At 38.9% G+C, this 144179-nt stretch overlaps 11 protein-coding genes across 12 annotated transcripts in view; 6 read left to right on the top strand and 5 right to left on the bottom strand.

Annotated features, from left to right (window-relative positions):
* The window catches only part of LOC121377648 (U5 small nuclear ribonucleoprotein 40 kDa protein-like), an 11515-nt gene extending 4622 nt beyond the window's left edge, over positions 1–6893 (top strand). Inside the window, exons 5-9 of the mRNA XM_041505720.1 lie at positions 463–585; positions 1564–1684; positions 3046–3128; positions 4970–5135; positions 5844–6893. Coding sequence (XP_041361654.1) covers positions 463–585; positions 1564–1684; positions 3046–3128; positions 4970–5135; positions 5844–5893 — 543 coding nt within the window. The 3' untranslated portion in view covers positions 5894–6893. The remainder of the gene's footprint in view (positions 1–462; positions 586–1563; positions 1685–3045; positions 3129–4969; positions 5136–5843) is intronic.
* Positions 6894–7090: 197 nt separating this feature from the next.
* On the bottom strand, positions 7091–12539 carry LOC121377607 (tetratricopeptide repeat protein 32-like). Its single transcript, XM_041505671.1, has 3 exons — positions 12368–12539; positions 11560–11717; positions 7091–9547 (listed from the first exon to the last, which is right to left on the bottom strand). Exons 1-3 carry the CDS (start codon positions 12511–12513, stop codon positions 9423–9425), a joined length of 429 nt encoding a protein of 142 aa, XP_041361605.1. The 5' UTR covers positions 12514–12539; the 3' UTR covers positions 7091–9422.
* Positions 12540–40260: 27721 nt separating this feature from the next.
* On the top strand, positions 40261–41697 carry LOC121377928 (KRAB-A domain-containing protein 2-like). The gene is made up of 2 exons (XM_041506023.1): positions 40261–40346; positions 41112–41697. The coding sequence occupies exons 1-2, from the start codon at positions 40261–40263 to the stop codon at positions 41695–41697; spliced, it is 672 nt and encodes a 223-aa protein (XP_041361957.1).
* A 13538-nt stretch (positions 41698–55235) lies between these two features.
* LOC121377745 lies at positions 55236–87231 on the bottom strand. Its single transcript, XM_041505830.1, has 5 exons — positions 87141–87231; positions 77111–77227; positions 71261–75828; positions 67808–67965; positions 55236–63406 (listed from the first exon to the last, which is right to left on the bottom strand). Exons 1-5 carry the CDS (start codon positions 87147–87149, stop codon positions 58119–58121), a joined length of 10140 nt encoding a protein of 3379 aa, XP_041361764.1. The 5' UTR covers positions 87150–87231; the 3' UTR covers positions 55236–58118.
* A 230-nt stretch (positions 87232–87461) lies between these two features.
* LOC121376940 (RBPJ-interacting and tubulin-associated protein 1-like) lies at positions 87462–95850 on the top strand. 2 transcript variants are annotated; one of them, XM_041504749.1, is made up of 2 exons: positions 87462–87666; positions 93881–95850. In XM_041504749.1, exon 2 carries the CDS (start codon positions 93897–93899, stop codon positions 94539–94541), a length of 645 nt encoding a protein of 214 aa, XP_041360683.1. In that variant the 5' UTR covers positions 87462–87666; positions 93881–93896; the 3' UTR covers positions 94542–95850. The 2 variants fall into 2 exon arrangements, with proteins under 2 accessions (XP_041360683.1, XP_041360684.1); XM_041504750.1 differs by lacking the exon at positions 87462–87666 and adding an exon at positions 88928–89018.
* Positions 95851–98199: 2349 nt separating this feature from the next.
* LOC121377927 lies at positions 98200–98610 on the top strand. The gene has a single exon (XM_041506022.1). The coding sequence runs from the start codon at positions 98200–98202 to the stop codon at positions 98608–98610; it is 411 nt and encodes a 136-aa protein (XP_041361956.1).
* Positions 98611–99269: 659 nt separating this feature from the next.
* Positions 99270–100487, bottom strand: LOC121377926. The gene is made up of 2 exons (XM_041506020.1): positions 100335–100487; positions 99270–99464 (listed from the first exon to the last, which is right to left on the bottom strand). The coding sequence occupies exons 1-2, from the start codon at positions 100485–100487 to the stop codon at positions 99270–99272; spliced, it is 348 nt and encodes a 115-aa protein (XP_041361954.1).
* A 10304-nt stretch (positions 100488–110791) lies between these two features.
* LOC121377750 lies at positions 110792–112873 on the top strand. The gene is made up of 2 exons (XM_041505838.1): positions 110792–111727; positions 112749–112873. Exons 1-2 carry the CDS (start codon positions 111236–111238, stop codon positions 112863–112865), a joined length of 609 nt encoding a protein of 202 aa, XP_041361772.1. The 5' UTR covers positions 110792–111235; the 3' UTR covers positions 112866–112873.
* A 3574-nt stretch (positions 112874–116447) lies between these two features.
* On the bottom strand, positions 116448–118183 carry LOC121377254. The gene is made up of 2 exons (XM_041505173.1): positions 117720–118183; positions 116448–117683 (listed from the first exon to the last, which is right to left on the bottom strand). Exons 1-2 carry the CDS (start codon positions 118143–118145, stop codon positions 116769–116771), a joined length of 1341 nt encoding a protein of 446 aa, XP_041361107.1. The 5' UTR covers positions 118146–118183; the 3' UTR covers positions 116448–116768.
* Positions 118166–120217, bottom strand: LOC121377925. Its single transcript, XM_041506019.1, has 2 exons — positions 119960–120217; positions 118166–118606 (listed from the first exon to the last, which is right to left on the bottom strand). The coding sequence occupies exons 1-2, from the start codon at positions 120023–120025 to the stop codon at positions 118166–118168; spliced, it is 507 nt and encodes a 168-aa protein (XP_041361953.1). The 5' UTR covers positions 120026–120217.
* Positions 120218–135020: 14803 nt separating this feature from the next.
* LOC121377714 (galactoside alpha-(1,2)-fucosyltransferase 2-like) overlaps positions 135021–144179 on the top strand; it is a 12522-nt gene continuing 3363 nt past the window's right edge. The window contains exon 1 of the mRNA XM_041505801.1: positions 135021–135255. Within this exon, the coding sequence (XP_041361735.1) occupies positions 135231–135255 (25 nt within the window). The 5' untranslated portion in view covers positions 135021–135230. The remainder of the gene's footprint in view (positions 135256–144179) is intronic.

Here is a 144179-nt window from a genome sequence, read left to right as displayed (position 1 = left end):
TAGAATGTATTTAAAATCCACTAGCCATGGGATCAGTGATTTAAAAAAGTTACTAGCCACGATTAAATATTCACTAACTTTACTTTAGTTAATATAATTTTACTAAATAATAGTAATAATCAGATGTCACTTAAAGAGGGAGATAGAGCTTTAAAACACTAACATTGGAGGTTGGGGTGGGGTCAGGATATTCATATTTACAAAATAGACGTAACTGCAACATTTGACAGCTTTGTTTTTCACTGGCATGTCAATAGTGGTTATTTACTAGCCCAACATTGAATATCACTACCCATGGGGGGTGGGGCTTCCATAATCTAGAAGCTCTGTAAAGCATGGCAATAATAGTTATTTACTAGCCCAACATTGAATATCACTACCCATGGGGGTGGGACTACCATAATCTAGAAGCTCTGTAAAGCAGTCCTGAGATGATTTATTTAATTGTATGTTGTGTTTTAGTTGTGGGATGCTCGGAAGAAAGGCACGATACAGACTTTTCAGAGCACCTATCAGGTGACAGCCGTCAGTTTCAACGACACCGCTGAGCAGATCTTTTCTGGTGGCATCGACAACGACCTCAAGGTGAGTTTTTTGGACTGTAAACATCATTCAGGGGTCAGTTTTAAGGTCAATCATGAGCTGAAGTAAGTTGTCTGTCAACAAATTGGGTTGCCCCTTCTTTAAAAAAACCCTCATCACCAGCTGTAGTATGGGATAATATGCAATATTTTAATATTCATGTCCATCAAAGAAACAAATGCTAAAAAGCAATATCTGTACCAGATAAAATTCAATGTTTTAATATTCATGTGCAAATGATTTTTATTTACAGTCCCTAAGGAACTGTGGGGGATGGGGTGGGTTGGGGGGGGACCTGTGTCCATCCCATTTAAATACAAAAATGTAAAAAAGATTTGTCCTGTTCTGTGTATATACAGATGAAAGTATGGCTTGTGTCCCCCTCTAGTAGAGATTGTATCCCCCTCCCCCACTCACGATATTGTTCCCACGGGCCTGATTTAGTATACCATCTATTTTGTTATATGTACTAGTGATTTACTTAGAAAGTTGGCAAGGCATGGTAGACCAAACACTTTTGGGGAATTTTTACCATTTTCGGGGCACTTGTTTTTCATTAAAATGACACAAAAATTAATTGAAATAAATATTAATGTAATTTATGTGCTTGCTTTAATAAATGAATGGCAAAAGATATAAAAGGCATATTTTATTAATTAATAATACCTGTTTGGGTGTTTTATAAAGGCAATTTTAGAATTAATTACTGAAAAAGGCTTGTTTAATCTCAGGGCAGCATGGTGCTGATTTAGGCAAGATGGTGCTAGACTATTGAGGCATGGTGCTGCACCATGCTAAAACAAGCTAGGGAAAACACTATGTACTGATTCAGGTATTGATAATGCAACGGAACCCAACACAGACGTCCATTTATCGGACACCCAATAGCCGATGTGTATTTTTGTGCTGGGGTGTCGTTAAACATTCATTCATTCATTCCATGTATCGAGGCAGCTGCATATACCTCTTTTTGTATTGAAGGTTTGGGATCTGCGTAAGAATGATGTATTGTACCGGATGCGTGGACACTCGGACACAGTCACTGGGATGGAAATAAGTCCGGATGGGTCGTACCTCTTGACAAACGCAATGGACAACACATGTAAGAATTACAGGATACTAAACAAGCTTCCATTTCGTATCATGTTTATGGCCCGTGTGAAATAATTTTCAGTTGTAACAAGCTTTAGCTGGAGTGGGGCAGGATAGAGCATTCAGTCGATGCAAGGTCGGTGTGGGTTCGATCCCCGTCGGTGGGCCCATAGGGCTATTTCTCGTTCCAGCCAGCGCACCACGACTGGTATATCAAAGGCCATAGTATGTACTACCCTGTCTGTGGGATGATGCATATAAAAGATCCCTTGCTGCTAATCAGAAAGAGTAGCCTATGAAGTGGTGACAGCAGGTTTCCTCTCTCAATATCTGTGTGGTCGTAAATAAAATGTGTTGAGTGCGTCGTTAAATAAAACATCTTTCTTTTTTTAGCTTTAGCTGGTGACAATGACAATTATTTTAAGAGGGATATACACATGATATGAAATGTGTAGTGAGTTTAATATCCTGTTTGTTACCCATATTAGATTATAATTTATATCAATGAAATTGTTTGACTGATGTTCCGATAATCTCGTAGTGAACCAATCGTGTGACATTATAGTGGGACATAACACTTTAATGTGAACCAAGATATTTATAACCATATGGGTAATAACTAAAAATTATGTCATTTTCTTCAAATATGTTTAGTTGAGAAATGGTTATTACATTTTATAACAGCAAACATTTTATAGACTTTTCTTTGCAAGTTGATAAAAAAAAAAACCCACACCCCTCTCTCAAATGAATTGAAAAAAAAAGATGTATATACATGGATTACAGGGGATATTGTGTTCAGTATTGCATTACAATATGTTATTTAAGTTGTACATGTTCCTGAACAATTCTAAAATGTTAAATACTGATAACTATTGCTAATCAGTTTTTAAATCGAGTCACTAATTAAAAGGTTTGAAAACATGTTACCTGCTTTATATAAACTGTGGGTATGCCATATGTCTGTAGTTATTTTTAAGGAAAGGTCACAATATGTGTAATAAGCTTATTCTGATTGTTGTAAGTTAAAAATAACAATACCTTTATTAAAAAAAAAAAATTTCAAGCTGCTTTTTTTTGGCTACTCCAAATTAAACATGATTTCTCTGAGAGACACTGATAAAAATTTATTCTGAACTTAACATTAAGGCTGTGATATCCAGTCAGTGGGATGGCACATATAAGATCCCTTGCTGCTAATCGAAAAGAGTAGCCTGTGAAGTGGCGACAGCGGGTTTCCTTCCTCAATATCTCATAGAATCTTGTAAGAAAGGAAAGTGCGAATGATATTTTTCTGTTTACTTCCACACACTATTCATAAAATATGTTAATTACTCTGTTAATCAGTTCTTGATCTCTGCACATTTTCAGTAAGAATATGGGACGTACGGCCATTTGCACCTCAGGAAAGATGTGTGAAAATACTCCAGGGTCATCAGCATACATTTGAAAAGGTCTGTATCATCATCTAATTGGCTTTAGGCTGGACCAAACAGGACTAGCTCTGGGTGATCAGAAAATTTCGCAAAATCATTTAAAGCTTAAAAAATTACAAAAAACCAGTTCTTTTCTAATAAGATAACATTTATTACATGAAATTTATTCGCCAAATTAAAATAAAATTCGCCAGTTTTTAAAATTGGCAAATTTGGCGAGTGCTAGAGTAGCCCTGCCAAAAAATATGCAAGGTGTTCATTATAATTGAAAATCGGCGGTTTCAGTAAAATAGGTGGCCGTATCTTCATGTTTAAAATCCAGTGTCACATCTTTAAGTATCAGAACCTAGTTTTTAAACACTATCGCATATTTGTTTTCACTACTGGATCTACTTTTATACACCAGTCTATGACGGATTGTATTATGGAATGGCCATGTCCATCCTTCCGTCGATAAACGTTTTGTTTCCGGAGCATATTAATTGGAATGAATAGTCCAGGGCTGAACACAGAAAACACCACTTTCTTTCATTTATTATAATAATAATAATAATAAATAATAATAATAATAAAAACCCACCATATTATGAGACATCAAAAGAAAGTGGCAAAACGTATCTCCAGTTAAGCACTTGTATCCCATGTTGGGAGGGGGGAATGTAAGCCAGCAGGGAAATGCTCGTTTGATGTGCCATCAATCCCTGTCGGGGAGCCCATCGAGCTATTTCTTGTTCCAGTAAGTGCTCGACAACTTGTGTAACAAAGGCTGTGTTATATACTATCCTGTCTGAGGGATGATGCATATGAAAGATTCCTTACTACTAATCAAAAATAGTAGGGTTGCCCATGGAGTTTCCTCTCATTATACATGTTCTTAACCATATGAAGAGTTCAGGCGCAAAACGTGATATATCCATAATTAATTTTCAGTAAAAATTGTTTTTTTAATTGGCATATATCGCGTTTTGATATACAAAAACGAGATTTACCCAATACAATTTCATAAGGATCAATCACGTTATGCAGCAAAACAGCGGGCCTACGATTAGCCCTTACTGACATACAATAATGGCTTTAACTAAAAACTAGATAGAAAATGGTTTATATTGTGTTTTGCGCCTGAACTCTTCATATGTTCAGCACCATATAAATGTAAATAAAAATGTGTTGATTGTGCCATAAAATCAAATAGATGTTTTTTCACAATGGTATATGTCATTAGTTCAGGGCTTCTAAAATTTGATAAAAATCCACAAGCCATGGGATCAGTGATTTTAAAAATGTACTAGCCATGATTAAAAATGTACTAGCCCTACTTTAAATAAATACAATTTTACTGCTAGTAATAATCAGATATGTCACATAAAGCTTAAAAATCCTTATATTTGGGTGGAAAGAGAAGGCAAGATATTCATATTTACAAAATATGGAAATGCAGCATTTGACAAGGGTTTTTTTTCCCCCACTAGCTGTCAGGCTAGTTATAGTAATTATTTATTAGCCCAACACTAAATATCTCTAGCCATGGGAGTGGGGCTACCATAATCTAGAAGCCCTGTTAATTACAATGAGAACTCATTTTATCAGCAATCATCGTTTGAAGTTGGGTATTTAATGTGGATTTAACTGGAAGATAGCATCTGTGTGGTTAGACCTAATAACTGCTGTTTAGAAACATTTTAACCATTTTTTTTTTTCGTAAAGATTTTTGTTTTGTTTTCATAGATCCCCTGTTTACAGACATATATCTCAAGAGATTATGGATATTATATTGGAAAAAACAAATCTACATACATTTTGTTTTTCACAATAGTTTTAGAAACGTTGACACACAAACATTCCTTTCCTTTCGTTTTCAGAATCTCCTGCACTGCGCCTGGTCGCCAGATGGCAGTAAGGTTGGTACGGGTTCTGGTGACCGGTCGGTGTACATCTGGGACACAACGTCGAGGAGAATTCTCTACAAACTGCCCGGCCACGCTGGCTCAGTCAACGAGGTAGATTTCCACCCGTTCGAACCCATCGGTGAGTTACCAACAATAGCATATTGAAGTTTATGAAAACAAGAATTATGACAGTATATCCCCTACACAATCTAATTACAATTAGCTCCACTAGTTAATTACTATTACCTGTGGATCTAACACAGCACTTCATTGGAGCTCATGTCCAGTTGACCTTTCATTCGACCAATCAAACCCTTACTTGCAAAATCATGTCATTGATTTGAAAAGAATTTGAAAACATTCAGGATTATGCTGAGGGTATACAAAATGATTCGGGTGAATTACGAAGTATGCCGGAAACTAATTTCAATATAAAATTTTATATATTAATTTGTTTCAAGACGAAAAAAAAAAAAAAAAAAAAGTGATAGTATAGCCATAACATCTGTTTATACTAGTATACAATCCAGAGTTTATTACTGCACTTTTCCCCTTGTTTTTTATTAATGTTGAAATAGACCAAGTTCGCCTGTTGCATAAATAGTCTCCTCCGATATTTTTAGAATTTGTATGCTCCCGAATAACGCTATAAAAGGCGAAGTGTAATTGGTCAATATTTAAATTGTTATTTATAGATGAAATGTCACCTGGACATGGGGAGTCCACGCAATGCTGTTAGATCTACTGGTAGACCAAGAGCTAATTTTAATTTTTCATATCTTCTAATTTCAGTTAATCAATAATGGAAAAGAGCAACTGTTAACCATGCATTGTTTTATGTTTTCAGTATTATCGTGTTCAAGTGATAAGAAGATATTTCTAGGAGAAATTGAATGATAAAAACTCTGTGTCGTCATCATTCATCATTGAATGATAAAAACTGTCATCATCATTCATCATGGAATGATAGAAACTGTTGTCATCATTCATCATGGAATGGTAAAAACTGTGTGTCATCATCATTCATCATGGAATGGTAAAAACTGTGTGTCATCATCATTCAACATTGCAATCATAAACAGTGATCATTCACATGAACGTTTTACTGCCAAGACTTGTTGTGCCTTCCCTCACATAGGTTGGTTTACACTAGTCTACAAGAGCTAGATCTGGACGAGCACAACATTTTGCCAAATTATCCATGAAACTTCAATAACAGTAAAAACTCACAAAATCATAAAATAACAATAATTACTTTTAAATTTTTTCGCCAAATTAAAATAAGATTCGCCAGTTGTTTTTAAAATTCGCAGTTGGCGAATTTGGCAAGTGGCAGAGCTAGCCCTGTATACATTTGTCGTGAATATTTACATATTTCACTGCTATTCCACCGTGAGCGCCGGCGAAAGATACTTGTTTTGTAAGAGTCAAACCACCTAAGTGTGCCCATTCTCTGATTGATTGTTTTTTCCTGTTCCAACTAGTACACCATGACCGGTATAATAAAGGAAATGATACAGTGGCGGACCCAGAAAACCCAGTGACATGAGGTGGAATGCCGAGGGAACTTTGGGGGAGGTTTGGAGGGGGATCGTAAAAAAAAAAAAAAAAATATATAATAAAATTATAACTATTGCAAAATTTAGGGGGGCCCGGGCTCCTGGGGCTCCCCCCCCCTAGATCCGCCTCTATAATATGTGCAGTCTCGTCTGGAAAAGTGCATATAAAAGAGCCCTTGTTGCTGTTAGACAACTGTAGTGCGTCGTCTAAGACTACAAGTCATAATTACTAAATGTTTCAGGAACAGTTATTTTCGAAAAAATAGAAAGAAAGAAGTGTTTTATTTAACGACGCACTCAACACATTTTATTTACGGTTATATGGCGTCAGACATATGGTTAAGGACCACACAGATTTTTTTAGAGGAAACCCTCTGTCGCCACATAGGCTACTCTTTTACGACAGGCAGCAAGGGATCTTTTATTTGCGCTTCCCACAGGCAGGATAGCACAAACCATGGCCTTTGTTGAACCAGTTATGGATCACTGGTCGGTGCAAGTGGTTTACACCTACCCATTGAGCCTTGCGGAGCACTCAATCAGGGTTTGGAGTCGGTATCTGGATTAAAAATCCCATGCCTCGACTGGGATCCGAACCCAGTACCTACCAGCCTGTAGACCGATGGCCTAACCACGACGCCACCAAGGCCGGTGAAAAAAAAAGGGTCAATTATTAGATTCATGAAATCATTTTGCCAAACCACCCAAACCAGCAAGATGTTTGAAAATACCAACACTCTAAAACCAGATTAGCCGAATATATGGCCATGGTTCAGCCATTTCTTTTAACATGACAGTGTTCATTTTTCAGGTAAAAATGCTTTTGTACATAAATGTCTGGAAAAAATAATGATAAGCTAGACTGGGTGCAAAATTGTTGAACATAAAATCTCAAGTTGGATTTTTGCTGTTATTATGGAAATGTGTGTGATTTTAATGTTGGACAAATCTTTGTTATTCTTTGGGAAAATACAGTAAAATTTGTTGTTTGTGGTTTTAAAAATTATGACGCATACCCAAAACATTTTAGAACAGTTTCAATTGGTGTGGTAAAATATAGCATTGTGCTGAAAAAATAAAGAAGAGGCAGAGAAAGAAATAGCAGGGGTGCAAAATGTGAATGGTGGTGGGTGTGGCAGCAAAATATGCCAGGACTCAGACCAGCGAGAACACTGTACATTCCTTTTAAAAATGCAACACTTACCTACTTTTCATATGAAATAAAAAATATTAAAAGCTGAAGCTGTTATTAGCTAATAACAAAATGCAAGATGAAGTTATATTTTGCAGATATGTTTCATTATTAATTTGCCAAAAAACTAATGCCAATATTGTAAAATAAAAAATCTTCAAAGCATCTCTATTTTTTTATATGTAATTTGGTTATTTGTGTTCCATTTTAAAATGTTTTTGAATAACAGGATCTATTTATCAACAAAAATTACCCTGACCCTGGTCAGGCTGCTTGTGCTCTCTTGCACTTGCCAAGTGTGGGTGGTCCCCTCTTCATCCCCCCCTCTCAACCCCTTTACTGTCCTCGATGAGGAACCAGCATACCTCAACACCTGTGCCCATGACAGGCATGAGCTACAACAGCTTGCATGTTAAAACCTATGACCTGACCTAGCTAAAATTACACATCATATAGTTTCCTGTTTAGAATATGAGTACCACTGCAATCGGATGCTTATATTTTATACAAGGAAATATATACTGAGAATAAAAGAATCCTTCATATGTGTCCATGTGGGACAGAGCTATTCCACCTGAGGGTATATAATCTGTTGTCATATTATCATCATATTATGTACCCGAGGGTGGAATAGCCCTGTCCCACTTGGATATATAATGGAGGATTCTTTTTCTCCCATCCATTAGATGAAAAACAAGCATTTTGGGAAAACATGAAAACCTACATTTTTTATTTTTTATCTTGTAATAAAATAATCATAACCATTGAAAAGATCGTACCCCAAAAATGGTTTATACTGAAAATATAAACTGAAAATGATAGTATAATTTCATTATGACAGCAGGTTTCCTTGTTTTTATGAAATATAAAAAGCATTCCTTGTGTTATTTTGCCGTTTATGTGACGTCACCCAATGTTAATATCAGCTCAAAACTGTCGAAGTCACGTGGTCATGCAAGACCGATTTATTCCACATGGGTTGATGTCATGGAATAGGCCTGTCTTGCATGGCTAGGGATGGGAGAAAAATAAATACGGGAATACTTTGTATTGCCGACCAAATTAGTCACTATTAGTGTACCAATGTCTGTATAAAGTACAAATATGGAATTTGGGACTGATTATCAGTAATGTGAGATTGACTGTCGGTTATGTGAGATTGACGTATCAGTAATGTGAGATGGATGGTCAGTAATGTGAGATTGATGGTCAGTAACATGAGACTGAGTCAGTAATGTGAGATTGACTCAGTGATGAGATTGGAAGTCAGTAATATGAGTTTGACTCAGTAATGTGAGATTGGAAGTCAGTAATGTGAGATTGCCTGTCAGTAATGTGAGACTGACCATCAGTAATGTGAGATTGGAAGTCAGTGCCACTAGCTTGAGATGTCTGCGATGATATCAGTGTTATTTCTAACAGACTGTTCACTGTTCATATTCACTGCCACTAACTTGAGATGATCTCAGTGTTATTTCTGACACTGTTCACTGCTCATATTCACTGCCACTAACTTGAGATGATCTCAGTGTTATTTCTGACACTGTTCATATTCACTGCCACTAACTTGAGATGATCTCAGTGTTATTTCTGACAGACTGTTCACTGTTCATATTCACTGCCACTAACATGAGATGTCTGTGATGATCTTGGTGTTATTTCTGCTGTTCACTGTTCATCGTCGCTGACCTTTTTCCTCCCAGTCCACCTTTGACTGGTGCAGACATTTCTGAGCTGATTCAAAGGCTGGATCAATAGAGAGAGCCTCCTTCATGTCTTGTATGGCCGCTGCGTAATGACCTGCAAAACAAACAACACCAGTGTGATGTCACCGACTACGAACTCAACAAATCCCATATTTCGGTTTGAAAGCTTAATATTGTAATATGGAATCCCAAGATAGCTATATCACATAATTTTTATGATTCCAGTGGGATCCTATAAAATAATAAAAATAATGAGTAAAAGGTGGGAATATAACGAAAAAGAAAAGCATAAGTGTTGACAGTATTATTGAAATCAATACAATGTCAACTGGACAAAAGATGACTTCGGCTTATACACGAGGCCGAAAAAAATCATTAGCCCCATCCCCCTCTGATTGGCTAGAACCATGTGATTGACATATGGGCAACATTTGTGGTCTATCCTGAAATTATAAATGTATCGGTTGCTATACCAGAGCCTACACAGTGTATAATTACTAAATTGGGGTGGGGTGGTGGGGGGAGAGAACCTAGCCCAGTGGTAAAGCACTCACCTGGTGTGGTGTCAGTCTGGGATCAATCCCCGTCAATGGGCCCATTGGGCTATTTCTCATTCCAGCCAGTGCACTGGTATATCAAAGGCTATGGTATGTGTATCCTGTCTGTAGGATGGTGCATATAATATTATAAAAGATCCCTTGCTACTAATGGAATTATGTAGCGGGTTTCCTCTCTAAGACTGTTATGTAAAAATTACCAACAATATGACATCCAATAGCCGATGATTAATAACTCAATGTTTTCTAGTGGTGTTGTTAAACAAAACATACATTAACTGATTTTTAGCCTTAAGTAACAGTAATGGCCACATAGATAGTCTGCATGGGGACTAATTTTTAGGTGTTTTAAGACACATTTCCCACGGAAAAAACTTGGATTATGGATGCCAACATTTCTAGTTATGCTATCTGAGCTCTGTCCACAGTGGCGGATCCAGAAAATCCATTGAGGGTGGGGGTGGGGGGGCAATGACATGAGGCAGAATGCCAATGGAACTTTGGTGGAGGTCTGGTGGGGATCATAAAAAATGAAAATTAATATATAATAAAATTATAACTGTCGCAAAATTTAGGGGGGGCCTAGCCCCCCCCCCCCTAGATCCGCCTCTGGTCTACGACTGAGTTAGTGGTTGGTCACCAGTGATTTGTACCATCGTAACCTTGGATCATGTTGACATGCCATTATTATTTCCCTACTGATCCTACTGGGGGGAGACTATAGGTTTCATCTCCGTTCATCCCACATATAGTTTTCCAGATGTTTGGGGTTTTTTTAGAATGCCTTGAGATATTGAGCTGAAATTGTCTGTATAGCTTTATCATGTACTGTTACAGATCAAGTTTGACTTTCATTGTAATTTACCCATTTTTGATGGAGTTATGGCCCTTGAACTTAGGCAATGTGAGAAAAAAAAATTCGGACTGACCAGCATCGTGGTTAAGCCATCGGACATAAGTCTGGTAGGTACAGGGTTCACAACCCGATACTAGCTCCCACCCAGAGTGAGATTTAACGACTAAGTGGATAGGTGTAAGGCCACTCACTACACCCTCTTCTTTATCACAAACCAACTAACACACTGTCCTGGACAGACAACCCAGATAGCTGAGGTGTGTTCCCGTGACAGCGTGCTTGAACCTTAATTGGATATAAGCATGCAAATAAGTTGAAATTAAATTTTCTGACTTCTTTTTTAGGCCTTAAGATATTGAACTGAAATTATGTATGTAGCTTTACAATGTACTGTTACAGATGAAGTTAAACTTTCATGGCAATTTACCCATTTTTGACAGAGTTATGGCCCTTGAACATAGGAGATATGAAAATTTGTTTTCTGGACTTTTGTTTTGCAATACCTGAAGATACTGAGGTGACATTTAGTCTATAGCTTTATCATGTACTTTTACTGATCAAGTTTAACTGCATGATATTTATCTTTTTAAACTGTACTTTTCACCAGCAATGATTTCTAGTAGACACTATATCTTTCGGTGAGGTCATTAAAGAAACATTCCTTTTCCTGTAAAAATAAAGTGATTTCGATACCCAGCCTGTAGTGAATGAGCCCTCTGTTGTAGAAAGTCTGTGGTAGCTGTAGATCAAACTGCAGGCTGTGGGTGTAGTCGTCGATAGCCTCGTGGAAATTCACTTTCTTGTACTGGATCAAACCTCGGTTGTTGTAAGCCAGCGCAAGTTTCTTCTGCCTAAACACACAAAATAGAAAATAGTTCAGGAAATGGGCACTAGTGTTAGACTGGTGAGCAGTGTTTATGGGATGGTGGTCGAGTCCCCCTGGAAAATATATTGAAAGAAACATGCTCCCCTGAAAAATATACTGAAAACAAATAATTAAAATTGTTTCATGGGGGGTGGGGGACAGTAGCGTAGACAGGGGGCCATGCGCCCCCCCCCAAATCCCGGAATTTTTTACCTTTTTGCTTATTAATAACATTAAAAAGGTTCCTGTGTCATATCCCACTACTCGATATCATTGTTTGCTTGGATGCCAGGTGCCCCACCCCAATACAAAATCCTGCCTACACCACTGGGGAGGGGGGGGAGAAGAGGTGTTTTTTTCTGAACTCCACACCCCCTCACTCACGTTCCTAGCGAAACCTGTATCGTGCATCCAACAAAGGCAGTATTAAACATGGCCCTTTAAGACAGTCGGCTGCTTAATACAGTGCAGTTTCAAGAGTTTGTACTAAGTTTGTCACTGTACCCCAAAACACCACTAAGATACCCCAAGACTCCATAAATATTTTTTAAAATGAAATAAAGTGTACTATTTTATAAAATATCGATGTTATCGCTACGTCACGTACGTGATCTACCTCCACCCCGCCAAACTTACAGAGCAATTTTCTCATTATGTTCATTCAGATTGTTCAGGCACACGCATGCATTTTCAATAAATTTTGTGTATAATGTAAAAGCTTCGTCCACGTTGCCTAATTTTTCATTGCTTTCTGCTTCCTGGAATAATTCATCAGTTTTCATGTTTCTCAAACCTAAACTAGTGTTGTTTACCAAACATACAGTTTGTGTGCTTTTTTTAAAATTATATAAAGAGTTTATTACGAAAGATAACTCTAATGTGATTGAAAGGTTTCAGGTTGCATTGCGTCAAATCAGAAACTTCCGAGTCGATGTAAAGAAAGAAAAGGCTGATTCTTTAACGACACCCTAGCATATTTTAAACTACGACTATTTGTAACTGGTGACTACGAAAGTAACCCCTCCAACATAATTAGGTTATTTTTACATTTGACTGAGTGAGAGAAAGCTAACTAGATGTCGCACATGCAGTTTACGTATCGAAAAATAACAAGTGATCTTTTGTAACAAAATAAATAAATAAAAAAATAAAATAATAAAAATAAAAATAAAGCCAATTCGGACACCTCTTGCCATGTCGCCCCCATCCCTCCACCCCCGGATTCGCGTCTGCAGACAAAGATGGTGGCGTCCATTGAGGTGACATCGTGTGCGTGCGGCATGTGTGTCTCTCTCTCTCTCTCTCTCTCTCTCTCTCTCTCTCTCTCTCTCTCTCTCTCTGTCTGTGTGTGTGTGTGTGTGTGTGTGTGTGTAGGGTCCAAGAGAATAACATGTGATGCCATACTTTTGGTATTTTGAGATAATGGTATTTTGAATTTTACGTTTTAATCGTGGTAGAATGGAGATAACATATTCTGATTTCATTTTCGAGATAGGTTATCGTGGATGTAACACCACTAAATGTTACATTTAAAACCTCACGCTTACTATAAACTTACTGGTTGTAGTGAAGAACACTTTCTTCCACGTGCGTGTGTCTACATACCAGCTGACCATTTTTGTTTGTTTTCTCTTGAATCTCCGTGCCATCCATAATGTTCAAGCCCCTCGTCCAGACGACGCCACCCGAGTGCACCATGTGCCAGACCCACTGAGCTTTGTCATCGAAATTGTTCGGGCTGGAGTTTGAAACGTGATCGACAATCTGAACAGAGACGCCTATAGATCCATGTCACACGGTGACTGCTTCAAAAGACATACCATCTATAAGTACCTTCACTCTGTGTCCCTTACCAACATACTTTATCAATGTGTCAATATCTCCCTCTTCTACATCACCGTTCTCGCCGACAGTATACACTTTCTTCCAGCAAGAGTCTGAATACCAGTCCAAAGCGGTTTTGTAGTCAGAGCGGCCTCTGTCTTCGTTTTTACCCATAGTCCACCTGGACACGTCGTGAAAGCCATTGGAGCTTAGCGTGTTGAACGACCAGAAGGCTGTTGGCTGGAACTCCATGTGGTCATCAACCTTCTGTTCACTGACACGCCAGATGCTCTGTCCACTGATCAGATTTCCACTGCCAGAAATCTGGACGTTCTGAAGAGGAAAGACATATCCTCTGTATCGCGAAACAGCTCTGATGTCATACCCAGACGTAACAGCGGTCTGTAGATCCGCTTTGCTGCCACGTATTCTACAGCCATTAGCTATATGGGACAATACGGGCGTAGTTGGCAGGTCCAGAACATACCATGTTATAGCTAGTCTGTCTTTGGTGTCACCTCCAAACAGGTTCGACCCAACAGCATACTTTGCAAAATGCGTATGCCCCGAGGTACACACTATGAGGAAAATCCAATAGGCTTCTTCTGCAAACGTTTTCCAGTCAGCCTTGATTTTCATGTTGTCCAGTTCGCCGAAGTAAGTCCCGCTTCTTGAACTAATGTAGGAAAATTTAACACGTGCACCATGTGCCACTGCTTCGATCAAATCGTCCATGTTACCAAAGGTTGGAGTTCCAGTGTTATCAGTTGTTAGGATTTTACACCATTGTTTGTCGCATGTTCCTGAAATACAGTAAAGTTAAAGTTTGTTTTGTTTAACAACACCACTAGACCATATTGATTTATTTATCATCGGCTATTGGAAAAAAGAAGTGTTTTATTTAACGACGCACTCAACACATTTTATTTACGGTTATATGGCGTCAGACATATGGTTCAGGAACACACAGATTTTGAGAGGAAACCCGCTGTCGCCACTACATGGGCTACTCTTCCGATAGGCAGCAAGGGATCTTTTATTTGCGCTTCCCACAAGCAGGATAGCACAAACCATGGCCTTTGTTGAACCAGTTATGGATCACTGGTCGGTGCAAGTGGTTTACACCTACCCATTGAGCCTTGCGGAGCACTCACCCAGGGTTTGGAGTCGGTATCTGGATTAAAAATCCCATGCCTCGACTGGGATCCGAACCCAGTACCTACCAGCCTGTAGACCGATGGCCTGCCACGACGCCACCGAGGCCGGTCCATCGGCTATTGGATGTCAACCATTTGGTAACTTTAGTCTTAGATATAATTCTATTTTGCTATTTGCTGAAAGGGGTCTTTAGTATGCAGCTTCCGGTCTTTGATATACCAGTCGTGGTGCACAGGCTGGAACGGGAAAATGGGCCAAATATGTTATAGATCATAAGTCCACAAACATTTTCCATTAGTAGAAAGGGATCTTTTATATGCAGCAACCCACAGACAGGATAACACATTTACTGTAGTTTGACATTAGACGATAGTGCCACTAATAGCGCCGTTTTGTGCCAACGATCATGAGAACAAATAGACCGTGAGCCCACTATAACACACCCCCCCCCCCCCCCCATAGGGATTTTTCAAGATGAGTATATCTTTGAAGCCTATCCATAGACATATTCAAATCAGCTTGTCTGCAGGCAATCTGATGGTGGGTGTGCCTGTAGGGCACGTTTGAGTGTAGGCACCCTATTTACTTTTAACAGGGCAAATTTCTGATCACGGTGAATATTCCACATAATTTTCAAAAATATTTGAAAATAATTCTGGACTACTAGTATATCACTGCTTTTACTTTAAAGCTGTGTTACTGGTGAATGTATTCCACCAAAAAACCCAAAAAAAATTTGGCATCTGACTAAGTATAGTGAGTCAATGAATTTGAAATGCCCCGAGTATTACAAACACAGTATATGAAAACAAATGCATGGCAATGTTGAAGTTAACATTCAGACATATTTTTAACAGGTTTAAGACCAAATTATGAATTCTGTTCATGCTAAATTACATGTTCATAACAACAAACCACAAAGCAATGCAATATATGTGGAATGGATATAGTACTGGGGGTATACTCACCAGAAAAAGTTACACAGTTCCCGATATATGTAATGCATATGTGTATATATACATACCGTATTTAAAACATTCTGAAACTTTTATTATTGTATTTAATATCTGAAGGCAACATTATTTAAATATGGTGCAGTACATGCTGTCTAAACCATTTACATGGATATTTTGAATATTTTTATATTAAAGACAAGTCTTACAAACGTAAAAAGTGAATTTACATACCATTCTATGCAAGTTTGCATTACATATACAATTCATCTATCTCATAACAGTTCATCTTACAATAACCTCTTTTTTTGGGTTGCTTTTTGTAATATTTTAAAATTGCAGTTCTATTTATATTATGCTTAACTTATGTTTTGGTGTATATAATTGACATTTACATAGGTAGGATATTGTTGTCAGACAAATATCTAGCACTATAAAAATCTAACTTTCATTCCCAATTCTCAATCATTGTATGTGACCCAAATATGATATATGTGAAGTTTACAATTTTCTATTTCTGCATCCTTCCTTTTATTCTATAAAGTAGATGTTAATAACTACAAAACAATATAATATGAGGTATAAATAATTATATACTTCTCAAAATAAGTTAAGCAATGCCAGAAATGTATTAATTTCTATGTGTACACATACTTAGGATTGCCTGAAGCTTTTGCTATTAAAAAAAAAAATTGAAGATGTCCCTCTGTTCTTAGTACCAGCCAATTATAAGTACCTTTCCTCGGCATGTGTGTTAAAACATTTACAATTCATCTATCTCACAGAAGCTTGCACTATTTTTAAAAACATATTTGTATTTAAATTGTGCTTAATTTATGCTTAGGTGTATATAATTGACATCAGCTATAGTCATCAAGCATATCTAGCACTTGGACTTTCTTTTCTATTTCAGTCTTATCATCTGACTCAAATATAATGTCTACCATGTTCACAATATCTGTAATTTCTTATTTTTGCTCTGGGCCTTTGCTCTTGTTCCTCCCTCAATATGTCAACAGCTCTTGTATCATCAGATCACAAACCATCCACTTCAGCTTCAGTATTTCTTTGGACATTTCTCAGCCATGTCCATGTGGTTGAGGAATACCCTGGACTTTGTGATATGACTAATACCAAATGAGACCATGGCAATTTGCTCTCTTGCAATTTGCTCTATTGGTACAGCATATTTTCAGGGAATATCTCCTGGATGGAAGGTTTGCAACTAATCCACAGTAGCATAATAACAGCATTCGTGGTTTGGCACTAAATTTCGCATGTGAAAGGGGTTCTTTCAAGCCACACTTGATCTAAGGAATCCCTACAATAGTCTCAAGTGACTGAAAGACATTACCTTTTAAATGAACAAAAGAAGAAAACTCTGCCCTCAGCTTCTTGGGAAGAGGGTTCTATTTATGAGACAAAGTACATGTTTCAAACGTAAACCATGTTTGAGGGTGTTGTAAAGTACACAAGAAGCTGCAGAAACAAAGATTATACTTCAATGTTTGTACATTGCTGCCAGTTTACCATCCCAGATACGAACATTTTTATAGACTCAGCTTGGCAACAAGAGGCATCTTATAGATGTGCACAGCTTAATTAAGGATGCAGGGAAGACACCAACTAGCAATTCCAGCTGTGCCTACCATTACTGGCTATGATACCAACAGTGCTTTTATGCAGAATGGAAAACTGGTGGTTTTGAATATTCTCAAGCAACACCAAGACTTCCTTGAAATGTTGTTAGCTCATGGAAGTTCATCAAAAATTGATGTTCATATATTTAAGAAGCAGATCATTTTATATACCCTCTCTATGGGAGTGTAGGTGCGAATAACAAAAACCCCCAAACACCCATCATGACTTGAGAAATATCTGGAAATGTTTGTTGCCAAACCAAGGATGATAATATTGAATTACAGTAGAGTATAAATCAGCCTTCTCCACCCTACATGTATGTATTCACCGAGAATGCTCCGAGAATGCACATAAAGAGAACAAATTGCCAAGTTGTCATTTGGTATCAGTCATACCAGGCAGTCCATGCTATTCCCCAACCAAATGGTCATATGGCTAAGAAATTTCAGAAGGAACACTAGTGATGAAATAGTGATATTATACCATGAGAGCTGATGGACATACTGATGGAGGAACCAGAGCAGAGCCCGGAGAAGGAGAATACCAGAACTTGTGAACATGACAGACATATTTTAATTGCATAAAAATACAAAGGAATATGAAAGGAAGTCAAAACTTTCCTAGACAATATTTGATGTAGAAACTAATTATATACACCTGAGCATAAGTTAAGCACAATGTAAATATAAAGGCAAATCTAAAAATATTACTAACACAGACTAGTATAAGATGAACTTCTGTGAGATAGATGACTTGTACATGTAATGCAAAAGAAATTATGGTAGGTACATTGTACACAAAACTGATGTTTTAAATGTTCAACACTGGTGTTTAGTAAAGGGGGACATCTTCATAATATTGATGCACATACATGTATACTCAACAAAATTACTTAAGGGCTAGTATACTTTCTTATATTATAATATAATTATTTGTTACTGTCATATTATTTTAGCATGTTTTGGTCATATATATGGCTTCTACACATTGTTTCAGTAAAATTTACTGGTGATACACACATAAAACACTGGGTATTTCACATACTTATGAAAAATATTGAAATGAGCATTAGGCAAGTATTTGTTACACATTTGTTCAGAATGTTTTTTGTCATTGTGTTCCCTCTAAATTGTTATTTAAGTCATTAAGTTTAAGAATATGTCACAATGCTGACAATTTTCAAAGGAAGAAGTTGTATTTTCCCCCATATTTAAAGGAAAATTCTAAAATATCTATTGGTCCTTAATTAATTTTGTTGAGTATAGTATAGACAGATATACTGAAACATATTTGAATAATGCTGCTTCAATATATTAAATACAGTGCAATTTTTATTAATCAAAGGTTCAACCAACCCAAAATATGTGTAAATATAGAAAATATTGCATTTCAGGCATTGCTTAACTTTTGCCGATGAGTATATCATTATTCATATCACATATTGCATTGTTATTTAGTTTGTTAATATTAACATCTAGTATAGGATGAATATCATTCATTTTGGGCTTATATCTGTTAAATATTTATATGGATGACAACTTTATCACTTTATTTAATTTTTCCATATAGTGTTTTTGGGACACAAAATGTGCAACCGGCCTCGGTGGCGTCGTGGTTAGGCCATCGGTCTACAGGCTGGTAGGTACTGGGTTCGGATCCCAGTCGAGGCATGGGATTGTTAATCCAGATACCGACTCCAAACCCTGAGTGAGTGCTCCGCAAGGCTCAATGGGTAGGTGTAAACCACTTGCACCAACCAGTGATCCATAACTGGTTTAACAACGGTGATGGTTTGTGCTATCCTGCCTGTGGGAAGCGCAAATAAAAGATCCCTTGCTGCCTGTCAAAAAAATAGTAGCCTATGTGGCGACAGCGGGTTTCCTCTAAAAAACAGTGTCAGAATGACCATATGTTTGACGTCCAATAGCCGATGATAAGATAAAAAAACAATTCACCACTCAAAATGTGTGTTTTCAAGCCCACTAACGATTACATATCATAATATGCAAATGAACCACAAAAGTATCATCAGAGGTCAAAAGGTCATCGATTTTGAGTCAAGCTCAAAATTTGCGGATTTCAGCTTTGCCTCGTCATCTATTAGCACATTTGCCAAAATCAGGGCTAGAAATGGCTGGAAACTGTGTCAGAAGGAATTTCCAACCATTTAAAGGTACCCATGTTCAGCCATCTAGAAAAATATTGAAACGGAAACAAACGAGCCAAGGTCAGTCTTTGAAGACATTGACTTTTATGATATATCAAATTAACCATCAACATTAACTAACACAACACCCTATTAGAACAAATAAACACTCAAATTTTTTATTATGAAGTGCTCTTGGTATTTGATGTCTTTTAAAGAAAATTATTATTGGCATGTATAAAAGTAGGTCATCAGAGGTCAAAAGGTCACTATTAAGTTTTCGATGATTTGATGGTACCAACCAAGCTCATTCTGAAAAATAAGTATGGAAACGGCAATGAGAAAGTCGTAATAAACACCTGTGGTTGTGTCTGAGAACCTTAATTCAGTTTTTGTGTTCACATTGAACAGGTACAGGCTAGTGGAAATCTTGAAATTCCATCAACGTTTCACTGAACTGATCTTTAAAAAAGTATTACTCCCCATTCAAACTATTGTCAATAGATGACACCAGCTGTCTATTTCACTTTCACCAAATGGAGGTAGAATGTAATCCTTTGCATTTAGTTCAATTTCTAAATATCTGTGCAGCTTTGGCCTCATATACTTGGTAAGTTTGCAGCCCTGTAGTACATAGGCAATATATACATTATTCATAAACTGTGGTCTGCACTAATAAAATGTATCTTATCTTATTATATCGTATACATCTAGTGCCTCATCCACTTAGACTATTCTAACAACACTGCAGTTTTTGAGGGTCACAGGTTTGGTACTGCATATAGGAATGCAGGACTGGCGTTATCAAAAGACTATCCCACCCCTCAGGAGTAGATGCAATTTGTTCATTCTGTCCACTGATGAATAGCAGGTTGAGTAATAGTGGGTGTATCCTAAGATGATGAAATGGTTTTCATTGTTGTTCCATTCTGGCAGGTCACTGGTCTTATTATAAAAACTTACGGTGAAGAGCTGGAGTGTGGATAATGTGCATATACTTTGGTGTAAGGCAGACACGGGTGTTAGGTAAAGGCACTGTTCACATCAGGGTAGCAGTTCCATGCACCCCGTGCGGTCCTTTTACCTTTTTTCCAAAGAAAGCAGGATGAGTATTATATCCTGTTAAGCTATGGAAAAGAAGCAGGGACAAGTATATGTATCTTTTCCAAGGACGTCATATATACCACTGATTTGATGATATGTAAAGAATTTACCTGTACCACAGGCAAACCATATTCTCACATTTGTTTTACCCAAGGTAAACAAATGATGGAACTTGCCAATTATATTTATATTAAACTATATATTTGTGTTAACAGTGCGCACACGATGGCTGGTACAGTCGTTCATAATAACGTTCTGTACATGAATTAAAAGTGTGATGTCTGATTCCTCATAGTCACATGGTGGCATTGAACGAACATTTGCTTGAAGAATAACTGTGGCACCAAACGTAATGGTTATTTCTCTTCGTGGCAGTCTTCGGTGGCAATATTGGTAGTGTGAAGTATTATTTAGCTCCACTTTGTTGGCTGGATCAAGTAAAATGTCAGTCCAGTTTCATAGAACCTTGTTTTTATAAGTAACCTGATATTTCATGAGTATGCTAGCAACGTCCTTTTTTCCTTATGACATAAACATAATTATATGGATGATATTAAGATGAATGGTGAAACAACAGTACTTCCATTTCGGTATGGGACTATTGACAGAGCCGTGTCCCGTGTTCTCTGTCACATGATCTCAGTATTACCCGAGCCCGGGATATACGAATCCTATAGCGTTTGTCGAGTAATCATTCCCATGTTGGGTCAAACATTCAGGGGAAAACCATAATTGCATCCAATACCGACCTCCTTGCGTTGGTATAGGACACATACATCATGAACAGTAATAAAAGTATCCACGGGAGAAAAGCAAAGAAAAGATATTCAAGGAAGCAGGCATTCTGGCTAAAGTGAAATCCCTGGCCTTGCTGCTCATCAAACATCTTCAGAGGATGATAACACTACATTGCTTTTTTTCGAAAAAAAATAGATAGCCAGTGTGATGTGCATGGAACTGCTACCCTGATGTGACTTGTGTCGTTACCAATATGACACTCAACTCTTACACCAAAGCAAACACAGATGGTCCATATCTCCAGCTACTTAAACGCATTACAGTTATCTTGTATGATAAATTCAGCGACCTGAAAATTGTCAATGAAGCAAGGGGAAGATGATAAAAACCATTTCATTTACACCAGGATGCCCGACTGTGAGCACACAAAACAGGTCGCCTACCCAGAAGAATTATGGTTCATCAGTGAACAGTTACCAAAATGCACCCACTCGGAGGAGGGGTGGGGATGGACTTTTGATAAAGACAGCCTTTCTATTTGTAGCCTTTAAGACCTGCAGTAAGTTAAGTGGGTGTCATCCCATTACGGCTGTCTCAATTGCAATATGTCTTAAAGATAAGATTATAGAATTACCTACATAATAATGGAAAAGTAGCTACGATCTTTACTTGGGACGTTTGGGTGCTTAATAAATGGTTTGCTTAAAATTACACGACCAAGCTTCTATTCGTTTGGGTTTGTTAGTAATAATTGTAAATTAGGTAAAGTGTTTGTTAAAGTGTAATTATTAAGTATGGTTTCCAAGCTATTTTGAGTTATTATCTTAATAGTTGGCCTAAAAACATGATGCTAGCGTGCTGAACATTGAAAATGTCCAGCATGACCATATATAGGTGACATTTTGACCTCTTTAGGCCTGCTTCATGCTTCAGTTACTCAAAGAAATACACACAACTGCTTTGTAATAAACATTTTGTGAGACTTATTGTCATTATAGTGTGATTTAAGGTTGATGTTGGTGTTAGTACTGATAAATCATAAAAGTATCAATTTCTGCAAAAACTTACCTTCGCTCGTTTGTTTCAGTTTCAATATTTTTCTACATGACTGAACATGGGTGCCTTTAAATTGTTGGAAATTCCGTCTAACACAGTTTCCAGCCATTTCTAGGCCTGATTTTGGCAAATGTCCCAATAGATAATGAGACAAAGTCGAAATCCGTAAATTTTGAGCTTAACCCAAAATCGGTGACCTTTTGACCTCTGATGACCTAATTTTGCAGTTAATTTGCATATTATGATATGCACTCGTTAGAGGGCTTCAAAACACACATTTTGAGTGATGAATTCCTATGACAGGGTGATTCTAAGGAAAGTTATTCCAAATTAAGTTCCCCTACCCCAAAAATTTGCTTCGGATTTTCCCCCGCCTATTATTAAGTTTTCAAGGTGAAAATGACAGAAAGCTACTCGATACGGAAGGCTATCACCTCATTTTATTATCTACATGCATAGACCTACCAAAAAAACCCTATGAGCCTTTGTCCCTCTGGGTGGTACCAAATTCTGGTCTGGCCCATGGACTACTAAGGTTAATTGTAGTGACTTCTGGCACCGTAAACTTTACAGCCGTTCCACAAAGCAACCTTACGGTAGTCGTAAGTGCCCCTTTAATGATTAAAATATTCTTTACGAAGAAGTACGAATTTTCGGAACATCTTAGATGTATTCATTGGTATCGGACATACATGAAGTAACTTTGTCAGTTTATTTGCTAAGCGATAATTGCCGAATGCATTAGACATGACAGTTATCTCCCGTATTTTCGTGTGAAAGTCGTATGGCCAAGAATATTTTTTCATCGAATGCCGAGTTTTATAAAAGGTATTTTTATACAAAAAAGTCAGTATTCTTAAAAAATTACCAAATTATCATTTAACTGGCATTTAACAGCTACGTTTGTGGCTTACAACTGCCTCGTACCTATTGTAAATTTTCACAGTAATTTACGACGATAGTGGAACGGGCTGGCGATCGTAGACAAAAATTAAGGTCGCGATGGTAGGTATTTACGGCGATAGTAGTACTACGATCGCTTCGTGGAACAGGACCCTGGTCAATAATGTGGTTTTTATAAATATTCTAAAGGCTTTTTCTGTGAAATTGTCTTACGCTAATTTTACACCGAAAAAGCAATAAAAAAATGTTAGTTTTATGTTTATGCACTTTAGAAATTTCCAGTATTAATTATTTAAAGTTTGTAATGTTTTTGCTATGGGCTAAACAGACGTATTTATAAAAGTTGAAGTTTCTCAGGATCTAGAGTGTGCATTTACAAACTGTAAATTGCAAACGGAGGCTGGACCAAAAAGCAATTACTTTATTTATTGAGAAATTGTGTGCATAACGTAATTATTAAATGAAATGATATTTATTTTGTAAAGGTAGATGTCTTCCTAGCGTGATGTAATTTCTGATTGGTTGTTATGAGGTCACGTGGTACTTACGAAAAGGTATAAAAGGCTGACGTCAATGGATCATTCAGCGATGCCAGAACATGGATCCATGGTGGGCGTGCCTGAACCATATATGGATAGGGGCACGAGAAAATAGTTCCAGCGAAACTTGTACTTGGTGTCACTAAGGAGGAAGCGGAGGACCATGCCAACATCAGCACGTCGACCACCCCGGAACAAAACGCCTTGCCTACCAGTGTCTACACAATTGCACGAGTCTCCTCTGGGTTGTCATGCCACGACCAGAAGAGGTCAGGTCCTTATAAGGACCCTACGGACAACCTAGGGAGACAACCAGCAACACGAAGGTCTATAATTAACGAGCTACCTTTTCTCTTTGGCATTAACAGCTCCATTCAAATTCCATAGCACCACCACCACCCCTCCCGCCTGCGGTCCCTCCTTGCCCCCCCCCCCCCCCCCCCCCCCCCCACTTTTCCTGTCATGGCGTGCGCTACAACAGCTTGTTCTGAATGTGCACGTAAAACCCTATGACCTGACCTGACCTGATCATTCAGCCCCCCACCTGTCACCAACATTGGACTGCTGGTGCTCCCTTGCACTTGCCAGTGCAGGCGTTCCCTCTCTACAACCCTCCCCCAACCCTTTCCTGTCCTGGACAGAGGGAACCAGCCAAGGCCGGTCCCTGTGGCCAGGATAGGCGTGTGCTACAACAGCTTGCTCTGAATGTGCACGTAAATCTCTTTGTCATTGTCATTGTCATTGGATCATTCAGGCACCAGCTGGGGAGCGCAAACACAGGCAATGCTTATGGTTTACAAAACATGTATACTCTCCAGGATAGACTATGGTGCCCAAGCCTACAGTTGCGCCTCCCCAAAGCTACTGCAAAAACTAGATATCATCCAAAACCAAGCTCTTAGAACAACAGCTAAAGTTCCAGCTAATACTAGTGGTTAAAGCCTAGAAGTTGAATTTAACATTATGCCACTTAAATACCGCCGTAATCTTCAACATCTCAACTACCATCTTAAAATCCATTCGCTTAAATTAGATCACCCAGTTCAGGAACTTACCCCCATAATAGCAAAACCAGGGCTAGAATTTAAAACTAATAAAAAACTTAATGATTCATTTGCCACTAGGGCTAGTAAACTTGAAATAGAGGTAGGAATTGATAACATACCTGTGGCTCTATACCAACTCAACCAGCCAATTGAATGCCACACTCCATACCTAATCAAAAAAGCTACTGATCAAACCCACTTTCCACCATTTAAGAAAGTCCTATTTGAAGCCGCAGCTAATGAAAACTACCCTGAGCATATCTATATCTATACGGATGGCTAAAAAAATCCAGATAACGGTAGGGTTGGCTTCGCAATAGTTGAAGAAAAAATATCCAAACACTCTAAACTAGTTAAATATGCCAGGCTGTCAGATAATCTATCAGTCTATACAGCAGGACTGACAGCCATCTATGAAGCGCTAATCTGGATTAAAAATAAACAATACCCTAAAAAGCGTTATCTTTTCAGATAGTCTTAGCTCCATCCAATCACTTCAAACTAATAAATCTACCAGGCCAGATATCCTCGCAGCTATCCATAATAAACTTCAAGAAATAAACCAGCTTAATCTAACAATAGTATTCGAATGGGTCCCAGCCCATGTAGGTATAATTGGCAATGAAATAGCTGACTAATGTAGCCAAAACTGCACTTTCAATCACTAGTACAATTACAGCACTACCTTTAGGAATATCAGAACTAATGTCAAAAGCAAGAAAACACTACATTAATCAATGGCAGGCAAACTGGAACATATCAACCAATACATGGCACTATAACATCAAGCCACTGGTTAACTCTATCCGACCTAAACACCCAAACACTTATGTGGATAAACTAATCACTAAACTACGCATAGGTAAATCTTCACAGCTCAACAGCTGCTCTTTCACCAAACTAAATCCTGACTGCGAATGTGGCACCCGGGAGGATATGAAACACTACCTCCTGGATTGCACGCTACACAACAGCCAGAGAAAACTAATGATAGAATCAATAACCGAAGCCAACCAAAATAAAACAATTACTCCTAATTTTTTACTTAACCCTGATAAATTCCTCAAACTCAAAACCTTCAAAGCAGTATACCAATTCGTCCTGTCCACCAAACCAAAATTATAAAAGCCACGTGCCACTCACCGTGCCAGCGTTCGATCGGCGCGAACCACCAACTCGACCGATCGTAGGCAGGATGGGAAGCCGTAGCGCACCCACTGGGCTCCTGGCAAGTCATTTAGTCAAAAGCTAAAAAATTGGAAAAAGATAGCACAATTGTGGTTTGCACTCGCACCATGTCTTTATTACTGATGCATGAAACCATGATTGACTAAGGTAAGTCAACTAGGGCAACTGAGGAAATAGCAAGCAGGAAAAACAAGATTGACTTAAAAGACTAACCAAGTAAGCCTACTAAATTATTCTACATTACTAACAGTTACCAACATATAGATACTGTTCATTTCGCCTCAATCATTTCATTTCTTTATAAAATAATTATTCAGGGGGCGGGAATAAAAAAATTCTTAATTACTTAGCTGTCAACTATACAACTGCTACTAGATACTTTAACCCTATTTTTCTTTCTTTTTCTTTCTTTCTTTCATTGATTGGTAATAAAGTTAAGTATGTCAAGCATTAGGCTTTTTAAACCAATACCTACACTATAAGGGTTCCACCCTTCAAATTAGATAGCCAGATTAGTCTAACTCCCCCTCCGTCATTGTGTTCAGTGCTATACAAAGACGTCAGTGCTATACAAAGACGGAGGGGGATGGGTGGTCATGATGACCGTTGAATTCACTAGAGTAGGGACGTAAGACAATAAGTACAACCTTAACACCAAACTAGGATTTACATACAGACTACACGCTCACTGCAACAGTGCACAGGATGCATTGACTAATGATAACAATGCATCCGCCCCCCCCCCCCCCCCCCATTTAATGGCCCAGCACGTGCTCTAATAAGGAACCGGACAAAAGAATACCGTTCCGAGTACACAATTGCAATGCACCCGGGGGAAGCTGAACAAAAGAATATCGGCCTCCCCCACCCAAACCCCCAATACTTGCTGCTGGTAATAACTTGGTACTTGGTGATGCCTCGACCAGAAGCGGTCAGACCCTTTATAAGGGCCCGATGGGCAACCTAGGGAGACACCACAGCATCGTAAAGGTCTAAAATTAACGAGCTACTCTCGATTCACAAATATCAAAACCTATATTAGCTCGGCCATTTACCTTTCGACCGACCGTTCAAAATTGCGCCAAAAATTCCTGAACAAAATTGCGCACCACTTTCTCTTTGGCATTAACGGCTCCATTCAAATTCCATAGCACCACCACCACCCCCACCCGCCTGCTACCGATTCAATCGGGCTGCTGGTGCTCCCTTGCACCTGCCAGTGCAGGCGGTCCCTCCTTCCCCTCCCCCCACCTTTCCTGTCATGGACAGGCGTGCGCTACAACAGCTTGCTCTGAATGTGCACGTAAAACCCTATGACATGACATGACCTATGTTAGCTCTTGATATTTCTTGATGAATAACCATTTAAAATTGCGCCAAACTTCCTTAAATCAAAATTGCGCATTTTTACTTGCTCCTTCAAAATTCCATAGCACCATAACCCCCTGCCTGTTACCGACCACGGTCGGGCTGCTGGTGTTCCCTCCTCCTCCCCCCCCCCCCTTTCCTGTCCTAGACGGAGTAGCCGACCGAGGACGGCTCTTGTGTCCAGGACAGGCGTGCGCTACAACAGCTTGCTCTGAATGTGCTTGAAAAGCCCTATGACCTGACCTGACCTGGATCATTCGGGCGGCTGGTGCTCTCTTGCGCCAGTCAGAGCAGGCGGTCCTTTCTCCTACCTCCCCCACCTTTTCCTTTCATGGACAGGGGAGCCGGCCGAGGCCGGCACCCGTGCCCATGATAGGCGTGTGCTACAGCAGCTTGTTCTGAATGTACACGTTAAAACCTAGTCCTGTCCTGTCCTGACGTCAACGATTGTTCTCTCGCTCGTTCGCGGTCTGACAAGCAAACATCAAAAGCATGTCCCCTGGTTCAACTTTCCAACTTTATTAAATTACATATATTTAAAATAACAATGGAATAATTTTAACTTGTATTTTTAAAGTAAGTTTTATGAACTTACCATCTCTACTTAATTACCTTGTTTTATGGAAGTAATGTTTATAGCAACTGCAAGCTGTTTACATTTATTGGAGATACAGTCATCACTGGTTTAATATAACTAGAGCTGAAAGGAAGAGATCTATCTATCTGTTGAAAACTTACCTGTAACATTAACTTTATTTTCATTTACTCATAACTTTTAAATAGATTTATAATTCTGGAAAGTGGAACACTTCGGCTTTGTCATCTGTGAAATGAATGCAACCACAGTCAACATGGGGTATGGGGGACCTTCTCCAGAAATAAAGTTTTGGGTATGGCGCTATGGAAATGAATGCAACCACAGTCAACATGGGGTATGGGGGACCTTCTCCAGAAATAAAGTTTTGGGTATGGCGCTATGGAAATGAATGCAACCACAGTTAACATGGGGTATGGGGGACCTCCTCCAGAAAGAAAATGGTTTAAGTTTAGGATTAGGGTTAATAAAATCATACAGTAATGATAAGAGTAATTAATTTTGTCAAAAAGTTAACTTAAAAAACCCCCAAAATTTGGGGTATGGCGCCATACCCGTTTTATCCTCTGGCAGAAACCCTTATATATATGATGAACCAGAAAACAATTTGTAAAATGTTTTATAATAGTTACCAATAGCCGATTATTAATACATCAATATGCTCTAGTGGTGTCGGTAAACAAAACAAACTTTATTTATCATTATTCTAAACTATGATGGAACAATATAGTAGGCCTAATTTTGTATTAAATTTTAACATTTGACTGAAATAAATGGACTATTTGCACAAAGGGTGTATTTGTGTATATAAAACTATATAAATACAAATTTTATTCCTAATACTAGTATGTGATATTGACAATACGGAAAAACACACTGGTAATAACCTCTATTTATTATAATTTATGAACATTAGGTTTCTTGATTATTATTAGTTTAAAATATTTAACGAAATGTTAATGTATATATTATTGTATTTCGAAGTAAATACCGCAATTATGACAGAAATGGCATATTTTCTAGAGGAAAACATGGATGTTCACGGGAGATTATGTCTGTTTTTCACAATAAACTAATGAAACTAAATGAAGATAAAGAATTATTATGTACGAAGTATTGTTTTATTGATTTTTGTTTTGTTTATTGTTTCGAAAACACATGACGCCAGAATATTTGTTTAATTTTCACACTTAGCTATTTGACAAAAAGTTTGAAACGAAATTTTACGGAGTTCCCCAATTTTCTTCATCCATGAATGTTATATTTGTAAAATCTTACCAAGAAAGAAAACTACTAGGTTCAGGCATGTGTGTGTGTGTGTGTGTGTGTGTGTGTGTGTGTGTGTGTGTGTGTGTGTGATGAAGATCGAAGGAGCAAAGCAAAGTCCCCCCCCCCCCAAAAAAAAAAACCCTGCTCCACCGTGCCTGAGGCTGCATATGCCAAATTAAACATTCTCTTACCAATCTAAATATTAACTCTACTGGTTAGTAACTATTACCTGTGGATCTAACAGCAGCCCGTTGGAGCTCATATCCAGTAGACTAGTAGAGCTATTTTTAATCAGATTGCTCATATACATAGTAGGATTTAGCTCAGTGGGTTGAGCGCTCACCTGAGGTGCTTACGGCTCGGTGGATCCATTCGATTGATTGGGTTCTCTCTAAGACTACATATAAAAATTACCAAATGTTTCACATCCAAAAGCCAATAGTTAATTAATCAATGTCCTCTAGTGGTGTCGTTAAACAAATCTTGTACACAAAAGTGTGTGAAAACGCAATACAGCTCAGAAACGACACATTGTAAAAAGAAAAAGAAAGAAAAAACCCAAAGTACTGCTCGAGATTGCCAAGACATTTTTCAGATATAACCGTAAAATATAACCCACCAAACAAAACAAAAGTGGCACGGCTATACCGTCTGAGCCCCACAGATTTAGTGCAAATAAAACAATTCTTAAAGGAACAGACCCTAGTTTTTAAACACTACAACATATTTTTCACCATTCGAGGCGTTTATGATCACTGAAATCAAACATTATTTATATTTTAATTATCCATTTCCGTAGAACCGAAGTTTTTCTGGTCATCTTGTTGTTTCTAATATCACAAAAATGCATTTTTCATATTTTTAAAAACGCACGTGCGTCTGAGAAGTAGCGGTTATTGATTCGAGTTCTAGTCTATTTTTTAAGGATATTTTCCTGTTTTAACGTCACAGACTCTTGTTTCAATATTTTGTAACTTTATCCAAGTGTGTTACAGGTTTGTAGATTAACTTAACTTAGTGTCCATTTTTACGAGTTGAAACTAGGGCCTGTCCCTTTAATCTCCATATTCCTATAGCATGCTCACAATAGTAATGATGTACGATTAACATATGAAAGACTGATGGTGTATGATCAAACAAACTGTTTTAAATTAAAATTTTGATAAATGGACATATGATGTAATACAAAAATCCTGTCTATATTTAAATATGGATCAATGGACATGTGACTAACACACCAGAAAGTCTGATGATGTTTTGATCAGACAATCTGTATGTAAATTACGTTTGTCAGTTGAATACATCGTGTGACACGTGTTATTCGCAACTTAACGGGGGCGGGATGTAGCTCAGTGGTACAGCGTTCACCTGATGTGCGATCGATCTAGTATCGATTCCCGTCGGTGGCCCCATTGGGCTATTTCTCGTTCCATTCAAAGCTCCACAACTGGTGTGACAAAGGTCATGGTATGTAACATCCTCTCTGTGGGATGGTGCATATAAAGATCCCTTGCTGTTAATCGAAAAGAGTAGCCCATGAATGACGTCATATTATCTTCAGCACCTATGAGTAACACTACCACACTAAAACACCTTGTTCTTAGAGCTGACCCCCCCCCCCCCCCCAAACAACACAACAACAAAACAACTGTTGCGCCCAAATTAGTGATATCTAAAGCTTTGATAGTGTGATGTATCAATATCAAACATTATACAGGATTTTGTGACCTACAGACAATATCCAACATTATAGTGTGATTTATCAATATGAAATTATAGAGTATATGGTTATCTACCAACCGCATCTAACACCATAGTGTGATCTACCAAATGTACCTAACACAACAGTGTGATCTATCAGTATCAAACTCTCAACAGTATATTGTGATCTAGGATCTATCAATCGTACCTAACACAATAGTGTGATCTATCAATATCAAACACTCAACAGTATATTGTGATCTATCAACTTCAACCGCACCTAACACAATAGTGTGATCTATCAATATCAAACACACAACAGTATATTGTGATCTACCAATCGTACCTAACACTATAGTGTGCTCTATCAATATCAAACACTCAACAGTATATTGTGATCTAGGATCTATCAATCGTACCTAACACAATAGTGTGATCTATCAATATCAAACACTCAACAGTATATTGTGATCTACGATCTATCAATCGTACCTAACACTGTAGTGTGATCTATCAATATCAAACACTCAACAGTATATTGCGATATAAGATCTACCAATCGTACCTAACACTGTAGTGTGATCTATCAATATCAAGCACACAACAGTATATTGTGATCTAAGATCTACCAATCGTACCTAACACTATAGTGTGACCTGTCAATATCAAACACTCAGCAGTATATTGTGATCTACCAACCAAACTTAATACTATTAAAAAAAGGTTTGATTTGTTTAACGACACCGCTAGATCACGTTGATTAATTAATCAATGGCTATTGGATGTCAAGCATTTGGTAATTCTGACAGTCATTAAAGGAAACCTGCTATATATTTCCTAATGCAGCAAGGGATCTTTTATGTGCACTTTACCCACAGACAGGAGTAGTAAGGAGGCCTACCGGGAGTCATGACCTACTTTTCAGTGACCTTGACCTTGATGACGTCACGTGACCTCGTCCTACTGGCCCTGACCTACTTAGACTGGCCTTGACCTTGATGACGTCACGGACTACTGTACCGTGTGCAACGTCCTACTGACCCGGCCCTGACCTACTGACCCGGCCCCTGACCTACTAAGACCGGCCCCTGACCTACTTCGACTGGCACGAAAGAGTATAAAAAGGCTAGATACGGTTTAATTGTCATTCGCTCGCCGAAAACGATCAGATCTACGTTCAATCCAGAGATGGCCTGTTCCACAAGTGATGAAGTGAGATGTCGTCTAGAACTTGGAACTAACGTCTACGTGGTGGCCAAGTTATGGAAAGGGGACACTGCTATTCACATAAGGAAATTTGACAGTGACAAGGGGAAAACTTTCCCCACCAAGCGAGGTATTGTCCTTAGTCTTAAACAGTGGATCGAACTGTGTGGATGTAAAAGCCAAATTGACGAAACGATTTCAACTTTAAACCAGGGGAAAGACGAAACATTGTTCAGACACCTTGGTGTCAACGTCCATGTCAGCGTCGACAAGAACTTTGCTGGGGTGGACCTGCGTCAGTGGTGGTGGTGTGAAGAAACTAAATCCGTGAAACCTTCGAAGAAGGGAATATTCCTTTCTCTACAACAATGGGAGAAACTGAAAGGCTGTTTCACAGTCATGTGTGACTTTGTACCAGAGCTGAACTCGATTGTGCCCTGCGCCATGCAAGACGACCATCAAAACCAGATGGGATTTCTTCAGTGTAACTTCTGCAACCCTAACGAGTGTCACCAGTGGTGAACAAGTTTTGTTTTGGATGAACTCGAAGGTATAAAAGAATGGATTTATGGTTTACACTTCATTTGCTTTGTGACTGTGCTAGAGAACAAACGTGTTTTATGATTCTGACATTCTTGTGTCTTGTTGCACTCTATCTGGAACGAAGAAGGTGGCATCGGGATATTCGAGCAGTCTTAGTAGCAGCAGCAGTAGCGACGAGGACGACGTCTTGGTCTGCAAATGTTCAGAAAGACATACAATCAAAAGAGTGGCTACCAAACAAGAAGAACATTTCATGGATCAAACGGATGCTACACGTGACACTGGGGTTGGAACTGAAGATGGCGAACTCGTGGATGAACCCACAGATCAGACGGATGCTGCCTGTGAAACAGATGCTGCCTGTGAAACAGATGCTGCCTGTGAGGAAGATTGCTATTCGAGACGTTACGTGTTCTGTCATCGTCCCGAAATGAGACATTTCTATGCCCGGATGCTGACGTATGCTCGGTGGCCCATACAATTACGTCAAAAACCAAAAGAACTTGCCAAGGCCGGTTTCTACTACACGGGAGACCACCATCACCTGTTACTGTTGCGGACTTCGCGTCTACCGATGGAAGAAGACAGACGACCCAGTGATGGAACATTACAGACTCTCTCCAAGATGTCCTTATGTGAACAACCTGTTCAGACATTAAATGTTTTAGACACTTGTGTGCTATGTTATCATGTTGTATGTTGTGAATAAAACCGTGAATAACAGATTTTGCTTTCTTATTTATGTCCTGGGTCCATGAGTGTGTCTCTGGACGTGTCCCTATGGTAGTAACACTGGTAAAGGGTAATATTTTGGTAACGATTATTTTTGGGAGCTCGCACGATGAGATTTGTCCTTGGGAGGAGGGACACTGCTCATACGTATCACACACATTCAAACATTCCTGTACCATATCTGTATGCGTCATAAGGTATATAAGTAAAATAGTTTTGGAAAACTCGTCATTTGAGGTAGAACTTTCAGAGGAGCAACATGTCAGACCAGTACAAGTTATATGTACCCGACGTGGATAAGTGGACCCGTTTCTATAAACTGCAGGCAGAAGGTAAACTTCAACCTCATTTTCCAGTGCAACGTGGTGGGAAAAGTCAGATCATGTACAGTGTGGATCGATGTCTAGAACTCTACGATCCCACGTGGAAAAAAGAAAAAGAGGAACAGAACAAGTCCTCGACACCCAAAGTCGTCATGGTCTCCCCAACACAACAAGTGGTAGAGCAAGCCACGGCCGAGCAGAAACGGAAACGTCAAGAGAGTGGCGTGGAACAGAAACGACGAGAGCAGACTGGGCAAAAACGGCACAAGCATTTCTGAGAAGGCTATAAAAGGGGGCATGGCAGTTTCAACATCGTCAGTTCACGTCGAACACTTCAACAATCAACATCATGAATCAGAATTGGTTTATTCCGGAACATGTCATGAACAAAAGATCGTGTCCCGTATGTCCAAAGACTTTTTCAAAACCATCAAATATGCTACGTCATTGGAAGACCTTCCATTCAGCTCAACTCCAGGCTCCTATGGCTCCTATAGCTCCGGCTCCTCTGGCTCCGGATCCGGCTCCTAGGGCTCATATAGCTCCTCTGGCTCCTATAGCTCCTGCTCTGGCTCCTATAGCTCCTCTGGCTCCTAGGGCTCATATAGCTCCTCTGGCTCCTATAGCTCCTGCTCATAGGGCTCCTATAGCTCCTGCTCCTCTGGCTCCTATAGCTCCTATAACTCCTATTCTGGCTCCTATAGCTCCTCTGGCTCCTCTAGCTCATATAGCTCCTGCTCCTCTGGCTCCTATAGCTCCTGCTCATAGGGCTCCTATAGCTCCTGCTCCGCTGCAGCAGCAGCCCCTAAGATTGTCACATCCGTTCACCATGATCGTGTCGGGACCCACGTCGTGTGGAAAGACAGTTTTGTTGTACAAACTGCTAAGGGATGGTAAAATCCAGCCGCCTCCCCGGCGCATCATCTGGCTCTACAAACGATGGCAACCCCTCTATGATACGATCAAAATGGTTGCTCGAGTGAAATTTGTTCAAGGCATACCCGAGAATTTGGAAAAGGATCGTTATTTGGATTCGAGAGTCAGAAATCTCATCGTGTTGGACGACCTGATGTCTACAGCTGGAAAAGACCCTCGCATCACCGACCTGTTCACGGAAGGAAGTCACCACAGAAACCTCTCTGTGATTGCCATCAACCAGAACTTGTATCACAGCAAGGACCCGACACAGAGAAGAAACTGTCATTACCTGGCACTGTTTAACAACCCCATCGACAAGCAGCAAGTCCTAACCTTGGCACAGCAGATGTATCCTGGAAATACTCGTCATTTCATGCAGCGGTTTGAGGAAGCTACCCACAGGCCCTACGGATATCTCTTGGTGGACTTGAAACCGACCACGCCCGAACATTGGCGTCTTCGGCCTAATGGTTTACAGACGGGGCCGTCCGAATGGTATAAAAGCACGAACGTAACGGCGAATGTCTCAGAAGAGTTGCAGCCACCGACGAAGAAAGAGCTCTACATGCAAATCATGCAAAGAAACGCATTCAAGAGAAAATTACCAGGCATACCCGCCTACGAAAGTGACGACGAAGAAGAAGATGAGGTGGAACCCTATCTGAAAAAAGTCAAGAGAATGCAGTCTTGCGATACGTGTGGTCTGGTCTTTAAAGACGGAAGCGACTTGCAGCGACACGTGAAAACGTGCGAAGAGGGAAATGAAAAAGAAGAAGAGCCGTCGCCCAACCTGGAAAACGAAGGCATTCGTCTCATGGTGGAACGTGAATTCGACATCAATCGTGACTATCTCCAAAGCAAGAGGAAACGCTACGAATTAAAAAACATGTCCCAAGATGCCATTGAAAGAAACATGAAGACATTGCAATGGAAGTTATTTAAAGACACGTACTCTCGCTTTCTGACCTATATGCATTACTTTGACAAAGGTCCCAACACCAGAAATTTTTTACAGTTTGTGAATCCAGACAAAGATGTGAGACCACAGATTCGTTCTAAATTAAATCAGTATCGTTCATGGATCGGCGAATATTTGGATGAACAAGACGACGACGATACCGACGATGAGGAGGACGACGATGATGAAGAGAAATGAACACTCATATTATTCACATGTCGCCCTTAAGGCCTCTCGATGTAACCCAGTGTGTGTCCATTTTATATATGTGTCACTGATTTGTAATTTAGAAATAAATGAAAAACCAAAACATTGCGTTTGTTTTTTGAGTTTTTTTACTCTATGACTAGATTTGTGATTGGATATTTCTACCGCTACTTTATAGTAGCAAGAGCTGTGTGTACAAGACAGAACATACCACGATCTTTGATATACCAGACATAATACACTAGTTGGCTATAGCTTAATGGGCCACCGACGGGGATCGATCCTAGATCGACCACTGTATTTACCTATTTGGTAATTAAAAAAGCCCTGTAAAAAGGCTTGTACTCTAGGGAAATACTTGTGTTTAAAATGCAGCTAAAAGATCATAGTTTAGGTCGGAGCGTTCAGTTGCAGTCACGCGTTCTTTCTTCAAAGCAATGGGCTGGGGATGTTTCACTCTCTTTCACACACACACACACACACACACACACACACACACACACACACACACACACACATCCCTTTCTTCTCCTTAACAATTATTCCTTTCTTCTCCTTAATACATATGCCTTTCTTCTTAACAAACATTCCTTTCTTCGAGACAAATATGTCTTTCTTTTCCTATGACTAAAACAAAACAAAATATTTGTATTCAATTAATCTTTATTTTACGAGGAAGGAACTGTTTTATTTACTCAATATATTTTATTTATGGTTATACAAGAAAGAAAGAAATGTTTTATTTAACGACGCACTCAACACATTTTATTTACGGTTATATGGCGTCAGACATATGGTTAAGGACCACACAGATATTGATTGAGAAAACCCGCTGTCGCCACTGCATGGGCTACTCTTTTTTTTTATTAGCAGCAAGGGATCCTACACCATCCCACAGATAGGATAGTACATACCGTTGTCCAGTTGTGGAGCATTGGCTGGATATATACCAGACCGACCCACATCAAGGGAACACTGAGCTACGTCCCGTCCCCACAGGGTTATTAAAGGATGCTTGGAAAAAAATCGTAACATAATAAATAAATAAACAAATAAATAAGTAAGTAAATAAGTAAAATAAAAACAAACTATAAATTATTATTTTGTTTTAAAAATAATAGAAAAATATAACTTCCCCACATGAGATACGAACGACGTACCTTTCACGCTAAAGTCGACTACGCTAACGACTGAGCTACCGAGACATCAACAAAATCTGTCATTTAAACCATTATATGTGCGAGCGGCGAAGCGCGGAATGAAGTGACGAAATAGGTCAGTTAATAATAATCTTGTGAATGCGCTAGCGCGGGAGACATAGTGGGACGACAATTCTATTTTACACCTATTTAAATCATTTCTTATTTCACGTCTTTAAGAATGTAACTTCTAGTTCCGAAGAGTATTTTATTTAGAGACTGCCAACACAAGATACCACCGCTTCCCGGATGTAAACAGTGATAACCATTCATCATTCAGGGCGCTAAAAATAAATACACTACCTCGCGTCGGGCAGAGTCCTTAGAAGTGGTAGGTTAACGACACCACTAGAGCACTCGATTTATGAATCATTGGCTATTGGATGTGAAACATACTTCTGACAGTTTTAGAGAGGAAAACCCCCCTGCACTTTCCCATTAGTAGCAAGGGATCCTACAGACAGGATAGCACGGGCGTTGCTAAGTACGACGGATCGGGGTCGGGCTAAATAGGTCAGGATTAGACTAAGTAGGACAGGGTCAGTCTAAGTAGGTCGGGGCCGGGTCAGTAGGATGTTGCACACGGTACAGTAGTCCGTGACGTCATCAAGGTCAAGGCCAGTCTAAGTAGGTCAGGGCCAGTAGGACGAGGTCACGTGACGTCATCAAGGTCAAGGTCACTGAAAAACAGGTCATGACACCCGGTAGGCCTCCTTACTACTGACAGGAAAGCACATAACACAGCCTTTGATTAGTTATGGTGCACTGATTGAAACAAGAACAAAAACCCCAATTAATTCAATCTTACACTATGGTGTGATCTATCAATATACAAAACTGTACAGTATATTGTGATCTACCAGCCGTATCCAACACTATAGAGTGCTCTATCAATATCAAACACTATGCAGTATATTGTTATCTACCCGATATTACATACTATAGTAGTGTCGGAAATAGAATAAAAATGATTTTCGTCAATTATTTCTTTCATATTAAACTGACAAGTAAATATTTTGTAAATACCTATTTAATGATACTCTACCTAATTTCGCATTTACTTGTTTGGGTCTCTCATTGATGTACATGGTGGTGTTTACTCTTGAAATTAAAAAAATATGCCAGTAAACAGGAGATTTGTGACCTTTATTGGAACAGACTGTAACACATTTTGATTATATGTGTCAATTTCATTTACACTTAAACAAACTTTTAATTTAAAACTGCAAGTTAACTGAGTATTTTGAATTGAATTTATTTTCCTCTAGTAAATACAATTATTTCCTATAATGATTTATGGGCATATAATTAAAGCTGTAGTTTTTAAATGTTAAAGCAAACATTAATAAAAACATGATTTGCAATAGCTGTCATTATGCAACTTTGAGATAGCATCTTTAATACCACTATAATAGATCACAAACTCAAAATGGTTTTTGACAGTTTTGCTCAAAAGTTACTTATAAATGTCTACTAATTCATGACGTGACACTGGCTCGCAAGAGGGCGTATTCACTGGGATGGTACAAAATGGCTGCGCCCGTTATATTTAATAGCCGTCACATATAACCGTTTTATTAATTAACTATATGATTATACTTGTTGATATTAAGCAATACTATGCATTATATATCATTGAATATGCATACCGATCCAAATGCCTTAATTGTCCCTTCCTTTATGCGGTCACTTCTGTGACGCAGCCATTGGTCTTAAAACAAAAAACAAACACAGAATTTTGGTTTAGTAGATTTATTCGTAAAGCTGATGACTCGAGCGAACGAATCTTAACTGATATAATTTGTAAGCTGTTGGTATCCTGTTTTAGTAGTTGACGAACCATCGGACAGCGGCTGTACGCGAGGTATGGTGTAGAGCTTTGTTTGTGCTCACTCTCCAGCGATACGTGTCGACGTTGTTCAGGGTACTGGTGATGGTAAAATACCAGTAAGCATCATCTGTAATTCTGAACTCCTGTGACCCAGAGGAGGACATGCTAAGTTCCCTCAGTCTGGGGAGCCATCTCACCCAAGTCGACCTCTACATTATCGGCTCTGGCCACGAACCATTTACCAGAAGTTGATCCCTGCCGTGCAATTCGGACTAAGGCGCCTCGTTCAATTGCCTGTCTTAGCTTGGCCTTAGCTCCAGCGATCACATCTCCGTTTTGGTCTGTCGAAAGAGCCAGTGTCCATTGGGCCGTGTCGACAAACCAGCTGCAGTTGAGGTTTTGAATTGCTGTATGTTGTACTTTACCGTCTGCACAGTTCCAGTTGTGTGCACCATACGCCATATCCACCAAGGATCTTCTTCGAACATCCCATTTCCGTCTTTCGAAATCTGGTTCAGAAGTTGGGCTGAGACATGATCGTTTTTTGTTTGCACATTTTGCACTTCAATAGAAACCTGTCCGATGAGAACTTTCACTCTATTTCCCCCTTCAACAGCTACTATCAAATCGGCCCGAGACCCTTTCAGTGTTTCGCCGTTCTCGTCATTAGTAAACACATGCCGCCAGCAGGAGTCGGTGTACCAGTCCAAAGCAGTCAAATAGGAAAACCCCGTGTTTCTGTATGTTTGTAGCTACGAAGCATTTAAATGTCTTTCCTTGGCCACCTTTCCGTGGCATTTGAAACAGCTAGATCGCTTCAGGCAAGAACGCCAAGTGGTTTCCTTCAAAACATTGACTGACATGCCAGATGCTCTGACCTCTGCACACATTTTCATTGTTAGAAAGAAAGAAAGAAGTGTTTTATTTAACGACGCACTCAACACATTTTTATTTACGGTTATATGGCGTCAGACATATGGTTAAGGATCACACAGATTTTGTTTTAGAGGAAACCCGCTGTCGCCACATAGGCTACTCTTTTATGACGGGCAGCAAGGGATCTTTTATTTGCGCTTCCCACAGACAGGATAGCACAAACCATGGCCTTTTTTGAACCAGTTATGGATCACTGGTCGGTGCAAGTGGTTTACACCTACCCATTGAGCCTGGCGGGGCACTCACTCAGGGTTTGGAGTCGGTATCTGGATTAAAAATTCCAAGCCTCGACTGGGATCCGAACCCAGTACCTACCAGCCTGTAGACCGATGGCCTGCCACGACGCCACCGAGGCCGGTTCATTGTTAGAAGTCTCCATGTTGTCAAAATGATAAAGATACTTCTTAGATGATGCCCAAGCTGAGATATCATACCCTGAATCAATAGATGTCACCAGTTCCGCCAGGTGCCGTGGGATTTCCACGGGCCCCTCACGGCCACCCTACGATAGCCTCACGGATCCCGGGCGATTTGTATAACGTCGGCCGGGCACCCAGCTGGTCAAAAAATTATTAAATTAAATTATTAAAAGATTTAATTATTGTCTATAAATATGTATTCCTCAAATTACCGGCCTCGGTGGCGTCGTGGTTAAGCCATCAGTCTACAGGCTGATAGGTACTGGGTTCAGATCCCAGTCGAGGCATGGGATTTTTAATCCAGATACCGACTCCAAACCCCGAGTGTGTGCTCCGCAAGGCACAATGGGTAAGTGTAAACCACTTGCACCGACCAGTGAACCATAACTGGTTCAACAAAGGCCATAGTTTGTGCTATCTTGCCCGTGGGAAGCGAAAATAAAAGATCCCTTGCTGCCTGTCGTAAAAGAGTAGCCTATGTGGCGACAGCGGGTTTCCTCTAAAAAAAACAGTGTCATAATGACCATATGTTTGACGTCCAGTAGCCGATGATAAGATAAAAAAATCAATGTGCTCTAGTGGCGTCGTTAAATAAAACACACTTTACAAACACATGTTTTGTTCTTAAGACTAATGGGCGGAACGTAACCCATTGGTAAAAGAGCTCGCCTAATGCGCAGCTTTGCCTAGGATCGATCCCCATCAGTGGGCTGGTTGGGCTATAAAACTGGTATGTACTGTCCCATCTGTAGGATGATGCATATAAAATATCCCTTGCTGCTAATCAAATAGAGTAGTCCATGGGAGTGGTAGCAGTGGGTCTCCTCTCTAATTATTTCTGTGTTCTCTAACCATATGCCTGACTCCATATGACCGTAGATTAAATGGGTTTGTCATTCTTCGAGCCCTAACTTCAAAGCGTGCTGCTGAGGTCGCTCATCACCTGCTTGATATATTCCTTCTCATTGGTGCCCCATCTATTCTCCAGAGCGACGATGGAAGTGAATTCACAGCAGAGGTTATTAGTGAACTGAAAATTGTGTGGCCCAGGCTGGTTATGGTCCATGGTAAACCTCGACACCCTCAAAGTCAGGGGTCTGTGGAAAGGGCAAATGGTGATATCAAGGATATGCTTGTTGCATGGATGGGAGATAATGTCACAAATGATTGGTCAGTAGGCATAAAATTTGTTCAATTCCAAAAGAATTCGAGTTATCATTCAGGAATACAGAGATCGCCATATGCTGCCATGTTTGGATGTGAAGCCAAAGCTGGCTTAACATCGTCGTCTTTGCCAACAGAAGTAGTTGTACGGATGCAAAGTGAGGATGATCTTATATCTGCCATATCCAATGTACCAATCGTCCTAGAACATACTGCTGCTGATATACACGAATCAGTACCAAGCACCAGTCAGGAACCAGCACCGAGCAGCAGTCATGAAGTCATGCCAAACACTAGTTAGGAACCAGATGAGTGGGACAGTAGACTTGACCCTGAAATGCCATTGCTCTCAGCCACAACTGATTTAGTTTTAGATTCAGCACCAGAGTATGGTGGTCCACCTTTGAAGAGTCCTGCTCCAGTTACTGGCTCAGCTGATTTACTCAACGCTCGTATAGACAGTATCTTAAATGAGAGAAATGGTGCGAGTTCCTCCCAGATGACTCAGGCTGAGCGTATGGTCAAGAGAAGTAAACTGGAGCTAACAAGTGGACAGGTGGGAGACAACGTAGCTGTACCTATCCCTCTTGTGGATAGGGGACGCGGTGACCCACGAAATATTCTCGGAATAATCATAGACCGTGATGAGAACGATATGTACACAATTTGTGTGAAAGCAGGGATTCTAAAAGGGAAGTTTACACGCAATCAGTTTGATTTGTGCCCCCAGCGTTTACTTACTGATGCTGATGTAAACCAGACGAAGTCAGTGACCGTGCGCTAAGCTGTTAATCATGAATCCAACTGTGGTGGACAGGGATATGTTAGGTGTAACTGTGCTGGTTCTAAGAGATGCGAGTCCAATCGATGCAAATGTTTCAAAAACAAAATTCAGTGTTCTAGCCGTTGTCATGGTAGCCTTGTGTGCAAAAACAAGTGATCTTTCTATACCAATATGTTACTTTCATAATTTGACACTGACTATTTGGTTAATATTCAACTTCATCTTCATCTATTTTACTACAACTTCTGAAATGATTTGATTTGAGTTTAAATAAAGTGTTACATTAAGACATGTGTGGTGTGGTATTATTTTCAGTCATTTCCTTCTTTGTTCTTAAAATGTGATTTTATCAACTTTTAAGACCAAAAGCCTGTATACAAGTGTCAGTAATAAGACGTGAATCACTTTAGTCATTCTGTGTAATGTCTGGTCATGATTTTCAGTCATTTCGTGTAATGCCTGGGATTTTCAGTCATTTCGCGTATTGCCTGGTGGTCACAGGAACTTCGCGAAGTGACTGATTTTTTTAGGCATTACGCGTAATGACTGATTTCACAGATTGACTGTAACATATATACCGTTCGGTATCGGTATCGTGTCAATACTGATTTACCGTACCGAGCAAATCTCAAAATACCGAACATTTACGTATTGAAAAATAAGCATTCCCGCTATTAAGTAAAGCACTAAAAATGAGCAATGGTTCAAAAGCATTACCTGTTAGAATACCTACCTATCCTAAACCTATCCTAAACCAAAAAATGGGTTGGTTATAAACAAGGAAAAGGCTCTAACTTAGGCATTCGTTTAGAGGTAGGTATATATAAAATATTGCTTGATATGGGTATAGTTATCAGTACTATATCAATACCGAATACCGTACCGATAACGAGATAAATCACCCCCACAATACCGATACCGATACCGAGGTAAATCACCCCCACAATACCGAATACCGTACCGATACCGAGGTAAATCACCCCCACAATACCGATACCGATACCGAGGTAAATCACCCCCACAATACCGAATACAGATACCGATACCGAGGTAAATCACCCCCACAATACCGAATACCGTACCGATACCGAGGTAAATCACCCCCACAATACCGTACCGAAACCGAGGTAAATCAACCCCACAATACCGAATACCGTACCGATACCGAGGTAAATCACCCCCACAATACCGATACCGATACCGAGGTAAATCACCCCACAATACCGAATACCGTACCGATACCGAGGTAAATCACCCCCACAATACCAATACCTGGAATTTCAATACCGCCCAGCTCTACTGCACACGCACACGCACACACACGCACACGCATATACCTATTGTTTGGGGAACACTATCCTTTTATTATATGTTCTATATATATATAATTTTTATCACTGTTTAGCACTGAGCAAAATTAATTTTAATATGTACATATTCCTCATGGACTTACACAACACAAATTAAATATAATTCTGGTTAATATCAAAACGTATCTACATAGTATTAATAGGTTCTCCTTGGAAAGTTTTGAATAGTATATATTTAACAAATCACAATGTCTTTCAGTTATTTTATTTGGTTTGTTCCTGTGGTACAAATCATTTATACTATTCATGTATTTATGAATAAACTGATTTTATTTTATCGGATTTTGTTGTAAGCTTTTTAAAAAATAATAGTAAATAAAACTATTTGAAAAGTACGTTTTTTGTAGGCATGTCAGGCCCATAGGATATCATGGAGGGGGGGAGGGCACAACCTCTAATGGGGTGGGTCACAACCTCTATTGTGGGGGGGGGGAACCATTTATTTATATAGAGTTGGACAACTCTTTTTTTTTGAGGGGTGTCACTGTTATTTTCTTTTTCCCACTTTTTAAAATAATTTCTTAGCGTCTCAAAATTAATTGATAACGTTAGAATTATGAAGTCCTAATTCATTACCATACAAAATAACTGTTAATGGTACATTTAAAGGAACAGACCCTAGTTTTTAAACACTAAGGCATATTTTTCACTATTAGAGCCGTTTTTGATCACTAAAATGAAACATTAATTATATTTTATTGTTTATATTATTCATTTCCGTACAACCGAAGTGTTTCTGGTCATCCTGGTGTTTCTAATACCACAAAATGCATTTTTAAAAATATTTTTGAAAACGCACGTGCATTTGAGAAATAACGGTTATGGAGTCGCGTTTTAGTCTATTTTAAATGGTATTTCAACGCCACAGACTCTTGTTTCACTCTTTTGTATCCATATTTGTTACTGGTTTATAAATTAACCAAACTTAGTGTCCATTGTTGAAACTAGGGTTTAGGTGAAAAATATACCTTAGCGTTTAAAAACTAGGGTCTGTCCCTTTAACAAATAAAGACATGTCAAAACACAATATTCTGTACAACAATTTGAGAATATTTGTTACTATATAGGAAACACGCGCGCTCGCCCCCCCCCCCCCCCCCCCCCCCACACACACACTTTAACTGTTTAAAAGTAACAAATAATTAAGAGTTGGGGGCGAACTGACTAAATGTATGGGGCCAACTGACAAATAGTTGGATGGCGAACAGGCAAACAGTGGGACGTATCAACTTGGTGGAGAACTGGTACATAGGACGAACATGTCAAACTGGGGGCGAACTGACTGGAGGCGAACTGCCTTGGGGGCGAAACTTTTCACAATGGTACGAAGTGACTACGGTACGAAATGACTAGCGTACGAAATGACTTTTTGCAATGGTACGAAATTACCAAGTTACGAAATGACTAGGGTACGAAATTACCAGGTAGTATGGTACGAAATGGATGGTACGATATGACTAGGGTACGAAGTGACTATGATTCCTTTGAATACACCTAAAAAAGGCTGTTTACCATCCAGGTATGAAGAACCTGCGACATGGCACACCTGACCGAGAATTAGGAATTGATGACATTCATAATAAATCTGTTTATTCCGGATTCTTACGAAAGTAAAATTCCGCGTGATCTGAAAATGTAAATCATACTTGCAACTGCCAAACCACGCATCTAAATATGCGCATGAGAGTACGTGAAATCGCCTAAAAATAGGCACTAGAGGAAGCTGGACACACATATGGGTCCAGACCACAGACTCATATCAACGCAGTGGTATCTTTATGGGGGCGACCTGGTACCTTTGTGGGGACGAACTGGCATCCTATTTGGGGTGAACTGGTATGGGGCGAACAGACCTGGGGGCGAACTGGCTTAGGGGTGAAACGTCTGGTATCCAAATAAAATAAATAGTATATAAATATGTACTTGCGTAAGAGTTATATGAAAAGAAAGAGAAAGACGTTTGTGAATAATGAAAACTATTTTCTCTGTATTAATACAAGTTGATTCTTGCTTGATATATTTAAAAAAAAATAATAATAAACAGTCTCGTATTTAATATATAATATATATATATATATATATATATATATATATATATATATATATATATATATATATATATATATATATATATATATATATATAAATTAAATCCAGTCATTCAATATTTTTATAATTATAATTAGGACTTTAGTACTTACCCTGTCCATTAACACACAACAAACAGCCTATCAGAAGTAGATATATGACGTTCCTTATCGCCGTCATCGGTTTACAGTTATAGAGGTTTACGTGCACATTCAGAGCAAGCTCAGCGCACGCTTTGGTTTACGAGCGACTCTGTTCTACATATGCGATATACAGGCCACGCCCATCTCAGAGAGCGTTCTTGTTTACGTCATGTTGTATCATGAATCAGAGCAAGCTTTGAAAGAAGAAAACTGCGTCAACGGTCAAGCTCTGGCTATGTTATAAATAAGCCACGCCTCTCTTCGATGCTTACCGGCACACTGGTGGCGCATTGGTTAAGCCATCGGACTACAAGCTGGTAAGTACAGGGTTCGCAGCCCGGTACCGGCTCCAACCCAGAGCGAGTTCTTAAGGGCTCAATGGGTAGGTGTAAGGCCACTACATTCAGTCATCTTTCTCATCTATCACCTTCTGCCTATTATTCTCATTATCTGAATATAAAACACTTCCCAATTTTTTCTTTTTTTGAATTCCATTCTGTTTTATATTATAGTGTGATCTGTCAGTATAAAAAAAACTATACAGTATATTGTGATCTTCCAGCCGTATCCAATACTATAGTGATATATCAATATCAGACACTATGCAGTATATTGTTATCTACCCAATATTACATACTAGTATGATCAATAATAAAGTATATTCTACTGATGCCAAATGACCAAATGCTATGGCGCCTAATAACCACTGGCCAACTAGACAATTTATTTGGGTGTTCCTTTCACTTCAGTTGCACCCAATTATTGATTGTTCCATGCCTTCTTCTCTTCTTTTCATTCCTTCTTAGTTGTCCCATGTAATTCAACACAATTTCTGTCAATGTATTTAGTAAAAACAATATGGAGAGACCTAGCTACTGTGACTGTTAATTTTAGGAAAAGGAATTAAATGTTTTACTTAATGACACACTAACCCATTTAATCTACGACCATATGGAGTCAGGTATATGGTTAGAGAACACAGAAATAATTAGAGAGGAGACCCACTGCTACCATTCCCATGGACTACTCTATTTGATTAGCAGCAAGGGATATTTTATATGCATCATCCTACAGATAGGACAGTACATACCACAGTTTTATAGCCCAGTCAGCCCACTGATGGGGATCAATCCTAGGCAAACTGCGCATTAGGCGAGCTCTTTTACCAATGGGTTACGTTCCGCCCATTAGTCTTAAGAACAAAACATGTGTTTGTAAAGTGTGTTTTATTTAACGACGCCACTAGAGCACATTGATTTTTTATCTTATCATCGGCTATTGGACGTCAAACATATGGTCATTCTGACACTGTTTTTTTTAGAGGAAACCCGCTGTCGCCACATAGGCTATTCTTTTACGACAGGCAGCAAGGGATCTTTTATTTGCGCTTCCCACAGGCAGGATAGCACAAACCATGGAATTTGTTAAACCAGTTATGGATCACTGGTCGGTGCAAGTGGTTTATACCTACCCATTGAGCGTTGCGGAGCACTCACTCAGGGTTTGGAGTCGGTATCTGGATTAAAAATCCCATGCCTCGACTGGGATCCGAACCCAGTTTCTACCAGCCTGTAGAGGCCGGTCTCTTAAGAACAAAGTTCTCCTGACAACTACTTTGCATAAAAAATCTACATATGTTGACCATCAAAATATTCAGTTAAGTCCCCTTATGCCAAAGTACCGCCTCATTTTGCTGTTATACAAATGGCAGCATACCATTTGCACAGTTGTTATCTGTTAGTACTAAAAATGGCAAGTAACTTAAAGGGACACGTCCTAGTTGTTAACCATTACGCCGTTGTTTTTCGCTATTAAACCCATTTTTTTCACAAATAAAATTGCACTTTACTTACATTTTATTATTTAGAATATACATTTCCATTCACCTGAAGGTGTTTTTTGATAATCCTGGTAATCCCGATGTTTGTAATACCACCAAATGTATTTTTCGTATTTCTTAAAAACCGTTGAGCAGACATGGTCTAATCTATTTTTAGAGGGGATCTTCCCGTTTCAACGTCACAGACTTTGGTATACCACGTGACCGTTATCATTCCAGCAATGAAGTGAATGGTCACACTGTCCAGGACTTACTCTGCATGTGCCAGTCGCAGACGTGGTGCAGCCAGAAATTACTAATTAGCTAAGCCAAATGCGAGTAAAAAAATCACAAGGAATAATTATCACTATATTAAACAATATAACCACCAGTTCAACAGGCGACATCATTGTTCTGATTGATTGTAGTCTGCAATTTAAAGCGTTTATTTTATGTTGAATACTTGAAACGAATGCGTAACGACACATGCAGTGACGTTTCGCCGTGGAACAGGTGTAACAATTGTGCTTCAAAGTTAGATATTTTGTGTCATGAATGGTTCCGGTTTGTTGTCGTCTGCTTTGTGAGGTCCCATCCTCCTACACAAATGTTTTTGTAAATAATTTCTGTCTGGTTCACGTAAGAAGAAAAGTAAAAGTGTTTTGGAAATAACAATATCGTCAACGTCCCTAACTGCGTTATGCTTCCAACTCCGTTCGGTTAGTTTTCTCGTGCACGGTTCGCGCAATCAACATCCATTTGTTGTCGTTTGCTTGTCGTTCATTTGTGAGATTTTTCTTACAATTCGTGAACATTTTCATTAAAGCGGCAGTATACGGAATATTTTTATTATTTAAGCATATAGAACAGAAAATCCAATTACGTTTGGTGCATATATGACGCCGCACTTCACATTGGTTTCACTACGCTGGCTTATCCAGGTCAAAAACAAAGCCAGTATGTCGAAAGTGGGACACTTTTTGACGGGCTCCTACCGATCTCGGTTTTCATTGGCTTAAGTGTAGAATTCCCCAACAAGAGATCACATGAGATTTCGCAATTTTTTAACAAATTTAACTGTCTTGATTGAGGGGTCGTCTCATATTTCCAAAACATATTTATATACATAGAGGTATGGTACGCCTTTCTAGGGGTCGGTGGGTGGGGAATTTGCCTTGAAATTTTGACAGAGGCCAGCTGTTGGCATACGCGTTACATGTAAGGGGGTGTTACTAATTACGTAACGCTCTAGGGGTGGAGGAAGAGGGTACTGTGTTCGATTTACGTAACATTTTTCAAGACTATATGTTATTTTTATTCATTACTTAGACCTAAAAAGGTGTTTTTTGGAAATGCGCGGTCAGTCTAGGATCGATCCCCATCGGCGGGTATATAAAATACCATGGTATGTGATATCCTGTCTGTGGGATGGTACATATAAACGATCCTTTGCTAAATATAACGTGGGTTTCCAAGGCGTGTGTGCAGGGATTTCAGCGGGGTTGGGGTTATAGACTGTGTTGAGTGAAGTTTATATGGGGCCATGCTCCCCCATATTGGTTTAGTAACTTCCTGTTCCAAACGCATTCCTTTCGCTGTCCAGGACAGAACAGTTGGAACATGTCCAGAAGAGGTGAAAGGAACGCACCCCAAGGCTGTGTGCACTCTGGGAAATGTGTCGTGACGTAGGCATTTCTGTGCTTCTAGCGACATCTACCGGTGACATCAGAATACTAACTTTCAAAATTATTTCAAGTAATTGGGTCACGGGGATTCCCATGGTATTTATCGATATAAAACCTGCTTTTTCACTCTACTTTATAAAAACGTGATCTAAGTGTGTTACAGGTTTGTAGATTAACAAAAATTAGAATTAATTTTCGTGGGCTGAAACTAGGGCGTGCGACTTTAAAACCAATGGGCTGTCTAAATACTATAGAGATCAACTTACTTTGATGGAAAACCATATTTAATTTAATGAATATGTTACAGTTATGATTCAATTCCAATTATGTGAATTGTTTTGCAATGGGATGGATTAAGTTTGTTTTGGACCAACCACCATCCCAAGTTGTTCCTACATGTGGTCTGATGGTCCTGTATGCATCTATATGTAAGAACCGGCCTCGGTGACGTCATGGTTAGGCCATCGGTCTACAGGCTGGTAGGTACTGGGTTCAGATCCCAGTCAACTGACAACGTAATTTACATACAGATTGTCTGATCAAAACATCATCAGACTTTCTGTGTCAGTCACATGTCCATTAATCCATATTTTATTTAAAACAGGATTTTTGTCATACATCATTTAAAACTGTTTGTTTGATAATACACCATCAGTCTTTCATATGTTAATCATACATCATTACTATTGTGTGCACGCTATGTTTTTTATTTGCACTAAATCTGCGGGACCGGCCTTGGTGGCGCAGTGGTTAAGCCATCGGTCTCCAGACTGGTAGGTACTGGGTTCGGATCCCAGTCGAGACATGGGATTTTTAATCCAGATACCGACCCCGAATCGGCGAATGAGTGCTCCGTAAGGCTCAATGGGTAGGTGTAAACCACTTGCACAGACCAGTGATCCATAACTGGTTCAACAAAGGCCATGGTTTGTGCTGTCCTGCCTGTGGGAAGCGCAAATAAAAAATCCTTTGCTGCTAATCGGAAAGAGTAGCCCATGAAATGGCGACAGCAGGTTTCCTTTCAAAATCTGTGTGGTCCGTAACCATTTGTCTGACTCCATATAACCGTAAATAAAATGTGTCGAGTGCGTCATTAAATAAAGCATTTCTTTCTGTATGTATGCAAGATATGTGAACAAGGATTTACTGTTATGGGCAGTAGACGGTGAAATGGTCAGTGAACTAGTAATAGAATGCGACACACCACCATCCCAAGTTGTTCCTACATGTGAGGTTTGATTGTCCTGTATGCAAGATATGGTCCGGACAAGGATTTATTGTTATGTGCAGTAGACCGTGAAAAGTAGATCACAGTTGCCTAGTAATAGAACAGGACACACCGTCATCCCAAGTTGTTCCTACATGTGAGATTTGATTGTCCTGTATGCAAGATATGGTTCGGACAAGGATTTACCGTGAAAAGTAGGCCACAGTGACTTAGTAATAGTTCGCAACACATCACCATCCCAAGTTGTTCCTACATGTGAGGTTTGATGGTCTTGTATGCATCTGTATGCAAGATATAGTCCGGACAAGAAAATGTTAACAGACGGATGGACACCATACCATAATAAGACCCATATATGGGCGTATAAGAACATGGTAAATGGTGGCATGGTGTCTTTCATTTAGTAAACAAACACACAGCACGGCTTCTGAACGGTCGATTTATTCCAACAGAAACAATAGCAATCAATCAATATCTATACATTTGTACAATGTTCAATGTTGATGTTGACCAATGAGAAATGTTCTACGGTAATCATAATACTCAACTGTCAATAATAACACACAAAGATACCAATCTCTGAGAATACTTTGATACCAGTGTTGGTGAAAAGTGATTCCGATGTTGTCCAAAATGTAATAAATACATAAGCATTAATTGTTTGAAGACTTTCATAGCATGAAAGACCACACAAAAGTTCATAATTACATACAAAATACAACCATAACATAAAACCAGTTTCAACAAGATGGTACATTCTCCACAAAAGTTAATTTTCACAATGGCATTTCATGTATCTGTGCCTTTACTTAAATCGCTGATTAAAATTTAACCAATACCTTTCTTTTTTTATAGTCTGAATTTTCTTTTAATAGTTAAAATATAACATGTAAAATGTTAAGATGAACAAATGAAAACTGTATACAAAACTGGTTTTTAAGTGCCTACAGCACACAAACATACACACCATCTTAATGTCTATAATCTAAATGAAACACTTCTCTTGTCTATTGTTTGTAAATAAAACATATACCAATATACCAGTATCAAAGTATTGTAAGAATAGGTGGGTTTTTCCCATTTCAGAGTTTTTATTTTGAAATCTTTGACGAAATTTTAAATGTTCAGATAAGGCCTAATTATACTGAGCAACATTAAACATGGTAGTTAAAACAAAAATAAGAAAATGAAAAGAAAACCAAATAAAGAACTAATCCTGAACCTAGTTGTATATAAAAGAAAGAAAGAAATGTTTTATTTAACAACGCACTCAACATATTTTATTTACAGTTAATTGGCGTCAGACATATGGTTAAGGACCACACAGATTTTGAGAGGAAACCCGCTGTCGCCACTACATGGGCTACTCTTCTGATTAGCAGCAAGGGATCTTTTATTTGTGCTTCCCACAGGCAGGATAGCACAAACCATGGCCTTTGTTGAACCAGTTATGGATCACTGGTCGGTGCAAGTGGTTTACACCTACCCATTGAGCCTTGCGGAGCACTCACTCAGGGTTTGGAGTCGGCATCTGGATTAAAAATCCCATGCCTCGACTGGGATCTAAACCCAGTACCTACCAGCCTGTAGACCAATGACCTACCACAATGCCACCGAGGCCGGTAGTTGTATATAAATGCATGCAACAACAACGTGTCAATGTGTTGTGCTAATTGAAGTGTACCACTAGTGATTACACTTATCTATAATTTTTTTATTTTCGTGGTAAAGTGTTTAAAATTGTCAAATATTGCTGTTATCATTTTGGAATTTTCGTGGTTAAGAATATTAAAAATTTTCAAATATTGCTTTTATCATTTTGGAATTTTCGTGGTTAAGAATACTTAAATTTTTCAAATATTGTTTTAAGATCCCTCCGAAAATTATTTTAATGATGCTCAGTATACAAACACTATAAAATTCCATCACTTTCTATATCTGACATTATTTAATGTACCTAAATATTTCTTTTAATTTACTTTATTGCTACTTAAAAAAGAAAAGAAAAAACCTAAACACAAATACATGATATTAAATAATTCGCACTGTATTCAAAAGGACCGCGGAGATAACTTACTCATATAAGTAACAAACTGTGCCTTGCTAATTTTTTTTACTAATTGAAACTGTCCAGTTACATGATACACTTTAAAAAAAAAAAATTGATTTTTTTTTTTTTTTTTTTTTTTTAAGAGGAAACAAATGCAATATTACAAACATTTGTGTGATTATAAATACACATGATGGAGAAAACCACCACTATCTCACTAGTACGTTCAAGTACATTATTTCAAGTTGAAAACAATGGTTTGTCTTTGACAAATGTTGATCACATGAACAATTACATTTCCATACCACCAAGCTGCTCAAAGTTTTAATATATCAAACATTTCTTTCACTTGTATTTTCTGTTACTGGGAAAGAGGCGACTGAAATTATGTAATCTGTTGAAATGACGAAATGTTCGTGTTATAAATGTAATAAATATAACCAAAAAAAAAAAAATGACGATGATGATGATGATGAAATCTCACTTAAAGATCCTGTATAAATATGCATGTACATATTCATGGCAGATTTGTTTAAATTTGCCAGGACTTTTATTCACGATTCATTTGAATGGACAAAAAGAATGATGATCTAGCACTTAAAAAGGTTTATGCATTCTGACGGTTAGAAAGGAATGAAGTGTTGGAAGTTCTGATACATGAAGAATAATAAAGCATTTACACACAAAAGAACATCGACGGTAAGTGAATTCGTATGATACAAATGTACAAAGCAACACTTGAATATGTTCGTTTCATTACATTAATAGCTAACCTATCCCTATATCAAGTACGTTGCAATATGTTTTCTTAACAGAAAACATGAATTAAAAAAAATTGGATAAAAATGAAATTTTGCGTTTGTACAAGTCAGAAACTTGGTAGAATGATAATTAAATTTTACAAAAAACAAATTGATGACAGAATTTTTTTTCCACACACCTCTTACCAACCAACAAACAAATATTAATATCGAAAGATTATTATTTTTATATATAGCTTCCCAACTCTCAAAACTTTAACAACTGTTTTATAAATAATAAATTAAAATCAAAAATTTTGTCCATATCTGAATCATCGACACTTTAGGTTATATATTTTTTATATTTTAAACATATTTATGTCCGGCCTGTGCACAGAGTGAGCTTTGAGGATCGAAACTGCTCCATGCTCCAAGCAAATTTTTTTAATAAAATTAAGACACCCCTCCCCCTTCACAATAACCCATGTGCACGTGCCTGTTAAGTACAATGATATCTTCGTGAAACAAAGGACGAGCGATTTTGAATTTTTATTTAGTTGTCATGGTAATAATTATTGGAAATTTTAGCATTTTCCTTGCTCTATACAGTTTAACACTAATGTTACCTACAGGTACGCAAAAACTTAATGCGAATGTGGCAAAGAGTTTACGATTAAAATGAGACTTTTCAACAGTTACAATAATGCTCTTGAGGAACAGGGATATCAATGGTACTTTCCAGTGGGACGTAGAAGTGGTAACGCGCCTACTTGATGCGCCGTCGTTTTAGGATCAATCCGTCGGTGGGACCATTGAGCCATTTCTCGTTCTAGCCAGTGCACCACAACTGGTATAGCAAAGGCTGTGGCATGTGCTATCCTGTCTGTGTAATGGTGCATGTACAAAAAAATCCCTTGCTACTGATGAAAAAACGTAGTAGGTTTCCTCTCTTAAGACTATATGTCAGAATTAATAAATCAATCTGCTCTAGGATTATCGTTAAACAAAACCTCCCCCCCCCCCCCCCCCCCCCCCCCCCCCCCCCCCCCCCGATGGTACTATCACGGTTTGCACTATTAACATTATACGGGAGCGGTTTGCACTATTAACATTATACAGGAGCAGTTGGGACATTTAGTTACATCACATTTTCAAAATAATTGTCTCATTTTTATTTATGAAGAAAATGTAAAATTTTGTTGGCATTAAATAATTGTTGAATGGCCCCTAAGAATTGAAGATGGCTTCAATTAAAAGATTTTCTTCAACAAAAAAACAATAACCAACGTCTTTGTGGGTTTTTTAAGTACAGGTTGAATGAATGAATGTTTGACGACACCCCAGCACGAAAGTACAGGTTGAATGCACACAAGCAAATGGCAACAGCAATGGATGACAACATATAAATAAAGCCACTTGGAAGAAGAAAAGAATCTCGTACTTTATATGCCTACTACCATGGAAACACAAAGCAAACAGTGCTTACACCATGAACAAACATCCATCTGAACTGGATGTTAACTGTAAAAATATACACATCGACAATAATACTTTATCAAACTGTAAAAATAAGTTGTCATGTGATGTCCATATAATATATATATATATATAAAAAAACTATTTGTAACATGTAAACCCGTCCACCGCTGCTAGACTAGGTCAATTCAACACATCACAATCAAAGAGCAAAATAGCAGGACTCAGCCAATGTACACTGTGCATTTACATTTTCACTTTTTTTTACAGCTAAAAAACCTGCAAAATCGCAATGGAATTTTCTAGAAAAAAAACAGAAGGAAGAGTTTTCAGTTTGTAATTAAAATAGCATCTTGTAGAACAATAGAAACAGTATTAGCATATTAGACCATTCAAAACATCTCATTTACATAATTGTTGGTATACTGATGGAAAGAAATAAGGGAACACATCAAATTGTAGACCAAATTTAATTCACAACTAGCATAGTAATGTTTGTATTTCATACCAAGTTGTAATGTGGGATTGGATGTCTGTGGTGTTGAATGTGCTGCCTATATGTTCCCAGTCAACTTCAGGACAATATCAATGTACTTAAAACACTTTTAATATACCAGACACTGAGACCGGAAAAATGTAGTCAGTCAATAAGGGAAAGGCAAAGCACCTACAGAGTTAAAACTAAGCTGTCCAGACAATATGAGGGTCAAATTGTCGTAACAGTTTACTTGTTCTACATTCAAAAACACATCCCAGGAAAAGTAACAAGGTTTAAGCTGAACGTAGCTCCTGTTTACATGATCTTGTTTTTAAATTACATATAGTTCTTGTGAAGGGTTTTGGTAATAAAAACCTAAGGCATCAAATGATGGTATATTGAACAAATTACCAGCAGGGCTAAAAAAAACTTTTAACACAAACAGATGATGAAATCTTGTGGATTCATTACGACTTCACATCATTTGACTAAATGTCTGAATTTCAAATGACCAATCAGAATGTTACTTTTTAATTATTATCACTTAGCAAATATTTCCCAACAAATTGTTCATTATTTGAGACCCATACTAAGTGGGAGGTGCCAAGTATGCCCCACCCCAACCCCTCCCCACCATCTTAACAGATGCAAGCTTGAAAAATCACCAATAGCAATCTTAAATGGCTTAGAATTATTATTTAGCTGGCATTAAATTAAAATATTAAAAGAAGAATCTCCCAAAATTGTCGTCTCTATCTTCATGAAGTGAAAAAACATTTTAAAAAAAGTTTCAGTCTTTTGGAAATGGATGGTACACTTAATGAGGTCAAAGTTGAAAAACCTTTATCTCAAAGACTAGTGAAGTTGTCTAACATTTTGGTTCTGATGGTCTTTTTCTTTCTTTTTTCAATTGTTATTTTTTTTTAAAACTACTTCAAATGTACTAAATTTCCTTGAAATTTGGAGGGGGTCTTAAAAGTGATTGAATTGATATGGAATACATACTTCCTCCCCCCCCCCCCCCCCCCCCCCCCCCCCAGCATAATTTTTCCACAATACTTCATTTTCGGGAAACTAGGCAGAGCTTCCTATGACAAAAAATTCCACATAATGGCCTTATATAATCAGTTCTCAATTTATGTCTGTGCTTTATCAAACAAATATGGTTCAAGTTCTGCATTTTCCGACAGAAGTTTATATATGCAGCTACTCTTAAAAAGAAAAAGAAAAAAAAGGGCATGGTTACTGTTACCATGGTTACAATTATGTTCAAATACTACCATCCAGATTTTGGTGCTTCACTAATACCGACATTATCTATGAAAATGTGAAATCGCTCCACTATCATATTTTGAACATTATGTTGTTGTAGTTGCAACAATGTTATGATAAAACGATCAGTTAGCACATGATACAACCCGCACATTAATTCCATGTACTTAACAATGCAAAACATTTCTCAAATAGAATATATACCAACATATATATATATATATATTTACCGACAGTCTAATTATTTAACAGTAGAATGTGGGTGAACTGAAGTCTTGAATTACACTTCACAGAGAAGAGTTCTTACTGTCTTAACTACGGAAACCCGATGTCACATGCGTTATTTTCCTGTGCAGTCTGAGGTTTTCATTCAAACTTCAGGTCCGTTTTGAAAATATTCCAGTCGTGTTTTCTGAACAAAATGAAGAAACATATCTTTTCTTCAGTTCCAATCACCAATATCAATTTCCTGTTATTTTAATAAAATTGTCATACTTGCATCCTGTGGTCAAAAACATAACAGTAAAAAAAACCTTGGTACAAGTCCAACCACATATTATTGGCTTGGAACTACTGGGTGCTTGTTCATTAGATTGGGCCCTACAAATCTGGGCTGGTACAAAAGTAGTCCTATGAACTGTCTGTATGTCCGTCTATTCTGGCTTAGAAACAAGTCTTGATTATTAATCATAACTCTGTTTTGTCTGAAACCTGAATCACTTGATTCACACATTCCAACCAGTCTCAAACCTTAAAAAAAAAACTACAAAAAACTTTTAAAAAATTCGAAAAAAACCCATACATGATTTTGTTGCTGCCCTTATTAATCAGCCGATATCACACACCGAATGAGCTGAACATTCCACACACTCACTGTCCCATCTGCTATTTTCACCACTCTGCCATTTTTCAAAGGATCCAGTGAAGGTTCATTGCAAGTGATCCAGTTAAAAAAGTCCCTGACTGTACATGGCTTTATCCACACTGTAATGCATACAGGCAAAACCTTTGGACCAACACAAATGATGACGCTTCTTCTTCTCGTTGGGACTTGCAAGCAACAAGCCAACATCTAATTAGCTTTTTTTGATCATAGCTGCTCTTATAATCCACGATTATCAGTCTTTCCGACGAACAAACAAGGAGGTGGTGATCCTTGCCGTTACGTTTAGATCCACGAATGTCTCCACAGGACAATACTTCAGATCAACAGGTTGTTAAGAAACCACGATTACATCCTGAACAAGATGGCTCAACTATCTGACAGATCATCACAAAGAATGTCAGCCATCCAAATCCTCGACTCCAGCTGGATGGGTGCAGAGAGCATCAGTTCAATTGCATTGGCCACACAGGCATTAAAATCATCCACACCCACAACAAGTCTTTCAACCTTTCTGATGGATCGGCCGACAAAACACCATCATGTTGAAATATCATCTTTTTTAAGGCATGCACCAATGTTTTCAAAACATTTATAATGTCCTGCGAATTCAGTCTTCATCATGTTTAAATCTAGCTGGACATTCAATAGAGATGGGTTAGGATTTTTTTTTCTAACTTGTGATGCATGACCATCATAAAGGCATTCAATCTTCGTCATCCTTAAATCTTGCTGGTCGTCCACACGCCCGTCTTGGTCTCCCGCCTGGAGACAAGATTGGAGAACTGGTGTCCTCTTTACCAGGACGTTCTGGTGTCTGAGATTTAACTCCCTTTGCTCTTCCTCTTCCACCAGGAGTTGGTGGAGTCGCTGGTGTCTGCTTGGCCACACCTCGGCCTCTGCCTTTCGACTTGGATTCAGCTGGGACTGGACTGGCAGTTTTACTGTCGGTGCCTTTACCCGAAATGCTGCCTTTTCGAGCAGCAGGGCTGGCAAGTTTAACACCACTGCTGTTAGCAGCAGATAACTTCTGGACCTTCGTGGGCACTGAACTGTCTGCTGGTGATGCTGGTCGCTTGACTCCAATGTTAACATTTGCTGTCTGAGCTATCTTTGGCGGCCTGCCTCTCGGTCTTTTGACCGGTTCCTCGTCTGCAGGTAATGTTCTCTTTAATGGATTTTTAGCGTCTTTTGTAATTGTCACTTTCTGTGCCGCAACAGGACTCTTTGCATTCTGAATACCTGGTTTTTCCTTTTTCGAAATGTACAAATGGTCTTTTGATGTTGGCGATTTACCACGAGATCTTGACTGAACATCCACAGGACTGTCTTCAACAGGCTTGTCGTCTGCCTTTGATAATCTCCGAGCCCGTTCTTTCGGTGTCATAAGAGTGGGCAATTCATCAGATTCAACAAGTTTGGTTTTACTTTGTTTAACTGAAGCTTCATCTTTGGATGGTCTCCTGTCTTTAGCTTTTAGAATTAGTTTCGGAGAAGCCTCATCAGATTTTAGCAGTCCCTTCTGTTGCACTTTTGGAGGAGATTCGTCAGGAATGACTACAACATCTTTATGCGGCCGGCCCTTAACTGGACTCCCAGAAAGGGCAGGTGTAGTGACATCCGACTTGTTTCCTGATGCAAGGACCAACTTTGTGGGACTAGTAGGTGAAAGAAGCAGACTTTTCTTTACAGTCACAGCACCTTGTAAGACGGACTTCTCCGACACTTTCTTACCAACCTCCATCCCTACAGTAGCCGCTACTGCATCTTTTATAGGACTCTGCATTTTGCCACCTGCTGGCAGAGACACAGTATCTGCAACAACACTTACGGTGCTACCTTTTAACAATGAAGTCTGCAGTTTTGGGACTTGGCTGGAATGGATGAGAACGGGAGAGCCTCCTTTGGGCAGTTCGTTTAACAATGCTCGGGCAATAGCTGCTTTCTCCTGAGCCTTGGCGAGTGCCTGAGCGACTTTGTCTGGTGCAGCGAATGTGTCGAAGAGGGATGCCCTCGCGGCAGAAGTTGTAGGTGTAGCCGTGTCTTGCCGTTTTGTCGACGACAGTGGTGGCAGTTCGTTCTGTTTCATTGCTTCTGCCCCTTCTACCGAATCGCCGGCCTGCGTCGTCAATGTTTCCGATGCCATTGTGGATGAACTCAGAGTGACAAACGTGTGACTCTCGAGTGGCACACTGTCCAGCATTTCTGCTGCTGTGGTGGTTTCACTCTTCTTGACTGGACTACACACTAAAACACTGGTGGAGTTTGCCAACATCAGTTCGGCAGCCTGGGCTAAGACAGACTGATCTTCCATTTGCTTTGAAGCAGCTGCTACCACTTCAGAAGACTGCAAGATGCTTTCCCCGACACCACTCTGAACGGTCTGATCTGGCGAAAGCACACCCGCTGCCATTTCATCCTGGGACATGGACACAATCGTTTCAGCGCTGCCCGTTTCCATGGAAACACTTGTTAAAGAACCGTCTGCAACCGATGGCACCGACTGCAAGGCGTCGAGGTTAGGCATGTCATGAATGATGTTTTCAGCGGATACGGGCACTTCCGCTTGAATGTTTGTCAATTCTGATGTCGCGGAAACTGGAACCTGAATTGTGCTGCCCAACGAGGTGAGGCTGAACGTGGGAAGTGTGGGTGTGGTCACTGTTGACGATGAGAGGGGTGATGATTTCACGATCTGTCTGTGTTTCTGAATTATCTGAACGATGCGGCCATCAGGAAGGATGTGCAATGGCGATGTGGTTGGCGCTGCCGAGGCGACAGCAGTTTCAGTTTTACCGGGCGACACCAGTCCTTGAACAGTAGACGATCCTTTTCCTTGAAGACGGACAACCATTGAGGAATCGCCTCCCGTTGATTTTCCCAACAGAGACGAGGACAGCAAACTTTCAGAGCTCAGGGTAACTGGAGTGTCACCACGTCCGATACTCTGTATCACATATTTCTTCTCGGGAGACGTAGAACTCCTATGTGTCGACATCGGAGTCGAAAGAATGATATTGCCATCAGCGTTCTTCGTAACGTGAATCTGTCTCGTTGTGGTACCAGAAGTAACCGGAAATGAAGACTTGCCGACTATTTGGCTCACGTCATCAACATATGCCGAGCCTTGAGCTTTTCCTGCCATACCAGGTCGATCCACAGATATGATTCTTCTACCATCGGACAAATCAGACATTATGATGGGTTCGGCACTGGTGTAGCTGCTTCCCCTGCCTCGGCCTCTACCCCTCCCCCGTCCTCTGCCCCTGCCTCTACCAGACACCTGTTGTCCGGCTACAATGTTCATCATCGGCTTTGGTGGCAGCGTGATTTTCATGGCTGGTGATCCTGATATGGATTGTTTACCATCGTCCAAACCGGTCTGCATGGCCGAAGTGGACGTGGTGGCTGTTGCAGTAGCCACCTTCGTTCGGTAGCTGTCGAATGTCTGGACTTTTATTTTCGTCTTGTTGGACGAGGATTTCAGGAAGGGTTTGATGGCTTCCAGGTACGACATTCCCGGCTTCACGGAGACGGCCCTCTTGTAGCCGTCCATCTCGGCCGTCTGGATGTAAATCATTTCCGTGCGCTCGGGAGTCTGCTCCAGCAGGTTGCTGGTTCTCTTCGTCAAGTCGGGGTTCCGTGGTATGTTCACATTGATCGTATCAGGCTCAACCGTCTTGTTGACGTTCTGCAGAATGGACTTGTGACTGATGTTCTTGGGTGTTCCTCCCGACAGATTAGAAATCAGAGACATCGAAGCGGTGGACACTGTTGCCATTGTCGAGGATGGTATCTGCTGAAACGACTGTGTTGGGAGAGTGCTTGTTCCAAGGGAAGCAACATCCTCGACCGAAGACCCCACTGCCGTCTGCTCCATGGCCTGTTCGAGGGGTATGCCCAAGCTTGCCATCTGTTCTACAGCTTGTTCGGCTGGAACTTCCGAAGTTGGAGCTTGCTCAATGGGAACCTCTGATGTCAGAGCTTGTTCAATGGGTACATCCGACAATTCTGTAGTCGCAGCAATAGCTGTTTGTTTAACTGCTGGAGAGTTTTCAGACAGGATTGTCGTGCTCAGCTTCTGGGTGATGGCCTTAAGAAAATACTGAGCCTTTTCTGCCGACGGAGGCCCAACAGCTTCAGCCCGAGGAGCCTCTTGCATATTGGAAAACGCTGACGTCTCCGACTGCTGGACCGCATCAAAGCCGATCGGTTCCAAACCAGAATAGATGGGGATCTCGCCCTCTTCTGTTGCTACCGCTGCCATCTCTTCAACAGCACCGGGCGTCATTTCTACACTACCGTCGGCTATTCCAAATCCAGTTGACACAGGCAACGTATCCATGGGTACGTTATTATCGCCGCCGATGATGTCGCCTGGTTGGGCGTTTGGATCGCTGAGTACGGAAAAGCCTTCTGCTCCTCCCGTGACCAGCTGCTGTGCGAGACTGTCCAGAGATTCCTGGGTGATACACTGTGCAGTTTGTGGAGGATTCAACAGAGAGGTCCCCGGCAAGATCTGCCTCATGCCCGACAGACCACCATCCTGAACCCCAGTTGTCTCCTTTACGTTCTGACTCAGCTGTAGCAGACTGGTTGCAGTGGCAGTGGCTTTACTTCCACGGCCCACAGATTTCGAGAAAGTCTGAACATTGCCAGTACTGCTTGGAGGAGTTTTCAGCATGGATAATTTACCATCGGCCATTTTCACAGTGATGTACGTCAACGGATTGGCGGCAAGGGATGATGAGTGGCTCGCGTTAGTAGTATTTGAGTCCATTTTCAACAGAGACGTACCTTGACTATAGGTATAGTTCCCCATACCTCGGCTGGTTACAACTTTCTTTGCCTGTCCCGTATCCGCGGTTTTCTTGACGATGCTTATGACAATCTTAGAGTTGGGATCATTGCTCTGAGGTATTATCTTGTTCTTAATCAGATGCTGCAGGAGTTCGGCACTGATTACACTGTCGCCATTCTTGTTCGTCGTGGCCACATTCGATATGTTCACCTGCCGCCCGACAGTCCGGTTCTGAGAATCTAATTTTCGGACAATAATCTGCGCCCCGGTGCCAGCAGGAGTCACACCGGGCTGGATGTTGCCGTCATTCAGTATCTGCTGGTCTGTTTCAAACGCACTAGACACCAGACCAGAAACAGCTGCTTCCGTCTCCACATCGGCGCGATTCGTTACAACTCCCGCTAGAGATCCTTTCTGACCCATCGATTTGCCCATGTTGACGACGTACATCTTCGACTTGCTGCCCATGACAGGAGGCTTCTGCTGAATCTTTCCCCGACCACGCCCCCTTCCTCTACCGCGACCGGCTGACACTTCCTGCGGTAGCACAATGTTCTGATTGGCTTGAAGAATGTTCCTCATGTTTTCCGTATTGTACGTGTTCGTCCCCACAGCCCCAGAACCAGGTTTCATGATAAACACTTTCACCTTGCGCGACGGTTGCTGACTGGAATCGTTCGACCCAGCGGTGGTTCCAATTGTCTTCATCTGTATTGCTTGACTCGGAGAAGAGATCTGGATGAGGGATCCCGATGTTTCCATGCCGGAACTGGCGGTGATCGGGTTCAAACCTGGCAGGAGCTGCTCCATCGACGGAAGGCTCGTCTTTGCCACGGTCAAATTTGCCGTTACGTTAGTGGCGACGTTTGTGGTCACCAAATGCGAACCGAGGCTCACTTCTACTTTCCTCTTCGGTCCCCGTTTCAGTATGGCCACGTTTGGGGTGGTGATGACGGTTCCAATGGCAGGCAAGGAGCACAGAGGCATTCCCGGCACTGGGATGAGAGGAACGGGCATGAAGTCCGACGTCAGGAGCTCAGACAGCACAGTGTTCTGGCGGGGTCGAGACGATGCTGGCATCAGGTCCTTCTCCCACATAACAATGTGGATCTGGTCGGGTGGAATACAAGGAGTCATGTCTTTGAACTGGCACAAGGTCGACTTGAGGTCGTCGTACTCTAGCCATTGGTGTTCTGAAAGAGAGAAGAAAGAATGAGTAAAAAATGTGATAATTTGGAACAAATACAAATTATTTTGTACTTATAAAATCTGTAAATTTATTTTTTGTTTTTTGTTTGTTTTATAAACCTCTTCTTTTTAAAAAAGGGGTGTGATGTAGCCCAGTGGTAAAGCACTTGCTTGAAGCGCGGTCGGTCTAGGATCAATCCCCATCGGTGGGCCCATTGGTTATTTCTCGTCCCAGCTAGTGCACCTCAACTGAAAGGCCATGGTATGCAGAGATGCCAACCCTAGTTAGAATGTCATAGGAATCCAGGCCTTCAAAAATAGGAATCCCACCCCCCAAAAATAGTAATGTTATCTGTGATGGCTCAGGAGCGTGTTTTTCGACATTTTGGTAAAGTCAAGTTCAAGGCTGTACCCAATCAGCAAACATTGGGGCTGTTTGGAAGACCGATTGCTAGATGGGTTTATTCTATATCGCCACGCTTGCTATTTGGAATCCATAACAGGCCTTATGGGGGAGGAGGAGGGGGTGAGTTCCCATTCATAAGTCAATAAATAATGCTGTTAATTGTTGTAATATCTTGGTAACATGGATTATTTTTTATAACTTAGGTGGTTTTAGTGAAAACAATTATTTTAAAATGTTAATAGGTACGTTAACTTTATTCTAAACTGATGAAAATTATTTGCCATATTTTTCTAAACAAACCATAAAGCATGCCCAATGGCAGAGAGGTCCAATGGCCCAATGGCATCTGTTGTGTAAATTGACAAATTGATTAAACATGATCTCAGTATGAAAAATGGACATTGAAAAGTTAATTATTTTAATTAAGTTTTTTTGTTTTATCAACAGTTAAAATTGGGCAAGTGAATTTTTCACCATGGCCAGTGGATTTTCAAATCCACTGGCCCTATGGCAAGTGAATTTTAAAAATATTCTAGAACCCCTGGGTCCATAAGTTTAGAGAACAAGGAAGGAAACCAATCTACAATTGTTGACGGTGAAGAGGGAAAACGTTTGTGCCTTCCAAAATACGACCCGACACCAAATACGTCAAATTATAATTTTATTTCTAAAAATTGGAATTTCAAACAAGACAATTGCAATAGCATAATCTATGCTTTAAATTTGTCATGATTCTGTCAAATTCGTAATGGTTGGCATCTCTGGGTATGAGTTATCCTGTCTGTGGGATTGTGCATATAAAAGACCCCTCGCTACTAATGAAAAATTGTAGCGGGTTTCCTCTCTATCACTGTCAATATCACCATGTGTTTCACATTCAATAGCCGATGATGAATAAATCAATGTGCTTTAGGTGGTGTCGTTAAACAAAAAAAACCTTTTTCTTTCTAGAAAAAAATTCTCATATCTTATTTTTATTTCTAAAAGACCATTTACTTTAGTACACCCAATATATCTTTTCAAAGATCTACTTTTACAGACATATTACATTACCTTAAAGGCATACTGTCACGGATTCAAGGACCTTATTTCTCTAAAAATGGATAATAAATAAAAATTACATTAATTGTTGGAAACCAAATCTAGCTACCGCATCACATCAACTGAACCACGATGGAGTGAAATCCATGCCAACCCTCTCGGCAATTTTAGTTTTTGAATTATGGACCATTGCCATAATTCAATTATTTTTACAAAATATCATTAATAAAATGGAGTATGGTGGTTATGAAAATGTTTGAATAAAGTACATTTACATGGCTGTTAACAAAAGTAAAATGTTGTGACTGAAATTTCAAGGTACAGGGCATTCAAAATGGTAATGTTTTATATGACAATTGTAGTCCACTTTAAACATGTATTTCTCCCATTCCACACCCTGTTATTTTTTTTATTGGACAAAAACATTAATTTGATGGGTCCTGCAGTGAACCTATATTAATGGAAATTGCAGTGGCGTAGGCAGGATTTTGTATTTGGGCGGCGGCGGGCACTAGCGAAAAGGTAAAAATTTCCAGGGATTGGGGGGGGGGCATGGCCCCCTGCCCCCCACACACCCCAGGCTACGCCACTGGGAAATAGTCCTATTAGGCTGACATTTGCTAGGGTGTTCTTTCATAAGCTACGGCCCTAGTATGGGCATTTTTTTAAAGTTTGCATTATTACCCGATATTATTTATTTAGGCTTGACCGCTAGCTGATGGACGGCAAATCAAATATTCAAATACATTTACATCAGGTGGCCCTTGTGTTATTGCAAATTCATTATGGGAGGGGGAGGGGGAGGGAATCGTTAAAAATTGAGGTAAAAGCCAATGTCTGATACTGCATTACGCTAATGTTGAATAGTCCTTTGTTGATCTGTGTGTCATTTAACAATACGTGACGCAAAATCTTGCAGTTTAAATACCCCTCTCCCCTTGTAACGTTTTGTGACCGTGTCATATTTTACTTTGGGGTCTTTAGTAATACATATATGTTAAAATAAAATGGCAATGACTGGTTGCATTTTACTTTATGAATTAACATTACGTTGCACAATAACCACCACCACAAGCCCACCCCCCAATTATGTTTTGTCACATCCCATAATTCCCACTCTCCTTGGTGCACGTTGCGTAGTTCTCGAATGACCCCATTATTCAATCGTAAATAATAAAGAAGTAACATACCGCTGGTCGGGAAATGTTACATTTTACCGGATCAACTTTAATTAAGTTTCAATATCTATAATACGCAATCTAATATCTCCCAGCAGAACTATTACATTGTAACAGTGTTCAAACTCGCACGTGCTGTTCGTCACATGGTGTGACATCGGGTACGGCCATTACTTCAAGGCGAGTGAGTAGCACATTTAAATTAAAGGTGGGGTTTTTTTCACTTATTTTACAACTACTGTAGTAACGTTTTTTGTTTGTTTTTAATTACAAAAACCATACCAAAAATGATTTTAAATAATAATCATAATAATAATAATAATAAAATATTTGGAAAAAAAAGTACGAAACATATGTACACACCTTTTTACAAAATAAGATTGTCTGCTTAAAATAGCACAGCAAATGATAGTGCAGGGTGCACAATAAGTCAATACTTTACTTTCTACGTCCGTTCGGACTACGTAAATAGCGGATTGGACGTGTTGCCATAGATCCCAAATATGTGTTAACGCAAATGGATAAATTAAAATAAAAAGTTGTATTCTTCTACCAAAACTGTATTATATCAGACAATGTAGGCATTATTACTAAAAACTACGAAACAACAGACTGTATCAAAACAGGATAAAACTAATTTGCATATCCAGGTCAGACTTGTTCGTCACGTGTTCGTAATCGAAAAATATACAATTAGCTAAATTAAAAAAAATAATTATGAGTTCAAGTATCCGCGATAAAAGCAACTTTGGGAATCTTTATTGGGAAACTGTTGGGTCGTAATTGGGAAAAGGTTTGATATTGGATTTGGAATTTACGTCAGGGGAATAGGGCCGTTCATCGGCCCCAAAATGTATGGTAGATTATACCCATCCGATAGGTACCTAAAGGGGGGTCAGTGGGGCAAAGAAAACGGCCTAAGTGATCGGGTTGACATTACGGAAACCGAAAACGGCCGAAGTGATTCTCATTTCAAAAAAATAAAAAAAATATAAAAAAAATAAAAAAAAATAATAATTTCCACAATTTCTCTGACGACGGAAATCCGTCTCACGACGGACAGTTAACAGCCATGCATTTAGGGACAAATCGAATTATTTTTGTTCAGGTAATACTTTGTTAGGTCATTAAATAGGCCAGTGGTCTGTGACAATATACCTTTAAGACTAGCCAGTATACATCCCATACTAGTATCTAATACAAAATCTGAGGAACACCTTTTTTTCATACTACAGAATATACTACACATTATTTATTTCTAAGCCAAATGATTTGTTAATTCCAAACCAAATTGAAATTATTTACAAAAGATATTTTTATCGAATGACAAGTTGGCTCTGTACCCTCTGAGAGAAACCCTGCTTAGGATCCATCCAGCTTTCTGTCAAAGAGTACAAAGGGTAAAATTATGTACCCTAAAGTCTTGGAAATTATAGGTTATATTTCTTAAATTTTTATATACATGATAGTAAGAAAATTGCAATTTAATATCATCTCGCTCTCTCTCGTGTTCCCTCCATCCCTCTTTCTATGCAAAAAATGTGCAATCAATCTAAACATATTTACTCAAACAATAATTTTTATATATTGTATGTATTTAATATTATTTATGTTCAACATTATTTGTAAGATAGTAATTCAGGGCCCCATCCCCGATATTATCGGCATTTCTGGTGGGAAACAAAAACCTTTTTTTTATTTTGTATTTTGTTTAAGATATCAAACCAATAACCACCTAGTAGAGCCACTTCTGGTCCGTTTTGTTTTTATTACATACGTACCAAGCCCATTGCGGATGTAGGTGACGAAGTGGTCGGGGTTGTTCTTGTACTGCACGACCCCGGTGACCGTGTATTGACCGTCAAACTCAAACTCCAGCTCTTTGAAGTTATTGTGAGGTATTCCCTGGGTGAAATGCAGCAGCAGGATATCGGGTAGGCTGAAAACATACAAAGGAAGATTGCACATAGAAATTACAACCATTAAAACATACATTAAAACACACTGTGTTAGCTAAATCATCTTGTCGAGGAATGACAAAACTGGCTACGTCCAAAGTTTTTCTTTTCTCAATAATTAATAAAACAAAATAATATTTGGAATAATTACATGGAAGTCACATAAAATTAACTACATCAAAGAAAGAAAGATATGTGAAATAGAAGGAAATGTTTTATTTAACGATGCACTCAACACATTGTATTTACGGTTATATAACGTCTGACATAAGGTTAAAGACCACACAGATATTGAGGGAGGAAACGTGAAATAGAGGACAATTTTTATTTTCGCTTAGTGGACATAAACAGTGGTCATTACTGGTCAGCAAAACAACTGAGCCTGTATTACTGTATTTAACAATAAACAACAGGGCTCGAATTTAACTGGGACCGGCACAGAGCTTGACTTTTAACAATGACACCAACAGCAACTGTCACAGATGAGATATAAATTGTTCTAACGGAAGGAAGGAAAACTTTGATTTAATGACGCACTCAACACATTTTATTCACGGTTATACGGTGTCAGACCTATGGTTACGGGCCACACAGATAGTGAGAGAGGAAACCCGCTGTCGCCACTTCATGGACTACTCTTTTCGTTTAGCAAAAAGGGATCTTTTATATGCACCATCCCACAGACAGGGTAGTACATACCACAGCCTTTGATATACCAGTTGTCGTGCAATGGCTGGAATGAGAAATAGCCCAATGGGCCCACCGACGGGGATCGATCCCAGGCCGGCCGCATGGAGAGGCTTCATTGATAGCAGGGGCAGGACCATAGCTCAGTGGTACAGCGCTCGCCTGATGTGCGATTGATCTAGGATCAATTCCCGTCGGTGGGACTATTGGGCTATTTCTCGTTCCAGCCAGTGCACCATGACTGGTGTAACAAAGGCCGTGGTATGTACTATCCTGTTTATGGGTAGGTGCATATAAAAGATCCCTTGCTGCTAATCGAAAAGAGTAGCCTATGAAGTGGCGACAGCGGGTTTCCTCTCTCAATATCTGTGTGGTCCTCAACCATAGAACCGTAAATAAAATGTGTTGAGTGCATCATTAAATAAAAATGTTCTTCCTTCCTTCATTGATAGGTTTCTTTGCAACTGGATGCAAATTATTGTTGTCGGTTGAAGAGATAATTTTGGGGGTTTAATTTTGTGTTTATTTATTACAAAAGTTAATTGTTTAACATTGCTGTTGGCAGGCTCAAAATTTCCATAGGTGGGTATTTTTCCTATGACAAAAGACTTTCAAACACGTCTGCAGAACACAAGAAACAAAAAAAGTACACAAATTACAAATGATCTTAGTGGAATGAATGAATGTTTAACGACACCCCATCACACAAACTATATATCGGTTATTGGGCTTCGTAAAAGAAACCTGCTGTTTTTCCGTTACCAACAAGTGGTCTTTAAAGGGACATTCCTGAGTTTGATGCAATGTTTAAGACGTTATTGACTGGCAGAGCATTTTTAACGATTGTAATTACATATCAAATATATTTTCCTGCATAAAATATTAGTGGCTGTATATTAAACATGTTTCTGATCATTCTAATATTTGTACTAGGTTAACTTTCATTTTAGTTCCTAAAATATATTGTTTTCGTACATACGAAATTATTTGAAGACAAAATCCAGTTTGGGCTTCTTACAAATATTAAGACGACTAGAAACTCATTGAATATATAGACCCCGATATTCTAAACAAAAGCATATATTTAATATGTAAGTTTAATCGTAGAAATATTTTATGGGTCAGAAACATCTTACAATGCAGCAAACTCAGGAATGTCCCTTTAATGCTTTCCAAGCAGGGCTCAAACTTAATTTTTTTTCACCTATCACATTAAAAAAAAAAAAATTGCTCTGGTGAAATGACCCACGGATGGCAATTTTGAACATGCCTTCAGCAATTTATGAAAAAGTGATGTTTGCAGCAAATAAATACAACTGAAACGTTATTTTGTTGCAAGTAAACATACTTCAAAAGGTACAAATGTTAAATACTGGCAAATAATGTACACCAGATATATTCACTTTGTCATTGAGGACGCACATTTTTATCCAGCAGCATAAAAGTGCTGTTGGTGATGCACCTGACCCATGGCAATTTTTAGTCTTCTTTTTAAAAAAAATTATGATCCCCTGAAGCAGCATCATCTAGTATTATCCACACCCAACCTTTTTAACCTTTTATTGTGTTATATGATTGCAGACATAATAAATAAATCTCATTTGATAAAAAAAACCACCCAGATATTCTTTCTACTGGAGGAATTGGAAGGGGTACATTTTTAATCAGTTTGTTTTAGCTTAGGATTTAAAACATTATTTTAATATATTACTTCTTTATTTTTTTTCCCATATATTATTTCTTTATTTATTTTCAGGGGCGGGATGTAGCACAGTGGTAAAGAGAATGTCTGATGCGCAGTCGGTCTAAGATCGATCCCTGTCTGTGGGCCCAATGTGTCATTACTCGTTCCAGCCAGTACACCACGACTGGTCTATCAAAGGCTGTGGTATGTGCTATCCTGTCTGTGGGATGGTGTATATAAAAGATCCCTTGCTACTAATGGAAAAATGTAGCAGATTTCTTCTCTATGACTGCCAAAATGACGTTTGACATCCAATAGTTTAATAAATCAATGTGCTCTAGTGGTGTCGTTAAACAAAAACGTATTTATTTTGATATATTTTTTCTTTATTCCTCTATTATTTTAATATATTATTTAAAAATATATGTCTATATTCAGGGCTTCAAGAATTTGCATAAAATCCACTAGCCATGGGATAAGTGATTTTAAAGATGTCCTAGCCATAATTAAAACTTCACTAGCCCTACTTTAAGTTAATACAATTTTCTAACTAATAGTAGTAATTGGATACATGTCAACTAAAGAGAGAGGAGATATAGCTTTAAAACACTAACACTGTGGGGTGGGGGTGGGGGCACGGATATTTATATTTACAAAACAGACTTAACTACATTCGACACATTTTTTTACACTAGCCGTCGGGCATGGCAACAGCAATGAATATCACCAGCCATGAAGAGTGGGGCCACCACAATCTAGAAGCTCTGTAATATTATCTCTCAAAGCTGGTAGGGTTAGTTCTGGTCAGGTCAGGTCAGAGGGCGTTACGTAAACATTCAGAGCAAGCTGTTGTAGCGCACGCCTGTCCTGGGCACAAGAGCCGGCCTTGTTCTGCTTATGCTTACCTCTTGTACTGCATTCTCATTCTTTGGTTTGGAGCGCTGCACTCGAAGCACTTCCTCATGAAGCTGGGCTCGGCCATGCTGAAGTCCGTCGCCACAGTTGGGAAGGAGGGCAGGATCTTCGAGTGGGGGTCGAGCTGCGTGTAGCCACACTCCTCGCAAACGAAAGAGAAGCTGTACTCGATGCGGAACATCTCCTTGAGGGTGGCGTTGTCGCGCACCAGCAGTGGCAGGGCGATCACCGGGCTGTCGTTCTTGCCCCGCTCGCACCGCAACCTCGGCTGCATCGCGTCCCACATCTTCTCGCGGATATCGTCCAACACTGTGGCGGCCTCCTTCAGCTGCTCCATCACCTTTTTGGCCAGTTCGCCAGCGAGATTTTTCGATTTCCCGTTCGCACTGCTGACGTCACCGCCGGCAGCGGCGCAGAAGTCACTGGTCGCCTGTTCGCTATAGACGTTGCCCGCTACCGCACTGGTTCCTCCGTTTGCGATCCCCGAACCGTCTTCACTGCTTCCCGACAGCTTCATGATGGATAGTTTCTGTACGATGTCCTGAGCCTGTTGGTAGGCCTTCATTAATGTCATTAGTAAAGTGTCTTGTAGTTGGCCTTCAGCATCACTGTTGATGCGCTCCTGCATCGTGAAGCTGTTGCACAGGAGGCACATGACCACGTCCAGCCAGCACATGGCATCCTTGTTCTGCCACTGGAGCAGCACGTTGACCAGCACCCCCTCCGGAATCTGCACCTCTTCCTCCTGACCGCCGCCAGCGATCGCGCCGACCAGCAGGTTCGCTATGATCAACTCGCTGTCGGCGATGGTTGTGATCTGTGGAAGCAGTGTCGACGTACTCAGCAGCCCCGCCGCGACCAGAGACGACGACGCAGTGACGGAGACAGGCAGCATCATCGTTTCACCTTGCTGCTGCTGCTGCTGAGACAGAGTCACGGTCTGCAGGACCGATCGGCCGGGACCCTGCATTATTAATGTTTTCGTCGATCCCACGGAACACTGGGCGGTCAGCTTCTCGAGCAGCTCTTTGGAGATCGTCTGCTGTCCCTCAACTCTGCCGGATTCCGACAGCTGGCCCTGCTGCATCATCTGAGACAGAATGGTCTGAGTTAGCTGCTCGGTGGATCCATCCGATGTCTGAATCTGGTAAGTCTGGCCTGCACTGCTGCTAGCCACCAATGAGCCGCCGTCCGTCATGGCTGCTCCGTATTCAGTTTGACCTGTGGGCACTGCTGCGCTGTTTGAAGATAGGGTCAGCTGCTGCAGCTGCTCCGGGGTCAGTGTAATGGCTTCCATCGACTGCTGCAAAATATCGGCTGGCTGGGCCTCACCTGCATTGGTTTCCATGGCAATTGGACCAGACGCCTGTCCGACAGATGACGTCTGTGTGCCGTCAGTGACGCCGTCTTCCTCCGTTCCGTCCTCCTTGGCCGGAGTGAAAGGAAACTGTGGGGCCAAACCAGCAGTCAGCATCTGGAAAGCCAGTGATTCGGAGGTCTCTGCTTGACTGAGTGCACCAGCTTCTTGTAGTTCAGCCTCTCCAGCATCCATCATGGTGGCGGAGGTTTCCATAGTCTGTGTGGTCAACATACCTACATTAGGTGGTGTCGTGGCACTCACAACAGTTGCCGCCGTCTTACCAGGAAGGTTGCCCAACTCGACTAGAGCGTTCGCAGTTTCCACCGCTGACTGCCGATACGTTTCCACCTTGGAACCCTTCGGGGCAGCCTTCTGTTCTTTGGACACAGAAGCCGTGGTCGCAGACTTCTGTGCAATAGCTTGCATGAAAACGTCTTGAAAGGACATAGAATTACCCGCGGTACTGGATTTTTGAGGTGGCAGGGACACCTTTGTTTTTGACACTGCGGCCATGCTTGAACGGGCATTCTGTGGATGTGTTGTTGTGGTCTGAATACTGTCTTTGGTAACTTTAGCTTCAGCAGGAATGCAAGAGCCGGAAACTGCGGTGCTTTCTAAAGAATTGGACACACCAGAAACATCGGAATCAGTTAATGACGTAACTGTGTTGCCCTCTAATGTGGGCTGATTTTTGGCTGCCAAAACCTGATTTTCATTAACCGAACTTGGAACAGTGTCACCATCAGTCATCACTTCAGGTTGAGTCGTCTCCTCAATGGATGTGACAGAGTTGACAAAAGTGTAGTCTCCCGTAGCCGGAGCTGCTAAAGACTGACTAACAAATGCTACACCAGCTGCTATGTTTCCCACCGACATCTGATCGGCACCAATAGCAGTTAAGTGCATCGAATCTGCATCAGTGGTCTGAGAAACGGCATCACCTTCCGAGACTGACTGATCTGCACCAACGACAGCTTCTGCTGTCAAATTCTCACCAGTGTCTTGAGACATTACAACCCCCTGCTGCATCATCAACTGACTGTCATCAACAACGCTGTCTCCTTCGAACGATGTTGTATCCACCTCAGGAACTCCGACAGCACCGTCCACCGCGGCCTGTTGTGTCATGATATGCATCGTTTCCGTCTCATTTCCAGGAACAACATGGCTTTCCATTGTCAGCTGATCAGCCTCGGTTACGCCTTCTCTTTCAACATCTTCACTGACCAGATTTGCTTCTTCTGTAGAAACACTTCCTTCCACCGTCGACTCTCCTTGAATCACGTCGGTAGTAACGTGTTCACCGAGACTATCTTCCACTGCCGGTTGTCCCTGAACCACCTCTGTAGAAATATTTTCACCAGTGTCTTGGTCTGCTATGTGACTTGAATCTATTGTAGCTTGTTCTTGTAAGACGTGTGTTTCTGCGACACCACCTTCTGTGATGATGCCGCCGCCTTCCACATTGTTCTCTTCATCCTCGGTCCTTTCCTCGGTCATATTAGTCATGTCGGAGAAAAACTGATCGTTCACTTCGGCTGTGGTTATGTGATCGGAATCCACGAAACTGTCTGTAACATACTGCTGTGACCCCACACCTTCTTCAGCTGATGTAACCATATCATTTATCGTGTTCTCACTACCTTCAGTCTGGCAACCACCCATAGGTTCTTCCATAACAATGCTATTGGTGGTTGTGTATTCTTTTGTGTCACCATCCACATCCTGATCCTGAATCTGTTGCATCAGTGTATTGCTGGCATCAGTTGTGTCAGACGTATTCTGACCCTGTGAATCGTCTATACTAGCAGGTTCGTCCTGATTAACGAACTCCGTAGCAGCATCTGAAGCACTGATGCTCTCCTTATTGCCTTCCACAGAGACGAAAGCCATGCCATCACCTACAACACTTCCATCTTCCACAGAGTCTTCTGTAGACGTCACTATCGCGTCACACTCCGAAACCATCGTCTGCGTTTCGTCGAATGTCATTTGTTCACTGTTCATCGTGTCACATTCCTGATTAGATGCGTCGCTGTAAGCCATGTTCATGTACTCTTTGGGGACACTGTCGTTACTGACCTCCGACTGACCGAGCGAAGCACTCTGTGAATCCACCATGTCCCCCATCATCATCTCAGAGTCCTGACCGACACTGGCCATTTCTGCATTGTCTACATTACCCTCACTGGGCATTTCGTAACTGTTAGCAGCATCAGCCGCCGAGGAGACGGGAAAACCCTCCATGCTGCTGCTTGATTCCACAATGGCACTACTAAGTTCACCTTGACATTTGTTTGTGTTTCCTGTTCCGCTCTGATCAACACACACGGATTCTTCAACACTTGAACTTATGATTTCCTGTGGCACCTCGACACTGGAGATATCCTGGACACGCAAAATATCTTCGTTCACGGATGGCTGGTCAGCTCCAGCGACATTCAGACTTCCATCCTGGATGTCTAAAAACTGAGAATTTGACTTGTCTGTCTGCATCAGAGATTGATCGGCCGATATCATCATCATCGACGTCACATCGTCAACACCTGCAGGGTTTCCGGGCTGGAGTGTATTACTATTAACAGAAGCATCACTGGATTCAACATTTTTTGTACCGTTACCCATCTCACTAGCACTGGCATTACTACAGGTGAACATTGTCATATCAGTCACATTCGAATCAAGCGTATCCATATTTGTCGTGTCACCACTCATTTTGTCTCCACCGTTAACGAACGAGGCACCACTTAAACTCGAATTAGCACTACTTGGTCCCGAAATAATATCGGCCACTTCTCTATCCAAATCCATTCCCAGAATGTCATCAAACGATCCTTTGCCCGTCAACAGCAACTGCTCGAAATTGAAACAACCACTATTAACACAAGAATCCTGTTCTATGCGTGCACTACAAATGGACGCAAGTTCACGTTCTGGCTTGCCAATGGGCTCAAACTGAGTCTCTGGCTTTTGGGATGAAGGGATGAACAGCTGCGTGGAGAAGTCCAAGTTGGGCGACAGATCTCTCGGGGTGCTGCCTGGACTCGACGAGCGAGAGAAGGTTGGCGAAGACGTCAGGCTACGTAATCGTCGGACTTTCCCCGACGCGATGAGAGCTCGTTTCCGGGACGCAGTGATCACAGGAATCTGAGAGACGTGGCGCCGGATAACGTCCTTACAGTGGATCTCGTTGGTACACTGAAATGACAAAGTAGGAAGGTTAAACGGTCTGTATTTATTTTTCAACACTGTACGATACATTCAAATAAAATTTACCTCCCTTCTTTACAATATTTATTTCTGTAGCCCTGCCAATTGCCAAATCAGCTAAATACTACAGCATTTTCTTATCATTTTCATGGATATATTCCTAATATTTGACAACCGACTAGAACTAAATTCTTTACAATTATGGCTCATATAGACTGAATGCAGTGCATACGCTCAGACTGTTGCGTCTGCGTCTGGGGCATATAAACCATATACAATTATTTCACTGTGTCTGGCTGCATGCATTTTGCAAATGCATGTATCCAGTCTAGATGCTCTTATTGAAACTAAAGTATTTCAAATTTGTTTTAGCCAGAACGCACGCACGAACGCACTGCATCCAGTCTATATAAGCCTTTAGCTATGCTTAGATGTTTTGTTATCTTCTCATGTTCATAATTTTATAAATATTGAAAATATCAGTTTGTAAAGTATATATATATATATATATATATATATATATATATATATATATATATATATATTGATGAATAGAAGTCTTAATAAATTGGACAAAAAACCCTGGCATTTGGACGTTAAAAGTAGGCAAACAAAGCCATCAGTGGCAGACTTCAATGTAAAAATATACTGCAAAAACAAATTATGTACACACAGTTGTAAATAACAATACTGTTAAGTAGAACTCGGAATAAGAAGGAAGGAATATTTTATTTTACGACACACTCAACACATTTTATTTACAGTTATAAGGCATCGGACATATGGTCAAGGACCACACAGATATTGAGAGAGGAAACCCACTGTCGTCACTTCATGAGCTACTCTTTTTTTATTAGTAGTAAGGGATCTGTTATATGCACTGTTCCACAGACAGGATAACACATGCCACGGCCTTTGATGTACTAGTCGTGGTGCACTGGCTGGAGCAAGAAATAGCCCAATGAGAATAAAATAATTTAATAACAAATTTTGTGTGGAAATATGTACAACTGCACCACCTGACAGTGGATCATGAAAGCAATCACAATTTTGCCTTGTGCATTCATTCAACCCCTGCAATTAAGAAAATGTCCACGGCAAAAAAACATGCCATCGGAGAAAACCCTGAATATAGTCCAAGGCAAAAAGGTGTCGTAGAGAATTAAAGATTGAAAACTACACAGCACTGCCGATTGCCGAGGGCAGTTGCAGGGTTTCTCATTCTTTTTTCTACATTAACGTAAGGAAAAACAAAACACTTAATACTTACACTATCATATTCACACATATAAATCGCCTCATCAAAGCTGATCTGAAAACGTTTGAGTCGTGCAATTCGGCCAGATTTTGAACAGACTTCGCAAAATCTCTTGATGCCCTCTGGCATCTGAAAGAAAGAAAGAAGAAAAGATGAAATACGTATATTGAAAAACAAAGAGGAGGAAAACAGTAACGTGTGTGACATGTGGTCTTCAATATAGAATAATTTCACTTGCATATATGTATCAGGTATTGATTTAGAGGTTGGGGTGTTCATAAGATTCTACTGGAATCGTAAAAATTATGTTATGTAAATATTTTATAACCATTAAGTTAAAAATATCTCCGTACATATCTCAAAGTGATACATCCCACTAGAACGCCAAGTGGGATGTCACACCTTAACGCCATCGATTCGTGCAATACAACCATACATTAACGTCAACCAAATGATTTAGTCATATAAATTAAGATCGATTATGGGCAATAAATAGGATATTAAACTCGCTACCATTTCATAGTATGTTATGTCCCTCATGAAATAAAGCTCCTAACAACTGAACATTATTTCACTTGGGACATAAACACGATACAAATCTATTTCATATTTATCATATCATGTTATTAAGAAGCGATTTCTGTTTATTTTTGGCACAATTCAATTCAAATCAATGATATCAAACACTAAGTAGCAATTCAATTCAGAAGACCATATGACACACATAATAAATCAGTGTGCGATTTTGATTTAAAACGTTTAAGTGTCATAAGGACTCCCTATTTGCAAATCTTTAGAGCCCGCCACCAACCCAGCGAGCCTTGCCGTGTCGCCAGTAGAACAGAAGATACACTAAATATTTTGCATGAAACCACGGAAAAGATCGCTATTCAAGACTGATTTCCCAGGATTTTGAGATACATGTATCATTTCAAACAATCAATGTAATTTGTACAAATAATTTTTACGAGCCCTACCGGCTCGTATGCTAGCCAAGCTAGAGAGTCCAATATGATTTTTGCGAGCTTCAGGCTCCCGGACTATCCTCAAAATCGCACACTGTAAATATCAGGACAATAATTCTCAATGGCAAACAGATTCAGACCTTGCAATTCAGAACTTTAGCACCACCACTACAAATAAGCAAACGTTCTCAAGTAAGATTTACGGCATTACTTTTTATTAAAAATCTGGATACAAAATGAGTTTAAATTATCTGTGAACTTCAAATATGAAGTACTCATTGTCGTAAAACTGCCAATTGGTTTTGGTTCGTCAAAATAACGTTATTCTCATGTCAATACTAAGTTTCATGAATTGCAGGTCCTGTTACGATACTAAAAAAAATATTAATGTTTAGATCACAGGGTTAGCTCTGTCCCTCATCAAATTTGCCAATACCAAATTTTACTCCGAATTTTTCCAAATAATTTTATGTAATAAAACAGTGATTTAACAATATTTTGTATGAAAATAACTGGGTTTATGATTTTTTTTTTTTAGTTTGGTAAATAATTTGGTAAAATTTTCTGTTCACCCAGAGCTAGCCCTGGAACAAAGAAACAGTGTAGTGGGTAGGGGTCAGATTAAAAAAACACAGTACGAATAAAATATATATATTCAATGATTAATCAACAAAACCATATCTCAGTCTGGCACTAAACTTATTTCTACTGGCACCAGATTAAGTTCTTAAAGAAACTATGCCATGTATACAGGGATAAAAGTGGGTTACGGAAAAAGAAAAAAAACACACACTGGAAATGTTAATATTGGATTACCAGGGTTTCTGCCAGAGGGTAAAACGGGTAATAAGTCTTTCTGCCAGAAAAAGAAATTTGGGTATGACGCTATGGAATTGAATGAAACCACTCAGCAGGGGGTATGGGGGGGGGGGGGGGGGGGGGGGGGGGGGGGGGGGGGGGGGGGGGGTGGGGGGGGGGGGGGGGGGGGGGGGGGGGGGGGGGGGGGGGGGGGGGGGGGGGGGGGGGGGGTGGGGGGGGGGGGGGGGGGGGGGGGGGGGGGCCTCGTTTAGGTTTAGGGTTAAGAAAATCATAAAGTAATGATCAAATTTGATCTTTTTTTTTTTTTTTTAATCTGCCAAAACATTTAGGTATGGTACCATACCCGTTTACCCTGACAGAAACCATGAACTTAAGTAGAACTAAAAACTGTGTTTGCCATTGAACTATGTGTCAATACTTACTCAATAATACTTGCCTTATACTTACTCTATATATGAATATACATTGCCTGTGCTGCACGATTATGCTAAAACAATTTCTTTTCTTTTTTTTTGTAAATCTTTGAAATTGTATCCTGTATGTAAGTATAACTACTGACAAGACATTGTGCATCTGGTAAATACAAACTGGAGCCAGCAGACCAAACTGGTTGAAATGCCAAGCTCCGTACAAACTGATACCAATGTGCCACATCTGCAATATCCAACTTGGATGGTACAGTTTCACCATGGAATTATGGGATACTGCTGGGTGCAAGACCCAAATTGGACAATGTAGCACACAACTGTTTAAAAGTTGTTACGCTCAAGTACTCATAACAAGATTATTACCAGTGGTTGGTAAGCAATGATAAACTAACTTTCACTCAGGGGAGTACAATGGAACAGCCTTTTTGATGTAGGTAACCGACCATTTTCAGTTTTTATTACCGGATTTTTTGTTGGTATGATATTTTAAAATTCAAACTGCCTGTCTGCTGCAAATCTACCAATATTTTCCATAACAAATGAAGGTACGGTAAGAATTTCCTCAAATTAATGGAAAATTTTTAATCACCAGTCTTAGATAACTAGCTGTATGCATACATGTTATTGTAGTGGACAAAAATAAAATTATACTGTTAGATGAAGTTATCAATCCTCAAAAAGGACCAAATGTTTACAAATGAATGGTCACCGGACCACAGTTTTCAGCCATCATAATGAATATCAAAGATGACTGCAACATCTGATTCATCAAAGAATCGTCAAAGGACTAGAAAAAAAAAAAAAAAGACTATATAAAATTAATTTGCTTTTATATGTCCATGCATTTCTCATACTAGCATTGCATGTTAATTGTTAATACTTGAACCAAGATTAGGTGCAAGTACATGTAGATAGTCATCCGATATACATATAGAACATTTATGTACACGAGTACTGAAAGGACAAACTTCAAATGCTCTGATCAGAATATATTCAAATAACCTGCACAGATTTTATTTTTTATCTTTGCGCACAACATTATTGGACAATCAAAGGAAGAAAAAACTGTGTGAATGCAACTTTAACATCCATTTACAAAATATCTGCATAGCAGCCCAGTGTGTTAATAAAAATTGGGGTATGACACTTATCATTGAGGTATGACCATCACTTATCCTATTTAACCCCAGCAGCTGACAAACATCCTGTAAAAATGTGCTCTTTTCAGTATCGCTATTTCATGTGCTTATCCAAAACGGTAATATAAATGTATCATATCACGTGGTATGAACAGTAGCTCAGACGTGAAATAAAGTAGTTATGCGACAGGAACAAAATGAACAAAAACAAAAAATTAAATGCCGAAATAGAAAATAGAGATCTAAAACTGTAACAACACCTCTTTAAAGTTAAAAAAATTAACAATAAATACAAAGTAGTGTTCAGTATTGTGCAATTTGCTGACAAATACATACTTTTGTTTTCAGATGGGTTTTTTAATTTGATCTACTCCTTCAAGATATATATTCACCTATCTCATGATCCATTCCTTGACTTGGTGAGGTAGCTTGCATGTCTCATTGACTTGGAGAGCTATGCCAGCTGGAGCATCAGCTCCTGGTAGGGTCACCCAAGCTGGACTGGTCAAAGGGTAGAGACTAGACTAATATGAACCAGACAGACAGAGGACGCGAGTCAAGAAAGACAACTGTCTAGGAGAAGCAAACTCCAAAATCAAAACTGGGCTGGAGAGACTCAGAATCCTAGTAAGGAAACTCTCCTAGGAGAAGGAAAACTCCAAACTCAAACCAAGTTCACTAACTCAACACATTTTATTTAGTTATATGGCGTCGGACATATGGTTAAGGACCACACAGATATTGAGGGAGGAAACATGCTGTTGCTACTTCATGGGCTACTCTTTTCAATTAGCAGCAAGGGATCTTTTATATGCACCATCCCACAGACAGGATAGCACATGGATGTACCTGTCATGGTGCACTGGCTGGAGCGAGAAATAGCCCAATGGGCCCACTGACGGGGATCGATCCCAAAACGACTGCGCATCAAGCAAGCGATTCACCACTGGGCTACGTATCTCTCCTCATATTTAGCAAATATGATAGGTCAGAAAGAACTATGGATTTTAATTGGCATTTTAAACTGTATATATTTCAAAAGGTGCAGTCTTGCAATGTCACTTGACAACAGGAAGTGTTCCTTTAAGTGTTGCTTCCTGTGACAAAACACAAGCCAGAGGTTAAAATTAATATGTAGAGGTTCAGGGACACTAACTCCAGAATAGAAGAGGGCCTCGTAAGTTGTCAAACTAGTGCCCGATTCTTTTGTTCTTGGTACAACAAAATATTTTTTCAATCAACTCCAGAATGACTCCAATGAGTCAAGTTCGAGGCCATTTAGCAAAGTTCTACAAATGGAAAGAAATGTTTTATTTAACGACGCACTCAACACATTTTATTTACGGTTATATGGTGTTGGACATATGGTTAAGGACCACTCAGATACTAAGGGAGAGAACCCGCTGTCGCCACTTCATGGGCTACTCTTTTCAATTAGCAGCAAGGGATCTTTTATATGCACCATCCCATTGACAGGATAGCACATACCACGGCCGTTGATGTACCAGTCGTGGTGCACTGGCTGGAGTGAGAAATGGCTCAATGGGCCCACCGACGGGGATCGATTCCAAAACCGACCGCGCATCAAGCGAGCGTTTAACCAGTGGGCTATGTCTCGTCCCTTTCTACAAATGATTAACACAAGTATTCTTTCAAGATGACTTCTCAAAAACCATTGTGTTTGCCATTGGTGACCAAGGTGTTGGTTAGTTCAACCCCGCCTCGTCCGTCTAGGGCCAAGGGTTAGTGGTTAATGAAAGAGAAGTCGATGTAGTGGTTATACACCTACCCATTGAGTCATTAAAACTTGCTCCGGGTGGGAGCCGACACCAGTAGCAAGGGTTCTTTTATATACCCCATTCCACTGACAGAATAGCATATACCAGTCGTGGTGCAGTGGTTGGAACTATAAATAGCCCAATGGGCCACTGATGATTCATAAGTAATGCCAGAATGAATTAATGGTCTTAACAATCTTGTCAATGAATGGACGAAAGAACAACTGAATTATACCGAATTAACGAAGACTATTTTTCTTAAAGGCAGGTGTTTTAAACATTGTAAATGTATGTAGTTACACACACATAAAGACATAAACAGCAGTGTTTGAAATAAGCACTTGTCCATTTGTCCCGACAAGTGAAAATCTATTCGGACAAGCAAAATGTGCCTCGGTGGTTGTCCAGTGGACAAGTAAATATTTTTAGTGCAGTTTCATTTTTAGCAATCACAAACATCATCCTGATACTTGAATAAAATAAACTATTTATTTCAACAAGTGAAAATATTGGCGGACAAGTAGATTTCTAGATGTATTTGTCCAGTGGACTAGTAAAAAAATTCAGCATATTTCTATCACTGAACAGGCTTTGTAAATTCGGCACAAAATATTTTGTTTAAATCACATACACAAAACTTTTTTTCTTTTTTTTTTAAATCCTGTCAAATCATAACACATTATTTTACAACTGAGCTACATCTAGATTTCCTGTCATTAACATGCATCATCAGATACTAATACTGATGCTGCTGATGCTGCCAACAAGCAGCGTTGCTGGTGTTGTTACGTTTGTACTCCCCAGACAGTGAGTGAGCTGTGATGTAGTTCACAGTGTGGTACCTTACACCAGTATTCCACAACCCCGGAGCAGCTCCACTGGTCTTACCATTCAGATGCAACAGACGGTGGTATGGACAGATGGACGGACGGATCAACGAATGGCCTAACTGAGTCTATACAGACAGACTACGTGGTTCAACACACACTACAATAATATATTCACTTGTCTGTCTACTGCGGTTCAGTACTGGTTCAACTCTGAAAAAGTAGAGTGAAAATCATGGTTTCCTTTAATACATGTAAAAAAAAAAAAATCCACAGACCTTTGAGTAAAAAGATAAATTACCTGACCTTGTCCGACACACATTTTTTGTCTTCATAAACCGACAACATTGTGGATATTGTTATCATATAATATCTGAACCATTTAAAACATTGAACTGCAATGACGACATGAACAAGATTCATTAATGTATTTTTTGGGTCTTAACAATTTAATAGTGGATATTCTCCAGTAGCTTTTTTTTGGGGGGGGGGGGGGGGGGGGGAGTGGGGATGAAGGGGATGCAATCAAATTTCAAGGCTATCATATCGGCAAAAAAAAAAAAATGGCCGAATTAAATGTCTCACCTACCATAAAATATTTTGGAACATCACAAGGTGTAACTATAAACAATGTGAGAAACTGATCTAACCACGAAACTTTAATATGTATATGTTTAATTTTTACTCCTAGAGTGCAAGACCAGGGAACATTTTTTTATCAAAATCCGGATTAGTGATATTTCTAGTCTATCAAAATCCGGATTAGTGATATTTCTAGTCAATTAAAAACTGATTAGTAACTACTGTTTATGTTTTTAAATTGTGTAGGGATCACTGAAACATGCATAGTAAATCGCGACACAATACTGAGCAAAATGTTCCCGGATGCAGGCCTTAGGAATAAAAAAAAAAGTAAAGTTTGTTTTATTTAACGACACCACTAGAGCACATTGATTTTTTATCTTATCATTGGCTACTGGGCGTCAAATATATGGTCATTCTGACACGTTTTTTTTTTATAGGAAATCTGCTGTCGCCACATAGGCTACTCTTTTACGACAGGCAGCAAGGCCTTAGGATTTAAAATTTTATGGGAAATACTTTTTTGGTTCCGTGCCTTGTGATCATGGGAACCCATCGAAAACTGTTTTCAGGTTCCACGAAAACAAGTCATAAGAACCCATTTGTAATACCACTGATTTAAATTATTATTATCGCAAAATGCATGCAGAAACATGTTTTCGAACTCAATACAAAGTTGATTTTCAACATGCCCTCTCATAATATGCATGCTCTTGTGATTTTGTGAAACTACAGGAAATAGTGGGGTCTATTCGATTGCCACCTTCAGTACTCAAGCACATGTGTGATGTCGACCTCAGTGATAGTAGTCAGAAGGTTAAATATTTTCTACAAAATTATACCTGAATTTAAATACTATTTATTGACCCCTATATTTAAGAAATACACAACAAATAATTAGTGCCAGTAATTTCGGTTCAAATGTGCAACGCGTTTTGATCGAGTGCGTGTTCAAATTCTGATTCGGGTTAACCTAAACCGGAACACTGAGAAGTTCGGTTAACACAACAATGCTGATGTCATTAATAACTAGATTTTTTAAACTAATAACATCATTTTTAATCAACAGCTGCATTAATTGCCACTTTGAATACAAAATGTATGTAGTTTTCACAATGCAGTGCACAACTTTGAACTTCCCACCTATAACAAAACACAAAATATAGTTTTCAATTATCATTTTATTCAGTATCACATTATTCATCTTTGAGTGTAATGCCAGTGCTAATTCACTCTGCATATAAGGCAAATTTTTACTGACTATTCAAATTAATCTGTGGCAGTAAAACGAGCATTGTCCGATATTTAGGGGATTTTTTTTTTTTTTTACATATTCATACGCTACCTCTTGCTGTTTAATTAGATATGTACTTACTTTTAAAATACCAACGTTGAAATGTTTTTCTGAAGCAAAATGCGTGCTACTCTACATTTTATGATATAAATGCTATTTAGAAATGTTTGTGTGATGTTGTGTGATGCTGAAAGGAATTTCAAAGTAAGTAACGGCAACAATGGCAAATTATGAATCTTTGTTATCGAGCACCAGTTGTCGTGATGAGTATTCGTAATAAGTGAAATCAGTAATAATGGTTGGTATTGTCGTTAATAAAACAATAAAATACAAAAACGGGAATGATTTCTGCGCACGAGCACTGTAACAGTGTAATCTACGATTGATTTGATTTTTACTGTGTTCAATTTATTATGAAAATCAACCAACAAATGTTAATACTCATGCCAATTTCTGTTGTGAAGAGATTAAATACATGTCGTAGTCTAATGTTGACATCCTTCAGATACATCCATAAACCTCGGCCACATTCATTTCAGTAATGCCAGAAAATACTAATTAATACTTTAAGTTTAGCTTAACGGCACATTATCAACTACTTAATAATATCACATTATTAATGAAACATACAACAGTTTTGTTTAAATTTATTACCTGAAGTAGTAAAGTTATATCAAAATAGTACGATTAGAACAGTGTAACATTCTTAATTTTTAAGACTGAATGCAGAAACTGGTATAATGTACTTCACCAATTTTTATCAAACTTCTCCCCTTTCTACTGGGAAGTGAGAAGTCAATTCTCCAACTTTTTCAATTCTAGATTAGTGTCTGTAACTATTGAAAGCTACCTTATTGCTATGATATTATAAAAAAACGTCATAAGCTGTGACATCACTACGATGTTTTTTACAATATTGTAGCTCTAACTTCTAAGTTAGCTTCGAAAATATGGGACCTGAACCGATAAAGTGTTAGAAATGAAAATGTACTTTTTTTCTTTGAGAATTGCATTAAAAGGAAAGACTTCCGAACGTGCCAGCATGTATTGGATTAGCAATATCAAGTGGACATTGCATTAAACACTACAAATGACATAGTGCTAGGGTCGGGATTCAAACTCTGGACCAACAGGACTTTAGCCGAGCACTGTATCTACTCGGCCACACAGTGGATCAACAAATGAGACTGCATTTTAGTACTTATAAATCTCATAGGGTGTATTTTGACGGAATGAACCGAGCGTCTATTAAAGAATAAAACAAACCTTTAGTCCCATAATGCATCATTGTGTCGTCTGTGCTACATTTCTATCAAAAGCACCCTTATGGAGGAAATTTTACACAGAATAGTCAAAGGTCTAATTTTTCAAAGGCAAAACGTAGATATACTGGATTACAAAATATAAACATTATGTTGCTTTCATAGAACAAAATGTGTAAAAAGGTATTGTATAATTAACTAACCCTAAACTGACACTGATACTAAGAAATATTAATTATACCACCTGAATGAACTGAATACTGGCATGTTCGTAAGTCTTGCCCATTAAAAAAAAAAAAAATAATTCATCCGCATTACATAAACCTAACATTTGCCACCAAATGTGACAAAACATTCAACCATAGCTTAGAATATAACAAATTATATTCCATTTTAACAAAAAACACTTAGTGTTACTTTTTAAATCTAAACATTGAAAACAAAGTATCATAGTAGGCTATGGCTAATAATTTTGTTGTCATAAAATAATTATTACCACTATTCAAGACAGTGTAAACATTGTTATTGGAATAATAACAAACCTTAACTAAAGAACCCAAATTTGGCAACATGATTGTTACAACTTGAATTCTAATTCGAAGCTTGAATTTTCTTCCAACAGTCTATTCGAAAACCCAAGTTGTCAGTAATTTATCCCGAATTGTCAACAAATCCTATGCACGTAGATTTCATCAACTTACACACAATTTCTGAATCAATCAACATATCAACACCAATAATTGAAGTAGCTATAGGAAAACGTATTACAAACGTCTGCAAATTGCGAAATAGGCCGAAATGTTATATTCACAAAAGAAAAGATTTTAATGAGCGCCTCCACGCCACCGGAAGAGCGATATATTTATGGAAAATCGTAATACGGCTAGCTTATTTATGTTAGAAAATGTCTTTACTAATTATAAAATATTGCAATCAACAAGGTTATACCATTTGCATGAAGGCAAAACGCTATAGTTGGTTGTTTTCTTCCATTAAAAAACGCAATTCTTCTGCGAAAACCCGCCATCTTGACTTCATACGGGTACTTATTTTTGCAAAAATCGGCGTGGCTTGAGTTTGAAAAACAATTAAAATGTTTTATTATTTTATTGAAGATAGAGTATATTATTTTTACATATATTTAACATCCTAAAAAATATTCTTTTTCAAAAACGATGTCAATATTAGCTAAATCACACTTACCGACTAAACCGAATATTGCCGATAATTAATTTATGCATATCTCCATCGGTCAAGGTCATTGGTATGTTTGCATTTTTTTGTGCCAAAGAACGACAGAGGGTAGCTGTACAAAAGTGGCCATCATTTGATAACCATTTTACTTCTGACATATACCAGTTTAATGTAGATTCGGAAATTCAATTTGTCTTTGTTACTGGAAACGGATTGATTATTGGATGATGTCACAGACGATACTTTCTTTAGGGTAGTGGGACTACTCGTGAGTCGTGTGGTAAGCTATGTAGTACGGTATCCACTATCGTAATTTACGATTAATTTGTTTGCGGCTAGCGCTCGGTGTTCCACTAGACTGGTGTTTGCACCTACCATTAAATGAATGTGATTTGATAGAAGACGGATGCATTAGTAGTTACACAAATTTGGCGAGCGCTCACCCATCTGAGGCTACCTGAACATTTATCTGTATTTCATATCTCTATGCATCTGAAAATGCTTGAATTGGGCGAACGAATTAAGGAAGGACTTTACTTTGGCACTGTCACTAACCCTAACCGGAACTCTATTTATTATAAGTATGTTCTTTATACGTGACAGTGCCAAAGCAAAGTCCTACCTTCAATTTTGATGTAAGAAGAAAAGTAAACGTGTTTTGGAAATAAGGGGGGGGAAACCCCCCAATGTTTTTGTTCAATTTAGAAAATAATCGGCTCAGAAGTAAATAACTTGTAAATTCCACAACATGAAAAAAGGCGTTCCCCGTGTGACGGACGGACTATATGCTGATTTGCTATTCCAGGGTCGTGTGTGGGGAGGAGGGGGAGGGTATGAATTCTTGGAACGAATTAGCATGGAAGGCGCTAGACATTAGGGTGTCCGGGGACATGCCTCCAGGAAATATTGAAATCTAGAGGCCCTGAAAGTCTAATTTGCAGTCATTCCAGGGAGGTTACATACTTAAAACGTCCATATCATTTTATGATTACACACGGAGAGAGAGAGAGAGAGAGAGAGAGCGAGAGAGAGCGAGCAAGAGAGATAGAGAGTGTGCGTGTATGAGAGGGAGTGAGAGGGTGTGTGTACACACGTGTGTGTGAGAGAGAGAGAGAGAGAGTGTGTGTGTGTGTGTGTGTGTGTGTGTGTGTGTGTGACACGGAGACATGGTAGGCTTTTTCGCCAGTGTTCCATGTCTGATGAGATTGAGAAAATTAGCGCGATTTAATTATTATATTTTTTTAGGTCACCAAATGTTGCGGTACATCACTGCTAAATTAATTTATTAGAAGAGACATATATATATATTGGGGATTTTTACCATAGAAATTGGGAAGTTTTCAGTGTCACTTTCTTTTGGGAAGGGCCCACTGAATGTTTGAATAATCCCTGCATGTATATACAAGTTTTGCCCATTTAGAAATGCTTTAGTCTTCAGAATTAGAAGGGAAAAAAAACTGGTGGGGAAACCGGCGTCGCAAAACATCTAGCCCCTACCCACCCCCCGTCCCCCGTCCCCCGTCTCGTACTTCCGTTATAGACCGGTGTGTAATTGAAATGTGACGGCGCGAAATCTCCATCGGAAGTCTAGACTTGTCCAAACTTAGCACAAGATCAGTAGCCCATTGCAAGGTATTATAAATCGATTTACTTAACAAAGTTTATATTTTGTTGATCTCTTTTTGATAGCGCTATGTCGTTGCAGAACTTGAATACGAACGATCGCGTACCTCCAAGTTGTGATTCGTTACGTCTGGATAAGTCCATTCAGCACAACTAAATGTAGCTTCGTTTTTTTCACTCTATCCAGGGCCGTACCCTCCGGGGGGGGGGGGAGGGGCGGAGGGGTAGTTGACCCCTCCCCCCCCCCCCCCCCCCCCCCCCCCCCCCCGAGAATTTCACTTTTGTTTGTTTCTTTTTTTTTTACTCCAGATAATAGCATACACATCTCAGGGCTTAATTTGTATAGCGTTTCATTTGTTTATAAAAAGTAGTGCCCCCCCCCCCCCCCCCGGATTTTGATCAGAGTACGGCCTTACTATCCGATCGCATATAAAATTAGTACGCAATGCTGATAGCTGCAATACCGTTTGTAAAAAAAATATTATTTTCTTTAGGATTTCGAGATGTATGGTTTAATAAGCAAGTTGATAATCATTTAATATTTATTTAAAAAAAAAGAGTTAACATGTCAGATCACTGTATTCAAGAAATACACAAATTGTTGAACAGTTTACTAAAATGTAATATTTTAAGGCATTTAACAGATACTTTTTGTTCACAATATTATCTGAGGAGATTATTACCTATGTGTTATTCATCTCTTAATCTTATCACGGTTAAGAAGATAATTTTTTAAAATATAATTCCCCCCCCCCCCGGATTTTTCTAGCTAGCTACGGCCCTGATGTAGTTACACGCGTGTAAGGCATAAACATGCTTTGTAAATCTGCCCCGAGTGTTTACTTTTACGAATACCAGTCATGCCTGTCGTACGTAACTTACACGTGTTTGGGATCTATTTCATGCAGCAAATTACATCATTACGGACGATTGAGCATTGAAAGGACGAAATGAAATGTGTATACTTCAAGCTATATTGGTTGTAGGCTACTGTTATTAGTAATACGAATTGTGGTTTTAATAGTCATAGAGTTACGTCAGTTACGTGTAAAATTATGTTTACAATGTTTTGTGAAACTGGCCCCGTAGGTCATGTTCGAGAAATAATGCCATTCCTTGCGATTTTTTTTTTTTTTTTTTTTTTAAAGTGGTTTTCTCTCTGAGCTCACACTAGCTCACTCATCAAATTGTGATCATGGTCCATTCGTTGACGATGTGAGTTAGCTTGCACGTCTCACTGACCCGGAGTGCGAACCGAATTATGCGGCAAATGCGTCTTCACGAAATTACGCAACCTTTCCTTGTTCGACCTAATCCTACGTGACATCTGCAAATTCAATAGCGCCAAAACCAAAACCTCGCCCGTTACCGAGTCTGGTCGGGCTGTTGGTGCTCCTTGAATAGGGTTGGGGTTATAAATTCAGAGTAGCCTACTGGAGAAAGGTAGTGGTATATTATCAGGGTTTTTTGTTGTTGTTTGTTTGTTTGTTTTGTTTAACGACACCACTGGAGCATGGCGTGTTCGAAACCCTAGTGGTATATGGACACGTTTAAACCAGTTACTAAGCTAAGCTAAGCTAAACTGGAGCACATTGATTAATTAATCATCGGCTGTTGGATGTCAAACATTTGGTAATTCTGACAAGTAGTCATCAGAGGAAACCCGCTACAATTTTTTTCTAGTGCAGCAAGGGATCTTTTAAATGCACCATTCCACAGACAGGATAGCACACACCACGTCCTTTGATATACCAGTCGTGGCGCACTGGCTGGAGCGAGAAATAGCACAATGGGCTCACCGACGGGGATCGATCCCAGACCGACCACGCATCCAGCGAGCGCTTTACCACTGGGCTACGTCCCGCCCCCTGTGGTATATTATCAGATAACATTTATTTATAATTATACGTCAATTTTGAACGTTTGAAAACTAAATCTTTACACTGGTATTATAAACAAAACCGGCCTCGGTGGCGTCGTGGTTAGGCCATCGGTCTACAGGCTGGTAGGTACTGGGTTCGGATCCCAGTCGAGGCATGGGTTTTTTAATCCAGATACCGATTCCAAACCCTGAAGCTCAATGTAATCCACTTGCACCGACCAGTGATCCATAACTGGTTCAACAAAGGCCATGGTTTGTGCTATCCTGCCTATGGGAAGCGAAAATAAAATATCCCTTGCTGCCTGTCGTAAAAGAGTAGCCTATGTGGCGACAGCGGGTTTCCTCTAAAAAAAACCTGTCAGAATGACCATATGTTTGACGTCCAATAGCCGATGATAAGATAAAAAATCAATGTGCTCTAGTGGCGTCGTTAAATAATACAAACTTTACTTTATAAACAAACAAATGTTTTGCTTTTGTCATTTTAATTATTAAAACTGATCAGTCATTCGGAAACGTCTTAACAATGGCAGAAAACGCATGACATTTCGAATTTCTTTCATTAACTTGGGTTTTTTTTTTTTTATGACCCCGGGATCCGACAAGTTCGATACAGTGTCAGCTAGTCGGATGTCGATTCTGATTGTTTAGGAACGATCGTATACTGTTAGAAACAAAGGCTAGTAGATCTATATCCCAAGCCTGCTAACTTAATATATTATTGAACGTTTTCAGGGGCGGATCCAAAGATAAATGTGCCCCCTTTTTTAACAATTTATTTACAATTTTCACTGAAGTGCCCTTTTCAGGGAGTTCCTTCATGTGCCCTTTTGCCCTTGGTCCCCTCCCTAAAATATTTCCCTTGGTTTGTAAAAGAAAATCAACATCTCTAGCATTTTCTTTGCACCTGCCTCATTGGTGTACTGAGTGAAAAAAAAGAAGTTTGGTTTGTTTAACGATACTACTACCACTTGAACACATTGATTAATTAATCATCGGTTATTGGTAGTCAAACATTTGGTAATTCTGACACGTAGTCATTCATCGGAGGAAACCTGCTACATTTTCCCGAATGCAGCAAGGGATCTTCTATATCCACTTTCCCACAGACAGGAAAGCACATACCACGGCCTTTGACCAGTTGTGGTTCACTGATGGGCCCATTGGGCTATTTCTCGTTCCAACCAGTGCACCACGACTGGTATATCAAAGGCCGTGGTATGTACTACCCTGTGTGTGGGATGGTGCATATAAAAGATCCCTTGCTACTAATTGAAAAGAATAGCCCATGAAGTGGCGACAGCGGGTTTCCTCTTTCAATATCTGTGTGGTCCTTAACCATATGTCTGACGCCATATAACCGTAAATAAAATGTGTTGAATGCGTCGTTAAATAAAACACGTCTTTCTCTTCTTTCTCAATAGACTCAGCTAAATCCCGCCCCAGTGTGGTGGGTAAATCATCGAACTAAAATGTGGTAGGTACTGGGTTCGTATCCTGGTACCAGCTTCCACCCAGAGCGAGTTTAACGATTCAATGGTTAGGTGTAAGGTCACTACAGTACAACCGACATCTATCTCACTAACAACGTTATTAACCACTAACACACTGTTCTGGACAGCCAGCCCAGGGTCCACCGAAGGGGATCGATCCTAGACCGACTAAAACTCAACTCCATAACTGTTATTTCTCAGACGCACGTTCGTTTTTAAAAATATGGCTGGTGCTCATGTTCACCAATCAAAACCTTACTTGCAGAATACTCCCAGTGATTTAAAAATAATCTGAAAACATTCCGAATTATCCTGAGGGTATACGACATGTTTCGTGTGAATTACGAATGCCTTAAAACATGTTTTATTTGATAAAATAATTTTTTTTAATGTAAAACTGAAGACTGATTTAGTTGGGGTTTTTCTATAAATAAATAAATAATTTTTAATGTAAAATTGAAAACTGATAACCCACCCCGTACGTATTGGTATGGTTCGCTGTACTGCGGCCACTAAAATAGACTCGCCCAATATTTTTAGAATTTGTATGCTCCCAAATAACGTTATAAAAGGCGAAGTGTGATTGGTCAATATTTAAATTATTATTTACAGACGAAATATTACCTGGACATTGGGGACTACGCAGTGTTGTTAGTTTTAAATCACTGGCAGGATTCTGCAAGTAAGGTTTTGATTGGTGGACATGAGCTCCAACTGGCTGGTGTTAGATCCACATGTAATAATGGAGCTAATTTTAATTAGATTGGGAACCCCTAGGATGACCGGAAACACTTCGGTTGTACGGAAATAGATCGTCTAAACAATAAAATATAAGTAATGCTTGATTTCAGTGATCATAAACGGATCGAATAGTGAAACATAATATTTATGCATTAGTGATTAAAACCTAGGGTCTGTCCCTTTAACATTAATGCATAAACAGTTTATAAAAATAACAAAATGATTGTTTATTTTATCTTTCAAAGATAATTCTCCGATCAGATAGTTGTCATGAATATCCTCAGGCTTATAATAAAAAATAAATCAACCTCATTCAACTTTAGGGGCAGGATTTACCCCAGTCGGTTGAGTGGTCGCTTGGGGTGTTTGCGTCGCAGGATCAAACCACCATGGTGGATCCATTCAACTGATTGGATTTTTTTCTCGTTCCAACCTGTGCACCACAATTGGTCAAAGGTTGTGGTATGTGCTTTCCTGTGTGGGAAAGTGCATATAATTTAAGATCCCTTGCTGCAAATGCAAAAATGTTGCGGGTTTCCTCTATGATTCTATTTTAGAATTACCAAATGTTTGACATCCAATAGCCGATAATTAATAAATCAATGTTCTATAGTGGTGTCGTTAAGCAACACATACATACATACATACATACATACATACATACATATATATATATATATATATATATATATATATATATATATATATATATATATATATATATATATATATAATGTTTCTTTTATCATTCACAGATATTTCTCCGATCAGATGGTTGTCATGAAATCCTGCGGCTTAGAGTTGATCGGGACCAGACCGCCGTCCGTTACTGAATCCCGGGCGAGTTCTGCTTTGGGAAAACATCATGGCTATCACTCCATCTCGAACTCTTCGAACGTGGACGAAACTCTCTTCAAGTCGCACACACCCAGCAAGCTGGAAGAGACAGTCAGCTTCAAACCGCCCTGGGCTTACAAGAAGAGAGACATCTGGGACGTGACTAACAATGAACTGAAAAGCGACAAGAAGGGACGGCCCCTTTTGTGGTCGCCCGATCCGCACGTCAGTCTAGACGGAAGTGTGACGTCGTCGTTTGCGCGTAGAAAGACGACGGGCAGTGGACCGTTGTCCAATAATAAGCTTGCGCGGTCGAAACATAATCCGACGTTTGTGGACGAAACGTTGTTTGGACCGAGATTGAAGCCACCGAGTTTTGAGGCCCCTTGGGGAGACAAGGAGAAAAGACCCAGGCCCCATATTTTTGTTCCGGTGGACTTGTATATGGGAGGGACGATCCAGCCAGAAGGCAGTCTCAAAAGGGATAGGAAGATATACAAAACGAGGTCAAGGCCGTCTTCTGGTCGAGCGTCGAGGTCAGGGTCTGCGACCGGAGAACGCCCTATTTGGAAGCCTTAACTAGGTCGACACTAGCTGCCTTATCTAAGTCCTCGAAGCAGGGAGGACAGGCCTGGTGCTTATACAACGTTTAGAGTCTAGACTCGAGACTAACAGAGTCTGAGGCAGTAACGTCAGGGGTCTAGCTTCCATATACGCAGGTACGCAGCTGCGTACCACCTGAGATTACAAATATTTTTTTAAATTAAAATATATGATGTACATGCGTGTATGCTCTATGTTTTATTCCATCGGCGAAAAAGTCTGTGTACCAGCTGAAAATCCAAAACTAGGCCCCTGAACGTCATGTTAACGCCATACAAATTGCATGCGTGTGACGTCATTTGAGATTAAGTCTGGACTCTTAAACGTTTTATAAGCACAGGCCCTAAGTCTTAAATGGATTGACGTGGCCTTAATTAAGCTATTAGAAGCAGCAATGGGGGGGGGGGGGGGGGGGGAGGGGGGGATGAGTTGAAAAGTCAGAATTCGTCGTTGCCTTTAGACACTGAAAGAAGGGGCTAAACTTTGTGGTTCCATTTAAAAAACAGTGACTTGTACAGAATATTTTCGTTTGCGGTGCTTGTGGAGTCTTAAGTTGCAGAATAACCATGGGCTGTGTAATATGTGAAAAAGAGGCCAAGTTAATTCAGCATTCTATTTCGTCATGTGTTTTGTGGCCTTAGAAATAAGAGATTCACATGCTGTAACATTGTTTAAAGTCCTCTGGACTACATCGTTCGCAGAGATACAATTTGGTGTGCTAACGTTTTCATTTTCGCTGTTCTCCCTCATGCGGACTGTATAAAGACATCTGTTATGTGGATCTTCGTGAGAAGAGTTTTATAAGTCGTATTAGTCCCCTACCGGTCCAACCGGAGGGGACTGTAGGTTTCTTATCTGTCCGTCTGTCCGTCTGTCAGTCCCACATATAGTTTTTCGGATGTTTTTTCGGAATGCCTTGAGATATTGAGCTGAATTTTTGTGTATAGCTTTATCATGTTCTGTTACAGATCAAGTTTGACTTTCATGGTAATTTACACCCATTTTTACAGAGTCGTGGCCCTTGAACTTGTTTTGCAATGCCTGAAAATATTGAGATGAAATTTTGTATATTATAATATAAAGATATTATCTTTATCATGTTTTGTTACAAATAAGTTTGGCTTTCGTGAAAATGTACCCATTTTTTTTACAGAGTTATGGCCCTTGAACGTAGGAGATACGAAAATTTGTTGGGCCCTGTAGAGGACATGTATTATTTTAGCAATACTCTTAGAATACTTGTTACATCTTGGAAAAAAACAAAAGAGAAATTAAATCTTTTAAAGAAGAAATGTTTAATTATTTTTATAATTCGTCCAGTGTTGATATTTTTTTCTGTATTCATCGCCGCAGGATCGGCATTTAGGTCAGTCGGTTGAGTGCTCGCTTGAGGTGCTTGCGTCGCAGGATCGAACCACCTCGGTGGATCCATTCAGCTGATTGGGTTTTTCCCGTTCCAACCAGTGCACCATAACTGGACAAAGGCCGTGGTATGTGCTTTCCTGTCAGTCTGTGGGAAAGTGCATATAAAAGATCCCTTTCTGCATTAGGAAAAATGTAGCGGCTTTCCTCTGATGCCAACGAGTCATAATTATCAAATGTTTGACATCCAATAGCCGACCCATTGGACTATTTCTCGTTCAAGCCAGCGCTCCACAACTGGTGTAACAAAGGCCGTGGTATGTGCTATCCTGTCTGGGATGGTGCATATAAAAGATCCCTTGCTGCTAATCGAAAAGCACCCGCCTGCTACCGATTTGATCGGGCTGCTGGTGCTCCCTAGCACCTGCCAGTGCAGGCGGTCCCTCCTCTCCCCTCCCCCCACCTGTCCTGTCATGGACGGAGGAGCCGGCCAAGGCCGGCTCTTGTGCCCACGAATGTGCACGTAAAACCCTATGACATGACATGACATAATCGAAAAGAGTAGCCCATGAAGTGGCGACAGTGGGTTTCCTCTCTCAGTATCTGTGTGCTTCTTAACCATATGCCTGACGCCATATAACCGAAAATAAAATGCGTTGAGTGTGTCGTTAAATAAAACATTTCCTTCCTTCCAATAGCCGATGATTAATCAATGTGCTCTAGTGGTGTCGTAAAACAAACAAACTTAGCTCAGTCGATAGAGCGTTCACCTGAGGTGCCTGTGTCATCGATTACCTGGGCCTAACCAGTGCACCACGACTGGTATATCAAAGGCCGTCATATGTGCTGGCCTGTCTGTGAGAAAGTGCTCAGAAAAAATACCTTGCTGCTAACGGGGGAAATGTAATATAACGGTTTTCTGGAGACTAGAATGTTAAACTTTAACCGAAAACTGTTGTATCCTAATCGGACGCAAGCGATTATTTTAGAAATCATTGATTTTAATTGCCGTATCCTAACTGGACGCGTGCGGCGCGACGGATAAATGTGCAATTGACCAATGCTTTCTGAAATAATCGCTCGCGGCCGGTTAGGATACAGCTTTACTTGGCGGTTTCAACTGATAATAAAAATTTTAAAAAAAAGAAGACTGTCGTTATGGTCGCGTCTGGTTAGGATATAAATATAATCGCATCACTCGCATCCGGTTAGGATACAGCTTAACGCTGTAATCCTGACTCGTCGCATTATTTAACATGACATTAATTTACTAATACACAATATATACAACTACAGTTTTATTAAGTAAATTCAAGATTCACTATCAACAATTGTTATAACATACGTGTTTTGTTTGTTTGGGTGGTTTGTTTTGGGGGGTGGGGCGATTTTTGTTTTTTTGTTGCTGTTGTTCTTTGTAGCCCAGTTGTAATTAAAGCCTGATGCACGGTCGGTCTAGGATAAATTCCTGTCGGTGAACTGAATAAATAAATAAATGATTTATTTAACGACGCACTCAACACATTTTATTTACGGTTATATGGCGTCAGACATATGGTTAAGGACCACACAGATATTGAGAGAGGAAACTCGCTGTCTCCACTTCATGGGCTACTCTTTCGATTAGCTGCAAGGGATCTTTTATATGCACCATCCACAGACAGGGTAGTACATACCACGGCCTTTAATATGCCAGTCGTGGTGCACTGGCTGGAACGAAAAATAGCCCAATGGGCCCACCGACGGGGATCGATCCCACACAGACCGCGCATCGAGTGAGCGCTGAACCACTGGGCTATGTCCCGCTCCCGTGAACCGAATATATTTTTGCCATAATTACTACCCCACATCCAGCTCAAGCAAATTTTCTTCTATTTCCAGTGTTTCCGTGACTCGACCCCTCCCCTGTAAACATCGCTCGTCACCGTTAAGGACCCCCCCCCCCCCCCCCCCACACACACACACACACGTACACATACACCTGCTAAAATTCCTGCACCACGCCTGGTGCTTGCGGTGACCACACGCATATTTAAGCGGCCCATACACGATCAATTTTATTGACAATAATATTGTCAGTCATGATTATTGTTATATTATTGATCGTTAGTGGGCGATATTGACACAATATTTCGACTTGCGCAATAATATGACGGAATCAAACCTCGGTAGATATTTATTGACGGTCGATCAATATTATTGAGTAGTTGGTGGCACTGTGTCAGAATATTGCACAATATTTCATTCTGCTGCCGATCACCGAAGGGTAAAGATGTCCAGTCGGGATAAAGAAGAAGAGAGGAAATTTCTCCTTCAATGTATTGCAGTTTATAGAGAGTTGCCAGCTCTGTGGAAAGTGAAGACAGATGACTACTCAAATAGAGGAAAGAAAGACTTGGCATATGAGAAGCTGTTGGCTAAATACAGAGAGCGTTTCGAGAACGCCACGAAGGAAGACGTAAAAAAGAAGTTCAACGCTCTTCGAACAAATTTCAGAAAGGAGCTCAAGAAGGTGAACGATTCCAACAAATCTGGAGCAGGCACAGAAGAACTGTACGAGTCGACCCTCTGGTATTACGATGCGATGTCCTTCCTCCAAGATCAAGAGACGCCGGCCATGTCGAGGAGCACACTCGGTGATCAAAATGTGAGTAAACATGCGTTTATTGTAAATTACAAATGATTTCAATTTTTTCACATTGCAGGTGATTATTGATAAATCGATGGTCTAATACCATAAAGACGTAACTACTATGCAAAATCATAGCAGGTAGACGATAAAACTTTGGAACTGTTAAACACATAAAATATGCATTTACATTAATGAATGTCATACTGTGTCATATCAATGATCTAGTACCATAAGGCCATAACTGCTAAGCGTTTGCATAGCAGTTACGACCATATACTACTGGGGCATTGATATGACAATTATCATCCCACTACCACATCGCAGGCATACACAATGTCACAGGTTCGTATTAACAAATTATTTCAACATCACTGGCTTGGAGCTTGGAATTTTCATGAAACATGGTTTAGTTGCCATGGTACCATGCCTTTGCTACAGAAGTAATTCTTAAACATCTCTCTGGTAAATTTGGCTCTAGCACTAAAGTTTCTCTGATGAGTAGGTAGCAACCTTTCTAATTCAATTTGAGATGCGCGCCAATCGCCTTCATGCACTTCCCGATTCACGTCTTCCCAGTCAACACACTCATGTAGTGTATCTGGTTCTGGTATTGCAAGTTCATTGTCATGCAACTTCTTACCAAATGCTGTATGGCTAATCACTCCTCCGTCAGATACGCGTCCATTGACTCCAACATCAACCATTAAAAATTAATACTTAGCGTTCACAACTGCCATCAGAACGATACTAAAGAACTTTTTATAGTTGTAATAGAAATATCCAGACCCTGGTGGCTTCTTTATTGCAACATGTTTACCATCGATAGCACCTAGGCAGTGTGGGAAGTTCCACTGTGCTTTGAAATCTTGGCTCACAAGTGACCATTCTTCTTGCGTTCTTGGTAGCTGCAAATACAACAACAAAAAATTCAATTTTTATTGCAGGTAGAAGGGGATGCCGTTGTCCAGCCACTACCTAGAAGTTCGACTCCAATTGCGACATCTTCTAAACCTGATAAGGGAAGGAATAGTAAAAAAAAAAAAATGGATAATGATGATCGAGATGAATTGATATCCTTGGCCTGTAAAAGGCTGCGAGAACCAGATGACAACAATATTAATTTGGCAAAACATTGGGCCCATGAGATTTCCCAGATGGATCAACAACAACAATTATTTGCAACAAAAGCCATCAATGACATTCTGTTTGAGGGGCGTATGGGCACTCTACACAGGTTCTCTGTGAAGATCAATGAAACTACCCCGCAACCCAGCAGGTCAAGCACACCATTCAGTTTCATAAGTCGTGGGTCATATCAGGACAGTGCCACATCATACGATAGCAGTCATCGTGGGGAAGATGGAAATCAGAGCCAGCTGGGACAATATTTTTTTACTTTCCAGCCATAAAATGATACTCTGGCAGGAAGGGTTACATTCTGGTGACTGGATTGTGGTTATTTTTTTTCATATTGTTGCGTAATTACCAGCAATAAGTTGTTTTGGAAGTAGCATACCACATATTGACCCTTCCAACCCTACGTAGAGGCCCGGCATATTTGCAAACTGTGTTATCCAGATGAGCCAGATGATTATTCTGGGATAATTATTATTATTTTTCTATTAAAATATTTGCTGTGAATACTTGTTATATAGTCTTTATCGACAAGATACTGAAACAACATATATTTAAAAAAAAACAATAGAGAAATAAACTTTTGATTTGACATATACATATAGTGTTGGGTTCATTTTAAACTAATAAAGTGTTCTTACCTGTACATATGACTTCAGACAGCTTATGATTGCCTCGCAGGTTTCTATCACTATACGACCAATTGACTGGGGTGAGATAGCGCTTATGAACTTCAGATCTTCGAAAGTATTGCCCGTTGCAAGAAAACGTAACGTGATTGATAGGCGTTCCATGTCGTGATATCGGTGCACGCATTATTGTTTCACTCTTCTGTATTAAAGGGGTAACTAAAGTCAACAGCTCCTCATATGCTGTTTCATCCATACGAAGGAAATTTCTATAATCCCCCGGTTCATTTGTCCGAAGTTCTGTCAGTAGGTTAACGTGGCCAAACTTTTTCCTCTCCAGAAACCAGTTTTTGCTCCATGATTTTCTTTTTTTGCGTTTCCTCTTATCAAAAGAAAATGCAACAGCTAGTGCCACTAGAGGATCCATCCGTTCACAGCAATGGCCAGAGGGAAAATGACATAAAATATTGTGCAATATCATTGTGCCGTTGGTGGTCAATAAATATTCTTCAATAATATTGTCTGAATATTATTGTCAATAAAACTGATCGTGTATGGGCTCTTTAGGTGAACCACTTGATAGGCCTATAACAAATGTTCTGTAAAGAATTAACAATTCATAACTAAAATTTAACTATGTTGCTAATGGTTGTAAATATACTAGAAAGAAAGAGTAGCCTACCCACGAATAACGGGTTTTATGTCGCTGCACCAAATCGATTCTCGCGGTCCACAAAAAGTGTTTTGTTTAACGACACCAATAGAGCACATTTATTTATTATTCATCGGCTATTGGATGTGGGACATTTGGTAATTTTGACGTATAGTCTTAGAGGAAACCCGCTTCGTTTTTTCCATTAGTAGCAAGGAATATTTTATATGCATCATCCCAAAGACAGTATAGCACAAACCACGACCTTTGATATGCCAGTCGTGGTGCACTGGTTGGCACTAGAAATAGCCCAATGGACCCACAGACGGGGGTCGATCCTAGATCCACCACGCATCAGGCTAGTGCTTTACCACTGGGATACGTCTCGACTGAAACGTGAAAGTACCTTCCCTGCAAAATATACTACTCATTCTGACTAAGATAGTTGTTTTGATCAGGCGCGAGTGATCGTTGTAAATGTACTAGAAAGAAAGAGTACCTATGAATAGCCTGCAGATTTGTTTGGCTGGAATAAATCGATTCTCGCTGTCCACAAAGTTTAAGTAGCAATGAAAATGGACACTAAGTTTGATTAATCTACAAAGATGTAACACATTTTGTTAAATATAAAGTTACAATATAATGAAACAAGACTCTATGACGTTGAAACGGGGAAATACCCTTTAAAATAGACTAGGGCTCGTCTCCATAACCATTATATCTCAGACGTACAGAAGGAAGGAAGGAAATGTTTTATTTAACGACGCACTCAACACATTTTATTTACGATTATATGGCGTCGGACATATGGTTAAGAACCACACAGATATTGAGGGAGGAAACCTGCTGTCGCTACTTCATGGGCTACTCTTTTTCGATTAGCAGCAAGTGATCTTTATATGCACCATCCCATAGACAGGATAGCATATACCACGGCCTTTGATGTACCAGTCGTGGTGCACTGGCTGGAGCGAATTCAGACGAATGTGTGTTTTTAAAAATATGAAAAAAGTATTTCCATTGTATTAGAAACACCAAGATGACCAGAAACACTTCGGATGTACGGAAATGAATAATATAAATAATAAAATCTAAGTAATGTCTGATTGCAGTGATCATAAACGGATCTAATAGTGAAAAATACGGCTTAGTGTTTAAAAACTTGGTCTGTCACTTTAACATCAAATAAAACTAACGTAAATAGTGCATTAACACACCCGGCAATAGATATACAGGCATGCAGTTCTCTGGAGGGAACCGGCCTCGGTGGCGCCGTGGTTAGCCATCGGTCTACAGGCTGGTAGGTACTGGGTTCGGATCCCAGTCGAGGCATGGGATTTTTAATCCAGATACCGACTCCAAACCCTGAGTGAGTGCTCCGTAAGGCTCAATGGGTAGGTGTAAACCACTTGCACCGACCAGTGATCCATAACTGGTTCAACAAAGGCCATGGTTTGAGCTATCCTTGCTGTGGGAAGCGCAAATAAAAGATCCCTTGCTGCCTGTCGTAAACGAGTAGCCTATGTGGCGACAGCGGGTTTCCTCTCAAAATCTGTGTGGACCGTAACCATATGTCTGACGCCATATAACCGTAAATAAATTGTGTTGAGTGCGTCGTTAAATAAAACATTTCTTTCTTTCTTTCTCTGGAGGGTGGGGGGGGGGAGGGGGACAAGTTCTAATGGTGGGGGTCACAGCCTCACAAAAATATATCGGCTATTGGATGTCGGACAATGGGGTATATATAAATTAATTGATTATCAACTTCAGTACTAAAAATTAAGTTAAAAACAGTGTAAAAAGTAGAGAACGCACAGGAAGACTGGTAGCGCCACACACTGCAACCAGTCCACTGCAGTGTTTCTTTGGTTTAAAACCACATGTTCGTTGGCGATAGTTACAACATTTATCTGTAGTACTACAAGAACATCAATAGTTGTAACTGGTATGAATACATTCAAATAGCTGTAAGCAAAAGAAAGAAAGAAATGTTTTTTTATTTAACGACGCACTCAACACATTTTATTTACGGCTATATGGCGTCAGACATATGGTTAAGAACCACACAGATTTTGAGAGGAAACCCGCCGTCACCAATACATGGGCTACTCTTCCGATTAGCAGCAAGGGATCTTTTATTTGCGCTTCCCACAGGCAGGATAGCACAAACCATGGTCTTTGTTGAACCAGTTATGGATCACTGGTCGGTGCAAGTGGTTTACACCTACCCATTGAGCCTTGCGGAGCACTCACTCAGGGTTTGGACTCGGTATCTGGATTAAAAATCCCATGCCTCGACTGGGATCCGAACCTAGTACCTACCAGCCTGTAGACCGATGGCCTACCACGACGCCACCGAGGCCGGTAGAGCTGTAAGCAAAACACAAAACTCATTTTAATTGCTAATTTATATTTTATTCAGTGGTAAAGTCAGAACATTAAGTAGTTTTTAAAAAGTAGTGGTGTTGTCATAATGAAAAGTGTAAATGTTTGTGATATAACAATTGTTAATCCATTGCTGATTGAATATAAGACAAAATCTAGATGTTTTGAATTATTAGACAAGACAAGACAAGACAAGATATTTATTCAGTTATTGAGGCCACATGACCAAGATAACTACTTTTAAAACAAATGAATCATGCGCTACGCGTGTACAAATGTATATTCAATTTAAACTGGTAGATTTCTTTTTTAAAAACAAGGCTATTCCTTTAATACACTTTATATTTTGGGTAGAAATCAATAGATTAAATTTTCCTCTTGAAGGATTTACTATAGAGTATTTTTATATTACATATTTTCAGCTCAAAGCATAATATGGACATACTAAAAGAAAAAGATATTCATCTTCCACTTGATTAAGATTACACTTTAAACAGATAGTTTCATTTCTTTATATTACTGGATTATATCTGCTTTTCTGTACTTTTAATTTATGTGACAAACACCTAAATTTAGAAAAAAAATTTCTCGAGAGATCCGTATATTGTGACAAATATAATATATACTTTTCTGTTTATAAAAGAGATTTATTAGAAGAATATGCCTTTAACAAATAAGAAGTATTAATTGTGTCATGTCAGTGTTGAAAATGAATGTCTTTACATCTTTGTACAAAGCTGGACATAAATAACTTAATACTTAGAATTATGAGATAACTTTGATGGCACGTTAAACATCTCCCTGTTGGTGCATTTTCTGTGAATCCAAAATGACGGACATTTATGTTTTAATTAGGTATTAAACTTCATTAAACTCCGCCAAAATGTAGTGAACCGTCAGTGTACACTGACAATGTGGAGAATCCTTTTTTGGAATAAATTAACGCGTCACCGACTATTTCATTCTTCCCACACCACCTATATGCCACTCTCCCGGAACTGGCTTGACAGAATGAAGCTTGTTTGCAACTGCACCGTTCCAATCATCTTGCCAAGTTGAAAAGATATATTGGTACCATGCACTTTCACATAGCTAGGACAGTATATAAAAGTTTGTTTCAAGTCTTTGTTTAACGATACCACTAGAGCAAATAATTGGTAACTTTGATATATAGTCTTAGAGCGGAAACCCGCTACATTTTTCCATTAGTAGCAAGGGATCTTTATATGCACCATCCCACAGACAGGACAGCTCACACCACGGCCTTTGATAAACCATTTGTGGTGCACTGGCTGGAACGAGAAATAGCCCAATGGGCTACGTCCCGCCCATGGACAGTATAATAATATACTACGGCTTTTCCAGGCATGGGGAACTGACAGTAAAATTGGCGTAGCCATCGGAGCCACAGGAAGATATATGTCAGTGGCGGATCCGGAAAATCCATTTATGGGGGGGGGGGGGCAATGACATGAGGCGGAATGCCAAGGGAACTTTGTGGGAGGTTTGGAGGGGGATCGTAAAAAATGAAAATTAATATATAATAAAATTGTAACTGTCGCAAAATGTTGGGGGGCGGTCACCTGCCCCCCCCCCCCCCCTAGATCCGCTTCTGTATGTGGTGGGGGAAAACAGGGGTGTGATTGGGACACGTCCACCCCAAGCTAAAACTCTGGCATGGCTTGAGATAAACAATCAAAAGTTCAGACACGTCCACCCCAAGCTAATTCTCCGGCATGGCTTGAGATAAGCAATCAGAGTTCAGACACGTCCACCCCAAGCTAAATCTCTGGCATGGCTTACGACAAGGGCTCTACCACACAGCTTCACCCAGCTCCTCCCGTGTACAAGCAGGCGTACTTCAACCAAACACACGGGGATATTTCTCTTTATGAAGTGACCTGCACCTAACTCACTAAACTCTGGCAACTTTACAATGCAAAAACGTTAAATTGTGTTTTGTTTAACGACATCACCATTAATCATCGGCTATTGGATGTCAAACATTTGGTACTTCTGACACATAGTCATCAAAGGAAACCCGCTACATTTTTTTCTAATGCATCAAGGGATCTTTTATATGCATTTTCCCACAGTCAGGAAAGCACATACCCCGACCTTTGACCAGTTGTGGTGCACTGTAACGCCGCATATAGCGCGCGCCGCATATAGCACAACTGTGAGCGTTATGCGGTGATTTTCAACGTATAAAGCACACGATGAGCTATATACGGCGCATAAAGCGCACGTTAGCTATATGCGGCGTTACAGTGCACTAGTTGCAACATAAAAAGACGTGCAAGGACGTTGTTGTGTTGCATTAAGGCGACGATACATAAATACTGCCTCGTACAAGAATAGCGGACTCGGACAAGACACCATTACGATTCCATCAGTTGTGATGCAATCTGCTATTCTCGTATAAGGCACTCGTATCGTGTGGCGTCGCCTTAAGATAGCTTTAGTTTGTGAATCGGGTCCCTGGCAGGTCAAAGTTAAAGTTTATTTTGTTTAATGACACCACTAGAGCACATTGATTTACTAATCATCGGCTATTGGATGTCAAACATTTGGTAATTCTGACATATAGTCTAAGAGAAGAACCGGCTACATTTTTTTCATTAGCGGTCAGTTTAGGATCGATCCCCGTCTGTGGACCCATTGGGCTATTTCTCGTTCTAGCCAGTGCACCACGACTGGTACATGTATATCAAAAGCCGTGGTATGAGCTATCCTGTTTGTGGGATGGTGCATACAAAAAAAATGTCTTGCTACTAATGTAAAAATGTAGCGGGTTTTTCTTTCTAAGACTATAATGTCAAAATTACCAAATCTTTGACAGCGAATAGCCGATGATTCATACATCAATGTGCTCTAGTAGTGTCATAAACAAAACAAACGTTTAACTTTAACAGCGAATAGCCGATGATTCATACATCAGTGTGCTCTAGTAGTGTCATAAACAAAAAAAAACGTTTAACTTTGACAGCGAATAGCCGATGATTCATACATCAGTGTGCTCTAGTAGTGTCATAAACAAAACAAACGTTTAACTTTGACAGCGAATAGCCGATGATTCATACATCAGTGTGCTCTAGTAGTGTCATAAACAAAACAAACGTTTAACTTTAAAGGGGCAGACCCTAGTTTTTAAACACCAAGGAATATTTTTCACCCAGACTCTAGTTTCAACCCGTAAAAATTACACTAAGTTTGGTTAATTTACAAACCTGCAAAAAATCTGAATACAACAGAGTGAAACAAGAGTCTGTGACGTTGAAATACCCTTAAAAATAGACTAAAACGCGACTCCATAACTGTTACTTCTCAGACGCACGTGCGTTTTAATTTTTTTTTAATGAAAAATGCATTTTGTGTTATCAGAAACACCAGAATGACCAGAAACACTTCGATTATACGGAAATGGATCATCGAAACAATACAATATAAGTAATGTTGTAATTTCAGTGATCATAAACAGCTCTAATAGTGAACTATATCCTGTAGTGTTTAGCAACTAGGGTCTGTTCCTTTAAAAGGACTCAATCACAGATTTAGTGGGCCTTATTTCTATAAATATGGATTATAAATGACAATTACATTAATTTGGAATACCACTCCTTGCTATTGTATCACCCAAAACATTTTAATTGAACCGTGATTGAGGGAATCTATGACAACTTGTGAGCAGCTTCATTTTTAAAAATTGGAACTCTTTTATTAGGGGTCTGAAACGTACGACAAAACCGAGTATTGATGAGGCTATATATACGACAGCCGTATAAAGTACCTTTGAATTGTATATACAGTGCACGGCCGCCGTAGAGACTTCAAAATTATTTAAAATATATTACTTCTTGACAAAAACCCCGCTCCCCCCAAAAAAAACCCCACACACACACACAACCCCCCCCCCCCAAAAAAAAAAAAACCAACAAAAAAAAAAAAAAACACTGCTAATACGCTGAAAAAAAAAAAATAGTTGGAACATAAACTCACAATTTATGTTTATTATTATTATTTGTTTTATTTATTTGTTTTATTTTTATTTTTTTATTACGGAGCTATCGTACACAGGACCACTGCGGGCGCGTGTGCAGGAATTGTAGCGGGGGGGGGGGGGGGGGGGGAGAGGTCTAGACTGAGGTGAGCAACGTTTATAGGGGGTGACACGCTCCGCCAGACAATTATCGGGGAAAAAACAACAGAAAACAAAATTTGCTTAAGCAGGGGATTGAACAAGCGATTATTATTATTATTTATTTTTATTTTATTTATTTTGGGGGACTGAGGTGGGAGCGAGGGTTATTTTGTTGTTTAATTTGTTTGTTGTTTGTTTGTTTGTTGTTGTTGTTGTTTGGGGGTTTTAACGGAGCTCCGTTCACAGGACCACTGCAGACGCGTGTGCAGGAATATTAGCATGGGGAGGAGGTCTATACAAGACAAGACAAGACTTTATTTACACTCGGGCCGTTACACAACGGCATAGGAGGAATATATACATAAACATTTTGTTATATACACGTGACAAAATGGTTGACAGTAAATACATTAATTACAATACATTCACAAACACATATACAAACATATACAATCACGCATATCCATATATTATGTAATAATACAGATATTTAATACAGATATACGGGTATCCAAGTACTTATAAACGAATAGATTGTTAAACGTGTATATGGTGCAGTGGATAATGATAGTATTTTGTTAAATATATTTGGTTTTGATGGTGTTTGTAGTCAAGGACGTTTGAATTCATTAGTTATTATATTTATGAAATATGATAATTTCTTTAGGGTACTAATTCGTTTATTCTCCATTAGTTCTCTAAATTTATAAGTACTTGGTCGCGTATAATAATATGGATGTAGCAACTGGACTCTTGAAATATGGAAAAAATGGCAAATAAAAGATAATGGAACTCGTCGCCAATGTCCATTACATTATATAATGTGCAAATTCTATCTTCTATGAGTATATTATTCCAACATCCAATTTCAACGGGTAGGTAATAGTTAGACGTTCTAAATTTTAAGAGTGCCGTCCACAGTTTTTCTGGTAGTTTATTGATATAGCTTTCGAAAAATAGTTGTTCTTTGTATAATCGGTAAGTGTTGCCTCTCGATGACAGTGATATGTTATTTTTCCATGTTTGTAAATACTGATCGCATTGTCTTTGTTTAATTTGTTGTGACAGACAATTGAAAGATTGTCTTATCCAGATATTACCCATTCCCAAGTTATTCAGTGTGTTTTTAACAGTATTAATCCAGTTATAGTTAGTTCCGTTAGTAAGGTGGTCATTTAACATAATTTTGTATAAAAGAGTAGACAATTTTGATTGTTTTCCTGATATCAGTCGCGCCCAGTAACATACCATTCTTCTATATATAGTTAACTCGACAGGCGTTCTCCCTAACTCTCCATAAAGCATAAATATTGGTGTTGCGTTCTTAACGGGTATGATGCGTCTTAGAAAGGTTAATTGTACAGAATTAAATAAATCAACTTTTTCATATCCCCATATTTCACATCCATATAATAAAACTGGCAGAACCATTGAGTCGAACATTTTAAGTTTACATTCGGTTGATAGATAGTTGTCCTTTGATTTTGATAGTACAAAGTACATGGCCTTGGTAGCCTATTGTTTAAGTCTATTCTTAGTAACTCGAAAGTTGTTTAATTTTGTAAAAGTAATTCCTAAGTATTTGTATTCTTTCACATGTTCTAATGTATTATTTCCAATCATAAAATTTTGTTTATAATCTCTAGTGTTACCGTTAAAAAATACAATATTTTCGTTTTGTTGCCGTTTATTTTAAGTTTCCATTTATTGCAATATTCATAAAAATAAATATTTAAGGTGTGTTGCAGGTCTTCTGCAGAGGTTGATAATAGGACAGTATCGTCTGCACATAACAAGCAAAGCATGTGTAAAGCAATATCTATTGGGTGATCTTGGTTGTCTGTTGTAGGGGAAACCCCTTCACATCCATGGCTAGATAAATAATCTTCTAAATCATTCAAATACAGGGAGAATAGAATAGGGGATAAATTTTCACCTTGACGGATACCGTTGTTACATGGGAATAAAGTAGATTGCTGATTATTTACGACAATCATTGATTTAAAACCTTGATACATTTGATGGATAATTCTAAAAAATTTACCGGTTATGTTATGCTGTAGTAGTTTATGCCAAAGCTGTATTCTAGGTACCGTATCGAATGCTTTCTCAAAATCCACAAAAGCGCAATATAATTTCTTTTTCCTTTTTTTTCAAAATATCTATTAAGTGATGTAATGTAAAAATATGGTCTGTCGTTGAATAGCCTTTACGGAACGCGGTTTGGGCCTCACTAATGGTATTATTTTCCTCAATAAATAAACTTAAACGGTTATTAAGTAAAGTTGTGAACAGTTTAGAGCAGCAGCAAAGCAATGTGATTGGTCGGTAATTTTCGGGATGTAGCCGACTTCCTTTGTTTTTGAAAATTGGTATAATAATACCGGTATGCCATTCATCTGGTAAGACTCCATTATCAAAAATAGTATTAAAAAGTTTAACATAAACTGGCATGAGCGACGTAGCGGTTGACTTAACGTATTCGTTAACTACTCTATCAACACCTGCTGCTTTATGATATTTTAGTTGTTTTATGGCTTTCATTATTTCATCTGCACTGAATTTTTCGTTAATAATACTGTCCTTGTTTACTTCATATAGTACTTCATCCATGATAAAATTAAATAAGTTATCATTATTGGGTTCGCCCTTATTTAAGTCGCTGAAATAGTTGAAAAATGTATCAATAGGAGGAACGTTAACGTTGTTATCTAAGTTATCTTGTTTCTTAAGTATTTTATAAAAGGCTTTGGGATCATCTAACCGTAACCGTCTCAATTTAATTTATGTTTTAAATTTATGTTGTGCAAAAACTTTAAATATACACTTTTTATAAGACTTACTGGCGTTAATTAATCTCATTTTATTATCTGTAGTTTTATTTCTAGCATATATTGTTTTGGCCTCGAGATACTTCGTACGTAAATGTTTGTGTCTTATCCCGAACCAGGGTCACTTGTTGTGCGCTGACCTTTTGTTACGGCTGTCACTGTATGCATGCACGTGACCGAATGTCGAGGCTGTCGTGTCTAAAAATAGATCTTTTAACATATCGGTTGCTTTTGTGACACGTGCTTTTGTATTAGTAGACACGGAGGTAAGCGAAGTTTACGGTGAGGGGTCGAGACATGTTCCCCGTAAAATGTATCACAAAGGGCCACTGAAAGATATTTTTTTTTTAATTTTCCCGACTTATAACCCGATAATATCGACTTATATCTCGATAATATCGACTTGTAACTCGATAATATTGACTTATATCTCGATAATATCGACATATAACTCGATAATATCGACTTATAACTCGATAATATCGACTTATATCTCGATAATATCAAGACACGTCAATATATAATGCATTCCGGTTATATCTCAAAAGCAACTGACTACAATGGATGACTACAGAGATGAACTCGTTGTGAAGTACTTTCGCCTCGGATTCAAACATCAAGAAATTTTACAGTGTCTGGACAATTTCCATGGTTACACTATGGGTTTGCGTACACTGAAGAGGATTACTCAGAATTATGGACTTTATCGGAGAAAATATTACAGCGATATTATTAAGGTAGCCGAACTCATTATGGAAGAGTGTACGAGCTATGGCCAAATGCATGGTTACCGATGGATGCATTCGAAGTGTTTGGATAAATCATTAGTTGTTAGTCAAGACACTGTAAGGATACTATTGCATATTATTAACCCAGAAGGTTTAAGAAACGAAAAGGAAGACGCATGCAGCGACGAAAGTATATGAACCCAGGGCCAAATTTTGTGTGGCATATCGATGGTTATGATAAGCTTTCAAGATACGGCATTTGCATTCACGGTGCCGTGGATGGCTTCTCCAGAAAAATTATCTGGTTACAGGCTTATCACACCAATAAAGACCCACGTGTCATCGCAGGTTATTTTATGGAATCGGTGGGGATCGAAAACAAGTGCCCGCAACGAATTCGAGCTGACAGAGGAACTGAGAACGGACACGTTGAACAAATGCAGAAATTTCTGCGCAGAAACCATACTGATTCGTATGCAGGTGAGAAAGCTTTCTTGTACGGCACAAGCACTGCAAACCAACGGATTGAAAGCATGTGGGGCATGGTTCGCAAGCAAGGAATTCAGTACTGGATGAATTTATTCCAAAGTCTCCTTGATGACGGTAAATTTGACGGTGGCTACCTAGATCGAGAACTTATACGTTTTTGCTTCTTGGACGTGATACAGGTATTCGTCAGCATAAGAATTATTATTTTAGATGACATTTTAGATAACTTTACTTGTAGATATGCATGTAGTTTTAATGGATTGAACACCCTCAAAACATAGCAATTGGATTAGAAAAGATTGTTTTAGGCGATACATATAATACATGTCTTTGTTTTTGCCGCCATTTTGTTAACGATCTTGAATTCTGGAAACGATAAAATTTCTCAGTAGAAAGTTAATGCAAGCACTGAATTTCCTGCCTACTAGAAAACCCTGTATTTGAAGTAAAAATTATTGTTTGGGATAAAATGGAATTAAGATATAGCCACTTCTTACTCCCAACGACCATTTTCGGGGCCATCTTGGATTTAAATGATGATGCAATATCTCAGTTAGCATATGTTGTAAATATATTCCTTGGTGAATAAGAAAACCTCAATACCTAACTTCACAATTTTGCTATTGGTGGTGTAAAATTAAATAAATTAAAATTTTCTTGTTCTGACTACTATAGTGGTGGTCACCTTGGATATAAATAATGTTGCAAAGTCTTGATTAGCTGGTAGTAGTTCAATATGAATCTTCTGATACCTAAACACCATCATGAACATCAACGGTTTCGTCATTATTGATAAAGTATTGGAGATGTTTTCAGATCTGTTTTGACAGCCATCTTGGACGCCATTTTGAATATTTCAAAATATTCAAGGATACCAAATTGCAACTCTCGAATCCTTGATCAACACTTACGACAGATGCAAAAACCACAAAGAACATTGTGGAGACCGATCTACAAGGTTTATAAGTACCGGTACTTTAGTAAACACTAAAATACGGATTTCTCAGATTTTTCTACCACCTGAATGATTTATGTTAAAAAGTGTGATAACTAGGTAAAGCTACCCTATTGAAAAGTTCATTTTTGTTTCGTCCTAGAGTGTATAAAAACAGTTTTGTTTGGTGCCCTCGGATGGTACCAAATTTTGGTCTGACTCATGGACTATATGAAGTAATAAATTACATTTATTTTATTTTTCAGGCAACCCTAGATGATATTAGATCAACGTGGAACCGCCATCGCTTGCTGAACAGTGGGCGGCCCTGGATCATGCACACGATGCCGTCCATTCTACGGGACAAGGAATTTTGCAGTTAGTGTTGATCAACGGGGGGGGGGGGGGTGTCAACATTTTACAATCCTTTATGTCTCTATATATGGTTCACCTCATAATGTCTTTAATACCATGACGGGTTGTTAGCTAGTGTCACGTGATATTCTGACCATCGTAAAATATTGATCTTTTTGCCGTAGAAAAATTACCTTTACCCTAGAAATGTTACCAAGGTCAAAATACCACGTTACTCCTGGGTAGTTAGTAAATGAATGAATGAATGAATGAATGAATGAATGTTTAACGACACCCCAGCACAAAAAATACATCGGCTATTGGGTGTCAAACTATGGCAATGCAAACAAATAAAGTGATGATCAACATCAATATAAAAATTCAAAATTTAAATAAAAACAGTGTAAAGAACTGTGCAAAAATACAAATATCACAGATAGATACTGACTTTTACTAAAAATTTCAATTATATCTCGGAAAACCCCCCAAGGGGATTTGTGCTGTATTGGCCATTCTCAAAGAGAATGCTACACCCCTGCACCACGGTGAGGTTACAGCACGCGCGGGGTACGTCATAGCAGATACGGGTGAATGTTGTAGCTGATAAACGAGTCTTCAGTTTATACATACGCAAAATTAATTATTTGGCCAAAAATATACGGACCGGGCCCTTTGTGCCCCCGCCAAAATCCGTGCCTATATAGGATTGATCGTTCTCCGTAGACACGGGGTTTCCGTGCCCTAGGTAATGGTATATCAAAGAATGGGGTATGTACTGCCCTATATGGGGGAAATGCATCTGGAATCCATTGCTGTTAACTGGTAGACATAGCTTATGTGGGGCAGAGGGTTTCTACTTTAGTAGACCAAGGAATGAAATGTTTGTTGGCAGCACCTCAGCACATTTTAAACCGCAGCTATTTGATGTCTAACATATGGTTACATCAACACTTGGTCATTAGACGGGACAGATAGTAATACTGTGTGTGTGTGTGTGTGTGTGTGTGTGTGTGTGTGTGTGTGTGTGTGTCAGGTCAGGTCAGGTCAGAGTGTTTAACGTGCACATTCAGAGCAAGCTGTTGTAGCGCACGCCTGTCTTGGGCAGAACAGGGAAGGGGTGGGTTGGGTTGTAGGTGGGACCGCCTGCACTGACAGGTGCAAGGGAGCACCAGCAGCCTGACCGGGGTCGATAGCAGGCGGAGGGTGTTTTGGTGCTATAGAATTTGGAATGTCCTGTATGATTAATGCCAACGGGAAAGGGTGCGCAGTTTTAATGAAAGAAATTAGGCGCAATTTTGAACGGTCCGTTGAAAGTTAAAAAGAGGGAGCTACATTGAATTTAGAATGCCGAGAGTGGCTCGTTACTGGGACCTACTCGGGGGCGGATTATGCTTTAGGTAACGTGTGTGTGTGTGTGTGTGTGTGTGTGTGTGTGTGTGTGTGTGTGTGTGTGTGTGTGTGTGTGTGTGTGTGTTCCGAAACAATATGTAAATGTTTATAATTTGAAATTATAAATTTTACGTGGACATTAATTTAGATCTACGTGGTGGGGTTATTGTTTTTTAGCCTGAGGGGGTCCGTGCAACTGGGACCCCCCCCCCCCCCCCATAATCCGCCCCTGACTACTAGGTGCATTCATCTTCTCGCGAGCCGACAGTGTCACATGATGTCCAAGTTACCGATGTAGGTTAAATCGGTAGAAAATAAACCTTTAGTCATTCAATTAAAGGATTAACTTCGAACAAACAAGTCTACTATTTTTATGACATTTTGTAATCGAAGAAGGTACCAATCGTAGATGTCTTTAACTAAGGAATGATTAGATTGACAGCGATTTGCCTTGATTAATAATAATATATTTAATGGCGTTTTTTTGTTGTTTGTACGGAATTTCAGACATGGGTGCGTTGAGGCAACCCATTTGTTGGGGGTGATAGTAGGTACATGCGTTTGCATAACTTTTTTCATTTTGCTGTGGCCTCTAAGCGGAAGTACCATTACTCATATTGAAATCCAAATGCTACTTAGGAAACCTCACTCTGGGCCTAAGCCACGAAGGCCATACATTCCTTCTTTCATAATTAGTGTGCTGGATGGGCATCGTTAACGTGTAGTACTAACAATATGAGTGACCCTTCAATAGTGACGCCGAGTATATTTCAAATGTGTAGTAACAATTGTATTGAAGACGTGTTGCATTTTATGTTTGCTTGTAAAGCGTATACCGACTTGCGAAATATACTAGTATACATTCCTAAGTAACAAAATCTTTCAGATATTGTAAAATGTAGTAAATTATTGAACTCTAATGATACACACATTCTTATGAATTGCATAATGTATGTTAAACTAGCACTTAAATATAGATCCGCTACTTGCTAGCTGTTAGTTAATGCATTTTTAATTTAGTTCTTGTATATTGTAAACTATTATGTATAAACTGTTGTATATGGGCCGTTGGCCTACACACAGAAATTAATAAACTATATAATGAATATTTTCAATATACTAAATGTATACTCGATATACTTATTGTATACACATTATATGTATAATATACTTGATGAACACTCGAGGTTCTTAGAATATGCTCAATGTAATTAGTGTATACGGTGTACATATTGTATTTTCAATACACTAAATGCATATTGTATAACCAAAGTACATATAGTATACACCATGTACATACCATGTAGGCTACATACAGAGGATTCGTCACGAGCGTTTTTGTAATATGGAAAATACCAACAGTCTATGTTAATCGGTATTTGTCGAGGCTCTGCCGAGCTGCATTCGCCATTCGACCTGAGCAGGATGAAGCCGATATTTTAAGACAGTAACCAGTTATTTCTTTTATCCTGTAATCCTACGGGAATGGTAGGAAAATCATTATTTATTCCATTTTTTGTGTACGCAAATAGACTATCGTCAACCTAGCAAGGCTTTTGTCATATGACGTCATTTTTTGTAAGACGCTAGCTACATTGTAACATTCAAAAAGCGTTTCTAAACTCCGATTCATAAATAAATATACAAGTTTTGTATCGTTATCGCAAAAGTAAAAGTTATTTGTATTAACTGTACTTAAACAAATGATTTAAAGAGTATGTTTATTAAAAATCTAGTCTGACCAAAATATACAGATTTATCTTGTCATATCTTGCCAATGTGATTGCGGGATAAATACACTATACACAATGTGTACAAAATGTATACACACATGCATGAGTGTGTTTTCTATGTACATGTTTCAACCACCACTCCTACCACGTCACACGAGAACGGCCAGACGTCACTGGTGTACGCTTCATCTGCGGTGGCAACGTGTTCAGTGGGGTCGAGTGATGTTCACTGATGTTAGGTCCAGGTCGTCAACGATGGCTAGTACATTCAGTACACTGCTGTTGTTTGACATCATTTTCACTCAGTCATGGAAAAGCAGATTAATGATCGTTGGTGTGTTTTTGTTAACAATTATACCAATACACTTCCCATGGACAAAATCAAAATTCATCTCATTAATTTGATTTTAACTTATCGACGTGACTTTTAATTATCGACGTCGTGATCAGGATGGACTTCTCATTATAAACATACAATAAATACAGATATATGAGAAAGTATTTATTATAAGATTACAATATCTTCATTTTAATACTAGTATGCATGTAAACTGACAAATCAAAAATACTTTTATGTATGTAAACTGACAGAACGAATGTCCGCTACTTTCTCATACTCGTATGTAAACTAAGATAACGAATATCAGTTGTCACAAACTCAGACGTAGTAATCACACTGATTACAAATCAAATTATAAAAATTAAAAGATGAAAACAAAACTGGCTGGGAATACCAAGCGACACGAGTCTGTACATGTACACATACAGAACCGGAGCACGTTTACCGACACCATACTTGTCAAAATCATCTTAATGAATGTCCATAACCCAAATATTACTACACAAGATTGCATTGAATTCAGCCCTGAACTGTGGAAAGCTTTCGTACTTTTGGGGTAGTTCGAGGACTCTTCCGCATGTATGCGCGATTGGTCTGCGAGCAAGCCCATCTAGGTCAACCCTACGGACAGTCAGACGGTAATAGTTATCATTCACATCGGAGAGCAACAGATCAGATGCTGTAGTGAAGCGAAGGAAGGCTCCAAGAGACACGTTTTTTAGTTCACGAATGTAGTGTTTCAGGTAGCAGAATGAAGGAGCATTTGCATCTTCACAGTCAAGAAGAGATAGGACTCGCTTTGTCGTTGGTTTGAGTCGGTCTAGCACTTTACATAAGTCGATGTCCAGTTCATACCCAATTAGTGTGTTGAAAAAAACATCTTTAATGAATGATGGTTCTTGCACCAACTCTTTGCTTGCGATCTGCCCCATTGTAGTAAAGATATTATCCTTGGTCACCAAAACCTTACATTCGTGATTAGTGAGAACATCAAGTAATTCTTCGTTGTCAACTTTGTCGAAGTCTGATAGAGCGACCTGCAGGATTATGCGTTCACTGTGAGGTACAAACCCGAGAAACTCCTCGATTATTCCTGAGTTGTTCTTGTGTGGGTCCAAGCCATACAGACAACATTTGAGAAAGCTGGGAGCCAGTCTGACTGGGATAATTCGTTGTAGAATCCACCCAAGTGCAAACACGTGAGCGATGGCCTCCCAATCTTGTACTTCGAAGTCATGTCGTAAGCATGGGACTTTTATGTCCGAACCCAAAGTACATTGTTCATAAAAACTTTCCCAAAATTCACAAACAATGTCCCTCAGGACTCCACCATTATCGTCTGCTTGCTCTATGTCGCCATTCGGAAGTATTACTGTTGCAGTTATCATATCCCGCCTCATATCAATATCTGGCTTATTTCGAAACCACATTTTTAGATCATGGAAAACATGTCCCCTGTGAACTTGTATGGCAATTGGGATTGGATCTCTAAATGCTGGTGGTGTCCATCCCGCAAATTGAATTTCCCCGATTGAGTCTTCCCATGTGACCGTTTTGTGACCATCAGTAGGAGTTGATGCCCTGGGGCTGTGTTGTGTGTGCTCCATAGTGGGAATATCGCTTGCAGTAAATATATCTTTCTCCTGGATACCAGCATTTTCGATTTCTAAGTCATCACTGAGGTCTGGTAACCATCCATCGTCCATCTCTTCTGTCGAGTCCAGTTCCAAAACATTTTCTATGGAATTAACAACGTTGGGCTGCGTGTTCTTCGTTCTCAGATAGAAGCGCAACTTTCGCATCTTAGCAACATCTATAATTTCCCCAAGCGTTGTGGTCATATCCATAGGAAGGCACTTGAAATCTGTTAATTCAATTTCCTATCTTTCAGTGACCCAAGGCTTGATTCATCTCCAGGAAAGAATAGTTTCTTTGCTTCTGTTATAATGTCAGTTTTGGTGGATTTCTTATCCAATGATATGGAGCGCGTCCCAACTCCTTTTTTGGTTCTAACTTGGGCATACTGGTGTCTCTTTTCGTTGTAGTGCATCCAGCCCAGCTCAATGATATGGGTGTTTTTCATAGCGTTATAGCGAGCCAACTTTACACTGGATTGCGGAGCATCTGGATTACGGTCGTGCATTTCCAATCGGGAATTCAGTTGTTCCATCAAACTGTGCTTCCTGATACGTGTTTGGTCCGGGACGGATGGTTTTAAAAAATGTCTCAATGCTATAATATCCCCAGGTTTTGATAGATACTGTGTTAGTTGTTCATCATCCATTAGCCGTGCTACATCCTCGTCAATCTGAAAAAAACAAAAGTACCACCACCTAGAGAATACTTTTTGTCTTTCATCATGTACGTCATGGTAACAAACTGCTAAATGAACTACTATTATTAGTATTGTTATTTATGTGTCAGTTACTAAAAAGTGTTTTACGAATAATGCTGAAATATTCCGCAAACATCTGTTTGTTTTTGTCATGCCATGTCCATGTATGCGTGTTGGCCATGTTGTTATTCCTGGTAAAATCCTGTTATACATTTACTGAATTCTTGTTTTTCAAGGTTACCTCTACACAAATTTAAGGCACACACACACACACACACACACACACACACACACACACACACACGTGTGTATATACACATCAGCAAAATTTAAGCACCATCTATTTTTTCTAACATGTTGTATATATGTGTAGCTAAAGTATTTGTTTTACAATGAACGTTATCATCTGGAATGTTGCAACATATCATAATGTTAAACATAACACCCCAAACATTACGTTTCATCCATAATGATATATTTTTTTCAAGGTGTAAAATCTCATTTAAATAATAAGTATGGAGCTTCATTCGAATCAACTGATCAGAACATTATCAAAATGTGTGGAAATTCAATTATGGTAGTAACTTTCACTATGTTCAGTTTAATCAGTATTTGTTGTATACACCCCTCCTGTGGACGACATTCTGTAAATTCCTCTCTTACTGGTCACAAGTCGTCTAGTTTGTAACATGGTGATCCCTTGACATTCATAATGGAGTTACTGTAAAGTTCTTGTAATGCGTATTTCACAAGGTAAAGTATAACATTCAATATTATTTTGTTATCTTTTTATAAATTGAATATATACTTTGGTGATGCTTAACTATGTGACACACACACACACACACACACACACACACACACACACACACACACACACACACACAGAGATTGATTTTTTTTATCTTATCGGCTATTGGACGTCAACCATATGGTCATTCTGACACTGTTTTTAGAGGAAACCCGCTGTCGCCACATAGGCTACTCTTTTACGACAGGCAGCAAGGGATCTTTTATTTGCGCTTCCCACAGGCAGGATAACACAAACCATGGCCTTTGGTGAACCAGTTATGGATCACTGGTCGGTGCAAGTGGTTTACACCTACCCATTGAGCCTTGCGAAGCACTCACTCAGGGTTTGGAATCGGTATCTGGATTAAAAATCCCATGCCTCGACTGGGATCCGAACCCAGTACCTACCAGCTTGTAGACCGATGGCCTAACCACGACGCCGGTAGAGAGAGAGAGAGAGAGAGAGAGAGAGAGAGAGAGAGAGAGAGAGAGAGAGAGAGAGAGAGAGAGAGACACACACACACACACACACACCTTATCCTCTTTCAGCTTATCGATTGTTCGGTTATCAACCCATCGTTTGCGCAAGAAAGTGTCCATCCTGAAAAAGAATAGAATAAAACTACCTAAAACACCAATATATAAAAAAAAGTTTGTTTTATTTAACGACGCCACTAGAGCACATTGATTTTTTATCTTATCATCGGCTATTGGACGTCAAGCATATGGTCATTCCAGGGCCGTAGCTAGCATTATAGAAACCTTTTTTAGAGGAACCCACCGTCGCCACATAGGCCACTCTTTTACGACATGCAGCAAGATATATTTTATTTGCGCTTCCCACAGGCAGGATACCACAAACCATGGCCTTTGTTGAACCAGTTATGGATCACTGGTCGGTGCAAGTGGTTTGCACCTACCCATTGAGCCTTGCGGAGCACTCATTCACTAACAAAATTCCATGACTGTTTCGAGGCATTTTCCATGACCTTTTCATTACAATGACACAGATTCCACATACTAGATGATAACCATGAAACCTACATCGACTTTGCTGAGAACGTATAGGGCAAAAAGCATGTAATTTTGTGCCGGCTGCCATTTTGACTTTTTATGGAATATTCTCCAAGAGGGGTGAAAGGATATGACTTAATCTAACAACGTCATAACAGGATATGATATAAAAGCAAACGTGATGACGTCATATTGATTTTATTACTTTCTTTTTTTTAAATATGTTTTAATGATACCACTAGAGATCATTGATTTTATATTAATTATGTCACATACTTTGGAGGCTTTCACCCCTCTTGAAGAGTATTCCATAAAAAAAAAAAAATGGCAGACGGTAGAAAACTGCATGTAGTTTGCCCTATGTTATCTCAGCGAAGTCGATACTGGCGACATCGTTACAGTCTCATAGATAAAGATAAAAAAGATAAAAACTTTATTGCATATAAACATTCCACATACGGAACTGGATGCAAAACATATGCATAAACAATAAACATACAAAATGACTAAATAAGGACTAATTATGGGCAATACATGTATAATCGTGAACACATTTGCATAAAAATTTAACTGAATATTTTTGTGCAGAATTGTGCAAAATAAAAATAGCCGACCTGTAAACAGCGTTATTTGCTTGTTATAGAATTGTGACGGGGGTCAAGGTTAGTTTTTATTTCAATGTGGTGAAGCATTGTAATAATATACTCACATTATATAGCTAATTTTATATTTGAATTACGTAAGTATTCCAATGACGTCACTTTGAATCTCCTGTACAATAACCGTAAACCAAGTACATAACGTTTCCGTTTTCAGAACGCTGGAAAGATTCCAATGCAAAATTGCTGTTGAATCTTTTTTTTTTTTTTTTGAAAATTGCTAATGCACCTGAATCTGTTTGAAGAAAATTTTGTGATTTAAAAAGTGTACCTTTTACGAAATATGAACTTAAAGAGAAATTACGATAAGCTGTTATATTTATTGTGTACGATGCCAAAACAAGGGTGCGAAGAGTGACTGTCGTCGACCTTAGAAAACGGCCTACTATTGTCCGAACCAAATTGTTAACAACTACAAAAAATTACTCTCCTACCTTTAATTGCCGTTAGATTTCCTCCAAAGTTTGTCCAGACACAAAATCGCACCCCCAACCCCCAAACACTACAAATATACAGATTCCACACATAACACTGCAACGATGTCGCCGATATCGTCTTTGCTGAGATTGCATAGGGAAAAATACATGCAGTTTTCTGCCGTCTGCCATGTTGCTTGTTTATGGAATACTCTTCAAGAGGGGTGAAAGCCTCCAAAGTATGTGACACAATTAATATGAAATCAATGATCTCTAGTGGAATCATTAAACAAATAATAATAATAATAAAAAATAACAAATCATATGACGTTATCACGTTTGCTTTTATATCATAACATGTTATGACGTTGTTAGATTAAGTCCTATCCTTTCACCCCTCTTGAAGAATATTCTATAAAAAGTCAAAATGGCAGCTGGCACAAAATTACATGCTTTTTGCCAATGCGCTCTCAGCCAAGTCGATATAGGTGAAATAGTTATCATCTGGTATGTGGAATCTGTGTCATTGTAATGGGGTTTTTCAAGATTTCTGTTTGGACAAACTTTGGAGGAAATCTAACGGCAATAAAAGGTAGGAGAGTAATTGTTCGTAGTTGTTAACAATTTGGTTCGGACAATAGCAAGTCTACCGTTTGAAAAAAACAACAACCAACAAACACATTTTGAGTTGCAAACTGAACAGAACTAACAATTTTATTCGCGAACGGATGGCTTCCGTTCAGCAAACAACTCAAACATATTTTACATAAACAAAATATATATATATATATATATATATATATATATATATATATATTATAAAACCTCACAAATGAGCGACAAGCAGACGACAGCAAATCGAATGTTGATTGCACGAACAGTGCATGAGAAAACAAACTGAACGGAGTTGAAAGCATAACGCAGTTAGGGATTTTGACGATATACCAAAAGAGCGTGGTGCCAAGTGGGGGGAAAAAACCCAGAAAAACGAGCAAGCGTCGAATACAGCTGCTCACGGCGCCAGTTTTGTAATTCTCTTACATTACTTAAATTATCCCCGCACTAATTAACAATAGGAATGTCAATTACTAATATATATTTATTTCCTAGACACAATTATACCTTTTAATATTTCTGTCCTGATCTGCATGAAAATAAACGATCAAGAGAGCGTGCCCTGGGGCCTGCTCTTGGACCCCAGGGAGTCCTTTGGGGACCATCGGGTCTTCCGTGAGCACCCGAACAGTTCGGCCATCCTCGGCCCTTCTACTGTCACTACACAACCATGTTATTCATCCAAAACAGAAATTAACCTACAATTCGCGTTATTATTATTATTATTTTTTTTTTTTTTTTTTTTTAATTAAGTGCAAGCATTGTGACCCTGGGATGGCTACGCTCCTAACGGTCTACAGTATTTGGGCGGTGCGGAGGGGTCCCCCCCTCAAATTTGAGAAGTGCCATTTTTTATTTAGGATATTTTAAAATTATTTTTTAAATTTTAAATATAGCCATTTTCTGTCACTGTATAGCAAAACACTGTAGGATACGTCAGTCTGCGTCCCTGTTGTAGCACTATTATATTATAGCGAAAGTGAACCGGTGTGTAATTTTTCATTTGAGTGCTCTTTCATAATGTTATGGTGCCCTTTTTTGTCTTGGACCCCCCACCCTCACCAGAAAAGCTAGATCCGCCCAGAGTATCTATAAATAAATTTCAAATTTCAGAATGATATAATTAAGAGATCAAGCAACATAATTATGTGTTGCCAACTTTGGGAAATGTTGCTACCGTACCTCAACTTAAAAGCGTCCTAGGCTTAAGAGTACAGCTTTCATATTAAATTTTAGTGTATGCAATGTACTATCAATTAACAAAGCATGCTCATTAAACATTAACACAAATATTAAACATTGGTTAAAAAATAAAATCTTAAACAGCTGTCACATTAATTGTTTGTTTACTAAGGAATATGACATACAGAATAAAATATGCTAAAAAGAATCAAAGTTGCACTTACCCTGTTATCCTTGTTCATCTCTGTAGTCATCCATTGTAGTCTGGGTTTTTTTTTAGATATAAACCGGAATGCATTATGTATTGATGTGTCTTCATATTATCAAGATGTAAGTCGATATTATCGAGATATAAGTCGATATTATCGACATATAACTCGATAATATCGAGATATAAGTCGATATTATCGAGATATAAGTTGATATTATCGAGTTATAAATCGATATTATCGAGGAGATAAGTCGAAGACGATATAAGTTTATCGAGTTATAAGTCGATATTATCGAGATATAAGTCGATATAGCGAGGTATAAGTCGATATTATCGAGATATAAGTCGATATTATCGAGTTATAAGTCGGGAAATTGAAGTAAAAAATTTTCGTTCAGCGGCCCTTCTACTCTTCCGTGGGTATGTGCCCGCCAGACAAAAAAACATTGTGGCACAAGTCATTTTTGCTTAATACACAACATAATGTCCTCACGTCCGTACAACTGATTGCGAAACTAGCTAAAACTGTTGCAGTACTATTCCCTAATCATAATTATTAATTATGTTATCTGTAACAATACAATGGTAAAGGCGCCGGTTCAAAACACGCCGCTGAAGAATTATTTTGTTCTATCTGCACTTTTTCGAAATGTTGAGAAATTGAGTTTGAAAGTTGAGGTGGTGGTATTACTAAATTACGCTTTTATTACAAGGCACCAGGTATATCATCATGTATTTTTAACTTGAACACTGTCAATTGGGCATATAAAACTCGAAAAAAATGTAGTAAATACTCCAAAACCAACATTGTATTCTATTAAAACCCCGTGCTTTTAATAAACGTTGTAAAACAAAAACAACAAAGGCCAACTTCTGGAAACTGTTTAACATTAATAGAGAAAACAGTAATTCCATTTTGTAATTTAGTTAGTTTTAATTTTACTTTGAATGGTTCTAGTGTCCATGGGGTAGCTTATCGATTGTTCGGTCATCCAACCCCTCGTTTGCGCAATAAGAAAGTGTCCATCCTGAAAAAGAATAGAATAAAACTACCTAAAACACCAATATAAAAAAAAGTTTGTTTTATTTAACGACGCCACTAGAGCACATTGATTTTTTATCTTATCATCGGCTATTGGACGTCAAACCATATGGTCATTACCAGGGCCCGTAGCTAGCATTATAGAAACTTTTTTTTAGAGGAAACCCGCCCGTCGCCACATAGGCCACTCTTTTACGACAGGCAGCAAGGAGATCTTTTATTTGCGTCTTCCCATAGGCAGGATAGCACAAAACATGGCCTTTGTTGAACCCAGTTATGGATCCTGGTCGGTGCAAGTGGTTTGGACCTACCCCATTGAGCCTTGCGGAGCATCTCATTTCCTAACGAAATTCCATGACTGTTTCGAGGCATTTTCCATGACCTTTTCATTACAAGTGACACAGATTCCACATACTGATTTGGATATATAAACGTGTCACCTATATCGACTTCGATGAGATCGCATAGGGCAAAAAGCATGTGATTTTGTGCCGGCTGCCATTTTGACTTTTTATGGAATATTCTTCAAGAGGGGTGAAAGGATAGGACTTAATCTAACAACGTCATAACAGGTTATGATATAAAAGCAAACGTGATGACGTCATATTGATTTTATTACTTTCTTTTTTTTAAATATTTTTTAATGATACCACTAGAGATCATTGATTTTATATTAATTATGTCACATACTTCGGAGGCTTTCACCCCTCTTGAAGAGTATTCCATAAAATAAAAAAAAATGGCAGACAATAGAAAACTGCATGTAGTTTGCGCTATGTTATCTCAGCGAAGTCGATACTGGCGACATCGTTACAGTCTCATAGATAAAGATAAAAACTTTATTGCATATAAACATTCCACATACGGAACTGGATGCAAAACATGCATAAACAAAAAACAAACAAAATTACTAAATAAGGACTAATTATGGGCAATACATGTATAATCGTGAACAAATTTGCATACCGCACCAGCACAGGCTGGATTTTGGTTTTGCATAATATATATAAATTTTTCTTGCATACTCATACTTTTAAATAGATAATTATGGAAAGTTAGATATGCATATAATTTGACACGTTGACTATTATATTTCTTACATATTATGATATGATGGTATTCATCTTCAATTACATTGCAGTGGTCACATAAACGTTCTTCCACTGGAGTGAAGGGTTTTGTATGGCGCCCAGTCTCTATTTTTAATTTGTGGTCACTGAGACGTAATTTAGTAAAAGCTTTACGGTGTTCTGGATGTATACAGTGTAATAAATATGGCTCTAGTTGAATATTGTGTTTATATAAATGGTGGGAAATCTTGGTGGGTGTACTTCAAGTGAAATTACGATAAGATATGTGGAATCTGTGTCACTGTAGTGGTTTTTTCACAACTTGTATGTGGACAAAATTTGGGGGAAATGTAATGGCAATTAAAGGTAGGAGAGTACTTTTTCGTAGTTGTTAACATTTTGGTTCGGATAGTAAGGTCGACGATAGTCACTCTTTGGACCCTTGTTTTGGCTTCGTACACAATAAAAATTTAACTGAATATTTTGTGCAGAATTATGCAAAATAAAAATAGCCGACCTGTAAACAGCGTTATTTGCTGTTATAGAATTGTGACAGGGGTCAAGGTTAGTAGACCAGTTTTTATTTCAATGTGGCGAAGCATTGTAATAATATAGCTAATTTTATATTTGAATGAGTTAAGTATTCCAATGACGTCACTTTGAATCTCCTGTACAATAACCGTAAACCAAGTACATAACGTTTCCGTTTTCAGAACGCTGGAAAAATTCCAATGCAAAATTGCTATTGAATTTTTTTTTTTAATTTTGAAAATTACTAATGCACCTGAATCTGTTTGAAGAAAATTTTGTGATTTAAAAGTGTACCTTTTACGAAATATGAACTTCAAGTGAAATTACGATAAGATATGTTATATTTATTGTGTACGATGCCAAAACAAGGGTGCGAAGAGTGACTGTCGTCGACCTTAGAAAACGGCCTACTATTGACCAAACCAAATTGTTAACTACAAAAAATTACTCTCCTACCTTTAATTGCCGTTAGATTTCCTCCAAAGTTTGTCCAGACACAAAATCGCATCGCATCGCACCCCCCCCCCCCCCCCCCCCCAAACACTACAAATATACAGATTCCACACAACACTGCAACGATGTCGCCGATATCGTCTTTGCTGAGATTGCATAGGGAAAAATACATGCAGTTTTCTGCCGTCTGCCATGTTGTTTCTTTATGGAATACTCTTCAAGAGGGGTGAAAGCCTCCAAAGTATGTGACACAATTAATATGAAATCAATGATCTCTAGTGATATCATTAAAAAAATTTAATAATAATATGACGTTATCACGTTTGCTTTTATATCATAACATGTTATGACGTTGTTAGATTAAGTCCTATCCTTTCACCCCTCTTGAAGAATATTCTATAAAAAGTCAAAATGGCAGCTGGCACAAAATTACATGCTTTTTGACCATGCGCTCTCAGCCAAGTCGATATAGGTGACATAGTTATCATCTGGTATGTGGAATCTGTGTCATTGTAATGGTTTTTTTAAGATTTCTGTTTGGACAAACTTTGGAGGAAATCTAACGGCAATTAAAGGTAGGAGAGTAATTTTTCGTAGTTATTAACAATTTGGTTCGGACAATAGCAAGTCTACCGTTTGAAAAAAAACAACAACCAACAAACGCATTTTGAGTTGCAAACTGAACAGAACTAACAATTTTATTCACGAACGGATGGCTTCCGTTCAGCAAACAACTCAAACAAATTTTACATAAACAAACTATATATATATATATTATAAAACCTCACAAATGAGCGACAAGCAGACAACAAATCGGATGTTGATTGCACGAAAAGTGCATGAGAAAACAAACTGAACGGAGTTGAAAGCATAACGCAGAACAAATTTAGGGATGTTGACGATATACCAAAAGAGCGTGGTGCCAAGTGGGGACCCCCCCCCCCCCCCCCCGAAAAACGAGCAAGCGTCGAATACAGCTGCTCACGGCGCCAGTTTTGTAATTCTCTTACATTACTTAAATTATCCCCGCACTAATTAACAATAGGAATGTCAATTACTAATATATATTTATTTCCTAGACACAATTATACCTTTTAATATTTCTGTCCTTCTGATCTGCATGAAAATAAACGATCAAGAGAGCGTGCCCTGGGGCCTGCTCTTGGACCCCAGGGAGTCCTTCGGGGACCATCGGGTCTTCCGTGAGCATCCGAACAGTTCGGCCATCCTCGGCCCTTCTACTGTCACTACACAACCATGTTATTCATCCAAACAGAATTAACCTACAATTCGCGTTATTATTATTATTATTTTTTTTTTTTTTTTTTTTTTTAATTAAGTGCAAGCATTGTGACCCAATGGTAGCTACGCTCCTAACGTCTACAGTATTTGGGCGGATCTGTGGGATGAGGGTCCAAGGGGACACATTTGAGAAGTGCCATTTTTTATTTAGGATATTTTAAAATTATTTTTTAAATTTTAAATATAGCCATTTTCTGTCCCTGTATAGAACACTGTAGGATACGTCAGTCTGCGTCCCTGTTGTAGCACTATTATATTATAGCGAAAGTGAACCGTGTGTAATTTTGCATTTGAGTGCTCTTTCATAATGTTATGGTGCCCTTTTTGTCTTGGACCCCCCACCATCGCCAGAAAAGCTAGATCCGCCCCAGAGTATCTATAAATAAATTTAAAATTTCAGACTGATATAATTATGAGATCAAGCAACATAATTATGTGTTGCCAACTTTGGGAAATGTTGCTACCGTACCTCAACTTAAATGCGTCCTAGGCTAAGAGTACAGCTTTCATATTAAATTTTCGTTTATGCAATGTACTGTCAATTAACAAAGAGTTGCTTTAAACATTAACACAAATTAAACATTGGTTAAAAAATGAAATCTTAAACAGCCGTCACATTAATTGTTTGTTACTAAGGAATATGACATACAGAATAAAATATGCTAAAAAGAATCAAAGTTGCACTTACCCTGTTATCCTTGTTCATCTCTGTAGTCATCCATTGTAGTCTGGGGTTTTTTTTTAGATATAACCGGAATGCATTATGTATTGATGTGTCTTGATATTATCAAGATGTAAGTCGATATTATCGAGATATAAGTCGATATTATCGACATATAACTCGATAATATCGAGATATAAGTCGATATTATCGAGATATAAGTTGATATTATCGAGTTATAAATCGATATTATCGAGATATAAGACGATATTATCGAGTTATAAGTCGATATTATCGAGATATAAGTCGATATTATCGAGTTATAAGTCGGGAAATTGAAGAAAAAATTTTCTTTCAGCGGCCCTTCTACTCTTCCGTAGGGTATGTGCCTGCACAGACAAAAAAACATTGTGGCACAATCATTTTTGCTTAATACACAACATAATGTCCTCTAACCGTACTGATCTGCGAAACTAGCTAAACTGTTAGTACTATTCCCTAATCATAATTATTAATTATGCTTATCTGTAACAATAATGGTAAACTGACGGTTCGAAAACACGCTGCTTAAGAATTATTTTGTTCTATCTGCACTTTTTCGAAATGTTGAGAAATTGAGTTTGAAAGTTTGAGGTGTTGGTATTACTAAATACGCTTTTATTACAAGGCACCAGGTATATCATATGTATTTTTAACTTGAACACTGTCAATTGGGCATATAAAACTCGAAAAAATATTAGTAAATACTCCAAAACAACAATTAGTATTCTATTAAAACACGTGCTTTTAATAACTTGTAAAACAAAAACAAAAGGCCAACTTCTGGAAACTGTTTAACATTAATAGAGAAAACAGTAATTCCATTTTGTAATTTAGTTAGTTTTAATTTTCTTTTGAATGGTTCTAGTGTCCATCAGTCTATAACGTTTGACGTCAACAAAATAACATTCGAATCTTAAATATAAAGGAAGCATACTACATTTAGAAAACCAACACAAAAAAGAAGAAAAAACATAAAACAATCCTTAAAGGCATACCGTCACAGACCACTGACCTGTTTCATGGCCTAACAAAGTATTACTTAAAATATATATATATTTGATTTGTCCCTAAACATACTTTATTCAACCATCTACGTAACCACCATACTCCACTTATAAATGATATTTTGTAAACATAATTGAATTATGGCAATGGTCCATAATTCAAAAACTAACATTACTGAGAGGGTTGACATGGATTTTACATCATCATGGTGTAGTTAAAGTGATGCAATAGTTAGATTTGGTCTGTAAACATTAATGTAATTTTTATTTATTATTCATTAAAAGAGAAATAAGGTCCTTAAATCTGTGACAGTATGTCTTTAAACACATTGCAGAAGAAAAGAGAACCGATGGTAAACAACTACAACATGTACATGTAATCTCGACTGTAGTAAATAAGAGAATCATGATTTAGACGGTGGTAGGTACAACTGTAACTGTAAACGTAAATGTAACTGCAAACTTTAACTATAGCTTCATCTGCAACTGAAACTGCAACTACATCTTTAACTAACTGTACCTATAATTGTGTCTGTAACTATACATGTAGGATGGACTGCATGTATGCCTTGTTATCTAACGGCATGAATTTAAGCATGGATTTATGATTTTGTCTCTTCTACAGACGGGGTAGGGAGTTGGAACTTAGTGTTTTGGTTTCTTGCTTTTTGTCGAAGATGACCTTCATCTTCCTCACCTGAAAATGATAATTTAAAATGTGTCCCTTTGGGTTTCTGTGATGAAATACTGATAATTTTCAATTTTGTGAAGGGTATATCATAAAACTTTAGGCATTTTGATATAGACTGATAATCTAAGAACATGTTGGCTTTCACTTGAATGATGACCATTGGCTGTCTACCGACTTGTTTCAATAAACGAAAAAAACTCGATGGGCTATAGCGCTCTTTGATTTTGATGTGGAGATTATCTACTTCCTGAATTGAAGAGAGCCCTGGTTCACAAACGTTTTGCTGAATAATTTGGACTCTAGATCTGGCGATAAACTATTTCAATGCTGTGAGCGTGATAGAGTTTCTGTTTTGCGTGACACATGAATCGGACAACAAAATAATGTTTTTTTTATCTCGGGGAAATCTGTTACAAACCTATCTAGGATTGCAATCAGTGCACTTGTCTACAACAACATTAAACTCGTCATGACGCGGGAACAAGTCAATGATATTTCAGCAGAGGATCCAAGGGGTGCGAACGACAATTTTTATTCTGAATACATTGTAATGAAACTTTGCATGTGTTTACTTTGACATTCCATTTTGGTTACAAACACAATAAACTTGTTCTTGGAGATATATTTGTACCTGATTTCAATAGATTAAAATGACCGGTTCTGAACTTACCATCATCAAAGGATTTTGGTGTCACATGTCATGTTTGATAACATATGACTGGTCAGCTAAGATAGAACAGTTTAACATTAGGATCGAGTGATTATTTTGAGATAGAACAAAATAATTCCGTTAATATCTTTATTACAAGTAACAGTTTGCAACTGAAACCGATTACATCTTCAATATTATAATGTCAGCTTTCCAATGATACCCATAATTCCATTTAACCCAATTTCGTCGATAGAACAATATAATTCTCAAGCAGCGAACAGATAACACGTTTCCTTCCGATTGTTTCCAGTTACAAGCCCCCGCTGTTAGTTTATGTCTGTAGTTGGTGTGTATTTATTTTCTTTTTCAGATAATCTCCGAAGCTGATAATTTTATTTATTTATATGTATTAATTCATTCATTCATATATAATAATAATAATAATTATTATTATTATTATTATTATAGTACTGCAGGGGAAATATTACGCTATTCATATACGGTAGCAGGGTAAAATGGCTATGGCGCCATACCCAAATTTTATTGCAGATTTAAAAATTTTAAGTTAACCTTGACAAAATTAATGACTCTTTATTATTACTGTGTGATTTTCATAACCCTAACCTTACACCTAACCCATATTATTTTTGGGGGAGGCCCCCCATACCCACTATCGACTGATGTTGCATTCAGCAAACACACTGTAAATATTTAATTTCATAGCGCCATACCCCAAAAAATGCTTTCCGGCAAAAACAAGTTGAGTAGGTGTCTATGGAAAACGTACACAAAAGAGTCCGCTAGATTCATATTTAACCCCCATTCCCCTGTTTGTACTTAGTATGTATTCCTCTTGTTCCAAGTGGTTCGGCAATATGGATCAATCAAATACTCATTTACCGCCTATATACATTGTTGCTGTTTATTGGCAGCCCTCGTCAGCGGAGGCCATATACACGGCCGTCGTATATATAGCCACTTCGTATATAAACACCGTCTAGTACACAGTATTCTTTAAACATGTAATAATTCCTATTCCAAGCCATTTGTAATTACCCATGGGGTTATGGCATATTTTATATAATAATAAATTTGACAAACTGAAAAATGAATGCGGTGTTTAGGTGTTTAGATTGTTCCGCGAACAACAAACGATAAATTGATCTGCACATGCAAAGGCCTAACTAGTCGAATCATTGCCGTTTAAAATGCTTCTGTTGCTAAAATAAATTAATGTATAAGCTTATTATCATTTAGTACATGTTTATATATCTTTTTATAACTTATTTTCATTGTTTTTCTTTCGATTTACCCTACGTCGCTTTTTCTTTCGATTTACCCTACGTCGTATAGGACGGTCAAGCGTTCTCGTTACACGAGCTTGGCAAATCGTTTTGACATTGCAGTTATTCGGGGGTTTCCCCATCACGTGACTACAAAAATAATACGTCACACCTCTTCGCTCCAAATAGCCCGTTATTTTTTCCTGAATTATGGACCGTTGACATAATTCAATTATTTTTACAAAATATCAGTAATTAGTGGGTTATGGTAGTTATGTAGATGGTTAAATAAAGCACTTTTAGCGACAAATCAAATGTATATATTTTAAGATAATACTTTGTTAGGTCATTAATTAGGTCAACCATCCGTGACAGAGCGCCTTTAAGGGTATTACACCAAATTCTCTCTCACATAGTCATATCGATGTACTTACCTTTGTTTGACACCCAATAGCCAATGTGTATTCGTGTGCCTGGGTGTAGTTAAGTAGTTAAACATTCATTCATTCCCCTTTTGGGGGCGGAACGTAGCTCAGTGGTACCGCGCTCGCTTGATGCGCGGTCGGTCTTGGGATCGATCCCCGTTGGGCTATTTCTCGTTGCAGCTAGTGCACCACGACTGGTATATCAAAGGCCATGGCATGTGCTATCCTGTCTGTGGGATGGTGCATATAAAAAAAATCCCTTGTTGCTAATCCAAAAGAGTAGCCCATGAAGTGGCGACAACGGGTTTCCTCTCTCAATATTTGTGTGGTCTTTAACCAAATGTCCGACGCCATATAACCGTAAATAAAATGTGTCGAGTGCGTCGTTAAATAAAACATTTCCTTCCTTTCTTTTGATTAATTCCCCCTGTCATAGATAGAACTCCCCGGCGAAGTCAGAGGTTGTGCCCACTACAGGCGTGCTTGAACAGTTCTCTGATGGAAGCATGCCAAACATTACCCACACCCACGCATTAATTCATTCATTTATTTACTAACCCTAACAACTAACCTTTAACCTTCTGGGCCCCGTTCCAAGAAGCGATCTTAGCCCTAAGATCACCTTAAGTCCATAGTTACCGTATGCACTAAGTTGACCTTAGTGCTAAGATCACCTTAAGTCCATAGTTACCGTATGCACTAAGATCATCTTAGTGCTAAGATCACCTTAATTCCATAGTTACCGTATGCACTAAGATGATCTTAGCCCTAAGATCACCTTAAGTCCATAGTTACCTTATGCACTAAGATGATCTTAGTGCTAAGATCGCTTCGTGGAACGGGGCCCTGTCCTGGGCAGACAGCCCAAATAGCTGAGATGTGTGCCCAAAACAGCGTGCTTGAACCAAAACTAGATAATAAATTAACATACCACAGCTTGGATGAAACGGAGTGATCGGAGTTCATATATGGCGATCGTTCCTACAACACCACGATCTTTGTTTACCCAACAGTCCTTAACAGTTTGACCCGAGAATTGCTCACGCTCACATGAGTTCGCGAAAAACGATTTCGGCGTGGGCTAAAAATTACTCGCCTACTCACACGCTGATATCGCTAATTTATTTTACTCAAAATTACTGTGAAGTTTGACACTGATAGCATAGCTCTAGTTCATAATTTCAGGACAGCAGTTTATTGCTAACTAACGATTTTCAATCCAGTACTGCAACACTTAAAAAAATAATAATAATAATAATAATAATTTAAAAAAATTAATAATAATAAAGCAAAAAACAACAGCACCCACATTAAACAACCCATCGATGACGATTAAAAGAGAAGTCGGCGTAGTCACCATATACCTAGCAACTGAACCTTTAAAACTCGCTCTTGGTGAGAGCCGGTACATGGATGCGAACCCACTACTGACCAGACATGAGTCGGGTGGCTTAATCTGCACTATAGCGCCGAGGTGGACATGTAGTGTTTATTCCAGTTGCTACCATTATAAACGGGACAATGTTACAAGATACTCGAGCTTTTGACCAAGACTACTTTACGATACTATATACATATTGACAGGATTAGTTTACGACTCAGCTACATGTTGACCGGACTACTTTACGACACTCTCAAACAAAACTGAACAAATCGACATTCTTTTCGCGAAAGTCCACTTTCATGAATCACGCATCCCCAACATACATACATACCTACACACACAGGGCCGTACCTAAGATAATTATAATGGGGGGGGGGGGGTAGTTAATCCGCACACTATAATACAGGGTCGTCTGCAGCTAAAGAGAATTAAAAAAATTTACCCACATCTCACCACACCCCACCAAAAAAAACCCAGGTTGCTAGTCACTTCGTACGATGGTCATTTCGTACCTAATAAAACAAAGAGGAAAAGGAGTAAATTTTCAGATGTGTAGGGGGTAAGCTTTGAAACTCTTGTGCAAATGTTGGACGTGACATTAACACACACACACATACACACACACAGCCTCCCTTGAAACGGGCAACGGGCAACTAATTTTACGTGCCCCTATCCACTAGGGTTCAGGCACGCCCGCCCCGGATTCAGCCGCTGCCTTGAAAGAAATCATAGGTACGGGCCTGAATCATTTATTACCTGGAGGCCTATGGCTGTAATCCCCCTGGTAAATGAACAAAAGGCTCATTTGAAAACAAGAGACCTGCAAAAGCTGCATTATTCACTACAATAGGTCGATTCATTACATCACCGCGGACCACTGTATCCCAACACATTACTACACACCAAGCTACCCCGAACCTGCGCCGATTCGGCGCAACTAAAACTCACCTGTTAGCAAGCTACCTTTCAGCACGCGGGTGAGGTGAACTGTTACATTGTGTGTGATTCACCTGGAATAGGTATTCGCTTGTTGAGCTTCTTCCATCAACTACTGGAGAATATTACTTTAAAAAACACTTTACGTACAAGTCACAAAATTGGGAATTACGTACGTGTGTTTTATAAAGATTAGTGATTAAAATCTCGTAACTTCCGCACTGGATACAATATGCCACGAAGAAAAAGTTGGAGAGGTAGGAGTAATTTTTTGTTATATATTTCTTGTTTTGTTTTTATTTGTCGTGTTTTATATGATGTTGTTAACTTTTGTTTTGTTTGTAGAATGGATTAACCGTTGTTAGATCGTAAAAAGTAATATTTATTATCGTAATAACCATAATAATGTTTAACTGTTTGTTTGACTAATTATCATTTTTGTTTCACTTTTCAATTGAAGTAGGACAGGTTTTTTTTTTTAAATATATATTTACTGTTTTGTTTTTATTTGTCGTGTTTGATTTTTTATTTTGGTTTTGATTTTTACAATGGAATATAGATCGTGCAAAAGAATGTTTAGTATCGTAATGTTGACCAGTCATAACGTCCCCGCGTCAGATCGTCCCCTCATACAAAGGACCATATCGTCCCCACGTACGAAGGAGGCTGTCCGTTAAATAAACAAGTAAACGGGGAAGGTGAAATAATTAGTTGCCGTAAGCATGTAATGGCATTCAGGGATTGAATAGGGCTGAAATAACATTGAATTCGATTCCATTCCACTTCTCTCATATAACCCCTGCGCGTGCTGTAACCTCGCCGTGGTGCAGGGGTGTAACATTCTCTTTGAGAATGGCCAATACAGCACAAATTGAAGTTTAGAGTAAAAGTCAGTATCTATCTGTGATATTTGTATTTGTATTTTTGCACAGTTCTTTACACTGTTTTTATTTATATCTTGAATTTTTCTGTTGATGTTGATCATCACCTTATTTGTTTCCATTACCATGGTTTGACACCCAATAGCCGATGTATTTTTCGTGCTGGGGTGTCGTTAAATATTCATTCTCTCATTCTCTCATATAATTATTGTGTATGTGTTGTTTTTATTGGTGTTAAGTGTGACCGGGGACGTTTTGGTAGAAACAGGGGACGTTTTCACACAGGGACGATATTTACGACGCCTGTTTTGCTTTAACGCAGGTGTTTGAGACTTGTAAATGTATGAAGTTACACGCGTGTAAAGCTGTATCCTAACCTGATCCGAGCGATTATTAAAACAATTTTAAAGTGATTTTAATAATCAGAGCTAGCTAATTGCGAATTTTGAAAGCAGTTGGCGAATTTTATTTTTATTTGGCGAAATAATTTTATGCGATAACTGACATTTTTAAAAGAAAATAACTGTTGATTTCTGCAATTTGGTATTTTTAATGGACATTTTGGCGAAATATTTTGTAACTAGAAGCTAGTCCTGTTAAATTACCGTATCCTAACCACACGCGTGCGTCGATCTGTGCGCTTAGGATACGGTGATTGAAATCCATGCTTTCTGAAATAATCGCTCGCGTCGCTCTCGTCCGGTTAGGATACAGCTTTAGACTTAAACAGGCTTTGTAAATACGGCTCCTAATTTTTAAAAGTTAATCGACTACGTATCATTTTTGTTTCACTTTTCAATCGATTTGGTAGTCTATATACTATCATATTTCGATTAGATAACACATAGACGTCGCTATAGACCAAGGGTTTTCGCTAGTACACCGTAATATAAAATATTTATTTAAATAAAAATTAGCTTGAGACTTAGATGGTATTTATTTTGATTTTGAATTTTTTTTTTAAAGGGAGTATAAATATAGTTTAATGAACAAAAACTAAAGCAAAGTAAAATAAAAGTAATATAATAAAAACTACAACAGCATTTTATTTATTATTATTATTATTTATTATTATTATTATTGTTATAACAAAACAGGAAACATAACGAACGTTGTCAACCAGAACTGATTACGTTAAGTTTTCGAAAAAAACCCACATTTTAAAACTTTTAAAATTCTGAAAAATTAACGTTTTCTTTTTAAAGCACTCCTATATTTAAATAAACAAAAATTTAATTTAGAAAAACTGAAGCAAAATAGTAGCCTTTTCTTGGCCGTAATAGACTCAGCTGTCCTTGTTGACAAATGATATAAGACCTCTGTTGTATAATATAGTTAAAGTGTTTTCCTTAGGCTACGCCCGTTGACCTCTCCCATCTGTTAACTTGACTACTAATAAATATTATTTAAAGTAAATAGTGAATAGTGAATAGACATAACCCAGTTCTGGTTTGTAAAATTCAATCGGATCAATAGAAATACAATAAATACAGACCAGCAAAAGAAAATAATTAATATGGAATCTATACATTTTCTTAGTTTAAATGTATGTGGACTCAGAAGCAAATTATTGATACCTGAATTTGTTGAAAATATCATCAAATATGATATTTTGTGCTTTACCGAGACCAAATGGATGAATCGATCGGATAAACTTTCAATTCTTCTACCTGGTTATACCTTTAACCTGAATAACCGCCAAAACAAACTACGTCCCTCTGGTGGCATAGCTATTGGTATCAAAGATGAGTTAGTCACCAGTCTCAATATTGATGTCACCCACAAATCAGAATTTGTATCTTGGCTCCAAATCCCAGGTGAGAATATTGGCCTACATGAAAAATTGCTGATTGGTATACTTTATATTCCCCCAATAAATTCCCCTTATTACAAGGAAATTACATTTACTATTATTGAAAATGAAATAAATCAACAAACAACATTAGGAAGTCCATTAATGTTACTTGGTGATTTTAATGCAAGAACAAAATGCCTGCCAGACCATATCGGTATCAGGTCGTTTCGCCTTTATTCCCGATCGCCCCGTGCCGTTTTGCCCCGTGTTGTTTCGCCCCCATACCGGGTCGTTTCGCTCTCTTTACAGGGTCGTTGCAAATCAGATAGAGGTTATCCATTTGTAACCCTTTATCAACCATAAACACCATTTATATGTATATGTTATTATCAGGGCCATAGCTAGGAGTTTTTGTATGGGGGAGGGGGGGGGGGGGCAACTGAGTAGTTAATAGTCTAAAACTCCTTAAACAGTTAAGAAAAGAAGTTTCTATAATGCTTTCCTGATTTTTTTTCGGGGGGGGGGGGGGCAAATGCCCCCCTGCTAGCTACGGCCCTGATTATGTGCAATATTTTAAAGAACCCCTCCCATCACACCATCCCAGTTCCTACGGGCCTGATGTATTTTGTGCTTTTTAAAAACGATTTTGTGAGAATATACTCGTTTTGGGTACAAACTAAGAGTTCCCCTTAGAAAATCACATACAGATGTAATCCTTATTACGTTCAACGGTTGTTAGATTAAGTCATATATGTGATGTAACTAAACTAGAATCTTGTAATGTCCCAAAAGATAGAGTAAGTCAAGATACAGGGAGAATAAATAGTCATGGCACACAGCTTCTAAACCTGTGTAAAACGCATAATCTATACATAGCTAATGGTAGAATAGGTAATGATAACAATATTGTAAAACTAACATGCAAAGACAGTAGTGTCGTTGATTATGTTATTGGTAGCCACCAAATTTTTAACATAATAATTTTCAGGTAGAAAATAGAATAGAATAATTTCTTTTTTCTTCTTTTTAAAATTTCGATTAAAGAATATATATTAAACAGATGGTCGGTTGTGGAGTAGCCTTTTTGAAATACAGTCTGGGCTTCAGTTAAGATATTATTTTCTTCTAGATAGTCATTTAGTCGCTTATTTAGGATCGTTGTAAATAGTTTTGAGCTATAGCATAATAAGGTTATTGGTCTATAATTTTCTGGCATAGAACGGCTTCCTTTATTTTTAAAGATTGGCTTAATCATTCCTATCAGCCATTCATTTGGGAAAATACTGTTATCTGGCATAACATTGAATTTTGTGTATATTGGCAACATTTTGTCCGCAGTAGATTTAATGATATTTGTGATATTATCAATTCCGGAAGCTTTTCCATTTTTAAGCTGTTTTATTGCATTTTTAACTTCTCTTTCTTCAATCGGTTTATCTAGAGCGTCATTATCTAATTCGAAAGTTTCAAAATCTGTATCTTGATTTATATCAGTATCCATATAATCTCCTTCATTTACTTTTTCAAAAAAATTGCTAAGTTCGTTTAGTGATGGGAAATTATTATTCACAGTTATTGGTTTTAATAATTTATAAAAAGATTTTGGGTCGTTTAATTTCAGATCGCGCATTTGTTTTTCTGCTTTGTATTTATGAGCTGCATTTTCTTTAAATAAACATTTCTTATATGATCTGCTTGCGTTAATTAATCTCTGTTTGTTTTCTGCACTTTTATATACTGAATATGTTTTCTTTGCCGCGTGGTATTTTTTTCTAGAGACAAGAAACGTGCCAAATAGAGGTCGCTTGGTTTTAAATTTAGTCCGTGCACAAGCACCGTTTGTCACGCGGCCGAATGTTGACGTTGCAGAATCTATAAATTGATTTTTCATGACTTCAATCGCTTTGTTGACACGTTTGTGCATCGTTCGTGTCGTTATAAAAAATGCTGGAGATACTATCAAGTGACTTTTGGTCAAACTTATTGACAAACTGCTGTCTTTTGTCAGGTATCCATTTACGGATTTTTATGTTTGTTGAATCTACAGTGTTATGTCTATTTTTATTAATGTCTTCTGTTAATGTGAGAGCTTGATAGTAATATGAATTAATATTGAAGGTGTGACGTAGCCCAGTTGAACAGCCCTCGCCTAATGCGCAGTCGGTCTGGGGTCGATCCACGTCGGTGGGTCAATTGGGCTATTTGAAATTGTTGTTCCAGCCTGTACACCATGACTGGTATACCAAAAGCCGTGGTATGTACTATTATGTCTGTGGGATGATGCATAATTATAGAAAGATCCTTTGCTGCTACTAATGGAAAAATGCAGCGGGTTTCCTCTCTAGGATTATATGTCAAAATTACCAAATGTTTGACATTTAATAGCCGATGATTAATAAATCAATATGCTATACAAAACAAACTTTAACGTAACTCATATTGGGAGAGGGGCACACAGTGTCTACAAGTCGTGTTATGGGGCAACAAGCAAATATAAAAGGTAGTGGGGGAGGGGGGGGAGGGTCGTGTCATGATTCAATGGGTTTTTTTTTTGGTTTTTTTTATAAATCTGTTTTGTTTTATAAATTTGTCTGATAAATCTCTTTACAAGCGTAGCCATTATTCCACGTTCAACACCCGTAATTTGACGTAACGCTTTGCTATGTGTCGAACAATGATAATTCTGGGTGGGGGTTTCTTCACTAAAAGGTTCGAAGCCAACTTTCTGACACACAGAAAAAAAAAACCCCACCCTGATTGCTGGGCTTGGATTGAAACTGTCACTCGTGTCATATGAAATTAACCAATTAAAACTATGTAGGAACAATACAGGTTTCGTTTCTGTCTTAGCAGTACTCGTAGTAAATCCTCCAAGGCGTCTGTCTAATTGTCATGAGAACAGAATCTGAACTGAACTGAACTTTATTTACACTCAGGTGATCCATAACCCGTGATGGTATGTAGAGCCATAAAATCTGTTTATACTAGTATACAATCCAGAGTTTAATTCTGCACTTTTCCCCCTGTTTTTTTTTCAATATTGAAATAGAGGAACAAGTTCGCCTGTTGCATAAATAGTCTCGCCCGATATATTTAGAATTTGTATCCCGAAAACGGCGAAGTGTAATTGGTCGATATTTAAATGGTTATTTATAGACCGACCGTTCAAAATTGCGCCAAATTCCCTCAATCAAAATTGCGCACCCTTTTCTCTTTGGCATTTAACTGCTCCATTCAAATTCCATAGCACCACCACCACCACCCCCACCACCCGCCTGCTACCGATTTGATCGGGCTGCTGGTGCTCCCTTGCACCTGGCAGTGCAGACGGTCCCTCCTTTCCCCTCCCCCACCTTTCCTGTCATGGACGGAGGAGCCGGCCAAGGCCGGCTCTTGTGCCCACGACAGGCGTGCGCTACAACAGCTTGTTCTGAATGTGCACGTAAAACCCTATGACATGACATGATGAAATGTCACCTGGACATGGGAGTCCACGCACTGCTGTTAGATCTACTTGGCCTCACCTGGGACAGAAATACAACATAGGGCCAATTTTTATAATTAATCTAAAAAGAGACGGGACTTTATATTAAATATTTTGAAGCGCAGCCAAAACGTATTTAATAATAAAAATAATTTAAATTTATATTTTATAGTATAATTATATAAAATTTATATCATGCGCAATTTTTGATCGGGCATTTCTAAATACACCTAATTTATTTTTACGTGTAATAATAATAATTAGCCCAAAGGAGGTTCAGGAGGAAGGTAGGGCCCAGGTTTCACAGGAGTTATTAAAGGCGCAGACCCTAGTTTAAACCTGTAAAAATAAATATTAAAGCTGTATCCTAACCGGTTGCGACAGATTTATTAGTTGCGTCGCACGCGTGCGGTTAGGATACGGCAATTGAAATCGATGATTTCTAAAATAATCGCTCACATCGCTCGCGTCCGGTTAGGATACAGACTAAGTTTGGTGAAGTTACAAAGCTGTAACACATTTGGATATCGTTACAAGAGAGGTGAAACAAGAGTCTGTGAAGTTGAAACGGTAAAATATCGTTAAAAATAGACTAAAACTCGACTCCATAACTGTTCCTTCTCAGACGCACGTGCGCTTTTAAAAATGCATTTTGTGGTATTAGAAACACCGGGATGACCAGAAACACTTCGATTGTACGATATTCGAATACTTGAAAATACTATATGAATACATATATTTCGAACAGTATATTACGATCGAATATTCGGACCGAACACTAAATTGTAGTCGCCAAAAAGACTCTGTTGGTTGAAAACCACTTAGGATGGTCCCTTTAAAATATAATGAATGAATGAATCTTTAGCATAAAATAAGGTCACCTAAATCTCATTGCCATTCAAGGAGATCGTAGCATTCAACTCTTGACAGAATTAGGTTGGTACATATCCATTGAAAGTTAAACTTAAATGGAGCAGAAATGTGTGTGCGTGGGGGGTATCGCACATGACTTCTAACTAGCCACAAACCACCATTATTTATGCCGTATGGTTCTTTGTATGCTAGCATTAGTAGCTAAAGAAACTGTGTTAACATAAGTAGGCCAGCGGATTTCTTTTTTGCACCTTTGTCCGCCTGGGGCAATGCCCAGCCGTTTCTCCTGTGATATTGGTTAAACAGATACGCCCGCTAAATGATCACACATAGTGGATACGGTGCGTGCGTGCGGTCCCACTGTTGAATCTGCGTCTTGCGTTTTGGGGCATATACACCACATGCGATTATTTCACTGCGGCTAGAATTAGTTTCAATGAGAGCGCATCGCACGCATCCAGTCTAAACCACGGGCGTTCAGGTGGCCTCAGACCACAATTAATTACACTATGTTTTCTCATATAGCTCTAGTGGCTGTAGCACTTTTATTAATTTCACCAGGCCATTGGCATTTCACAAGACACGTTACCTGCCTGGGACCAGTGAACACTCAAAATGGCGACCCCTGTTGTCCACCTCATTTTTACGTTATATGAATGTAAACAAACACACGTGGGCTAAGGGACCGAATCACACCCATTTCTGTGCATTTTATACAAATGTTGCTTGACTTCAAGGTGCTGTGGGGGACATTATGCAGTATCCAGTGTAAACCAAGTGCACATATTCACTAACTGCATCCTCTTACCTGTCAAACCCAGTGTAACAATTCAGCATACAAAGCAGCTCCACAGCCATTAATCACATAACAAGAAAACTAAAAAAAAATTCACATTCGTTTCTGTATTTTGGCCAAACAAATGCCTCGATAACTCTAGTCTGATGCCATGTCCTGGTTTGCGGTTATAGGTGTATGATTAGTACTAGCCCGAGTACTCTGACTGTAAGAGAGCTAGACGGACATTTGGACATAAACACGCTCTCATTACAGTCAGAGGCCAACCTATGTCTTTTTTTGGCAATTCCTGACTACCAAACGGTAGGCAACGAATCCCGCTCTAATTCCACAACAATCCTATGTTTGACGTCAAATACCTTTACATCAATCATTTTCGAGTTAAGTGATAAAAAAAAATCCACATATTCATCACTCATAAACTCATTTAAAAAAACACACAATTTACTCGAGAAAATAGTATACACATCTCAGGGTTTAATTTATAGTGATTCATTTCTTTATAACTAGTAGCGCCCCCCCCCCCCCCCCCCCCCCCAGGATTTTTATCAGGGTACGGCCCTGAAATGCAGGTGTTTTTGACTAAAATACGGGCCGCTGAATCCAAATCTGGTGTAAGAATGTAGCAGCATGTCAGGTCTTCGAGTTATGTAATCTGTGTCAATGTTATCTCGCTTTGTGACTGTATATCGCTACATACATACATACACACACACACACACACACACACACACACACACACACACACGTATACACACACACACAAACACGCACACACACACACACACACACACACACACACACACACAATGAGATACAATGAGCTCTCACGATTGACCCCAAACACGACACATCTACGTTCAAGTTTCTCATCGTGACATTGGAATATCTTTAACTTAATTCCCTTTTCATTGCAACACCGACGATAGGGGCATAGGTGAAACGGGTTCCCTCGCAACCTAATAGGAATTTGGCTGTTGGATTATAAAATGTCTTGAAATAATCCATTGAATAGACATTGGATACTGAGCCGTTCGATTGATACAATTTCTTTATGCACCAGGACAATCTTGTAGTGATTATATTTAGATGAAAGACATATAAAAGAATGTTGACTAATACAAAAAAAAAAGAGAAAAAAAAAAATATATATATAGTAATGAAATTCGGTCGTTCGCTATAATTCAATACATGCTATATGCAACCAATGGTCCGTGCGTGTCTTAAAAGCGAGAGTGGGATTAGTGAGTGTTTTTTGCAGGCCGGTAGATATCGGGAAGGGGTGGAGATATTGAATGTTTTCATCTGATCACGACAACCAGAAATATTCAGAGAGAGAGAGAGAGAGATGG

The sequence above is a fragment of the Gigantopelta aegis genome, chromosome 7 (assembly GCF_016097555.1).
Source record: "Gigantopelta aegis isolate Gae_Host chromosome 7, Gae_host_genome, whole genome shotgun sequence".
Taxonomy (NCBI): Eukaryota; Metazoa; Mollusca; class Gastropoda; order Neomphalida; family Peltospiridae; genus Gigantopelta; species Gigantopelta aegis.
This window is presented reverse-complemented; position numbering and strand designations above follow the sequence as displayed.

What these genes read in the sequence shown, in the direction of transcription:
- LOC121377607 (XM_041505671.1), bottom strand. Translation starts at nt 12,513, where the DNA reads ATGAAAACTGATGAATTATTCCAGGAAGCAGAAAGCAATGAAAAATTA. An exon ending in CATAATGAGAAAATTGCTCT is followed by an intron (nt 11,718 to 12,367) that starts GTAAGTTTGGCG and finishes TTGTGTGTTTAG; the next exon opens with GCAGAAGAAACTTGCGCTGG. An exon ending in GCTCATTCACTACAGGCTGG is followed by an intron (nt 9,548 to 11,559) that starts GTATCGAAATCA and finishes TTTGTTTTGCAG; the next exon opens with GTCATTACGCAGCGGCCATA.
- LOC121377928 (XM_041506023.1), top strand. Translation starts at nt 40,261, where the DNA reads ATGTCACCAGTTCCGCCAGGTGCCGTGGGATTTCCACGGGCCCCTCAC. An exon ending in TCACGGATCCCGGGCGATTT is followed by an intron (nt 40,347 to 41,111) that starts GTATAACGTCGG and finishes ATATGACCGTAG; the next exon opens with ATTAAATGGGTTTGTCATTC.
- LOC121377745 (XM_041505830.1), bottom strand. An exon ending in ATGAGAATGCAGTACAAGAG is followed by an intron (nt 67,966 to 71,260) that starts GTAAGCATAAGC and finishes GTATGTTTTCAG; the next exon opens with CCTACCCGATATCCTGCTGC. An exon ending in CTACATCCGCAATGGGCTTG is followed by an intron (nt 63,407 to 67,807) that starts GTACGTATGTAA and finishes TCTCTCTTTCAG; the next exon opens with AACACCAATGGCTAGAGTAC.
- LOC121376940 (XM_041504749.1), top strand. Translation starts at nt 93,897, where the DNA reads ATGGTTGTCATGAAATCCTGCGGCTTAGAGTTGATCGGGACCAGACCG.
- LOC121377927 (XM_041506022.1), top strand. Translation starts at nt 98,200, where the DNA reads ATGTCCAGTCGGGATAAAGAAGAAGAGAGGAAATTTCTCCTTCAATGT.
- LOC121377926 (XM_041506020.1), bottom strand. Translation starts at nt 100,487, where the DNA reads ATGGAACGCCTATCAATCACGTTACGTTTTCTTGCAACGGGCAATACT. An exon ending in GTCTGAAGTCATATGTACAG is followed by an intron (nt 99,465 to 100,334) that starts GTAAGAACACTT and finishes TTGTATTTGCAG; the next exon opens with CTACCAAGAACGCAAGAAGA.
- LOC121377750 (XM_041505838.1), top strand. Translation starts at nt 111,236, where the DNA reads ATGCAGCGACGAAAGTATATGAACCCAGGGCCAAATTTTGTGTGGCAT. An exon ending in GCTTCTTGGACGTGATACAG is followed by an intron (nt 111,728 to 112,748) that starts GTATTCGTCAGC and finishes TTTATTTTTCAG; the next exon opens with GCAACCCTAGATGATATTAG.
- LOC121377254 (XM_041505173.1), bottom strand. Translation starts at nt 118,145, where the DNA reads ATGGATATGACCACAACGCTTGGGGAAATTATAGATGTTGCTAAGATG. An exon ending in ATGATCTAAAAATGTGGTTT is followed by an intron (nt 117,684 to 117,719) that starts CGAAATAAGCCA and finishes AGGCGGGATATG; the next exon opens with ATAACTGCAACAGTAATACT.
- LOC121377925 (XM_041506019.1), bottom strand. Translation starts at nt 120,025, where the DNA reads ATGGACACTTTCTTGCGCAAACGATGGGTTGATAACCGAACAATCGAT. An exon ending in ATAAGCTGAAAGAGGATAAG is followed by an intron (nt 118,607 to 119,959) that starts GTGTGTGTGTGT and finishes TGTTTTTTTCAG; the next exon opens with ATTGACGAGGATGTAGCACG.